The sequence below is a fragment of the Poecile atricapillus genome, chromosome Z (assembly GCF_030490865.1).
Source record: "Poecile atricapillus isolate bPoeAtr1 chromosome Z, bPoeAtr1.hap1, whole genome shotgun sequence".
NCBI classification, from domain to species: Eukaryota; Metazoa; Chordata; class Aves; order Passeriformes; family Paridae; genus Poecile; species Poecile atricapillus.
In genome coordinates, this window is record NC_081289.1 from 94,260,478 (window position 1) to 94,404,656 (window position 144,179).

Here is a 144,179-nt window from a genome sequence, read left to right on the forward strand (position 1 = left end):
TAAGATTCAGATCCACAGCAGATCACAGAGTCTATTATTCATAGAGATAGAAGCCTTAGGTTTCTAAGTTCTGCAAACTCATTAAATCAGGGCTAGCCAAGAATGGAGGCTCTTGCAGGTGGTTTCTGTTAGACCAGGGGAGCAGTTGGGGCAATTACTTTTGACAGAGGGGTTTTGCCACAAAGTAGGTAATATGTCCTAATTTCTGGCACACAGAAGGAATTTAGGCTAGAGAGCCTGATTAAGAAAATGTAGCAAAGAAAGTCCAGTCTTCCAGGACTAGAACTATCTTCTAATGTCAGCTGGCATATTTCTCCACTGTGTGGATCATTTCTACTTGTCCATAAATGAAGCCTTTACAAAATAGTAAAGACTGACCAAACTTCTTTTCCTTGTGCTTTCCTTGAGGATGGCAGAGAAAAGTTGGAACGGAGAGTAACCAGAACTGACTTATTTTCTACAACTATTTTAAGATGAGAAGCAGCTATCAACATCTCCCTAGAACACCTTAACAGTCTGACAACAGTGCGCGTGCTCTTTATTCTCTGCCACAAGAAGTCCTGTGGAGATTATACTGGTTACAGTTATGTTTGACTCAGTATAAGAGGACTTGACCATACAAAACCACAACTGAAGTAAGAAATAATCTTGTATTTCAGTGGCATTTCTTGCATTTCTAATTGTATTTACTTTTTTTTTAATTAATTACAGTTCCAAGTGTAATGAAGAAATTAAATACATTTTCCATTGACTTATTACAGGCATTTCTATCCCTTCCAACTCTTTTTGGCTGCTTGTAATATTCTACCATTCCAAAGTAGAGAGCTTTGGCACTAAGGAAGCCTCCCAACTAGAGCTAGAGGAAATAAGCAAGGTGATCACTATGAAACAAAACCAGATTTACACTTAGCAAACACACAGTTTTCAAAAGGAGCTACAGACACTTGTTGTATAGATAAAACAAAGCAAGTGTGAACATTTGTTATGAATTTTAAGACTTGTGCAATAACTTGCATGTTCAAGAAGAGGCTGAATTTTGTACTTCCCTTTCATATCAGCATAAACAGAGATATCATTCAAGTTACTGAAACATTAAAAAAAGTACATAACCACTTAAAGAAATTAAATTCAAGCTGAATGCTGCATATCTAACGCAACAAAGGGAGCATTCACTGTTACCTGGCAGCCCATTATCTACTTGCTCCTCCTCTCCTCTATTGCACCAACGTATCTTCCTGTCACCAGAGTGTATGCACAGTACAAATAGTTACCTCAGATCCCAGACTATAAACAAATTTTTGAAAAGAGAAAAGCTTGACATTTCTTCATGGTGTCACATATGGAACTTTATAAAACTGTCCTACTGCAAGCAGTGATTTGTCCAGCATATCTATTGATATGAGAGACTGCTATTCTCTCTTCAAAGGGATTGTAACAGACTAAGTAAAAAAACACACATACACACAAATTTTACAGGCAGCTCATGGAAATACAAGAATTTGAGACTGGTCTGCCAGGGTCTGTTTCTTGCACTCTGCTCTTTAGGGCTTCACAAAGTTGTCTCCAGTTCACCTAAACAAAAATTCCAGAATACTTTATAATGACAGTGACTTTTGGACACTGACAATATTCTAGATATCTCCTGTTCTGTTCTAGTGATAGGTATTTTAGTATTTCACAAACAGGATGTGGTAAGAAGCACTTGTTTCTGCCCTACAAGCACCATAATGGTAAATACTTCTATTTTAGAGATGATTTTTGATTACAGAGGACAGGATGTAAATATTGCCCATTTTTTTACCCAATAGCTGCCAGAGATCTTTGATTACATCATTACACCACAAGTATGGCCTTTTCCACATTCTACAGTACCAAGCAAGGCTGCAAAAAGATGATTGAAATAACTCACACAGTGCAAAATGCCTTCCCATATTTTCCTCAAGAACATGGTGCAAATAATCTCAAGAGCATCATGAGGACAAGAGCAATTACTTGAATGCCAGTAACTAAATGATAATATGACTAGATGTTAAACTGCAATTAGATCTACAATGGTCTCCCTCGTCTTACTAAAGAGAAAGTCCATAACACCTATCCTTGAATCCTTATGGTCTCTTAACCAATAATGAACAAAAATTTCCTCTCGGTACTCAATTCAAATAAAGAATAAATATATCCTATGTGAGAAAACTGTCTTCAACATCCTGTTATCTTTCCCAAGCTGGGTAAAGATAACTTCAAAGAATTTTAAGGAATTAAACAAACTAGAATGATTTTTACTTATTCTGCAGTAAAGTGCATCCACATGCGCCTTCTTTTAAAGGGAATATTTTTATTTATCCCCTAGGTATGGGAAAAAGAGCATTAAATATCTGGATGTAGAAATAATTGTAGTTATGACTAACAATGGAAGTGTCTCTGCTATTACAAAGCAACGTAATGGAACCTGTTGGCTTCATGATTTATGACTAAAAACCACTAAGCATTTCAAATGCATTTGGAAAAAGAACAGGAATGGAGCTTTCAGACTCCTTGCATCTAATCCTACACCATTGCTAATGAAAAGTATTACTCACTTCCTGTATTTAATTACTGTATATAATTACTGTATTTCCAGTATAGCTTCTAATCAGTCCATGAATACGCATATAAACTTGTCCGTCATCCATATGGAAATGGTTTCTGCAATAGCATCTTATCAAAAAACCCAAAACTGATAGCCAACCAACCAACCATACATATTTAAAGCAGCAGCTGAAACTTTGTAAGCATTTAAGAAATTACAGAAAAAACACAAACATTGCCATTTTCCTGGAGATTAAAAGCAAAAATACCATGCACTGTTAGTTTATCAGTTTACCTCATATACTTATGGGGAATATTTAGAGATTACATTGTAAGGATCAAAAATCTTAAACCAAGAGAGTGATTCAAATTTCTCTGTCAAGAAATTTTCATCTACAAACTTCTTCCCAACCTACATTCTTGAAGTGGAGAAATAACGAATTGGCCTGTAAAGCAGAGCAACAGAAGATGGAAATGGTTTTAAATTGCCACATTCAGCTTGCAGAGTGCTCAAGCCATTCCCATGACTAAAGTACTGGAAGAAGAATATTTCCACATGTATTGTTTCCCCACATCACCTTAAACAATGGTTTTTACATCAGCATGAATTCACTGAAAATTGATTACGTATGTTGTTTTGATGTTGTGCTTAGGCTGATCAGATATTTTTTATTTCTAAATATCATTAAGGGTCCAAACATTGTTTAAATTTCTTTTTATGAATAGAGCACATATATATATAATTTCAGTGAATTTTTATATAAATTGTAGTGTAAAGGGTTTTAAATTCTATAAACAATTTTATCTCATCTTTAAATTATTTATACTAATATATAAATGGACAAGGAGTTTCTAACACTATAGTTTGCAAATATATTCCTTAAGGAACCTTTCAACTTATGTTCATACACTTAGCCCTTGTTGACAACAGGAAAAATCCCCACAATAACTCTGATAATCTCACTGTTTAATTTAAGGAAAAGAATGCATGCTCACAACACAGGAGCATGCATGCAAAAAATCAGTGAGCTCCACTTCAGATAAAAATAACACCTTTCTGTAGTTCTGTGTCTGAAGTTCTACTTTAACAAAAAGTGATGCAGAGAACCAAAAGTAATTTCACAAAGAGTTGAATAAAGCTATCTCCTGTCTTCTTCCCCTTCCCTATCTAAACATAAATATCATTTGTCTTTTGTGTCACACATCCTTGTTGCTATACACAGGAAATTAGCCTCCCTTGGAATTCCTATGTGATAGTTATCAGAAACCCAAGAGTTCAGACCACTGAGTGGATGACATCTGGAACCATACAGAGACTGACATGTGATGTAGAAAGACAAAAACGATCAAGTTCCTTGATTAGGTTGCAAACTACTTATAACATTTCAAAAGGCACATTTCACTACTGTGTGAAATAAGTTGCAGTAATGGTTTAATTTGGAAAAGTCAGCAAGTGTTCCTGGACAGAAGCACTTTCCATTTTTTTTCTCATCTGTGAGAATATTTTGGTGACTAAACTAAACTCCAAGAAGAGGTGTCTGAAGCCCCTGAACTGCTAGCAGTTGTCCATGGATGGAAGCGGTCCCCATAGAGCCCTCATGGTCCTAACCCACCCATCCCATCCCATCCCATCCCATCCCATCCCATCCCATCCCATCCCATCCCATCCCATCCCATCCCATCCCATCCCATCCCATCCCATCCCATCCCATCCCATCCCCTCAAAAATGTCTTCAGATACCGATTATGGTACATGATGATATTTTATTTTCCCTAGCTGACAGCTGAGAAAAGCACTGTGCTGATAACACTGACATGTCTTCTTGGCTCCTATAAAACCTGACCAGGGGAGGAGCAGAAAACATGCTATCTCACCAATTCTGAAGCAGAGTAATTCCTGAAAGAGAAGCCAACTATTCCCATATCAGTTTTACAAGTTTTATTTACAAAGGACCACCAGAGAAACAGCAGAAAGCTGCGCATATTTAAGACCCACAGACCATAAGCAGGGTTACAAGCTTCTAACTGGGTCATACACTGTGCCTCTGGGATTCAAGCACTTAAGGTGGAAAATACAATACTTAAACCAGTCAAACTGGGGGGTTTTGGTGTTGGTGTCTTTTTCTCTCTTTATCTGTTAAAGTCACTGTTTTTCAGAGGTTTTCCTACATTACCATGAGCTTTCAGCAGAAAAAGAGCATAGGACTACAATCTTGGATAAGACATTTTCGTCCCTTTGCCACTCATTTTCCGTAGGTTAGCCTTTAACAAATGCTAGAAAAATTTCTTGTTTGGCTGCACAAGGGAACACAAAGCCCCTGACAACAGAACTGGAAACACTCTAAAGACTGAGGTAAGAAAACTGGAACGCAGCAGATATCTCACAAATTTATAAAAGCCTTGTATCTGGAGGGCACCGGTCTTCAAAACATTGTTCATTTAAATAGATTAATGTATTTCCAACATAAAAGCCTTAATGTATATTCAATTTCAAGCCACTTTATGGCTGAAACAAACCACAACTTCAAAAAAGCTAGTATGTACTACAATATGATATTCACCTGCACTGTGTCTGGCTGAGCTGGAGTTCATTTCCCCCACAGCAGCCCTCACCTTGCTGCACTTTGCATCGATAGCTGGAAAGGTGCTGGTAACACACCAGTGTTTTGGCTATTGCTGAGCAGCGCTGGCACAGCATCAGCGCTGTCTCTCAAAGATGTCACCCCCACCACTAGGATGGGGTGGGCAGAACTTTTGGAAGCAAAATAACCAGGACTGCTGACCCAAACTGAACAAATGGCTATTCCGTATCATATGATTTCAGCTCAGATGTAAAAGCTGAGGATACAGAAGGCATTTGCTGTTTACAAAGCATGTCTTCCAGAGCAACCAACTACTCATGCCAAAGCCTTATTTCCAAGGTGAAAGTGTCAGGTGGAATTGGCCAGATGTCACTTGCTGATGGTAAGTAGGGAATAAAACATTTGGGAGTTCTGTTGTTCTGGGTGTTTTCTTTTGCTTGCATGCAAGCAACTGTCCCCATTGTTTCAATAAATTCAATAAATTCAGTAACTTCAATAAATTCAATAAATTCAGTAAATTGCCTTTATCTTGACTCACAGGGGTCTCACCCCTTAATTTTTCACCCTTTTTCCTACTGAGGAGGGCAGTGATAGAGTGGCCTTTGTGGTCAGCTGTTGTGTCCAACCAAGGTCAACCCACCACTGTCCCTTTTGCTGCCCAACTTTGGGAATGAGGAATCTGAGATATTGACAATAATTGAGAGGCCTAACTGGCAAAACGAGGACTGAAAAATATTAGAGAGTGGAATGATCATGGGGAATTTCTGTTGTTTTAGTGGCATGAAGGAATAGGTGTTATGTTGATATTTTGATTTTGATTTTTTTTTTTGTTGATGAGAGTGAAGATTGTGTAATGAATATGAATTTCTAATGACAATTTTTAAATATGTGATTCATGGCCACAAGGGATTGAATCTATTTGGTTTGTGTGACAAGGTTTTGGTCAAAAGGGATGGCTTCTGTGAGAAGCTACTAGAAGGTTTCCCTATGCCTGATGAGCACAATGCCAGATAACTCCAAGATGGAGTGCCACTGACCAAGTCTGAACCGATCCTTGACGGTGCTAGCATCATGACTATGGGGTAACATAGTTAAGATGAAAATAGGTTATTGAATAGAAACAACTGCAGATGGAGAAGTGAGGTATGAGAATATGTGAAAGGAGCAACTCTGCAGACACCAAGGCCAGTGAAAGTGAAGAAAGTGCTCCAGGTGCTGAAGCAGAGATTTTGCTGGTGAGGCAGCTCTGCCCCTGCAGCCCATGGAGGTTCATGGTGGAGGAGAAATCTGCAGCCTGTGGAGCATCATTGGAGCAGGTAGATATCCAAAGGAGTCTGTGATTCTGTGAAAAACCTGTTCTAGACCAGTCTTCTGGCAGGACCCTGTGGCCCCATGGAGACAGGAGCCCACTCTGGAGCAGTATGCTGGAAGGACTTCTGACCCCATGGGAGTCATGTGCTGGAGCAGCACATTCCTGAAGGACTGCAACCCATAACAGGAACTCACAGTGGAACAGTTCGTGAGTAACTGCAGCCCTTGGGAAGGACTCACAACCTTTTGCAGTTGCAGAGTTCTGTCTTCTGTGGAAGGGACTCCACAATAAAAAAGGGTAGTCTTCCCTTTGTGGAGGAAGAAAGAGCAGAGAAAAAGTGTGATGAACTGACTGCAGTCCCCATTCCCCATCCTCTTGTGCTGTTGGGGGCAGAAGATAAAGAGTAGGGAATAAAGCTAAGCCTGGAAAGAAGAGGTGAAAGAAGGAAGGGGTGGGGGCAAGGTGTTTTTAAGATTTATTTGTCATTATCTCACTCTGGTGTGACTGTAATAAATTAATTTCCCCAAGCTGCTTCTGTTTTGCCTATGATGCTAATGAGGGAGTGACCAATTCCCATCTTCATCTCACCCCATGACTTTTCTGTTATATTTTCTCTCCCCTGCTCAGCTGAGGAGGGAAGAGATAGAGCAGCTTTGGCATGCACTGGTTTCCAGCCAAGGTCAACCCACTGTGTCACCAAAAAGTCGTTTTTCTTTAAACAGTAGGTTTAAAACTTACTTGCTTCTAGACCAATGTCGTATTTTAAAGCTGAATTGCTTTAAATGTATCTACATTTCTCTGTTATGGAGTAATTATGTAATTTTGAGAGAAAGGTGCCAGACTTGCTCTTTTTCTAAAATGCCTAAAATAATTCCTTAAATAAAAATAAGCTTCTGCTTTTGCATTATTTTAAGTATATCTGCTTCAAATATTGAAATAAATAAACATTTAAGGTTTGAAAATATATTTCAGTAAATCTGATGTTTTGGACATTGACCTATATAATCGAATCTGCATAGAGAACAATGGAAAATGCAGGAAGCTTGTACACATATTCCAAGTTATTCCTAGAGATCATAATAAAAATATTTGGACAATCTACAACAGAATATATATAGGTACATAGGATTCCCCTCAGCCTCATTTTCATATAGAAAAACCTCTTAGTGAATTTATGGACTTCAGTTTAAGGGAGTGCTTCAGACATAATTTTTTGGTCTTGCTTATAGGTAACTTTTTTAAGGTGAAAATATTCCTTTTCTCACTTCACCACCCTCAACCATACAGGTTAACTAATTATGTGAGAAGTAGGTGCTCTGAATGTAAATATTTTCTTACACATCAGCATGCAAAGGAAGCACTGCCATTTCAAGACAGCAGAAGAAAACTATATTGGTAGACAATTCCCTATTCCTGCATTGCAGTGATCAGGTATGATCCGACAGCAAGAACACATCTCACTATTTACTTCTAAAGTTTTGCACAATAAATTATTCAGTTGTTTCAAATTGTCAAGAAAATCCTTTGGTGTTAAAGACTTAAAGATGTATTCAGTACAATTACAGAAATTATCTTCTAATGATCATGCAAAGATAAACTTCCAAAGGATTCACCGACAGTCTAGACACATTGGAAGACAAGAGATACATTAGTGGCATTAAACTTCACATGCACACCTATGCAGACATCCGCAAAGATATTTTGGCTGGCACACAACAGCATGTGTGTGACATACTGGCTGTATCATGAAACACTTCTTTTTCCTCCCTGCTCCAGGAGTGAGTCTGGATAATTTACATACTTTTCACAGCTGGACAAGTGTGTGGAAAAAAGCACTGTGTACAGCTTACGTGCATGCCAATCAGCCCACAGGCTGCTAGAGAAGCAAGCAGCTACAGCCTCTAGGGTACTTGCTAAACAGAGATCATTACCTTATCAGATTGTGTCCTTCATCAGGACTTCTCCCAGTATACAGTGCCAGCTGGAAAAATTGTAACAATTCTCAGAGGAGTAACTGAATTATGTAAAAGACTGGAGTTTCCTTTTAAGAAACAAATGAGAAACCTCCTTCCTCAAACTAAGCCACTGAGGAAGTGAGGCAGCTCTGCTCCAGCTCACAGCCTGTTCAGTGACACCTATATGGGTGATGTCACACGGGAGCCACTTCCTCCCAGCTTCCCTGCCCAGTCAGTCACCTCTATGGCAGTCATAAAAACAGAAGAATTACCCCAATTCTTGTCCAGCTGGCAAGTCTGTGACAATATCCATACAGGCATGGATTTTTAAATTTTTATTTAAAATTTAACTTTTTATCTAAGTGCCAAAATACTCATGTTGTTAGGCATCCTAATAATTCCTCTCACTAAAGGCTGCCCTGGATAGCCCTCTCTGCATCTGCTGCATCATAGCAGAATAAAGCAGACCCAGGCCACAGATCTGTTCCTCAACATGACCACAGTTTGTTTTCCTTGTTCACACTGTGATTGCCTTCATCGGCGTAAAAGTTGTGGTGATGAATAATGCTACTGAATCTCTCTATTAAACATCGGCTCTCATAGAAGCAGAGGCTATAATGTCAGTCTAACAAAGGCTGACTGATGTATTAATGAGAGAGACTTAATAGCAAAATTAGATCTGCTGTTCAGCATGAGCTGGTGGCATCTCCCTGTTTCTATTAGGCGTGCCCCGGTTGGCAACCAGAATGTCTGGCAGAAAACTGTCAAAGTTAAATGTAACCCTTCCCTCCACAACACAGCACCTCTGATTTTAAAAAATTACTCATCCTCTGGCTGCCAATCGGCACATATTTTCAGCTGGTTGTGGACCCCCTGCAATGCATGTGTTTAAGAAAGCTTTCTGCATGAATGATCAACTCTGTGTCTGACTCAAAGTGCCACTACTGCATCTGTTAACAATGAATTTGGCTGGTGTCCTCTTGTCATTTTTCTAAAACATCCATAATGAAAATACAGATTCTTTGGGCAAATGAAGTAGAGGTACAACTTGCAGTCACACCTTTCTGTTTTGCTGCAGTATCACTTCTTGTCTCCAAAACCAACACAGATTCACTGGCCTACTCATGGCAGGTATTCATAGTTCACACTTGAAGCAGGGAGCAGTCACAACACATTAAGTGTCAGGCTGTACTCCAAGAGACAGGCTTCTATACAGCAGAGAATAATTAAGGACCTTAATTTTCTTATGGATCTCAATATGGTGCACTTGTTTTGAAAATGTTCCCTGCCCTGACCTCAGGGCCAATGTGTGGGTAGGGAGAAGAGACTGCAATAACATACACGGTAGTTGAGCATCTTGACACCTGATTGTAGGGTTTTTTTTGGTAATCCAAGGACAGAAGATTACATGAAATGTAAATTCTGATACATTAACTCTCATGAGAGGAGAAAACAAAAAAAAAAATAGAATCACAGAAAATCCCCAAGCACTTGGACATAAGTTATTAAGTCAAGGTAACTTTTAATTACTCATTGAAGCATTCACAAAGCACCCACAACCCCCCTCTATACAGAATTTTGCTTGAGCAATATAGGGGAACAGGTATCCTAGAAGTCCATGGATAGTTCCTGGAAAACCCTAACGGAGTATGAGATCACACCTTCAGGTGATAGCTCACTTGCCAGCAGAAAAGTTGACTAGGAAAACAAATATTTTGTTTGGACCAATGTCTTGTCCTTTTCTGCTCAATGAACAAAAAGTTTTTTTTTTTTTTTTTTTTTTGGATTTTAGTGTTCAAAAGTAGATTTTTATGCAATCTTAAGTCAGTTGTTAACCTGCTAGATACTAGCAAGTGTACCCAAAGAGAATATGTCCTGAATAACTAACTGTGCGTGAAATAGGAAATGGAAGCCATACCCATGACTTTTCAGGAAAAAAAAATTTGAGAATTTAGTTTCTGTGCTCACTAATTCCTATATACATTCTGATTAATTAATAATTAATCATTAATTAATAATTAATAATTAAGTGATTTGGAATGTAAACTGCTGAGATCAGAAGAAGAATACAAGCTCTAGAACCGGGATCCTTTTCAGTGTTACTGATCATCTGTTTGTCAGATCAGTATGTAGCTGGAAGGAAAAAGCAGAAAAAGTTGAAATGCAATTAATTTTGAAGTAATTAGCTGTAGTACCTTTTTCCTGTGCATTGTGAAATGCTTGTATGGGCTCCAAACAAGTGACATTGTTTTCCTCATCTTGGTGACAAAAAGTAACTCCTTCCAAAAACTGAAACCTATATAAAATGCCCTATTTTACAGTACAATAAAGTTTGTTTCTTGTTTTAAAGATAACACAATGTACTCAAAAATTGCAATACTAATTTTAAGGATAATCCCTACTTTCATTTACATTGAACTCTCTGTAGATGTATTTGTTAGGTATAGCAAGCAGATACGCATAAACTATTATAGACTGAGTGAGCAGATAGCTTTTGCTTTTTATGCATCATATCCCAAATATTTCTTAAATGAAGACAAACCACTTCTTGCTGAGACTGCAACCCTTTTAAAAGTATAAATAAATACTTCCAGAGTTTATTAAAACTAAACCTTCTAAATTTTTAAACACTTAGCTAGTACAACCATCACAATTTCAAGGCAAAAAGGAGGGAAGCATTAAAAGACAAAGACAGTTTTGTAAGCAAGACACTTATAAAAAGCCAAAAGAAAATCACAAACTAACCTCCCATTTTCACATAAATTATTATTAATTTGAATCTAGGTTATCAGAAATTATTGTTTTTGTGAACTGTATTTTCTGTATTTTCTCACTATTCTTCTGTTTCAAATGATAAGGGATATTTTCTATACATTGTCTGTACACACATTTATTTAATATTAATATACACATATTTATTTTGAAATAATTTTTAGGTATTATGTCAACAGAAATGCAAAGAAGAGCTTAATTGAGAAAAAAAAACATTTCTTATAATATTTAAAATATTATGATTTAAAGAACTTACATACTGAGAGAATTTAACACAAATTCAAAGAAAAGTATTTTGGAATTTCAAGTACTTTGACCAGGTTTCAGGATAGGAAAGATACACTATGTTACAGTATCTATAAAAGAAAATGAGACACAGAGAGATCAGTATCTGCCCCTCCTCTTCCCCTCACAAGGAAGTTGGAACTGCAGCAAGGTCTACCCTCAGTTTCCTCTTCTCCAGGCTGAACAGACTAAGAGGCCTCAGCCATTCCCCATACAGCTTCACCTTCAGAATCTTCACTGTCTTTGGTGCCCCCCTTCAGATGCTCTCTAACATCTCAGTGTCTTATTTTATAGCACCCAGAGCTGTCCCCAGCACTCGAGGTGAGGCTGCCCCAGCTCAGAGCAGAGCAGGACAATCCCCTCCCTTGCCCAGCTGTGATGCTGGGCCTGATGCACCCCAGGACACTGGGGCCCTCCCGGCTGCCAGGGCTGCTGACTGCTGGCTCAGGGTCAGATTGTCATTGATCAGGACCCCTAGGTCCCTTTTGTAACTTTTAAAAAAAAATTATTTTTCGGGTTTTTTTTTTCTCTTTCTGATTCTGCTGCACTTCTTCTGTACTTTTTTTCCACTCCTGGATTTCTCAGTCTCCTCTGATCTGAACTCCTTTGGGATACTCCTTCATGGGGAGTCCCGCTTATCACAGTCCTCCAGGTCAGGACAAAAACTCCAAAGCCTGATAGGATCTTGTTTCTTGTGTTTATTAGGGTGTTATCACAAAACTTGGCAGGTCTCTCCAGACTATCTGCACAAGCTCAATTCACTGCAATCTGGTTTATTTTCTTCTGATGGTACAGAATAGCCTTGTGGCTCACTTTGTGGCTCACTTTGGCTTTGAAAGCAAAAAATGGCCCTGAACGGAGCAGTTCTTGTATCTTTATACTTACTCTTTTCCAATTAACAATAGACACGTATATTATTTTTCCTAATGACCCAATGACCCAATACCTGTGTGCTGCACTGAGGAATTTTCTGTCCAATCACTCACTATTACCTCAAGAAGAAGAACATGAAGAAAGAAGAAGGAAAAGAAACAACATTCTGTATCCTCCATCTTGTCTTCTGCTTTCTAAACTACTTTAAACTCTAAACTAACTTTTTCACCCAGTGACTTAAGAAAACTCTCTAATCTACATACTCACACTTTTAGCTTTTCTATCTAACTTCAACAGTTGTTTTCATGTATCACCATGAAAACATGCTTGTAAATTTCATGTTGTACGAAATTAGTGTTTTTCTGGATCTTAGAGTTAAGTAGCAGAAACAAGGGCAAACACTCTGTGTCTCAGACTCCAATACCTTTCTGGAACACTGCTCTCCAGCCTCTCATTCCCTGTTCTGTCTTTACATCCAGGGTTGCCCCATCACAGAATCTGACACTTGCCCTTTTTAAACTTCATAGGTTTGGTGATTGCCCAGACCTTTGATTTGTGGAGGGTTGTCAAGTTTCTCGTGGGTCTTGGGTCTTCAAAGAGACAAGAGAAGTTGCTGATTATTGTAAAGTTGTTTATTGCATGAATCCATCAGTCTTGAAGGTGAAGAGTTCAGAGTATTGAGTCCATGCTAAAAGCTTTCTGGCATAGAGTCCCAATGTTCTGAGCAGCAGCACCTTCTTTCTTCTTTCTTCTTTCTCCTTTCTCCTTTCTCCTTTCTCCTTTCTTCTTTCTTCTTTCTTCTTTCTTCTTTCTTCTTTCTTCTTTCTTCTTTCTTTTCTTCTTTCTGTTGTTGTCCTTCTTCTTCTTCTCTCCAATACAGGGGGATTTTATTCATAAATCATGCAATCAGCTAAAACCACGATTCTAAAACAGTCTTCCTATACCAATCTGAGCTTAATTCTAATATGCAAAAATAGTGTCAGTTCTAACTGAAAATCTATGCATATTTTGATCTGTTTATGCAAATAATTCCATCTCCTCTATCTAGAAATGCAAGCAATGTTTTCACTATGTTTTCATTATGTCTGGAGTTAATTTTGTAAAAGGTAACACTACTGAACTTTAAACTAGGCTTTAGGGCTTTTTACTAGCTAACATAGTCTCCTAAGGCACTTAAGATATATTTCTACTTACTTAAAACTAAAATTTACACTCCTACTTAATTTCTGTGGCTCAATATATTTCAGTTTCTCTAAAGGCTCAAATGCAATCCGTGCATTCTTTTCTCTCTCTGAGAGATGACTCAGAGAGTCTTTGATTTGATACATTCCAACAGAGGTTTCTCTGCAGGGCCTCAGGGCTCCCTGTCCCGAGGGAGTTGACAGCTCCTCGCAATTTAGCATAAGTTGTAAACCTACTTCGTATCCCTTCAAGTCCTGTGTTCAAGTTGTTTATGAAGAAGTTGAAGAGAAGTGGGCTTAAAATGGAGCCCTGTAGAAGCTCATTAGTTTCAGTGTGAAGGCCTGAGATTCCTTTCCAAGACAGGTGTAAAAACAACAGTAACAAAAGAATCACAGATGCAATACCACCAGTTCTTTTCAAATACCTGAAGAGCATAAAGACTTACTGACTTCGGTGTTCTGTCAGTTTTGAGAGAAGCTGCAGCTAAACTAAACCTGAATAGCTAAAGAAATCATCATACATGCACACATACGATATTTCCTCAAAGACAATTCAATATGAACTTCAAGCTAATACTTTTGTGTCATTTGAGTGAATTACCTTCAAGGGAAACTCAGTTTCCTACTTGGTATCTTGTTGCAGTTAGCTGCTGCAAAGCACAGTTCCATGAACTGTAATAAAGTTTGTCTGTTTTCTGAATACAGACTAAAACCAGAGGTGAGGACATCAGAACTCAGCTATAGCTTTCTATTAGCTTTCTTTTCCAGCCCTACAGACAAGGAAATACCTACCAACTCATTTCAGGTGAGAAATAAGTGATATCTATCACTATCTATAAGAAAAGAGTTTCATATGCAAATATCTTTCTGTACACAAAAGGGAAAAAAGGAGATGTTGTGAAAAAGCTGTTCACTTGGCAGGGTGGGCATTTATTTTTGTTATTTTTGGTTTTGTTTTTTGTTGTTTTTTTATCAAAACCATGCATTCTCCAAATGATTAGATGATAAAACCTAAGAAATTCATATAGGTCAATCTGGTTGTTGAGGTTTTTTCACACACACAAATTGGATTGTGCAGTAAGACCTCATCTGCTATAATAAATAATAAAAATTAAAAGCATAAGTTTATCTAATTTCTTTTAGTAGAAAAATTGTTGAAAGTACTCTCTGAAGTGAAGTGCTCTGGAGACTCAATGGTTTCCAAACAGAACCTTAGTGCACACAAAGCCTTGATGATCTCCACTGGAACTCAGTTTGTCGAACAGCTGCAAGTGACTGTGCTCTAGCCAATTACTACCACCAAAAAAAAGGATAAACAATCACTACAGGAAGAAGGCTCTGTGCCAGAGAAATATTAACACATTTTTAGGCAGCTGGTCTATGCTCTGAATCTCGGTTTAAATTTTCTCAAAGATAAAATTTCTTCTCCAAGCTGCTGTTCCTCTACCTGTTTCAGTCAAAGTTCATTACAGAGTAGAGCTTTATGTTTTTCTTGTTTCAGAAACTTTGACTTATCTAAGAGTATATACTCTTGTATACTTTTCATGGAAATATTTTACAGCATACCATAAGTATGGTTAAAATTTATATTACCTTGTACCCTACTGAACTGCTATCATAAATATAACTTCTTAGGAATTGCTATTCAGTGAGCTTATGAGCACATTTTCCATAACATCATGGTGTGCCTTATTGCAGATGAATGCAGCTGCTTTAGTGACTCTTCAGCACTCATCTGCTCTTTAGCAGCCATTGATTAGGCATACAAATCATTGGCACCTCACAGCATACAAACCGATACAGCAAGCTGAAGGCACCATCAAAGATGCTCCCTGTTCCAGCAGCACAACCTGTGAAGAATCACATATAACTGATATGCATCAGGACTCTGAGACATTGACAACTGGAGGCAGCCAGCCAACTACTTTCTTATCCATCCAGCAGTCCACTCATCAAATCCATCCCTCTCCAGTTTAGAGAGAAGGCTGTTGTGTATTTACCAGATTACTGCTTGAGCTAAAATTGACCCAAATACTCATCTCTTAATTATAGAATCGTTGAATGGTTTGAGTTGGAAGATCATCTAGCTCCAGCCCCTCTGCCATGGGCAGGGAGCCTTCAACTAGACCTGGTTGCTCAGAACCCTGTCCAGCCTGGCCTTGAACACATACAGTGATGGGAGCCCACAGCCTCTCTGGGCAACCTGTTCCAGTGCCTCACAGTAGTGTTTTGAGATGAATCAACAATAACATGATGGACCCAGCCACCACCATGGTAATCATAGAAAGCATACTATAAAGAATGGTTATAATAATATCCCCACATGATTAATACACATGAAGGACAAGGAAAATCAGCTCTTTTGCTGGAGAGGAGTGATTACAAGCATCAGCATTTCAGGAGCTCATTCGTGTTCAGCACTTATATGGGGGCTTAATAAACTGGAGCCTTTTTTTGAGTTTGTGACCCCATCCATGAGATGTCACTGGATGTGACATCTCATGATTCAATGATCTCAGTTCAATGATGTGGCATTAGCTGACCTGACATGACTGATGAGTGCCACACTTTGAAGCCAGGAAGTCACTCTGGTCTTGATCAGGAAAAGGAGACACATGGCTTTTTGAGAACAAAGTTCCCCCTAAAAAATTGGTTTCATGAATCATTTCTAGTAACATGTAGGCCTCCAGCTGCTTTTATGAATTTACCCGTTTTGTGCAACAGGCTCATTTTTTAGTGATTATCAAACAAATCTTTTTGAATTGTATACACCTGGATAAAGATTTCATTTTCTTAACCTCTTTATCTCTTCTCCTTCTTCTTGGTTGTACATTGAATATTTGCCTCAGTGTTCCCAAACTACAGAATTAAGCATCAAACTCTTAACTGATTGTGTCAGATCATTACCCTGCTCATCATATAACACATCTTGGTACGCACAAAAATACTGTTTCCACATCATAGAGGAGGAAGACTAATTTTGTCTGTGATTTTATAATCCCAACAAAACTGCATATAGATTCACCTTCTAATGCTACAGAATAAATCAGTGTGAAGTCTGGTTTTCCTCTCCACAGTGACATTGTGGAATCAAGAACCTATTAGTAGTAGAATTTACATAACAGAGATTTAAAAAAAAAAGGGGAAAAAAGGTGCTTTGTTTTTGAACAGTTCATTTTCCTGTTTATTTTCCAGTAGACAGGGTCAAAATAGTTTTTCCTTTGACTGTGACAGGAAATAGGAAATCTTCTTACCACTATCAAACAGAACAATTGATAACTATTCTTACTGAAGGGAAATTAATTATTAGTAGTACCAAATAGTTAATGCTAAACAAATGCATTTCCCCTTGATTCAGAGTCTTGGGAGAGAAAGCATTATCATAGACAGAGGCCTTTAAAGACTAGTTCAACTTTAATGACATACACTTTGCATACACTTTTTTCTTTTTTTTTTTCCCAAAAATCAGCTTTTTGGTTTCAAAATGTCTTCTGTGTTTCATTAACCTTTGAGAAAAATGTTAAACATGAAAAGATGAGATAACCATAGAGGTTAGTATCTTCATTAATCATAAATTTGACCATAACTGTTTGAAGTGGACAATACATAAACAGGTACAGAAAGAAAGGTAAAGAAACAGCAAAAAATGACCATTATTCGAATATTTTCCAGTTCCAGAAAAATAATGCAATTCTACCTCAGTGCCATTTTGAAGTCAACAATATCACACAATTTTCTATTTTATACAGTGAATTTCTGAAATTTCACTGGGCAAAGGCTCCTAAAAAGCCAACCAAACAAAAAGAGTAAGTCATATCTTATCCCAGTAAGTCATATCAACATTTACCATCTATTTAAACATCTGTTTGCCAAAACACCTTTAACAAATTTCTGACAAAGGAGTTGTCCATAGACGTTTAAGGCTAGCCTGGCCTTATTGCCAAGGTCAGCCCCTGATAGCAAGCTGTCACAAGTGCAGCAGCTCTGTGGCTAGAGGGAAGCTCTACCAGGGCTTCCAATATCCTCCAGCAGTAGTTAGACCCCATATATGTAGTCAGTCCTTTTGCTGAAGAGACCAAGCAAACTCTGCATCATTAGACAGAGATGGCCGCACACTGCCTCTGGAGTTGCATTTTGTCTTGCCTTCACTTTGTCTTTGATGAAAGGGGTGAATGGTTCCTTGTCAATCCTGACACATGAGATTCATCACAAGTCCTGTCACATGCAAAGACCAAGAGCCCTGTTTCACCCTTTCCATGTAGCTACTCCTGTATCTTTACCGCTGTACAACAGTTTGATTTCCTGATGTGTGCTTTTAGGGATCTGCTACAGCTGTGAAGAATTTGAATGTTTGGAACCTATTCTTGTTAAAAATTCACTATGTTATTTAGAAGAACACACATGCCAGAAATACACTATGGAGGAAGTGTGGCATGAAAAATGCCATGCTTACATGGAAATATAAGTGCTGCTCACACATAACATGATGGATTTTCCTACCTCATGAGGGATCTTTGCCTCTGTAAGACAATCATGCAGAAATATCAGTATCAGAGATTAAAGAGGAAGTGGAGAGGCTGAGGACTATCTAGGATTGTGTGAAATAGACTGATGGATACACACCATTTAATCCCTGACGGAAATGCAGCAGATGGAGGCTAGGCAAGAGTCACAGCAGCCCCAACCCTCTTGCCATCAGGCAAAAGGAGGGGACCTTAAGATGAAGGGAATTGAAACAGAACCCTAGTTGGGGTGGCAGAAGAATCCCCTCCCTGCCTCCCTGGTCTTCCCAGGTGCCATTATGGAATTGATATGATGCTCTGCAACTCCAGGGTCAGGCAAATGATAGTGGAGATGAAGGCCTATCTGGGGGTTGCCCAGAGCAAGTCAGTCACTGGGCACATCCCAGCTACAGATATTAAGAAGGAAAGTGAAATTGTAGTAGGTGACTGCATTCTAAAGGGAACTGAGGGCACTGGACCAACCCCACAGGGGGAGGCTGCTGCCTTCCTAGGGCCTGGGTAAGTGGAGGGACTCTGAAACCCTCCCTCATTAGTGAGTGATGATGAGGTTGAGTGCCTGTGAGTAAGGAGCAGGGGAAAGAGCAACAAGGCAGAAATCCCAGGGGGAGTCTGTTACAGACCACCCAGACAGGATAAAGGGGCAGATGAAGTATGCTGTAAAAAGGTAGCTGGTGTTTCATGATCACCAGCCTTTGTTCTTGTGGGAGAATTTAACTTGTGGGATATCTGCTGGAAACTCAACACAGTGGAGAGGAGGCAGTCTAAGGAGGTTCCTGGAGTGTTTGGAACATAACCTGACACAGCTGGAGGTGAACCTAGAAAGGACCCATTAGACCTGCCAAAGAAGGTCTGGTGGGAGATGTGACAGTCAGGGGATGTCTTGGGCACACTGACCATGTGTGATAGATTGGCATTTAAGAAAACAAAGAGAAACACCTAAGGAAGTTAAAACTGCTGGAGACTGATGGGAGTTTGTCTCCTAGCCAACATCTGGCCATTTCTAAGAATTGACCATTGAAAAGTGAGATCAACCTGTGAACACCACCTTAAGACCTAAGCCTGGGGATTTCTTTGTCTCTTTGTTTCCTGGCTGTGAAAGGTAGCAGAGCTCCAGCTGGCCTCCCGTTCCCCATGAGGCCCGGGTGGGGGCTGGGCTGGGCCCAGCGGCTCCCGGCTGGGAGATGGGGCCTGTGGGGCTTGTCCTGGGCTCTGGCCGGGCCAGGCCGGTCCCTGGCTCGGCTGCAGTTTTTGCTGTGACTGAATTCACCAGAGACTGCCGAGTAAAGAAAGGAAAAAAAGCTCTTGACCTGCGGCGTGCTGAGACAGGGACCACACTCTCCAGAGCAGCCATGAAGAATCTTCCATCACAGACAGCTCCAGCTGCTGCTCCAGCAGAGATCACAGAACCATCTACAAAGCCTGGGCAAGATTTTAACCCTTTCATTACTCAGATGAGACTTGCAGATTAATCCTTTTTTTCCAGAGAAAGAAAAAGAGAGTAATCAACATGTAAAGAGACTTTATAAACTATCAGAGACAGTAAAGAAAAGAATTAAGCTTCAGAAAAGGTAGAGAATAAGGAGATGCTTTAATAGGCTGAAATATTTTTCTGTTAAAGCTATGGAGATGGACAATAGTGTTCTGGAAAAACTCCTTTAATTCATGACAGAGTATATGGGGAGGAATGGAGTGTTCAAAGTGTAGATTTTGAGCAAAAGGTGGAGTAATTGTGAGGTGCTGGAACAGGGTGAGGTGAAGTAATAGTTGAAGATTTGAGGCCTTGAGAGGCAATTAGAAAATTTCTGTTTCCAGGGAAGCTCACAGAGACAGATGAAGAAGACTTTTGCCTTTGAATAACTCATCCTTAAAAATTACATCCCTAAACTCATGGCCTATAACACACCTCAGAGTGATGTGAAATGGGAGGAGACAACTGATGACAGATTTTTTTTCTGGGCAGCTGGCATCGGAGAAATAGAAAGCTATAACAGAAATAGTTTTCTTGTGAAAAACTCCATAAATTAGCAGAAGAAGACTTCTGTTTCTCTACAAAGACTGATGAAAAGACTCTAACAGGAATTGGGACTGATTTAAACACCGAAGTTCCAAGTTTTTTGTCTCTATGTTGTCATGTGAACAAGAGAATGGTTGGGTAGTGGGGGAGAAAGAGGTTTTCTAGAAGTTATTCTGGTTTTCTTATTCTTGTAGTTCTGTTAATAAACTTTCTTTATTCCTTTTAAGTTTTAAGTCTGTTTTGCTCTTGTTCTAATCCATATCTCACAGCAAGAAATGATTAAGTTTTCTAGTAATTTTTTTAGCTACTGCTTTAAAACCATGACACCATGACATGATACAGCTTTTAATTCTTTGTGAAGTAAGGAAGCAGGGTCAACAACACCACTACCTTGGACTTCCAGAGGTGAACTTTGACCTGTTCAGGACACTGGTTCAGACAGTTCCTTGGGAAACAGTCCCCAAAAACTAAGGGATCCAGGAAGGATGGACATACTCTAAGGAGGAAGTTTTGAAGGTGCAGATGTGGGCCATCCTTAACTGCTGAAAGACAAGCCAGAGTTTAATAATAAGCCTGGCTGAACAAGGAGCCTTCACTGAAACTTAGGAGGAAAAGGAGAGTTTATGAACTTCGGAAGAAGGCACAGGCAGCTCAGGAAGAGTACAAAGATATTATTAGGTCATGTAGAGAGAAAATTAGAAAGGCAAAATCTCAGCTAGTACTCAATCTGGCAACTGCTGTGAAAGATATTAAAATACGTTTTTATAGATACATTGAAAACGAAAGGACCAAAAATCTCCATCCTTTATTGGACACACAGAAGAATATTGTCAGAAAGGATGAGGATAATGAGGTTCTTAATTCCTTCTTTATCTCAGTCTTTAACGGTACAAACACTTATCCTCAGGTCAACCAGACCTAGAGTTCGTGGACAGGGATGGGGATCATAACTGACTCCCTGAAATCCAGGAGGAAGTAATTAGTGACCTGACTTAGACAAACAAGTCTGTAGGACTGGATGGCATCTACCTGAGGATACTGAGGGAGTTGGTGGAAGAGCTCCCGAAGCCACTCCCTTTCATTTATCCTCAGTTTTGGCTATTACCAGGACTGGAGGTTGACCATCCACAAGAAGAGCTGAAAGGAGGGTACAGGGAACTACAGGCCTGTCAGCCTGACTTCTGTGAATAGAAAGATTGTAGAAAAAATCATCTTAAGAGTCATCATTCGTCACATGCAGAAGAACCAAGGGATCAGGCCCAGACAACATGGGTTCAGGAAAGACAGATCCTGCTTGACCAACATGATCTCCTGTGGTAAGGCCAGGTGACCTGCTTGGTGTATAAGAGAAAGGCTGTGCATGGTGTCTACTTGGACTTCCATAAAACCTTTGATACGGTTTCCCATAACATTCTCTATGGCTTGGACAGGGGCATTCTTTGCTGGGTAAAGAACTGGTTGGACGACTGGGCAAGAAAGTGGTGGTGAGTGGTGCTGCACCCAGTAGGTGGCCAGTCACTAGAGATGTTCCCCAGGGATCAGTGCTGGGGGCAGTCCTGTTTAACATCTTCACTGATGATCTGGACAAAAGAATTGAGTGTGCCTGCAATCAGTTTGAAGATTTCAGTAACTTGGGCAGGAATGTTGATCTGCTGGATAGTAGGAAGGCACTGCAGAGGGATTTAGGTCAACAATAACGGCCAAGAGTTTGAGGTTCAGTTAGGCAAAGTGCGTCTTGCACTTCGTTCACCACCACTCATTGCAAAGCTACAGACTAGGGAAGAGTGTGCTGGAAAGCTTCCCAGCAGAAAAGGGCATGGGGGTGCTGGTCAACAGTGGCTGAACATCAGGCAGCTGTGTGCCCCAGTGGCCAAGAAGGCCAAGGGCATCCTGGCCTGTATCGGCAACAGTGTGGCCAGCAGGAGCAGGGCAGTGACTGTCCCTGTGTACTTGGTGAGGCCACAGCTCAAGTGCTGCATTCAGTTCTGGACCCCTCACTAGAAGAGGACATTGAGGTGCTGGAGCATGTCCAGAGCAGGGCAAAGGATCTGGGCAAGGGTCTGGAGCACAAGTTTTATGTGAAGTGGCTAAGAGAACTGTATTTTTTCAGCCTGGAGACTGAGGGGTTGTAGCCATATGGCAGTTGGTCTCTTCTCCTAGGCACTCAGTGACAGGAGAAGAAAAAAGCCAAGATGATTAGGCGAGATTCAGGTTGGATATCAGCAAGAACTTCCACACTGAAAGCATTATGAAGCACTGGAATGGTATTTGCAGTGAGGTGGTGGAGTCACCATCTCTGGACTAGTTCAAGAATTATTGGACATGGCACTCAGTGCCACAGTCTAGTTTGACATGGAGAGTGGTTGAAGGTTAGACTTGATGATCTTGGAAGTCTTAATGATCCTATGACTTTATGTTTCATATTTAAAAGCACTTGTATTTTTAGTGCTACGTTCTGGCCAAATCCTCATTTTAACTCTCCAGTAGTGAAAAGATTATGCTTAAGTGCACACACAGAATAAAAGAGATTACATTGAAGTTGTGAACAGTGCAATCTCTTCTGTAAAGACTTCTCTGGCAGGGAATTCAGATGAGCTTTCAATTGTTTAAGTGTCTTTCCATCCTCCTCAGTCAATGGATTTCTTTCTTTGTGTCTTGTTCTTACCAGCACCTTAAACAGATGCATCTTGTCAACTGTATCCATACATCTTGCAGCAATAGAAAAAGCATGTGCATTCTTGTGATGGATTGGCATTTAGGGGAAAAAAGCGAGGAACACCTACAGAAGTGAGAGCTCTGAGAGAGGCTGCTGGGAGTTCTTCTCTGCCTGAGACCTGGCCAACAGCTAGCCAGTTTCAGAACTGACAGCATTTTAGACCACTGAAAAGTAAGATTACCTTTGTGAATACCACCTTTTAAACCTCAGCCCAGGAACTTCTGGCTGTCTTTGTTCCTGGTCTTGAAAGGTATCGGAGCTCTGGTGTGGCTGGCCCCGCTGCCCTGCGGCCTGGGACTGGGGGCTGGGCCAGACTCGAGCAGCTCCCAGGTGGGGGATGGAGACAGCGGGGTCTTCCCCCGGCCCCAGGCCGGGCCCAGCTCTGCTGTGGCCCCTCCTGAGAAACCCTATGGGTCCCATCCCAGCGGGGTGGCCAAAGCCCTTCCCAGGGGGTCCCCTGCCCTAGGCTGGGACTAGGCCAGGGCTGCTGACATCCCTCCAATGGCCTGAACAGATGGCTCTAAGCCAGACCTGTCTGCTCCTTCCCTGAGGCTGCTGGGCTGAGAGAGAGACACCTGAAATCTGACACCATGAATACCTGCCATGGCTTGGGTCAGATTTTAACCCTTTCACTACCCAGATGAGACCTGCAGATTTAATTCTTTTCCAGAGAGAGGAAAGCAAGAGTGATCAACATGTAAAGAGACAACATAAACCATTAAAGTTAGTAAAAGAAATTTAAGCCTCAGAAGGGGAATGAGCAGATGCTTTAATAAACTGAAATATTCTTTTGGTAAGGCCATGGAGATGGACAATAATGTTCTGAAAAACTCCTTTAATTCATGAAACAGTATTTGGGAGGGAATGAAGTGTTTCTAAGTGTAGATCTGAGCAAAGGCATCTGCTGATGAAGCTGAGCAGATGGTGGAGTAGTTGTGATCCCATGAGATGCTGGAACAGAGAAAGAGAAGTGAGAGTTGATGAAGACCCTTGGCCCCCAAGGAGAAAAAGAGAAAACCTCTGTTCCCAGAGATGATCACGGAGACAGATGAAGAGAACCTTTGCCTTTGCATAACTCTTCCTTAAAGTAATACCTCTTGAGTTCATGGCCCATGAACACACCTCAGAGTGGTGTGAAAATGGGAGGAGGGCATGATGGCAGAGAGTTTTCTTCCCCAGGCGACTGTTATCATGGGAATGAAAAACCATGAGGAAACTGTTTTCTTGTGGAGAACTCTCCATGGAATGACAAAAGGGAACTCCTTTCTCTACAAAGACTGATGAAAAGACTATTGTATAGTCAGTACTCTTTTATTCACCAGGTTTTGTCTCTGTGTTGTCAGTTGGACAAGGGAATGGTTGGGTGGTGGGGGGGAAGGGTTTCTGGAGGTTTTATTCTGGTATCTTGTAGTTTTATTAACAAACTTTTTTTATTCCTTTTAAGTTTTGAGTCTGTTTTGCCCTTCTTCTAATCCATATCTCACAGCAAGTGATGAGTAAGTTTTCTGGTGATTTTTAGCTAGTGCTAAAACCACCACAATTACTGAAGGAACTTTCATGTTTAGGAACTATCTACAAAGAAAATTATGTCAAGTAGCAGCAAACATGGTCTCATAATCCCCTGACAAGACTCCCTAAAATCATACACCACATATGACCTGAATTAGACATTGTAAGTTCAAAGTTTATAAAAGCAAAAGATTAAGAACAAGACCATGTTATAAGATGATCACAGCTTTAGCATGCTGAAGTTAAAGCACAAACATTCCCAGCTGGCATAGTTAATGAAATTTATCTTCATCAATGTAAGAAACTATCTGCAAGTTTGGAGAGAAGAGGTGAAAGAAAAACTTTGCAGCAGCATCTTCAGGAATTTTCAAAGTTTTGTTTCTTTCACTTTCCAAGAAAACTGAGTTTCCCTTTAAGTGCCTGGCATGGACAACTTCCTTCATGATACTACAGAAATCCTCATCTAGAGCCATTGCCAAGGTAAAAAATCTGTATGGAACTGAGTATAAAGTAAGGTATTTTCATACATTTAATAATTCAAATTCCATCATGAGGGAAGACATTTGATCATCAATTTCTTGTAGGATTTCACTTCCTTTTCTAGATAACAGCTACAGAATTTTATTTTGAATAGAAGATCAGAGCAGAGGCTCTCAAAAGTATTCTCAAAGAAGGCTCTCAAAAGTATTCTCAAAGATTTACCAAGAAGTAAATTCTCCAGAAATTTTCAAATTTCACTGTGGCAATTCAGCCAATCAGACTTAACTTTTAATTTGTTTTATTAAAATTTTATTTGAAGTTCACGTCTAAATTTTTACCTGTATTTTTTTTTTTTTTTTTTTTTTTCTTTCCATGTTTGTGCAGTTACAAAGCAGCACATCGTCAGCTAACAAATCTGCTGAAATTTGGTATCACAGTTTGGAAGATCTTTTTCAGGTTTCTGCTGTCTTTATTTATAGTGGTTTCATATCTTTTTTAGTTTTGTTTCTGCTTTTCTGAATAAGCTATCTTGGTAGCAGGAAATTAAATACCTGGTTTCCTCGAGTAAGTCGTAACAAGCCCAAGGACCAAAGAGGGCAGTCTTTGAAACAAGAAGTCTTCATAAACTTCAGACAAAACCTGAATTTTCAACAACTTTTACAGCTCTTTTGGTCCAGACTTGACACTTATGGGATTTCCACCTCTCTTTCCCCTGGCTGTTCTGAGGGGTGGCCACATAACGTCCTAAGGCGTCAGCTTCATGTTTATGGCAAATGTTATTAAGCTATTTAGAATGTAGAAGAATGTTTTCAATACAGAAGGTAACCAGTGTCATTCTGGAATGAGCACAGTTGAAAGTTAAGTTGCTAATCAGCTGTGGAGCATTTTGTTAACTCCTGGACAGGCAATCTAATGGGTCTAATTGAAGGCTAATTCTACCTTTCTGGTCTCCCTGAAGTCTGTAAAACACAAAGATGCCTGTGATCCTTTTCCTGCATTGCATGCACAGATCTATTTTCACGGCTTAGATGTGCAATGCACCAGGGCTGGTTAATGCCAGACCAGAGCAGTGGGATGTGGGACAATCAAGTGTGACTGTTGAGTCTAAGCATGACAAATGGGAATCTGAGGAATTTTGCATTTATATTAAAAAATCAGAATTATAATATATCTGAGTTAGTGGTAATAAAACTGGATAATGTATATATGGACAATGAGTATGCAACACAACACTTCAAGGAAAGAGTAATTCAACCAGAAAGTCTCTGGAGCCTTAACTCCTCAGAAAACACAAACAGTTGAACGGGGAAGCAAAAGAGCTTGAAGTGAAGGTTACAACTGAACTGTTTTGGATCCATCAGATATAGTGCCAATACTAATCAAGGACAGAAAAAATAAATTTGCCACTGTAGCTTGTATTTTGAATGATGGCACAAAGCACTGACAAGAAGTAGGAACCAAGTGCTTCACTTTGACCTATCTTCACCTTCCTCTTGATATTGCAGGATGTTACAGAGTACCTAGTATTTCTAAAAGCTAATACCAAATTTAGAGACAGGTAGATATCATAAAGTGGTGGATCATCTTCCAGGGATATTTAATTTTAGAGAATATTGTCCTTCATAAGTGCTGGAAAATAGCACTCTTTTATCAGGGCTTTTAATACAAAAGCTTTTAACAGCTGTAGAAGCTGTTAACATTCAAGTAAACACTTGACACTAAGAACATCCTTGTACTCAAAGAAACAGAAATGCCAGTGCTGTACTAATGAAGTGCCCTACTGCATACAAGGGAATAATTTAGTAAGAATTGCTTCAAAAGAAAGTTTAGCTCTTATGTTTTTTGTGAAGTATGCAATGTTTATAATCAATACTCTGCCAGTACTTGTAATGACTTCACTTACAGTATTACAAGGTTACTAAAAACCTCATATTGATCTAAACTCACTTATGCATAGCAATCACATGATACAATACATAAAATAAGTTTCACTAACTCTCTATAGTTATGTTTTTTTAGAGTGACCTCATAAATATTAAAAAATATGTTTTCCTTGTTCCCGTTAATGTCTCAGAACAGAAAGTTGGTTGAAAAAAGAGAGGAATTACAAGACAAGACAGTAATTCATCTAACTTCATTGCATGAAGTTAGAAAACCTCTTAATCCACTGAAGTTGCCCATATTGTTTTGAAAATACCTGAAAGTTTGCATTGTTTCCTCAATTTCTGCCATAGTTACTGAAACCATGGGCAACACTTCTAGCTTTTCAGATTAGAACTGCTCTTCATGCCAACAGCAGCCTTTCCAAGACTATCACAGTGAGCTACCTCAAACATCCAATCCTGCAGCTTTAAGCTGCTTGGCCCAGATGACCATTGATATGCCAGCACATCTGCTGGCCCAATTCATCAGCCATCACAGCAGTTCAGCAGAACGTGCCTCTACCATGATGCTTAATTAGGAAAGTGTCGGAATGAAAAAAGCTGCACTTCATTACGAGACACACTGAAATGCTGAGGTATAAATGCCATAACTGGGTAAACAAAGCCCAATATTAAACATGTGTGCAAGCACAGCTGGATCAACAGTTCTGCTGTGCTTGAAACTGTGCAGTCTCAGGTATTACTTTGATGATGATGGAGCATCTCTCAAATTGTATTAATTTCTCAAACTGCTACAGATAAAAAACCAAAGATACTATCTCTAGTCATAAAATACATCTATAATTATTTTGGTAGAAAGTCCTAATTAGCTGTTGCTTTTGAAGGCTTAACTGAAGTCACAGCTTCTATACATTTAGTTATCTTCATGTAGTAACAATACAAAGGGTTTTAACGTGACTCAGGCCTTCTCAGCAGTACTGGTAAGAGTATCCCAGATTTCTTAGCACTTGATGACCTCTGGGTATTAGAGAAAACAAAGAATGCACACTACATACAGTCCTGGTGGACAACCAGTCTCTTTAAAAATATATGTTTTTCTTTCATACAGGGAAAACACTCTCTTGCCAAAGGAAGGCTTTCCTAGATGGAGGTGGGAAGGTCACCTGTCACAACCGATCTTGCTGCATCTATCTCTTGCAGAAGAGGCCACACAAACCTTGAGCATGCTTTGCAGTAACAAAACCCTTCCACAAGTGCCCCAGCTAACACTCCAGCTCCCTCAGAGGTATTTACAGATGTTCCTGGAACTCTCTTTACATACAAAAGGAATTAGTCCTCCACAAATGGCATGAGACAGCTTCTTAATTTTTCCTTTAGCTTTATAAAACTTTATAGTAAGAAGAGTAAAATCTATGTATAAGATGCTCAGCTACATATAATCAAATTTGTATTTTTCAGCACTGACAATTCCTCTATGCAACTGTTATTTACAACTGCTGATTGTTACAGTTGCTTCTTGACTGCTGCCTTCTTTGGAGCTAAAGAGGTTTCAATTTTAAACTGAAGACATTTACATAAACATATTTGGTCCTCATTTTCATATAGCAAAATATTTCAACTATGGCTAGTTATGTTAAACTCATCTAAGTTGAGAACTAAAAGCTATCCTTCTGTGAAGGCTGAACATATATATGTCCCTGCTGGAAAATGAACTCCGTGCATAGCTCCTGATATGCTGCCAGGGAAGAAAGTAAAGTCTCGCATCCCCTTATTACTCCAGCCATCCAAGCATTTAACTATAAAAAAAGCTATCTGCGTATTTCCCCAAGTAGTCAGTTTATCAGCTATGACTGACATCTTGAAGTGCTATTGTCTGTGTATGGTGTTCACAGACCCTACGATCCATGTAATCTCAATTCCACAATACTGCAGTGTGATGCTCAACAACACTTGCTACACAGTTTTGTATCAAAAATCTCACAGTAGAGATGAAAAAGGTGAAAGAAAACACCTTAAAGCTATGCTGCACAAGCCACTTTTCGAATTGTGCTCCCACTTGTGGAAGTTCACTCTCATTCAGCTGAGTGAGGCAAATGAATTAAGATGTGTATGTACCTCAAAAGAGCAGAAGAAAGTTGAGTTGACTGGGTTTTAAAGATTTACTTGAAGTACTGGGAAGGGAAAAAAACCCCAGCAAACTACATTCAATTAATGGAGCCTAGAAATTAATGCAGTAATTAAACAACAAACGGATGTAATGATAGAGTAAATCTTTCTCTCTCCCTGTACTTCATGAAATCATAAAAATACTTTGAGGTTGGAACCTGAGGATGGTTAACTGTCACTTGCCTGGACAAACAGCCCTAGTGCAGGGACATCCTGAGGGAGAGCAGGTGAACAAGGTGAGCAGGGTCAATTTCTAGAGCTGAGGAAACTCCATTTGGCCGAGTCAACAGTGATGGAACAGCAATAGCAGCTGATTCAAACACAACTCTGTACTCCGCCCAGGCTACCTTTCACCCCCTCTGTATGGTACCTGTGTTTCAAGTTTGTCCAGGAGCATCTTGTTCATATGTGCAGCCGCCCTGCATCTTTGCCTGCAATTTCCCTTGCAAGGAGACAAGCCTTGAACATCATTCAGCTCTCCTGGGGCCCTGCTCCCTCCAGGGCTCTATTCCCTGGTACTCTACCATGAAGAGGCTGAAATCTGCTCTCCTGAACTCCAGAGTAGTGAGTTTGCTGTGCAAACTTCTTGCTGCCCTAAGGATCTCAAACTCCTCCATTTCACACACTGTAGTCCAGAATGTCCCTGAACTTCACATTCCCCATCAGCAGCCCCTCCCTGTCAGAACAAAATCTACTATAGTACTTCTCCTTGGCTCGTCTATCCAACCTCTAGAGGGAAGTTATCACCAAAGATTTCCAGGAAGTTCCTAATGCAAGAGGTTTATGCCTCTCTGTGTTGCCCTTTCAACAAACACTTGTGGTTAAAGTCCCCCATGAGAATCAGGGTTTGTGAAAGCAAGGCCATTCCCGTCTTTCTGTGAAGGGCCTCAGCTGCTTGGTCTTCCTGGTCAGACAATCTGTAGCAGATCCCTACTAAAAAGTCACCCATCCCTTGCCTGCCTTGAATCCTGACCCACTAACTCTCAGTTCGCTTCATCCACCTAGAGGTGAGGCTCCATGAACTCCTGCTGGTCATTGACACAGCGGACAACACCGCCTTCTCAGCTGCCTTGCCTGACCTTCCTAAGGAATCCTTAGCTCCTTTGGGTCACAGGAGTCAACCCACATTTCCATGCCGCCAATGACTGCAGGCCTTCACCTCTCTCTACTTCCTCCTGTTTATTTCCCCTGCTGTGTGTTAGCATAGAGGCATTTGAGTTGGGCCCTTATGAAGCTTTCTGGCGGGAGTATCTGGAATTCCTTGATGTAATTCAGGCTCTCTCCTGCTGACCTGCTTACCCTCTCCAGGCACTTCCTGGAGACTGGAAGAGCATGTTATCCCACACCCTATCACCATTAAATCTGATTTCATTCCCTTCCCCCATCATATCAAGTTTAATGCCCTATAAAATAAGCTCTATTAGCCCTCAACAAAGACCCTCCTTCCTCTTTTAGAAGTGAATCCCATTCAAATTCATTATGTCCAGGACCATGGAGGCCAACCCATTATATGAAAGAAACCAAAATTGTGGCACTGTGTCAGCAGCCCCAGGTATTAAGACTGAGCCCATCTGATTCTTTCAGTGTCGCTACATCCACCCCTAAATTACCTCTCCAACTATCCCTTGAAGTCTCTTTTGACAGTCTTTGGACTGTGCATTGTGGTTTTATCACCACACATGTGGAGGACCAGCAACAAGTAGCATGAGTCTGATGGCTAGGGCTAGGTAGCTTCCTGGTGACATCCATAATTCACACCCCAGCGAGACAGACTTCTCTGCTGGAGAAGGACCTTTGTCCTAACCCTCCACTGATTTTCCTACCACATCCAGAGCCTCACACCTATTGCAGAGAGGCACCTGGGAGGGTGAGGTGGACAAGAAGGGCTTTTGCTTGTTGTGCCAAAGGATGACTTTTCTCCATTTCACCCCTTCCTTCTGACCTGCTGCCTGGCAGGGACACGTTATGCAACACTCCTGATAGGGATTTCTTTCTGGTCCCGTCTCAGGAAGGCCAGAGCGCAGTTCAACCAGTGTATCTCCACCTTGGAGACCCTGACAGAAAGATTAAGAACTATCTCATCTCTTGGAAAACACACTAGGACATTCACTTAGTTACACTGCATAGCAGCCTGCCAGACAGACAGCAAATTAATTTTCACTGAATGCATTTAATGACTCTCATTTATTATATCAGCCTAAGTACTGAGTGGTTAATGCAAACTAATTCTAAGGTAACAGAACTGGTACACAGCTCCACTGTCTTACTTCCTTGTTGGTAACTCTGATCCTAATTGAAATTAGAAGGAGCTCAAGAGCTTTGCAGAAACCTTTCACTGAGATTGCTTACTCATTAAAGCAGTGGAGAATATGGCAAAAGACCAGCTTATGAGACTGTTTTCCCTTCAACTTTGTTTATTGATGTACTGAACATGAAAAAGTACAAAGAATCCAAACACAAAAGAAAACATGTACAACCTCTTAAATACCCAACAGAATATATTCTCTATTCCAACAAATGTGAATTAAGTCATACTATACAACTTCAAATAAATACCAGCCTTATATGTTACTTAGTGCTCTGATAAACACTGTAAAGTGAAGCCCAATTTACATGCCTTCTCATCAATGCCGTTAGTTGCTACAGTAGTATAGGAAAGAAGCATGTAGCTACTATTTCTCCCACATTGGAAAGTCTGTGATTTCTATACTATATACAACTTTTAATGCAGAGGATTAGCTTTAACAATCTAAATGCATCTAAGAATGAAGAAGTACTCAGAAAGCCAATTGACTTTTGAATAGCATTGAGTGGGTCAGCATGAAAATTTGCTTATTCACTTTAGCACGCGCTTCACAGTATATGTACTGTACTATACTGAAAATTTTGTAACTACAATTTAAAAGAATAAGAACCAAAAACAACTGCAAAGATAGTGTACAACTATGTTATGCATAGAACATTGCTTTTTCTAAGGGGAAGCGTATGAGCATCTCAGTTTATACAAAAAGCAGGACGTAACTACATAGTTGTCAGTGCATCCTGGTGAAGGCATCAAACCCTCAGCTTTTTTTAAAAAATTTAATTATAAGCTAGATGCTAATCAGAAAATATTCTGTATTTGTTTTCCTTAAATTTCTTCAATACATGGTAAAGACTTTTTCTATTTCCCCAAATAGTGATTTAAGCATCATACAAAGTTAAACTTCAATAGCATACAGGTATTTATGGTTTTCATATGAAAAATGTAAGGAAATTTGCTCAAAACATATGTTTATACTTGTTTTTTTACCACAAACATATTTATAAACAAAAATGTTGCATCACCATAAACAGTTGAAGCTAGACTATCTACAGACAAAAATAGCAACAGATCAGATGCACTGTAAATTCAAGTCCTCAGGACAAAAAAAAAAGAAAAAAAGAAAAAGGAAACAAAAAGAAGCAGACCTCAAGTAACAATGTTAATGCCATTTACAAAGAAAAAACTTATACAAAAACATTCAAAATTGAACATCACTTGGCATGTAACTTAAAAATAAACTATAATCAAAATTAGCTGAAAGGTTCATAACTTAAGGTCTTATTTACATTACACAAAGCTCAGGTGTTAGCCTTGAACATAACTTTCAAAATACCTCCTAACGCATCCAACTCAGGCCACTTCTGCTGATTTGCTACTGCACAAACCATGCTCAATGTCTTTCGTAAGACAAAACAATTCTTCAAACAATAGCAAGTACATCACTAAACACCATGAGCTCTATCTGAAGGGAATTCTTTAGGAAGAACAGATTTTTTTCCCCCATATCTCAGTGTTTTAAGTTTTCTGCTTGCTCTCATATCCTCTTTTGTAAATTTTCATTTGTTTCAAAATCACAAATTAAAGTGAGCCACCTATCACTTAATAACCAGGATGATCAATGACTCCACTGATGATTACAAAAAATGAAACCAACAGTGCATCCCATTGACTTTACTTCTTAATACAAAGGTCTCAAAAGTAGTTCTACATCATAAATCTTTCTAAATTTTTTTCCCAACAATTGCAAATTTCCTGGTAAGTTTTAAAAGCTCACTAGGTGTCATACGAAGAGATTTCTCAAAGTATTCAAGTCAAAATATTTGTTCCAGGACCAGTAAAAAGTTTCTCCAAATTTTTTATTTTTTTATAAAAATAGATGCTTTTTTAAACCCACATCAAAGAGGCTCTTATCTCTTTGGCAAGGTACTGCTTTACGAAAAGTTCTCCAGTATTCTTACAATAAGCTTTTATAATGTGTTCCCATTCCCCAACCCAAATGAAGATGATGAAATAAATACTGCTTATAACTTTATAAATAAAATGTAAACTTCAGATACTTTTCTTAACAAAACAATAATGAATTACAATGTAAATTAAACACAAAGCAAATCAAGAAATGACAAAAGAAAATTTATAGTATTACACAAAGCCTCGGTATTTAATCATAGGTTAAAGGCAGTCATGTATAAAGAAAAAAAATCTTCCCTTAGCTGAAACATTTTAAAAGGTCCACCTTCTTCAAAGAAGGCAATAGAATACGCATTGTGACAGGTAAAAACCCTGTACCTCTTGTCAATACTCAAACACAAAAGATAGTTAAGAAGTTCTAATTCAAATATTAGCAATAAAAAAATCTCACATATTCTTAGGATGCTAAGTAGTCATTTTATCCCCATTTCCACGCTGGCATACAACAAAGGCATTTACGAATGCATAAAGCTTCTTGTAAATTGCCTTTGTTGTATAGTTTTCATGTATTAATGCACTGAGAGTAACTTGTTAGGCTTTGTGCGTTTTGTTTGTTTTGAAGGAGACCTGCAATACTCTGTCACCAAGGCGGTATCCATTCAGGCTGGCTATTGCCATAGCTGCCTCATCGTAGTTTGTCATAGTCACAAATCCAAAACCTTTGCACTTGTTGGTGTTAAAGTCACGGATGACCTTCACATTGGTTACTGCTCCGAAGGGTCCAAACATTTGCCAGAGGATACTCTCATCAGCATCAGGGGCCAAGTTGTACACAAAAATGCACCACCCAGTTCCTGCATGTCCAGGGATATTAATTCCGGCCAAACTGGTCATTCCATCAATGGTCATTGGAGGAAACCTACTAAAGAATGAGGGAAAACAAAACAGGATCATAAATAGCTGTTCACACAAAACCCCAGTGGAAGAAATGTCAAAATAAGAGAATGATACAGAGCTTTTCACAGAATGAACATGTTGCTCAGACTAGAAAGGTAAGATCAAAAGTATTTTTTGCCCCCTAACTGCGCAAATACTATGTAAAAAATTATACACGAGTACGGAGAACAGTGCTAGCTATGTCTGAAATGATGTAACAGAAAATCAAAAGGAAAGCATGCTATAAAACCAGTGAGAATTAGCAAGTCATTTGAAACAGGAGTTCCATGGAACTACTACCAAAGGCTTGTTTATTTCATGCAAAATGTATCAAACTGAACAATCTCAGCTGAAGTCTCAACATGCAAAAATCCAACATAAGTCTTACTGAAAAGTAAGAGTCTGCAAAATACTTCAAAAGTAATTTGGTTGTTATGAACCAACTAATCCTTTATTACCTCTTTACTCCATAAGCTATGTTGAGCAGATTGTCCAACCTGCAAAACATTTAGCAACATGTTCAGTCTTCAGACTTTTCCACCCTTTAAGATTAAGGAAACTTAGTGTATTACTGTCACATCCATTACACTTTACAGAACCTCATGCAATGTTCAAGTATCACCACTGAAAGAGCCATGGCACCTTATTACACCTGATAGTGAATACAAAACAGATATTCTTGTGTAGTAACCACAATTGTAAGTTCATTTCATAAAGTGCATCATGGCCACAAATTTAGCCTAAAATCACATACTGTTACCATAAGGTTACGGTCAGTGACCACATCAGTTAAGTTTTCCACATTACTAACTTGGCTGAGAAGAAGACTTTTATTGAGGCTTCTGACATGTTTGCTGACATGACTACCAAGACAGATGCAAGTATTTTGGACCACTAGCAACTGTTGTAACAAACTCCAAAGAAAGACTTTTTCATATTCCTACTCCTTCTGGCAATTCCAGAATGTTGGGAGGCAGAAGGCTGGTTTGGCTGAGTAGGGTAAGGCAAAAAAAATTAGTGTAAGGACAGGGGAGGCAAAGTCAGGTGGACATGGAAAGAATACAGAGATGTTGCCACTCAAAGGAGAAAGTTTGTGCAGTCCAAGCTCAACAGGAGATGAAGCTTGCCAAAAATGTGGGGGACAGCAAAAGAGGTTTTTAAATATGTCTCAAAGAGAAGTCCAAAAATAACATTAGCCTGTTACATAATGAGGATAATCACCCCACAAACAGGGACACAAACAAAACAGAGAGGTTTAATGCTTTCTTTGCCTCCATCTTTAATGTCGATGGTGGGCTAAGTGTCCCAGTGTCCTCAGCTGTGAGAATGATGAACAACCCTGAATTTGTGTGGGCTGTCCTGCTCCAAATGGATCCCTAAAAATTTATGGGACTTGATGGGATTCATCCAAGAACATCAAAGGCCGATGCCTTTCTGAGGACTCATTCAAGATTCCAATGATTTTCTTTCAATGATTTTTGAGTTGAATGGAAGCTCACTACCACCACCTCAACTTTCAATAAGGGCAAGAAAGATGACCCTGGAAACCGCAGGCCTGTCAGTCTCTCTTCAGAGCCTGGTAAAATTATGGAAATTATTCTGGGGAGTACTGAAAAACACAATCACAGCCAGCATGGCTTCATGACAGTGAAGTCCTGCTTGTCAAACTTAATTTCCTTTTATGATAAAATAACTCACCCAGCTGACGTAATCTTTTTGGATTTCAGTAAAGCTTTTGATACTTTTGATGCCTCTCCAGGTATCCTTCTGGACAAGATGTGCAGCTCACAGATGGATAAACACATCATGGGATGGGTCAGCAGGGGCTCAGGCACAAAGTGTTACAGTGAATGGGAAGACACCTGACTAGTCACTACTGGGATTCCACAGGACTTCATTTTACGCTCAGCGCTCTTTAGCATCCTCATAAATTACTTGGATGCAGGACTTGAAAAATAAGTTTGCTGACAACTAAGGACTCCCCTTACAGCAGAGAGACTCTGCAGAGAGACCTTGACAGAGGGTTGAGCAATCACCAACCACATGGCATTTAAAAAGGGAAAAGGTCAGATTCTGCACCTGGGATGGGGCAACCCTAGATGTACAGACAGAACAGGGAATGAGACACTGAAAAGCATGGCAAGGGACCTGGGGGTCCTGCTCAACAGAAAGTTGAACATGAGCCAGCAGTGCCCTGGCAGCCAGGAGGGCCCCGGTGCCCTGGGGTGCATCAGGCCCAGCATCACAGCCGGGCAAGGGAGGGGACTGTCCTGCTCTGCTCTGAGCTGGGGCAGCCTCACTTCGAGTGCTGGGGAGGGTCTGGGTGCCACAATGTAAGAAATATAAAGCCAATTAGAGTGTTCAAAGGAGGGCCAAGAAAATGGTGAAGGGTCTGGAAGGGAAGCTGTACAAGGAGCAGTTGAGGTCACCCAGCTTGTTTAGCCTAAGGAGTCTGATGGGTGGCTGGCCTCACACTCTACAGTTTCCTCATGAGGGGAAGAGGAGGGGCAGGCACTGATCTCTTTCTCTCTGGTGACCTGTAACAGGACCTAAGGGGATGACATGAAGCTGTGTCAGGGGAAGTTTAGGTTGGATATCAGGAAAAGGTTCTTCATGCAGAGGGTGGCTCGGCACTGGAACAGCATTCCTAGTGAAGCGGTCATGTCACCAAGCCTGCCAGGGGTCAGGAATTGCTTTAGCCAATGCTCTCAGGCACATGGTGTGACTTCTGGAGACTGTCCTGTGCAGCGTCAGGAACTGGACTCGATGATCCTTGTGGGTGCCTTCCAACCCAGGATATTCTATGACACTATGATTTTCCAGGATGAAGTGTTTCTAGAATATATATATATACACACACATATATGCATGTATTATTTTCAAGATTTCTCAAGATGTATATTTTCAAGATGTGTTTCTTGCCTCACCTTCCCCCAATTATAGAATGATACCACAGCTCCAAACCCCTTGAAATTACCTATCCAATATCCAAAATATGCAGTGCATACCACTCCTATTGCTCTTACTCCTGGAATCCCTTAAACTGCTTTTTTCAAAAAAAATGTTTACCCTGAAGAAGCTCTTGTTCTTTCTGGCAAATCCCAGATACATGAAAAGGAAGTCTTATTATAGATCCTTTTCAAGACTCAATAAAATATGAGCTTAGGTAAAAAACCTACACTTGATTTTATTTTCCAGAGAGCACCAATTCTGCCGTGAGCTGGGTTCGCAGAATACACTGAACAAGGAACTACCGAACCCCTAAAAAGGCAGAAAAAAGGAAATTAAAAAATACTTGACTACTATCGGTAGACAGTATGGATGACTGAAGTCTACTGTCATTGACATCAAGGGTGGAGAGAAAGGTGAATAGTTCTAGAAACACCACCACTTATAGGTCCTTGTTACAAGGACAGTCAAATGAGGACTTAATACAGTAATGGTGTATCACTCGTATGATTTTTCATCAGTTACCTTGAAGACTTGAAAACACTCTGGAAAAATTCTCAGGGACTTGCACTGGAAAACTTTTAAAGATGCTTTAAGTTATACATCTTATAGAAACAGGAGCAATTATAACTGAGATGCTTTTGAAAGTCCAGGTCAAGTTTTCTCTTAATAAGAGTAAAAGGAAGCATTGTATTTTTCCTGTCGCTTTCATTATTAAAGTTTAAGCTGTTTTCAGGCTTCTGTCAACTATTAGCAGAGATGGGGGAACTGCATCAGGTAAGCCTGTCTGAAATGTCAACAACTGAGACTTCTTGCATGTGTAACATATTAAAGATCTGAAGCATTGGTGCTACCTCAACTACACAGTCAATAAATATCATATCTGGGATGATGAAACACTGCAAGGAAGAAAACCTAAAAGACAAGAAAAAATTATTTCTCTTTACAGTGTAAAGATTTCAAATTTGGTAAGACCGTCTTTTAGTGATGAAATATTAGCCTGAAGGCCCTGACAAAAAAAAAAATAAAAATCTGTCTGCAACCTCAGTTTACCTTTTGACCAATAATTTAAACATTTTCTTCATTCCGTATCAATTAAAGTGAGAGTGATTTTACTCGCCTATTTACTACAGACTTGGTATTACTCGATGCTTGTAACCATTAAAGTTGTATGTGGGGGAAATCTTATGGCGCTTTTAAGCATTACTTTATGCTTATACTTTACATTTATGTATCTCAGAAAAAAAAACAACTTCCCAGTGAAATGTAAATGGACATTCATAAAAATACAATTACATTTAAAGAAAAATACAATCTCCACCACTCAAAATTTAAGATACAAAGCCTAAAGTTGCAGGACAAGGGTAGTCTATTGAAGTTACCTAAGTGCAAAGCTACAGGTCTTATAAAAAAAGAACCAAGCCCCATCCCCCCAAGAAAAAAAACAACCAACCAAAAAATCCCCAGAACATGCACACAAACCCCTCCACCACAAACAAATTAACCTCCCAGAAAACCAGAAAAACCCACCACAAAACCAAAATACCTCTGAAAGCTGGGAGAATGTTTACAAATCATGATACCTAGAGTATCAGTAAAATACCAATGCTATCCCAGCCAACATCTGAGTGAAACTGAACAGAAGAGTATCTTAGAATATATGGGCAGTCAAAAGAACTCAAGGAGTCTGCGGGCCAAGACTGGCCAGCATAGGTTGAATGTTGTCACACAACTCATGATCCGATTTCATACAATGCACTCAACTCCATTCTGCAATTTCTGCCCCTACTCTGTCTATGGAATAATGGCAAATCTAGTTCTATGTAATATTCAGAACACTGTTGCAAAGTAGCCTTTTTACTACCTAAGAAGAGCCACAAAAAGCAAATAAAATTGGTTATCCCCTCTCCAACAGAACACCTACTCCTCACACATGTGAGATGCAGCATGTAAGGCCAAAAGGCTGAAGAAAATATGAGAAATTCTGAAAGAAGCGCAGTCCATGAACTCTTGAATACTTGTGTTATAAGCAAGCCTAGCCAATCCAGAGCTTTTGAAATTTGTTATTTTCTCTTTGAAGCAAGCTGTCAACTGGTTTTGTTTCTCAAAAAATATAACAGAAATAGTCTTTGAGTATATTACTATTTTACACAATCCAGTCATATTGTTCACGGGCAGAGGAAGGATAGAAATAATCATTATCACTGAAAAACAATCCAATGTACACATGGATGTAGGTAATACAGTATTCGCTTCACTTTGTTCTCACCACCTGTTATTTTCAAGACACTAAATAGCAAAGGGAACTATATGGCAATCGTTTCAACCTGATGGGAACACAAATCCCCAAAAAGCACATGCAGGACATATGTGAACAATCTTTATCATGAAAGGTTGTAACAAGTAAAGACAAAGTATGGCATGGAGAAAATCGACAACTAGACAGGGAAAAGAACCTGAAAGCCAGAACGTGGAAGAGAAATGCAGCGGTAGATGAAGAGGAAGCTGGCTGTGGCATGCCACATGGCTAAGAAAAAACAGCTAAATCTCCTAGATCAATATTAACTGAATCAACTTGAACATTAATCAAGAATAACCTAGGAAATGAAAAATAATCTTTGAAAAAATTGAAAAATTTAGCACCTGAGTGCAAGAAAGATGCCACCTTGGTTTAACTAAGCGTGCTCATTAGACACTCAAATGTTATCAACAGGATTGGCATGCATTTTTGGTTTTAGCTGTACTGTGGTGGAATAGCTGAAGTTCAACATTCACGTGTTTACTTCCCACACAGAAGTCACCTAAGCAGTAAAGCACAAGTGTGGAGGCAAACAGACAGACCTGTGGGAAACAAGCAAGTTTCAACAGAGTTGTGCACATTATCTGACTTACCTAAAACGTTGAGCCTGCTGAGCTAGAGGGGCAGGATACCTTCTGTTTGGAGAATGGTACAGCTGGGAAAGAATGGCCTGATTGGTTTTTTGGCTTGGATTGTTAGCAAACTTTACAGTGATGGGCTCTGTGGCACCTGGAGGTTTCTGGCCATTCAAGCCCTTGATAGCTTCTTCTGCTTCAATTCGCTTGTCAAACCGGATAAACCCTACTCCCCGTGACACCCCTGCACAAGGTGAAAAAAGCATACAGCAATGAATTCACAGAGTCCAGAATACTAGATGTTAACTTTTTATTTGTACGGCCAACTGCTATGCTGATGGTCAAATGCTGTGAATACATGGTAACTTTGAGCTTAACAGACCTGAGCTTCTACATAAAGCAAAAATTTTCTACTGTAATCGTGATTTTAGTTTTTAATTTAATTGATGTAATACACATTTGTGTAAAAAGCTTTGAAGTTTGAGGGAAAACAGTGGAAACAAATATAGTGAGCCAAAGTGGAATTTGGAAACCAAGCAATTTTGTTGGATGGATTTGAACCCAAACCAGCTGCACTGTAACCTCTGGTCAGCACACGCTACTCTGCAGTACCTAAATTCACAAAAATTCTGTAAATAGCTTAGTTCTCTGCTCTCTAGAAGCAAAAAAAAAAAAAAAGGTATTTTATTCTCCTGCAGTATCCCCTGAAGCTCTCTTTGGAGCAAATATGCTGAGAGGATGATGATGTGCAAATACTATATTGCAATAATGGGAATTATGGCCATGTTTTAACAGTCAGTGGTTACCTCTATGTAAAAGATTTGGTTTTAGTGTATCACCATACGTTACTTTTAAAGGAAAGCTTTCTTGAGATAGAAAAGCCAAAGGCAACATGCAAAAGAATCCAAATGTGTTTATGGAAGGTCCTAGGATCACACATCAAAAATTCCATGTTTCTTAGACAAACACATTGAGCTGTGGATACTTGAACGAATTAACCTTAAAGCTACTAACAGCCAACATTAGTTAGATCAATGTTTTGTTGCAATATTTCTAGTGCCTTAGAGCCCCTTTACATTTTGGTTCATGAATAACCAGATGAGTTAGACACTTGTCCTCAATTGAGAAAGACATCAATGATAAAAAATGTATTCTGTTCATAAACAATTATTTAAGCCACCAAAGTGACGATGAACAGGCGTAAGAAAGTTTTAAAGAGGCAAATGTCACAGCTTCAATTTTGCATTTTTTATCTGTCAGTTTGTGTCACAACCTTATTATTCATACCATTCTGAGCCTACTTCTTCCAAGTTACTAAAAAGGAGGCAAGGAAACTTAAGTCTTAACAACAATCTGTATGACAGAAAATACACTGCAAATAGCAGGATTCATGAATATGAACAGAATTATCATACATATTAAAAGTTCAATTATATGTACTATACCATTTATTAAATTACATCTATTTCTGTGCATGAATATACAGGAACCTACTGTGAACAGCTATTTACTGCACAAAGACGAGGAATCTGTCCAGCAAATCTACTGCATCTACAAGTCAGTATCTGGCCTTCAGCTTTCCTTTCGTGGTCTCTCTACATTCTCAACTCAAACACTCGCTAAGTATTAGGCGTCAACACTAAGATTTCTTTTAATCTTCTTTTAGCTTAGTGGAAGTCAAAGGAGTACACACAAGTTCCTCTAAAGGTCAGCCAAGACTCAAATGCTGGCATATGCAAACTTTCCAAAGTAAGACAATTAAAAAACTTTGTGACCTTATACAGTTGAAAGCTGTTTGCCGAAGAAGAGAACATGCAGCTTTGAAAAGGTACAACTATATAAAAAAAAAATCACATCCAGCTTATTCAAGGAATAATTAGGTAAGTAAATTACTTTCTCCATCTGTTCCCCTTAGTGTTCCAAAAGAGGGAGAACTTGGAAAGTCCTGCTTCTTTGTATGTTGCTTTGTACACTCAATACTCCTGTCATGTACCTGGCTTTTCATTCAGTTGCTTATTTCTGGCAGAGGACTCACAGCCAGTGATTCAGAAAACCATAAAGCTCCTCAAGATAAGCCATTTGAGAGAGCAAAAAAACACAAGCATTACTGTCTGAGTCTGAAGAGTAACCATAAAGTGTCACTGACAACCATTACCTGATTGACACACATACTGTAATAGTGCAAATAACTTGCTGTATCTTAGAATTTTAAGGCATGGATAATCACAGAACTTACCTGCTCCTGAGGAACTCCAAGTTTGTGTGTGCATAAATTTAATGAGTTAGCCTAGAAAATAGTCCTAACAGCAACAGCAGTTCTGGGGCTTCTGTAATCCTAGCCTCAGAGAACCAGCTGTGCACTTCTGTACGAAATTTTCTTTTTAGAAAAAGCAAGTTCAATAGCATTTTGTAAGGCACTGGGAGAGTATTTTCATGCAGCAGCTTGGAAAGGAAGATTATGGCAGCTATAAATTTATTACAAGTCATCAAACAAGCTTCAAACCTGCACCTTCTTCAGGGTGGAAATGACCCAATCTGGCTCAGAACACTACAGAGCCTATTTTTGTCCATGCATATTTATGAACAATTCCAGGAGAAAAATGCACTTTTTGGCCTACATACACCTTTTATACATTATAGAGACAAGACAACTGTACTGAAAGATGAAAGTTCCTTGAACTGTGAGTCCATGAAAGGCCATGCAAAACTGCCTACTTACCAGTGACTTGGTCAACCAGAATACGAGAAGTAATAATACGGCCATATTGAGAAAAGAGCTGTTCCAGTTCTTTCTGGGTCATTGTTTTTGGAAGTCCACTAACATACAAATTTGCATCTCTGATAGAAGCCGAACTTGGTCGTGCATAAGAAACCTTAGGAAAAAAAAAGAAAAATCCTAGAAAACAAACACTTTAAAACCAACTGAAATAAGACAGTATTACTTGTTCTTGGACATTAAAACATCTCCAACAGCAGACAGAACAGTTAACTTTGCAAAGGTAATTCAGTGGGGTTTCTTTCCTATTTGTTTTTTGGTTTTGGGATTTTTTTCTGGGAGCTGGCTTCCAAAACACAGAAGGAATGCAACTTAGACCACACAGGAGAAGCTGACTATGAGGACTCATATATAAAAAGTACTTCCAAATAAATGAGAAAAAGTACACATTCCAACAATCTTTGGTGAAAGTGACAAATTTAAGAAGTTCCATGAATTCTCATTAAAAAGCACTAAAACATACAAGGAATTAAGATTTCAGTAGGCCAAAGGCACAGAACGACAGTCTGAAGCACTTCGAGGTTTCCAAGTGTTTTTCAAGTACTGTGTCTTTTGTACGTGTTGAGCTTGCCACCAAATGACACAATCACAGTCACTCATGACATCAAGAAACTCTGCTACATCACTTCCACAGCCTAAGAATGAATGGCAGAAATAGGAGTCCAATCTGTATTTTGCCTGTTCAGCAGTTTATCAGTTTCTGCAAGAGGCCTTAAAAACAAATCCCATTTAGCAGTGAACTTCTTGGATCCTTTTGGACAGAAGTTTACCTGCTGCCTTGACGTGTCAGTCAAAATATTTTTAATACGATTGAGTAGATTCTTTGACCTTTAGACACATGCTACAAAACAACATGTTCACTACTTCCTACTGATGTTCGCACAAGTGGTTTTACTACAAGACTGATTAGGACAGAACATCTGTGCTTATTAAACAGTCCAGAATACTTCATCTGTGCTTTTCACCTATGTAAAAGTAAAAAGGATCCTCAAGTCGTAGTCAGATTTATCTCCTTTCCTACCCTCCCCTTCCACGCACTGTTAGCCAATACTGGGGAACTGGAACTTGATTCTGTCATTGTGTCTTTTTCCCTAATTCTTTGTTATGTCTTTTAAAATCCTTCCTGTCTCATTTCCATGCAGATCAGCAGACACTTAAGACTGCTGTGGAAGCAAAAGAGAAGACAGCTGGAAATTAAACAAGCAGTACCCTGAACACTGCTATGTCCTTCAAGTTCCACACCAAGGCTTTGTGCAAGGTACCTCTGTGCTGGTTGAAGAGGACTGACCTCAGAAACTTGTAGGTATCCAACATGGAACCTTCTAAGTCGCACTGCCTTGCTCTTTCCACATGAGAGCAACGCAAGAGCTAAAGCCCTACGTTCAAAGTTACAAGAAAACAGAGAGTAAAGTTTGCCTGCATTCAGCCAAAGAAGCAACAAAGATAGTGACAGCTATCCTTTTCTACCAAGAAGAACAAAACAGCTAAGGAATAAACAAACTTCCTCAACTTGCCCATTTGGCCCTAAGCTTCTGTAAGAAGCAAATTTCCATACCTCACTTGGCAGGACTTTAAGGAGACCCAAGGCTAAGGAATGGAGAAAGACTGCCTGGGGAACAGGACTACTCCCAGTAAAATCATGAAATACCAAACCCAAGCAGACACTGTCCTTCAAGGGGGAATTCACACTGCTGGACACATGCTGCCACATATAAAAAACAAACTCACACAGAGTCTATCAGAAGGGAAGAAAACTGCAAAAAATATTTGCTAACTTACTGCAAGTTTACCTTATGCTACAGAACTGGTATCTGTCAAGATATAAAGCAGCTTCTGGAAAACTTTCTCATTTTCCTCTGGTAAGTGAGTATGAGTTCTTGCATGGTGACAGCTGGTCCAGTATTGCCCATGCCCTCACTGGTAAAAGATATTTCAAATAGTTTGACATAGCAGCCAAGGCCTATATTGAATGTAATTTCAAGAACACAAGTAAATGGAATACTCCAGCCATTATACACTACTCCTATGAATTCCATTTCACTGTCATTACCTTCAAGTGACTACTCTAATACATTGAATTAGGGCACATTAATTGCAGTAATAACACATATTAAAAAATCAGTGGTTCATCATCAATATCTGAACGTTGCATTTAATCATCTTGCTAAGCACCAGAACTACTGGTCAGACAAGAAATCTGAAAGAAATGTGTAACTTCAGAAGTATTATGTAATTTAAGTCAGCACCGCTAGAGAAAAACAAAGACACCACAAAATATAACTGGCATAACTAATTCCTATGAAAAGAACCTTGCCTAGAGTATGTGATCTACATGGGACATACCCCTCTTCATTTCTGATGTCAAGGTCCAGTCATTTCACTTGTGATACACATTTAAAGCAGAACTACTCCACACTTATCTCCCTACCTGTCAGTTTGCTCTTTCAGTAATTAATTTGTGATAGTTCTATATTTAGTCTCTTTAAGCAACTTTTATATGGACTGAATTAACTCTGCCAAGATTTCAATTCCACAGCTAATTCAACAGGTGAACATTACAGCTATGTGGTATCAAAACCACTGAACACAAGGCAAGTCAAGAAACAGCCTGAAAGCCTGCAGTTTTAAATATTGAATGATGACACACACTTTACAACACTTAACAGGCACTGCTCTGGAGAAACCAATTTAAAATTCAGTTTTACTGAAAATTTCCACTCTACTTTATAGGAAATACACTTGTTTCTAGAAATGCAAACATTACACCACTAAGTCTAGGTATTTTCACTTCTTTAATACTTAATTTCCTAAAATCAAGATGAAGTGATTCACAATTTTCAAGTGAAAACTGTACAAGTTAGCAGGTTAAACAAGTAAGTTACCAAAAATAATAAAGATCCACAGCCCCAACAAGTGAATGTTTCAGTTTCTTACCATCTGCTACTACCTACAGACACTTCAGTACTGTGCTTTGACCTCTTTTCTTATTATTAATAGAAACAAAGTATTTGTATTCTCTCAAAAAACTTGAGCATTTAATATAATTTCTTCCTGAACACATCTACTTAATGTATTATTCCAAGTCTTCAAATTTTAAATCCTTAAATGCTAAAAATCAGTCAGTAAATATTTACATTCACTAGCTCAAGTGCAATCTTTTTGCTTAGAACACTGCTTGCCCTTAAGAGTAGTGTCAGTTCTTTTATGTTTTTATGGGAATAAAAACTCCAACAAAAGAACTACCGTCCAGTATGCCCAGATGAAAATGGGTTAAGCCTACCTACAAAGCAGACAGATTTATATTGAGAAAAGGAATACATTAGGAATAAGTATGCCTCCTCGGGAAACACAATAAAAACAAGGACATACTGCTTTTTCTTACACTAATGTTCTCAGAGGCCATTGTGCCAGCCAAGTGTTCTTAACTTGCACTTAAATTTGTATGAGATACCATGATTCAAGAACTCTTCTTAATTCGATTTCTAGTAAGAAGATGCTGCAGAACACCACAGAGATGAGGTCCTAGCTGTCACTAGCCAGTGACAGGTTGTTGCCTAAGAACAGGCAAGTACATTGCCATGTATTCATCAACTTCCTGTCTCCTCTCAAATATTGCTCCACCCTAAACAAAACTTCAATGCCACTTTTCCCAGTACACAAGACTACCTTGTTGAATATGTACATGCTGTGCTGAGTTCATGGTAGAAGCCCGCAGTAACACATTTCTGTGAACAAACTGGAAATCCAGACTTCCCTTTTTAAAGGTAACTTACATCCAAGCTCATGTGGAACTAAAAAAGCTCAATACAGCTTCACTTACAAGTTCAGATTAAGCTGATAAAGACAACCATATCCCATAAAGGTCCCACTTTTACAGCTGCTGTACAATAGGGAATGCACTGAAAAAACAGACACTGAAGCAATAGCCTTTCAGCATTATCATCAGACGAGGTTTCACTCTTGGTTCACTCCTCAAAGTGTTCCAAGCTCTGACAGCTACAAGCCACGCCAGAGTCAAAGGCTGAGGTCATGGGATCCACAACTGCTGCCACTCAGCTGAGAGCACAAGTGGACCAACTGCACAAATTTAGACTTCAGACTAGACTTTATAGATCTCAGAGGATGAGGACTACAAGTCTTCCTCAGGATATAGCCAATTAATGACAGCACACTGATCAAAGAGGAAGACCTCATAAAATGCTGCTATATGTAGCACCAAGGAAGACCAGAAACACACTTTAAGAAGCCTGTTGAAAGCGACTGACACCCAGAACACCACTTGGTGAACAGAAGCACGTGTATGTATGTGCTAAGACAGAAACTAGGTGGGAATCCTGCCACTGATGGTGAACAGAAGCACTGGTTTTCCCAGAAGTGCTCAAGATACTGCAACAGTTTTAAATCAGGGTCATAAATGTCTGAATAAAAGAAAAACAATAATCAATTCCCTGACATAAAACATGAGATGGGAATTATGCACTACAATCACAGATAGCAGCTCTGTTTTGCCCTTAAAAGGACCTATACAGAAGAGTACCTTAAAACTTGCCGTCTGTAACTAACACCATCTTGCTAAAAATAAGAAATACTTAACCTAGAATTTAAGTACAAATAAAATATATGAAATGAAAGAAGATCAAGTCTCAAAACATTTTGTTTCATAATTTTTACATTATTAAGAGTCTCAAAAGACCTTTCCTCATCCTTCACATTCATGATTATGATCCCCACTCACGTCCAGACAATGAGAGCATAGGAGTTTCAGATGCACTAGGAATAAAACAAGGCAGCTAACTTTCTGGGAGGGCAGGAGTACACAGTATAATATTAAGCCCTCCACGTGAATAATACAAACAGGAATAGAATCTCAAAACTCAAGACTCAATTATTCCCCTGAAGGAAATGAGTACATCTCAGGTTATACCTAAGGAGCTTCTACTACTGACAGAGACTCTGGCAAGCACAACACTTGAACATCTCTTGCACTACTCCACAGGAACATCCAGAAATGCACAAAACACATCCATTGCAACTTACAGTTCACTGGAGTATCTTACAACCTTTCTGGAAAAACTCTTACTGCATGGATGAAAGACAGCAGAGTCAACATTTAATATGACAAGAAAATGTTAAAGCTGATAGACTAACAGAGGTCTATTTGTCTCAAGACTGCCATAATTTCAAAAGTAAGCATAACCATTACATTAGTGATTTTAATATTAATAAAAACTCTCTTACAAAGAAAACAGATATTGGATTTAAAACAAAATAATAAAGTAAATAAAATAAAAATAAAAAACCCCAACCAACAACAAAAAAACCCCAAAACAACAACAACAAACCTCAAAAAAACCCCAAAAAACCCAAACAAACAAAAAACCTCAAAACAAAAGACCATAACAGATCTCCATGCCTGGCATTTACAGCATTTTGAATCCAAGCAGAAAGCCACAACATTCAGAGAGGACTCTTCATATCATGGGGAGGGCAGGATACAAAGATGCAGCATCAATCTTAGTAGTAACAGCTTTTTGTTGGTTTTGTAGACTTTTATTTTTGGTTGTTTTTACTTGGATATGACTTGGCTTTCGAGCAATGTTTGCAGACTTCCATCAACTCTACACAGGACTGTTGGCCCCTTCTAACATCTCCATTTCTGTGCAACTCAGGAAGGGCCTTACTGAACCACTGAAGCTCTCTAGCTGCAAAACTGCTCAGCAGCCTTAGGGTGAAGCTGCACTAGTCCAGGGATTCTGTCCCTCAGAGAAACAGGGATGGACTCTTGCAAGACCCTCTCATCAACAGCAACATGGCACTTGGGGCTCAAACAGAAAACAAACTGTGATTGCTGAACATGAGGATAGCACCTTTTATGGCTTGGTCTGATACTCTGTGAACAGACAACCAACCACCTGGCCACGATGTGGGCTACAGGAAGTTACAGCAATATGCATTAGGATCAGAATCCTCCTCACAGTATGATTCAGCCACATGAAAAACAAGCAGCCAGCTTAAGCTGGATAAGTAACACTTGAAGTTTGAGGAGATTTGAACTTCAGTGAAGAACAAATTGTACCTGGGGGTGAAAAGATGTGTGTGTGTAGTATTAAAATCAAAATGCTTTCAAAGTTTCAACCAGTAACTTAGCTAAAAGATTGCATAATTATAACTCATGTAACTCTTGCAAAAATTTAAAGAAAAAAACACCTTTACCTTTCTTCCAAGAAAAATTGTTCTTCTATTTCAGGTCTGCTAGAACATCACAATTTGACCTTAAGAATACAGTCCTGAGGTATTTAAATTACCCAGTCCAGACCACTAAGTGCTCTGGCATCATAGCCACTCTCTCAGCCTTTGCTGATTGACAACACCAGTAAAACTCACTAGCTTTACACAAAACTTCCACATAGGATTCCCTTTTGCTCATTACTAGATCAACATTCTTTAACACTAGTGGAAAGATGAGTGGGAATAAAAAAAAAAGAAAAAAATCAAGGTCACCTTCACAGCTCATTCACCTCTGGTATTTTAATAGAGTTTCACACAATTTTTGTGTACTTCATTGCTGAGATATTAGTTAATAAAAAAAATACTGCTAAAAAGGGACACTACCAAAATTTTTCTCTGCAAGTATCAGTGGTGAAGTCAGGAGCAATCTCAATCTTTTTTATCTGTTGCACTGATCTCCAATCAAACCAGCATCTATCTTTTTTTCAGTATTTTGTTATTTTCCTTTCAAACACTTCCATTAAGTGTTTGAAGTGTTTTCAAGAGTACTATCACTGGTAAAGTTTCTTGAAGAGTTCAGCTACTGAACAGTTAAGTTAGAGGATGGATGTAAAGCTACCTTTACAATGAATCTTACTGTAAATCTACGTAGTGGTTCAAGACACCAAGTGAAATCCCAAGTTTTAATGACAACGACTCAAAGAATGCTAATGAACTTGGGAGTACATCCCTCATTTTCAAGTCTTCCCTTGCTATACAGCACTTTTTTTGGCATTTGTAAAGCTGAATGCTTAGTATTCAGTCTTCTACTGAAGTCTTAACTAGCTCTTCTCATTACACAACTTTCTACAGTAGAGCAGTCAACTAGGTGATGATGGCAAAATAAGACATCTTGTAGCCAAAGAATTTGTCAAATTAATTCCAACAGGAAGTTGGCAGAATATTACACATTAAGCCTGTTTTTATTTTTATTACATGCAAAGTTCTAAAGGAGTGGGAAGAAAACCTACAGATTTAATACTTTAGATAAAATATTCCTTAAATTCCCCTGCCAGGTGGTAATTACCCACATAAATATCCCAATAATCCAAAGAACTTCAGAGAAGGAAAACCTTATTAAATTTCACTTTTAAGCAGCACTAGGCTAAGTAGAATACAGACATCTTAGAAATGCTATCTTATGAAAAAAGACAACTCCAAGGCCTCTAGCCTGGACAAACCATTTCCCCCCCCACTTTCCTACATGTATTTATAGACACGTCTACACATGTCTCATCAGCATTCTCTGTTAAGAGAGCTGCTAGGTCCTGCATGCAGGGGCTCTGCCACTTCACGCCCTGAGAAGGGAGGAACAAGCACAGCATTACTGTCATCTTCAGTGTCCCCTTGGCAGCTACAATCCACAAAGGACTGTGTCCATCATTAAGACAGCCTAGCATCCACAAAGAAAAGTCAAAAATATTGTCCTGTGTCCTTCCTGCTATCCCTCATAGTCTAAGTAAAAAGCCGCCTCCTAGTCACCCCACCCTGCATGGCTCTCACTAGTCCAAAGACAGGCCATTTGTCTGCCCACTCCTTTTTAGACACTGAATCTTAATACACTCTCTTGTTAATGCAAAACTCTTTTACTTCATATTGAAAGATATTCCTGTTCAGATAATCTCAAAATAAATTCACTTGTATCTTTTTGCTTTTTAGGAGTTTTCTCATAAAAAAACCCTAAAACAAGGGGAGGGGAAGCCATGGAGCTTCCAAGCAAAAGCCAAGACAATAAAAACATGCACTCAATTTTCTTATCCCTACTTGTAAATCAGTGACTCTCATAACCTATTTGTTTCTCTAACTTTTCCACATTTGTGAAGAACTGATCTTTCCAGGACAACCTAAATAAAAACAAGTCATAGACAACCAAGCAGTAAGCAGAAAAATCACTCCAGGGACAAAAATCCACATTTTTACTGTGTCTTAAATAGAACAGAGATAAAAAGATTGCCAGCAGCATCACTGTCCAAAAGAGAAGCCATAGAAAATATTTTACCTCTTAAAAGATGAAACTTGTTTTCACACTAAGGATCTAATTCAATGAAGCCCAAACTTCACACCCTATGTGCGGTACACATAAGCCTGTTTACATTTCAAATAAACCATAAATTATGCCACTAAGGGCACTACATAATAATAGAGGCTTACCATCCAGCTGAGCAGGGTTCACATATCTAACACACCTGAAGTGGCTTTACCATCAGAGTATACTCCCACCCTAATTTTTACTACTCAGTTAAATCAGAAGGCAATACAACCACACTAGGTTAGACAAGACTAAGGCTGCTACTACTTGCTTTGGAGATATATACCTGAAAGTTGGTTAAGATACTCTGCAAAGAATTCAATAAACTATTCCACAAAGCATTCCACAGGATCTTCTTTTAAAAAAGGGAAGAGGTAATAGGATTTTGTAATACTATCAATATTAAAAAAACCCCAACCCTTAAGCCAGCATTTTGCACATCCACATTTTTCAAAGTATTTTATTTCAAGAAAACACTAAGTGGCATGCCCTTAGGGATGAGAAAAATATCTAGTGATGAGCAGGCTAGTATAGAAGCTGTGGTCAATTTACTTTGCTCAATTTCCACCTGGAGTAGAAAATGAGAGAGGACTATGGGCAAGAAGTCTGCCAGAAACAAACAGGGAGCTTTCAGCAGCAACACATCTGTCCATGTCTTTCATCCACCCTTGTGTGCCATAAGTCATCATTTATTGTTACAAAATAATATTTAAATTTCTAATAGTGTAATCCACTTTATCAAATCATACAAATACAGAACTGGTAAAACGCTTCAGCTTAAACTACTGGTATCTTATTTTCGTCTCAGTTGTCTTTCTCTGCAGTGGCTCTGCACTGGTTTTTAAGTACACATGCTTTTAGGGATGAACTTTGTTTCATGTCTCAAACATACTCCTAGTAAGAAGGCAGCCACTATCCAAGAGATCATCTGGCAAACCCTGCTGTTTAATGAAGAAGAACAGGCTAGCTGGAACATATCCTGTCTTCAGGCACCAACACCTGTGAAACATGTTCAAAAGTCTACATTTTGTAATAGTTTTATTTAATATCCTCTCTCTCAGAATTTCAGAGCTCAGTTGCTCAAATGAGTATCTTCAGTCTTCTGTTACTTGATTAAAAAAGGAGATAAGAAAAGTAACTCTCAAGATTTGTTACTAGAAATTTGAGAAACTGAATTTAGTAAACAGGTGTGTGAGGAGTTGTTACATGACAGAAAAAGACAGGAAAACCAAACATTAGAGACAAAGACCAGAGCCCTAGAAATAGAGTAATTCACAGATAACCAATAGTTATTTCAGCATTTCATTCTAATGATTTGTAAGAGGGACAACTAGCAACATTAAACCTGAACTACTAATAAGGCAGTTATAGCATCCTAGAGAAAATGAAGAAGCACACTGTGTTCAAACAATATGCAATATTGCATTTCTTCAACTAAAGTATGTAACAATTTCTCAATTTAAACAATTCAACTGTACATCTAAAGTGTTAAGTGAGTTAAGAAAATGCAATTTTCTGTACTTTCTATACTTAATATAACTCTAAATATAAACAGACTACAAAGAACCATTTACTACAGGAAATCCCAGTTTATTCTACTGACATTTGCTGAATGCTTGTTACACTTGTAAAACAAATCAGGGAGTCAGAACAATGCAGCTCCTTTTCATTATTCTAACACTACATACCTTTATGGTCTTAGTTTGAAGTCTCAATCCATTCAGGGTATTGATAGCTTTTTCAGCATCCTTGGGGTCAACGTAGTTCACAAAACCATAACCCAAGCTCTGTCCTGGTTAAAAAGACGAAAGACCTTGTTAGACTTTTACACCTACAGTGCTACACAATGAATAACTAACTGTTTAAAACCTACAGACACACTGAGCAAACATTGCACAGACTGAAGAACAGTATTCACTCCAAAGAACAAAACTGCGAAGGGTCACAACATCTAATTTTCCCATTAACATTGGTAGATTTCAAGTAGCTTCCTCTGGTTTTGTGTTCAACACAGAAATTGCTACATTCAGTTTAACGAAACACTTAAAAACTGGTAAGAATAATAGGTTCAGAAGTGTGTTATGATCGGTTAGACATGAGAGGATGTGCAGAAGTATCAAGTCTGAAGTGACATCAGGAATCCACTACTCACTCAAACTTTTTTATTGAACATACAAAGTATAGTGGCAAAATTATGGACTACTGCTTGAAAATGAAATACATTTCAAAATACATTTGAAAGTCACTTAATGTCAGAATTTGAGCCAAATTAGAAGCCAAAAATTCTACAGATGTTATTTATACACTACATATAGCCTTTCAGTATCAAGGAGTTTAAAGGCTCATTTTGTTTCAACACTCAAGACAACAGGTAAAAGTATCTGATCAAGAACTAAGTATCAGCCAAAGTATTTTTGCACAATTATTTTCAGGTCTTTTAGTGCTGGAAATTCAGATGATAAATGGATATAAACCATTTTTAATTATTAAAATTACTTCATTTTTATCTCTGAGAAACAGCCCCTTTCTAACCATTAATTTTACCTAAGCACTTAACTTGAGTTTAGCAGTAGTCATCTTTAGACAACTTCAAAACCTACAGTATACTGTCCCTAACTAGCATCCTGCTTTTTAAGTACTTTTAGTGCATAAGAATGCAAATAGGTGGAAAATGTTAACATAGTGAAAAGTTACACTTAACAAGAATACTATCCTTTATTAGCACATATCTTTCTAGAAATACTCCCATACTCTGAGGTGGGTTCATTTGTTGGTTTGAGGTTTTTTGAGTTTTTCTAAGACACCAAAACAACAAAAAAATCAGTCAACAAGCCATAGGGAAGCATTTGACATGTCTAATTCACAAAATGCTAGTTAGTATGATTAGCTTGCGTACACAACAATATAAAAGGCTAAACAACATTGCATAAAGCACAGATGACACATTTATTGTCCAATAAAGACATAATGGAAGCCATGCTGTGTCAAATTCTTGTATAGTATCTATAGAGTATGCATTTAATAGTATGTAAGGCAAAAAAAACCCAGGAAACTTTGCACTTAATTAAATACTGTAAGAGGGTTTACTAACTAGCCCATCATCACTGGCATTTACAATTTTGCACCTATTATGCCTATCATGGCACCAAGGTCAGAGGACACCACCACCCCACTCCCCAAAGCAACTTCCATTCTCTCACATATCCTCCTCAGAATACCTCAGGCAAACTAAAATTGTCTATATGGATCCATGAACAGGTTAATACATGCATTAACAGAGAATCCAAACCCCAACAAGATAGAGGAGCATCTCTCGAGAACCCTGCTCTGAGCAGGAGGTTAGACTCCAAGATTTTCATGCCTTCAGCCTCAGGAGTTTGTCATGTTTCCATATGGAAATAGCCCAAAGCACTTCTGTATTCATTTAGAGCACTCTAGATATTGCTAAGTTTCTAATCCTAGAAGTCTCTTTACTTATTAGTTTGATTACAGTAGAGCAATTTCTATACCTGTCACCTCCATCACTCTCACTGTCTGCAGAAACCCTTCCCAACAGCATCTCCAAAAAAGAAGAATCTCTCTTTTTGTGCATGACTGATTGCAGTGTTATCTCTTAATACAGAAATGCACCCGATTTCAGGTGTTTGTTATTCATCTCCTGAGGAGCCCTTTTAAACAACCTTAAAAGATGTTAAAATCTCTAAGAGGAAGCTATTTCTTACAGGATGTTTCCAATACAACATTCACTCATTCCAGATCCAACAGGAAAAAAATGGGAAGAAATTATTTCTCCTATCCCTCTCAATGTGATCTGCTTTTCATATAAATAACACCCAGACTGCAGCAGATAAAGAGCTTACAGCTGTTACAAAGGATTCAATTCATGACCATTCCTCTGGAGACACTCCAATAGTTAAACTTGTTAAATATTAGGACACTAGCCTAGGAAGGTGGCCCCAAAAACCCAATAATTTATTCAGAACAAGTCTGAAATAATTTATGCAATTTTATTCTATGACTTTACAATTAAAGAAAAGCTTTCACCATGACAGTGGCAAAACACAGGCAATCACAGGGGTTATAAAGTCTCCATTCCTGGAGATACTCAAGAGTCTGAATGGACATGGTCCTGAGCAACCTGCTGAAGGAAAATCTGCTTGAAAAAACAGGAAATTACTAGATTATCTCCAGAAGTTCTTTTCACCCTTGGTGAATCTGTGAATGAGTTTCTATTTACTTCAGTTTTGTTTTACTTAGGTTATCATCTAAAATACAAACATTTTCTTCATTTATTTATTTAGAAAGGTTAAGAAAATACAAAATTTCTTAGACATTAAAATTATGCCTGAAGATTAGTGGTTCAATTAGACTGTAACAATAATTGAGAGTCAAAAATCACCTTTCACAGAAAATAAGGAAGGCAAATGTTGACTTTGAACAAGCAATGTAAGTAAATTCAAATAAAACCTGATTTCTGCAATCAGTGTTTCAGGAACCACATCTTCCTGCTTATATTAACCACTTGTTAAGGGGTTTGTCAGTTCATAGATGGCTGAGTTACAGAAAACTCAGACAAGCATTTCATAAAATGTAGTAGAAGCAGTTATTCCAAACACCCCATCAGATTCTCATTCTAAGTTATGTCTGACAGGGGATGGATAAGTACAAAGTGGGTTATAAGGAAGAAATTAATTTGTAAATTCTAAGTGAAAAGAATTTCAGTCCAAACTTCAAGCACCACTACAGCTGTACAAGCTAAAGAGAAGTCTCATTTTACTGTGGGTTTCAGACAGAGAGACCACCACATACCGTGCGCAAATTTTAGTCAAAATTAGAGGCAACTGCCCACGGCAACTCAAACCAGTCCTCCTGTGCAGTTTTTCCTCATTCCTCAATGTCTGAACATTTCCTTTCAAGACAAAATAAGGAGAAGCGAGATGTAAACCACATCAGCTGCCACTTAGGATACTTAAGAGGAACTTCATTATTTAATGAGTGTAGAGACTAGTTGTATTGCCTGAAGATAAGGACTGAACTGGACTCTTCCATCTGTGCTTCTTCCACACTGAACTACATCTGCCAGGACAGCCATGTCCTGCAGAACACACATTTGTCTCTAAGTGTAGTAACAGGCTCAAAAATAGATTATATGTCTCAGTCTGCTAAAAGGTGACAGAAGAAAGAATGTAAATCTACAGCTATCCACAAGTTAAACAATCCCCAGACTTAAATGTGTATCAAAAAGCTGTTTAGTCTCCTGCTAAGACAGGGTCACCTCAAGTAGGCTCTTGCCTTGGCTTTGTGTTTCCAATTTGTGATTAACGACACCGTATGAAAAACCTCTTACACCTCTCCAAGTTAACTGTCCTGGTGCTCTGTCTGATACTTTGTGTTTAGGTATTTTGAATAACCAGTTTTGCTTTTTGAGCATCTTCAAAATTAAGGCCTACTCAGCCTTAACACAGACAAGAGCCTATCTGTGTTACCAGCTCTTTATCTTGTGAGTCAGATGAACACGTACTATTAAATTCAGATTATCCTAAATAAAGGAATGTCAAGAGTTTCTTGTTTATCAGGTGACCTTACACTCCTGGATAGTTCTTGTAGCTACTTCACAAACCTGTTTAAAGATGTTTCTGTAAACCTCCTACTAGATTTTACGCTTTCAACACTATGAATATTAAGAGAACATAGTACAGAAAAATCCCAACAGTTAGTTTAATGACTAATAAAAGTCACTGAATTAGGAAAAGTAAAAATGATGACATGATCTGGAAGAAATGAGGAAATAAATGGGGAAAAGCAAGCTGAGTTGAATCTTTCTTCAAAAGAACCCTCTCTGAAAGCTAAATAATTAAATCTGGCCAGGGATGTAAAGGCAAACAAGAAAGGCATCTACATAGAAAGCTGGTGAAAGAAAAAAGTTAGGAAAAATGTGGGCCCTCTCTGGAACAGGAAGATGACCTGGTTATCAGGGACATAGGGAATACAGAGGGATACTGAACAACTTTTCCTTACTCAGCCTTTATCAGTAACAGTGGCTCCAGCCACACTGCCCAAGTCGCAGAGGGCAAAGAAGGGACTGGGACAATGAAGAACCACCTTCTGTACAAAAGCATCAGGTTCAAAACCATCTAAGGAACCTGAAGGTGCACAAGTCCTTAAGAGCTGGTCAGATACATTCATGGGCTCCTAAGGGAACGGGCAGAGGAAATGGCTAAACCATTATCCATTGTATTTGAGAAGCTGTGGCATGATGAAGTTCCCACTAACTGGAAAAGCAGAAACATAACTTTCATTTTCAAAAAGGGAAATTAATAAAGTGGGGGAACTATAGGCTCATCAGTCTTGTCTCAGAGTGTGAGATCATGAAGCAGACCTTTCAATTATGGTAAGACAAAGACAACAGAAGGGTGACAACAGCCAGCAAATTGTGCCAGACAAATTTGGTGGCCTTCTACAATAGGGTGAATGAGGTTGGTGGATGAGGGAAGAGTGACTGATGTCACCTACCCACAGCTGTGCGAAGCATTTTATACTGTCCCACGCAATGCTCTTGGTCTGTAAGCTGGAGAAACATGGATTCAGTGGTGACTAAGGAATTGGCTGGATGTTCCCTCAAAGAGTTGCTGTCAGTGTCTCAATGTCCAAGTGGACATCAAGGACAAGCAGCAAGTAGTGTTCATATGGGGTCAGTATTGGGACTGGCCCTGTTTCACTCTGTCACCAACATGGACAGCGGGATCACAGGCACCCTCAGCAAGTTTGCTGACAACACTGATCTGCATGGTACCATCAATACTCTTGAGGGAAGGGATGCTATCCAGAGGGATCTAGACAGCTTGAAAGGTGTGTGCCTCTGTGAGAATCTCATTAAGTTCAACCAGGCCAAGTGTAAGGTCCTGAACCTGGGTTGGGGCAATCCCAAGGACAAATAAAGGGTGGGCAGAAATGGAGTAAGTACAGCCCTGACAAAGAGGACTTGGGGGTGCTGGTGGATGAGAGGCTGGACATGACCCAGCCATGTGCACTCACAGCCTAGAGAGCCAAACGTGTCCTGGGCTGCATCCAAAGCAGCATGGGCAGCAGGGGAGGGAAGGCATTCTGCAGCACCTCTCCTACGAGGACAGGCTAAAAAAACTGGGTTTATTCTGCCTGGAGAAGGCTCTGGAGAGATTGTACGGCACCTCCCACTACCTAAATGGAACCTAAAAGAGAGCTGGAAAGTGACATTTTACAAGGGAATGCAGTGATAGGAGAAGGGGGAATGGCTTTAAACTGGAAGAGGGAAGATTTAGATCAGGTACAAGAAAGAAATGCTTTCTTTGTATGGTGAGACACCAGAACAGGTTGCCCAGAGAAACTGTGGATGCCTCATCCCTAGAGAAGTTCAAGGCCAGTCTGGATGGGGCTTCAAATAACCTGTTCTAGGGGAAAATGTCCCTGTCTAAGGAAGGAGGATTAGAACTAGATGATTTTTCAAGTTCCCTTCCAAAACAAACTATTTTATGTTTCTAAAAGTTCAGTTATCTGAACTGTGCATTTTGCATAAAAGTGGTCAATAACTATGTGCTATACATTAAAAGGAAGACTTGAAAGGTAGATTAATACAATTTTTAACATAATGGTAGTTAAATAAGGCCTTTCAAGAGGGGTGGAGTCCCTCACAAATGCCCAGTGAACAAAAATGCTGCCTTTTTGGTAGTCCTGCAACATTTTATAGGTCCTGCAAAGAATGGATATTCCTTTCTGCCTGATACCATGATTAGAGAGTAGCTGTTAATATTGTAGTTTTATTTAATGACTGATTAAAGCATCTTGGTATTCCACTAGGTCTTCTCTCAATGGATTTTGGGCAGAAATTTCAATAGATTTTCCCCTGGACATTTCTGGCCTATGGTCCTGATGCCTCCTGCTGTCCAGCTATCTGAACCTGTGTTCTCACAATTTCTCTCTCTAAATAGCTGCTGCTGAAGATAATATGCATATCTGAGAAGCCTGTCTTCCCCAACAGAATCTAGAGACAGTGCTGTAGAACTACTTTGCTTGAGCATACAGTTGGTACCTTCTTTTCCCCCCAACACTACCCACTGTAGTATACAATGGTATTACTACCAAATAAGTAGCAGATGCTGAAAGGAAAGCAGCTTCAGCACTAGAAGAGCCTGCATTGCTGCATTTCTTCCCACAGCCAGCCAACTGCATCATTTCAATGCACACTTTCTACTGGCATGAACCAGAACAGCTTTTTGACAATGCAGCACAATTCTTTTTAAAGTCTGAGATACCCACCACACGAGGGAGTCCTTGGCTGCTATTTCCCATCAGAGCTATGGATTACCCAAGTCAAAGGGCTGTGCAAGCTAACTTCTGGAAGCAACTGCTGATTACATTACCAGAGTAACCAGATAATCCTGCATCTTGTCTGGAATAGTAAAACATTCCTGTAAAGTCTGAAGGTCAAACAAAATAAATAATTAAGAGTATCACGTGATAATTTTTTCCAGAAAAAACAGAGTCAAGACAAATTCAAGAAGCAGCTGAGCTCTCAAAACCTTTTCAGAATGTACTGATCAAGTAAGACTGAATGAGTTGTATGAAATGTACTGGTTCATTTTAAAGAGCAAGAAGAGCTGCTGTTTCGAAGTTCTCACTAACAGATAAAAGTAAGGTAACCAAAGCAGCATCACTAATTGAATCCTGTTAATGCTAAATTTTGGAAGAGAAAACCCACAACTGTCATAAATGACCACATCCCAATAGGCATACCAAAAAGAATGAGAAAAAACCAACAAAAAACCCCAAAACATTTACAGCCTCATTAATAATACATCTTAAAATTAATACACACCACTAAGGTATGAAACAATTTTCATGGTCTAATACAGAAACTAAGCAGAGACTAACCAATCATACTCTGGAAAATTAGAAATCTGAACAGCAAATAACACATTCATACATTTCCACAGAACAATCAAAAATTACTGATAAGCATACAGTTAAAAAATGGGATTTTTCTACAATAGTCACCATACAATCACTTCAGACATACCAGGCTCTTTCAACTTCTGCAAAAAGATCTTATTGCAAAAGACTAAGCTACAGGAATAACTGGTAAGAACAGCAATAGCACAGAAGAAATGGTAAAAAACCTATCTTGAAAAAAACCCAACAAACGGGACATATTATTTGCATCATTATTACAGTGAAGAACACAACTCTGAGTCTAAAAACTGGAATTTATTGTCTACAGAAAGAGAACTCACAGGAATTCCAGAAGATTGAGATCTTATTTCTTTTGATAATTTAACTTCAGCTACATATGCTGCCTTCAGTAAGGCAACTCTTAACTCCTCCAAAAACTGCCATCCAGTCCTTGACTGAAAGAGAATAGTCCATTTTCTAGTGAACAGTAATGTATTTTTTGCTTCCAGCCATGTAAATGGTCATTTTACAAGCACTGTTTTCAATAAAGCAAACTGTGCTTGTTTGTCAGAGCTTCTGTCTCTGTGTGTGAAGTTAACTGGCAAAAATCCACTAAACTACTGCAAAAACAAGCCAGCTTCATATTTTTGTAATCAGGACCAAGTCAAATTCACAGAAACTTGGCATTACAGGTTTTATTCTGCCTTTCATCACTCCAAAGGCTGTATGCACTGGTGGAAGAATGCTGTTAAAAGAAACATCCATGACAACACAGAAAGACCATGTATAAAGCTCCCATTAAAATTCTTCTCATGGACTCAATTTTTGCAAGTCCCCTAAAATTTCAGGGTGAAGATACGTTCCGTGATCAGTACACCAAAGCAAAAGTGGCACTACAGAAAACCAACAGGATTATGTAAAGATCAACCTAAAAGCTGCAAGTAGTAGTCAGCGCTGTTCTGAAAGCAAGCCAGCATGGCCATAGAAAAGATAATACTAATAGACTCCAGCCCAACTTCAGAAGCATGGAAAGTTTAACAGAGTTTCAGATATAGAAGTAAGAAGCATCCAACCCTTTTGTCTATGTGGATTTTGCAATTGAAGTTGTTGGAATGTTCTATAATAATGCTAGAGTGATCCTGCAGAGTGAAAACCTCACAGAGGACTTGTGAGCCAAGATGAAGTATCATTCAGCTGGCACCAGCTCTTCTACAAAAAGTTACCTCTTATTCTTAAGTCACTACTGTCATCTGTGATTAATGCCATGGAGACTACCACACTATTATCTTGGCACTGACTAAGGCCAGGAGCACACATTCAGACATACAACTCAATTAAGTGTAGCACTGTATCTGAAACTCCCTACATGAATGTGAACAAGAAGGGCTAAATTAATAAGTAGAGAATACAATCAACCTTTCTATTTACTCATAATGTAAGTCACTGTTCAAGCTTCAAACTATATTTTAGTTTGCATTAAGGCTTGAACTGAGTTTTAAGAACAACTTGGCAAAATGAGGGAACCTGCGTATGTCATTGAACAATCCCTAATTTATTAAGTTAAATAACAAATAAGTTTGCTTATAGTTTCAGCAGATGGATTCTATTTACTGAACACACAACCCATACATCACTGAGCAGGCAAGGCTGAGCAGCATGTACAAAAACACCTGTAAACTATGTTCACTACTAGATTTCAGTATTTGATAATTCAATGCCTTTCTCCCAAACCTTTTCGCAGCTATTTCCCTAGATCTGGAATAATGGAAGTTGAAGAACGAATGAAAAGGATCAAATGCTGATCAAAGTATTTGACAGTATATCCTGCCACACAATAAGTAGACTATGTATAATCTCAAAGCCAGGTTCAACTCTTTATTAATTTGGTGCCATCCTCCTGCCTTATATCTTATAATTCTTCATCTGGTGCTTCATCAACACAAGCTTGTTGCTGGATACAAAAGTGATAGCGCAGTTCTAGTTCTTCCCTGCAGCATCAGGATAAAGTTCATGGTGGGGGTACAATGGATGCTAGGCATTGCATGAACCTGATGAAAGATGTTCAACAAGCCAGAAGAGACAACAACTGAAGGTTATTAACAGGTTATTTGTCAAAACAGAAAATTGCAATGCCAGAAAGCATGGTTGAAAGAAGGAACTGCATGGGAAGGTGCATGCTGTTGCACAAGAAACAGTGAATACTCATGACACTAAAGGAGGAAGAACACTGATAATCTTGCCCGTTACTGCCTCATGTTTAAGCATAACAAACAACAGCCACAAACTACCTGAAATAATGAAGACTGAACTAGACAGCCAGACTTTCTTACAAACTAGCTTGTCATATTACAAGGAGAAAATCCTTACCACACCAAGGTAAAATAACACCATAGAATTTGCCAAACCAAGTACTTTTCTGGAAGCTAGCTATACCCTTAATTTTTACCATTATTAGTAGTCACATGTTCAGGCATCCCAGTTTTATCTTTTGCATTCAGTTTACTCTTTGTCAGGAATACAGCCAGCAGTGTTACATATTCTCCTTATTGTTTCTACCTAGTCACCTTAAATAAGCAAGTGGATGTAGAGCACTTTATTCTACTCCTGAGGTGTTTCAAAACCTGTGGCAATGTGCTCACCCAAGTTAAAAACTGGCACGGCACTTTGATGTGGTTTAAACCCAGCTGGCAACTAAAAGCACACAGCCACATCTAAAAACACTCCCCCTCACATCCCTGTCAAAAACAGGAGAAGTTAAAAAAAAAAGCTTGCCAGTGAAGACCAGTTGAGTAATTGAAACAAAGTAACATGAAATACTACTAATAAAATAAAACAAAAAAGGAGAGAAACACCAAGGAAAACAAGTGACAGATAAAAAAATGCTCATCATCCACTGACTTATATCAAATCCTGTCCCCGAACTGTGAGCAGCCCCCAGTTCAGGTAACTCCCCCAGATTATTAATTTGGGCATGAGGTTCTATGGTGTGGAACACATTGCTGGCCAGTTCAGGTCCCTGCCCTGGCTATGCTCCCACACCTGCTTGCTGGCAGAGCACGAAACACTGAGCAGTCCTCAGCTCAGGGTAAACACTGCTCAGCAACAGCCAAACCAGCCGTGTGCAATCAACATTGTTTTCATACTGATTCCAAAACACAGCACTGTACCTACTGCTCAGAATAAAGGAACTCTCTTCCCAGCCAAAAGCAGGACACACCTGAACATAAGTTCTTTTCCAAAACTTCACAGAAACACATACAGCTTTGGAACGATTGTTTTGGTTTGGTTTTTGTCCAGGTGTTTACCTGCTATTTAACCTCAGAGTTTTGAAAGACATCCTGGAATGTGCCATGATGTCAAGTTTGAAAATGATTTCCCTGCTCTAGGGAACTTTCTTCATAAGTTAACTTCCAATGTTACTTTCAATCACATGCTTCTGTTTTGATTTTTTTTTCTGGTCTTTACTGATGAATAAAAAAAATGCAAAAAATATTAAGCTGTCCTCAAAACATCATTTCTTTCCCTAGTGAAGGGTCTTAACTGTCAACTCAAAAAACATGTGCTTGAAAGTATGAACAAGCCGGACATTTTTTCCAGTTCTAACAGCTGCAATTAACAAACAAGAACAACTACTAATCTGTAATACTAAATAGCTGGAAAAAGCTGTTTCTCTTTGCAGTTGCTAAAAGAACGTATGAAAAAAATATGCTGAGAAAAGCTGAAGTTTTCATTATTTGAAACTGAATTACGTCTCCACAACAATTAATTCTTACATGAACACAGCAAAATGCTTCCACAAGTAAGCCTGGCATTTTTAGTTTAGAAGGTGGTGGGGAAGAGGGGGGGGGAGACTAAAATAATCAACACATCTTACTATAGATGCAAGACTTCATAACAATTGTGCAGCATTATTAGGCTCCAAGTGCATTTCAAAAAGAGCTTTAGTTTGTGCACAAAGCCACAGCTACAAGAAAGACTACAAAGAAAACTTTATCCACAACAGATCCAGAAACTCAGAAGATAGGAAAGAATTCAGATTAAAAATCTCCTTCTGTTTTAGTAAATTCTGCTAAATGCCTCAAATAAGCAAAGGTAAAAACAAAGTAATTGCAACAGCTGGTCAACAGTGCAGAAATTTTGAAGATAATATGGCTACGTCCTTGATAACTGTGGGAATTAGCAGATTTTGTTAACTGTGGGAATTAGCAGATTTAAAAAAAATATTAAAGGAATCATAAAATAAAGTACAAGATCTGAGCTCTCTCAGTTATTTTCTCTTTACTGTGGATTAAAGTATTAGGTCACTAAAGCCACAGGCTTGCATAGTTTTCTTCTATGGCATTCTACAGCTTTCTATTTCCATTCTGACTTGACATACTCCAGGAAGAAAAATTCAAGAGAATAGTAGAGTAAGCCCTTTTCTGCAGTTGTACACAGAAAACCACAATGGCCGTCTGGCAAATTTTCATAGTAAGAGCTGCCAGTTGAAGTACCATGATAAAAGAAAATAAAATGTAGCTATACATATATTTTATAGAAAATAAACACATGCAGCTAGAAAAGTTCCTTGCATGTATTTTAAGGTCTTGCTTCTGCAGAAAGATATATTAGCTGCCTCAATACATAATGGACCAAACATGAACCTATTAGAACCATCTGCAGCTTGAAGTCTTATTACTTACCACTCAGCTTGTGGAGGCTAAGAGGAAATATCTACTTTCTGTAGGGATATACAGGTCCTTATAATGCACATGACATCCTTGGAGTGAAAGAGCTCCAGGGCATGCAGGTCAGTTACATCACTACCCAAACTGAGACAGAAATCACTGAAACATACCTTCATACTTTGCTCTAACTTTACAGCACAGTTACCCTGAAAAGAAGTTATGCTGTAAAAACTTAAGCCTACGAGAGGTCTCTTACACACTAGCTTCCACTAGAATCAAACACTTATTCAAACAGCTGGCCTAGCTGTTTGATCACCAAGATATAACAGCAACACATACCTACATACACATACAAAAAAGTACACAATGTAAGATATATCAAACTGGCAAGCCTAGGACTCCCAGAATGAAGCAAAAAGTATGTGAGAGAATTCACATCACTACAGGACCAGTGCAAGTTTGCAAACCCCAATGCTTTCACAGCTTCTTTCAAGTTATGGCAGCCACTGACAAAAGTGAATGGTAATCTGCTCACAGAAAGGTGCAGGATAATCTATATTGCAATCATCTCCATCAAAAGGCACAATGTTTGCTGAAAAGCAGAGTGATTCAGCAATCAGAAAGGTCACTAGTTATATTTAGTCATATAAAAAGAGTTAATCTTTAAAACATCAAGTTCTTGCTTATGCTATAGATTGAGATCAACTCATTAGCTCAGGTTAATAAATGGATGAATAACCATTTTTAAAAAGAGCTTGTTTCCACAAAGTTAGCACTATGAGTGAATCGCTGGCAGGTTAGTCGAACAGGTCTTTTCTACCTCCTTTACTTGTGAAAACAAAGCCTATGAACTTTGAAAAGCCGAAACAGTGTTGTGCCTGTGAAAGTAGAAAGACAATTAAGTTCTATCTTGAGTAACACAAGGCGAAACAATTTTCTTTATCCTCACCTGTTTACATGACTCATTTCCAGGAGACATGTGAAGTACAATAAATTATGTCTTTACTATGTAAAGGTACAGTAAATACTGCTAAATATTTTCCAGTAATATTAAATAGCAATCAGAAATATAAAACACCACAGAATTGCCTGGGTTGGAAGGAATGTTGAATCATTTAATTACAACCGGTTAGGAGACTTAAGATGTTAGTTGTGCTCTGGGTCCACACATAAGGTTTCTTTGAAACTTAACTCTTTCAGGATTATCCCTGTAGGATGGTATTTCAAACACCCAAGCTAGCTAAGTAAGCCAATACTCTGCTGCTGCACTTTTCTGCAACAAGCACATGAAGTTCAAAATCACTTTATTAACTTTGTGCTGTAACTCACCAAGTCCCTAGGCCACACCAGATACTGCATTTTAACATCGGCAGAGTTTGAAACACACTTGAAAATTACAAAGGTGATTTTAAAATCAACCCTCCCCATCCCCAAAAGATCTTCAAGGTCTTGAGCAAGATGCTCCAGAGAGCAGTCTGTCACCACAAATATACAAGAATTCAAATAAATAGAAATTTGCCTCCAATCCCATTTGGTTTCTCTTTTTAACTTCACATTTTAGTCAAGTTTTGCACAACAATCTATTGGCAAGATTCACTTTTCCAGGCAGCACCTTCTGTCCACAACCCTGCCTTAATCAGAAACTCTCAGGCTGACAAAAAGCTCACTCACCTCAGTACACCACCCTAGCACTAGCTAGCAAGTACCCCTGAATATTACAGACTCAGCACACCACTAAAGAGCAGGCAGCTTCAACTAGTTATTCCTTTAGCTACCAAATCACTCTACTCTCCCAGCCAAGTACACAAAACATCTGATGCATTAGAGCCACATAGGACTGTAAAGATCAAACATATTGGGAGTAAAGGGTAAAAACAAGGAAAAAGATCTGGGGAGTTTAAAAAAATAGCAAGCCTTTCTTGAAACACAATGAAGAATGTGCATCCATTGGTACTCTCTGTATCAGGCACTCGTACTGTACGAATAAGTGCCTGAAATTCCAGCTACTCATTGCCCTACTATGCTCAAAATTTTCTTTTTTTCTCATGGGACTGCTTAAAACTTTCTACACTGTAAATAAAGTAACTTTAAACACTAATCTCCTCCACAGATACACCAAACTCTCTCCTCCTGCTTCCTTCTTGCTTCTTCTGGGACATAAAAAAGTAAAACCTACTTTGCCTCTTACCTTATCTTCAAGGCAGTAAGAAGCATCAAATTAGGAGCCTCAGATTAAAGCATGTTCATATTTTCTTTCTGAGTCTTCCTGTAAGGTTAGTTTACATACACTAAAATTAGACTTCCATTAAGGGAAGTGAAAGATTTAGAGCTGAAGAGAAAGCTAAGACTGCTCAGAGCAACAGTGACAAGAGACTTGAAAGAAACTGGCAGCCCAGGCTCAACTGAGATCACTTTCAAAGTCGGGAGTTTTAGATATGCAGTAGCACTGACAAGGCATAAGGTTTCCAACAGATCTGCCCTTGCCAAACACTAACATTTACAATGTTATGATAGGAGTGAACACTGCAGAGCTTAACAAGTTTCACGTGTTCTAGATTCAAGCAGCCAGTCAGGTAACACACACTGTACTGCTTCCACTAACGACACAAGTAGGTTTTCCATTGATTACCAAAAGATTGCAGTGCAAGTCAAAGCAAGCGTAAGAACCCTCTCTAAGAGATCAACTTTTCATCCATTCTCTGCTGAAACAGGCCACTTACCCCTCAGAAAAGAAAATCCTTCTCCAAGTCATGGCCCCAGCTTTTCTGGCTGACTAATTCAGCATTGTGACAAGCATTTCCTCCGACTGCACTAGAGGAGACTGAGTGCTCCATAACCAAGAATCTGGCAGAGGAGAGTCCCTCCTAACAACACTGCACTGATCAGACGCACATACATGGCCAACACTGAATTGTGACCAGTATTACCACTGTGAAGAACACGAGCTCCATCTGATGACATTATGTCCAACTCTGTAATTTCTTTCTGTTTCTATGACCAACTCAGAATCCTTTGCATTTATTACCATGGTACTTCAATGAAGACTGAGAACATGCATGAGAACTGAAACTGTCTGTACAAACTTTAGTTGCAAACATATTGACACAGCTGCTTCAACGATTTTATGGAAGCATTCAATTTTAAGGCAGTTTTTCTAGAACTACAGGTCTAGACATCTGAACTGTGTTTCACACAGAAGACTTGAACTTTACTCTGTGAACCTATAATTTTGACCGTAAAGAACCACCACCACAGTGGTCTGACAGACAGTTGCCAGCCACAAGAAAAACAGGAATCCAGATTTTTTTTGAAAAAAGTGTGTAAGAGGATCAGACTTTCAACAGCATGTAAGCTCCACAGCAGGGCAGCTGGACCAAGTCTGGAAAACATGCCATGTAACTAACAGTGATCAGCAGGCATGTCCTAAAGTGGACTTACTCTTTATCTTCAAGCAGAGATGATAGAAGGCAGCAGGAATTGATGAAGTCTTCAAGAGCAGAGCATCTATCTTCTTGTACTAAAGGTAACAGTATTACCACAGCTTCAAAGTTCATACACAAGTCTATGAATGTGAAACAGTCCTAGCCTAAGTCCCTATGCACATCCTGCCTCACTTTTTAGACAGAACAAGCAGGCATGCTAAACTGCAAATTTAATCCAATCCATATATAACCATTATTACCAGTTCAAATACAGTCAAGGAGACAAGAAAACCACACCTATTCATGAGCAGGTTCTCTTTTAAAGAAAGTAAGTTGTGATTTTATGAGTACATGATTATTTTAATGAGAGACGAGTACAGAAGCTTTGAAGCAAAAAAAACCCAAATATTTTCCCAAACTTAAAACATCTGAGTTAGCTGCTTTCTGAAATTATGGAGTCTATATTCCATGAGTTTCAGTTTAGCTAAGAATGCCACAAGAATGACTGAAAACTGGAACATTATTCCACTATGTGGAAATTAAGCATTAATCTTCCACATAGACAACTGAAATTGTACTAAAGACAGTAGGAATTAAAAGAATGCAATCATTGTTTTTTTGTCTTGTTTTTTTTAAGGTGACTATAGTCACATTTTTACCTATATTCAAGTTTCAGAAAAGTAGGTCCAAAAATGTTGACCATACTATGATATTTTTTGCTTTTTAAGTGCTAGCTACTACTGTTTCTTGTATTTTTTTCAAAAGCTGCTAAATCCGTCTATCTTGTGCAAGCAGAAAGCATGTGCTCTTTAAAGTTCTTGACCAGGGGCAGCTCCAATAATTAAACTTCATTCCATTTTATCCTCTTCCCTAACATTTAGAGTATTTTTAGTTTATTTTTCGTAACTATACATGCTTAACACTAGATTACTTAAAGTGTTATCATTGTATGATAAATGTTGCCTCTGCTGCCTTTAAATATGTATAAGCACTTAAACTAAATTAAACAGTTATCTAAAGTGGCTGCCTGGAATTCAGTAATGTTGCTTTGTTGAGACCAGGGTCCCCTACCCATTGCGCAACCACAATTAACGTACGCAGTAGTTTTATAATTTGTATTGATAAACATCTGTGTTAATCAAAAGCATGTAAGAGTTAACACATAACACAGACTAAAATATCTAGGCACAGTGACTCATTCCTGACAGATTCTCTGGTTAACATGTGAAGATAAAGTGATGCTCATGACCCACTTATCAGATGCTGCTGTCAGTGGGATTCTCACATAAAGACTCTTGTTCAGCACCCTTTAGAATCATCAATACTACCAACATTTAATTTATTTACCTTCAGTAAAACAATAAAACAGCAATCAGCTACTTTAATTCTTACTGGTAACACTTGAACTGGTTTTAAATTAATAGAGAAAGCAGACTTCACTTTAACTATTAATGCTGCCCCCAACACAAAGTTCTGCCCATGAAGGGTATGCTTGGAGATCTATCTCAGGAACCTTCACAGATCAGCTTTCTCCCTTATTCACAAGTAAGTCCCAAGCTAAAAATCAATAAAATAATCAGGACTTGGACTTCAAACTCCTCACATGAAATTAGTAAGTGAACTCCAGGGTGCCTCCTTCCCCTCAAACAGGTTTTCCATACAGGGAAAGAAACAAGGAAAGCCTTAAAATTCAAGTCCTCTCAATCCTAAAGAGTGCAGACAGCTTCAAGGAAATGAAGCACTTTCACCTCTGCCCATGGCAGTGAGGTTGGAATTAGATGCTTATTAAGGTACCACCCAACTGAAAACATTCTGTGCTTCTACGATAATGCAAGTGCACTTCAGTGCTGCAGATGTGATCACAGAGTGAGTGCTAAATAACAGGGCCAGAGATAACTTGGCTTAGATCCACCAGATGCTAATGAGTATTTGGGTCAAGATGACAGTGGCTGGCCATGATATCTTTGAATTTTAAAACATGGGCCTGGCAACCCAGTAATCCCAGGGGGAATAACTCTGATTCTCAAGACAGGACTGTGGTTTCTAACTGGGCACAGCTGCAGAGATCACACTTCACACAAAGCACCACTGGATGATGCCCTTTGGGGTAAACAAGTTGATCTCTGTCTCAGTGGTCAGTGGGCTATGGTTACTTCCTCCCTATTGTTGGTCTTGAGCAGTGACAGTGGCCATGAAGTGAAACGCAGTCTTTGACACTGAGTTGAGGGGATAGTAGCACTCTAAGGCAAGGATAGGATTGGATTGGCCCACATGTGTTGCCGCCAAACTTCAGTCTGTTGGCAAACTACCAGACACAGAGTGGTGGAGACACCAGTCATTACAGACCTTGTTGATATCCTAAGTATTGAAGTGTATTTCAACTTCTATGCTACCCTAAACTTAAAATTTAAAGATACTTACCAAGTAACTAGCACACATGACAGTTCATTTAAGAAAGACAAAAATAATTGTTACATTTTAACAAGGGAACAAAACCAATAAAAGGTCTGAAATTCATGTCGTATCTCTTCCTGGTAACAATCCTTGCTCTGAATTTAGAAGGAAAAGAAAAATTTGCTTTTCAAAACTCTCTGAAAGTGAGTAAAAACAAGATTGAAAGTCGAGAGCTTTCTCCTCAGCATCTACAAACACAAGGTTATCTTGCTCCAGGCTACTCAAATCAGAAGTATTGCTCCCAGTGCAGTTAAAAGGTAAGACACCGTATCTCTCAATCTCACTTATAATACTAAAACCTTTGGGAACAAGACCAATGCAGAATTTTTTTCTGGCAGCTGAAAGCGTATCTCAAAGCTGAGGAGCTGCTCTCTGATAAAAGTAGTAACGCTATCTATCTATCTATCTCAATTTCAACTCTGTAGTCCTCTGCTACTGAGAATGTACTTTAAATTCAGGATCCTTCTCAGGCATCACTTCATGTTATATGGAAAACATCACACCCTGAAACAATTAAGTCTAGCTCTATTCCCAAGTAAAGAGTCTTTTGAAACTACACGGCAGCAACAGTGTGCTTCTGGCATATACAAGATCAGACCCATCATGTAAGGATGTGGGCAATATGAATACTGATCATGAAGACCTTGAGGTTAACTTCTGTGGGCCTACACAGAAGCTTCTGAAGTCCTTCCTAAGCAACTTTGATAAGGAATGTGGGATATGCAAGATAGAGACAGTGTCTTTGAACAGCCATCCCACTAACTGATGAGATGATACTTTACATCTTTCCACTCCAACAAGAGGTCAGGAAACACCTAAGGAGGGGACCTTTGGTTTCAAAGCATTGAAGTCATTACCTACAGAGAAAATAGGCTTGTTTTCTCCATCAACCAGACTTCACCTAAAGACAGCAAGCTGTGCTATCAGCCCCATCTGGTTTCTTTGGCATCCCCATGAACATTCAGTAATCTTTACACTGAAGAGCAAAGATTGCTTTATGGTTTGGTCAGGCCAGAGCAACTAAAAGCAGTGATTTCAGTATCCCAGACTACCATGCTGAAGGAGGGTGCTTCACAGATTTACCCATTCCACTACCTAATGTCTTAAGAACAAGTCATCTGCTGTAGGAAGATCTGCTGGTTATTCAGAGCCATAGGGGAAACAAACAACAGAATTCAGCCAAGAGAAGTCAGACAGACTGTTCAGCAAAAAGGAAGCAAAGGAGCATAAATTGATTCAAGTGTGCATCCTAAAGGAACTGTTCAAGTGCTGCAATTCAAAACCAGCTTTACCCATGAAGTAAGATACTACATCCTTTTTCCAAGGTACAAGCTTCATCACCTGCATCCCTGAAAAGAAGCAGCTTTGCATCAAGTGCTGAAATCTAACTTCAATGAGGTTGAATTAAAATTCAAGGAAACTTTGTATAAACATCTGTTTTTCCACATGTGAATCTTCTTTCCCGGTACTCTAAATCCCAGACAAATGTCCTGTTAGAATTTATAGCACTCAAACTAACCTAAATGAAATGCAAATAAAAAAACCTTAGTTTTGGGGTATAAAATTTCAAATATTTTATTAATATAGGTTCCTTCTGACCAGTAGCATCAGCACTGCTTCCTTCTGCCTTTATTCCACTACTTAAGAGAATTGCAGAATACCATCTGAAAGTTTGCTGGTTGGAAAAATGAAAAGATACAGAAATCTCCAAAACCAACATACCCGTTATTTTGTCCCTGACAAGCTTGCAGGATTCTATCTCCCCAATGCTGCCAAACAGACTCTTCAGTTCCTCTTGGGTCATGTTTTGTGGAAGGTAGTTGACTATTAAATTGGTCTTGCTGTCTTCTGTGTTCCCAGAATCAACTGGTGATGAGCAATTGTTTATGGTAGCTGAACCATGGGCTGTGTTATTACAAGTTGGTCCATTAGACAGTTGTGTTTCCATGGCAGCAATTACCTGCTGAAAAAACCAGAAAACAAGAACCATCAAAATTCGTATTTCAGCATCTAGTAGGAGAGTTTAAACAAGAACCTAGAAGACCTGTCACTATGCAGAAATGGTACTGTCAAGGCCATATACTGCCTCTACATGCAAGAAAAAAAACAAGCAAACACCAGTACAGAAGGGCATTAAACAGTTAGTCAAGACAATACTTTAGAACCTTGCAAGCAAATAAACTGTCTTCTACAAGCTCATTAAATGAAATCAGCATTCAAAGCTTAGTTTCCATCCTCTGCCATTCCCTCCATTTAGGGGAATCACAGCCTTCTTATTACAGAAGTTACCAAACAAAACTAGCCTCTTTCAAAAGTAATCATTTCTAGCAACTTACAACTGGTTACTGAAAAAACATGAAATGCAGCTTTTAAGGAAGTAGAATTTGAGTATTTTCAAAAAGAGGTGGGCATTAACTATATCCAAAGAATACTTCTCATGAGAAATAGCAGAGATCAAGATAAGTACTTTGAAGAGATATTTAGGGGATATATGAATGTGCTAGGATGAAAAATACACACTTCCTTGACAACATCCATGTCAAACCTCTGTCATCACAGGCTGGAATCAGGTTTCTAAATATTTTTATTTGCCAAAATTGACAATTCTTATTTCTTCCCTCGCCTGAACTCTGAGAACAGTTAGATTTGAATCTTGAACTTAATTTACTTTTAGACCACTCCAGAACTACTCTGTGCCTGGAAGACCACAGAATAGATCCTCCTAGAACCTGTGCTAAAGCAGATGGAGAACAGGAAGTCCTGTCTGACCAACCAAGTGGCCTTTCTGTGATGAAGTGACTCTATCAGTGGACATGGGAAGGGCTACAAGGTGTTATCTACCTAGACTTAAGCAAAGCCTTTGACACAATCCTCTACAACATCTTTATCTCTAAAATAAAGAATATTTATGGGTGGCTTAATAGGTAAGAAAGTGACCACCAGAGGTGGTGGTCAACAGCTCAGTCTCAGTGGCCCTCAGTCACAAGTGGTGTCCCTCAGGGGTCCATACTGTGTGACCAGTGCTACTCAATGTCTTCACTAGTAGCACAGACAAACGGATCAAGTGCACTCTCCACAAGTTGGCAGATGACCCCAAGCTGAGTGGTGCTGCTGACACTCCTGAAGTTCAGGATATCATCCAGAGGTACTTGGACAGGCTGAAAAACGTGAGACCATGGGAATCTCACAAGGTTTAACAAGACCAGGTGCTAGGGGCTGCATCTTGGGCCAGGACACTCCCAATATCAACACAGGCTGGGGGATGAACAGATGGAGAGCAGCCCAGTGAGAAGGGCTTGCGGGTGCTGGGGGTGAGAGGCTGGACATGGCTCAGCCATGAGCACGCACAACCCGGAGAGCCGAATGTGTCCTGGGCTGCATCCAAAGCAGAGTGGGCAGCAGGGGAGGGAGGGGATTCTGCTTCACTTGAAACCCTGCATCCAGCTCTGGGGTCCCAGCACAGGAAGGAGATGGACCTGCTGGAGTGAGTTCAGAGGAGAGCTTGGATTAAAGGGACAGAGCACATCTCCTGTGACAAAATACTGAGAGAATCAGGTTTGTTCAGCCTAGAAAAGAGATTAATTTGGAGTGGCCTAATTGTGGCCTTTTATTATCTGAAGGGAGCTTACAAGAAAGATGGAAAGAGCCATTTTTGAAGAGCACAGAGCAAAGCGGTATGTCTTCAAACGGAAAGCTTGTGAGGTGGTAAGGCACTTGCCAAGAGAGGCTGTGGATGACCCCATCCCTTGAAACATTCAAGATTAGGCTGGATAGAGCTTTGAGCAACCTGATCTAGTGGAAGGTGTCCGTGGCAAGTATATTAGAGACAGACAATCTCCAAGGTACTTGCAATTCAAACCTGTCTGACTCTACTGTGTCTCACTCCATAGTAACTGACTATGACTGCAAGATGCAACAGAAATAATCAGGAGTCTGCTTGTACACAAGCACCTGTCCACAAGTTGCCACATATACAAAAGGCTCTCTGCCACCTCGGTCAGAGACTGAATGGCAAAAGATGGTAAATACAATGGATTTTTAATGGCATCCTAATATTTAAGATTTGGGCAGCCTACTCTGTTTGAGACCAACTGTTTAGGACAACATGCAAGAGAAAATTAAGTAGGTTAATTCTCCAGTAATACATATTTCAATGCAAGAAGTTCACTAAAGAAATCCACCAATCACTGAAATTTAGCCTCATAATTAAACTGCTAAGAGGAGTTCTCACAAAAAAGCCTCTTGTAAAATCACAGAGCAGCATCAGGACCTCTGAAGGGTCTGTCCTAACAGTCCTGTTTAAAGCACCATTTGCAATCAGTGCATATCCAAACAGCTGATGAGGTCAGCTGTGTTCAGAGACTGCATAACTCAATCTCCTATTAATACAAGAGGGCATAAGTTGAGTTTCTTACTAGAAGTCCAACTTCAACATTCCTGGGAATACATTTCTATGCTCTGTGCTCAGCACAACGAAAAAAAAAAAAAAAGGATACATCTATTAGGAGCACTCTTTAGAAAAGTGTGATCTAGTTTTCCTGAAGAGCTGCAACTGCAACAAGATTTTCTTCCCTTGTGACAAAATTGTAACCTGCTCCTGGCACTGATGAACATGTCCACTGAAAAGATTACAGATTATCCCAATGAAGATAAATTACTTTTCAAAACACTAGCATACCTGTTAAAGGTAGTCACAAATGCTGTGCTCTAAGGCTCTGTAGGTTTGCCTTTTTCCTCTTTTTATGTTTTATTCTTGAATTTGAAGCGTCCATTGATCAAAATTAACAGGATTTAACAAGGACAACAAACAATTCTCTCTTAATTGCACATTTACTTTAATGTTCAGGTGGCAAGAATGGGATCCTAAGCCAACATTCAAGTGAACAGCTGCAGTAGCCTGTGTGTGCTGAAAATTACAGCATCTCTCAGCTATAGAACCATCTGCTCTGAATAAAGTGATACTAATATGTTTTACAAATAATGCATACCCCCCTAATAGGCTAAAGAGAACTGTTCATACAAGACAATGCACTAAATAGTTTTCACTCAAAAATAGTTTGAGATAAATTTACAGTTTTAAAAAATTTCTTAGAATAGACTGGCAAATATAATTTTAAAATAGTAATCATAACAACACAACTATACAGGTTTTCAAAGTTACTGCAATTTAGTATTCAGACCATACCAAAACCATTTTAGTACAATACTCCTCTTCAATTATTCACTGTGTATTTTCAATTAGTACTAAAATCTAATTGACAGTAGAAGAAAGGCAAGCCACTGCAGTGTAATTTCTACAGGAGATCACCATTTTACAGAAAAGTTTTCTTGGTATGCCACTGTGCTCTAGGCTCTCACAGGATAGGAACACAACCTACAGCCCATAATGAAACATATATCTGAGTTAGCGTTCCAAATGGAAGGTTAAAAGACTTTGGTATGGCCTCAGCACTATTAACATGTAAAGAAGTAGCCTACAGAATTTAAGAAAAGTCCCACAGACCCCAGTCCAAGGCTCTGCTGCCCACGAACCACTTCTAAGCAGAGAAGCCACATCACACAGTCTGACTGCCATGTTAGTTTGGAGTTGCCGTCTGCAATATGGACACAAAAAGTACTGTATGTTAGATTAGCAAGATAATGCAACAAATCAGTTTGTACAAATTTACAGTAATTGCATTTATATTCCCAGCACGTCCATGCAGTGTGGTTTAATTGGATTTGAGGCAATTCCAATCTAATCTTTACAAATTCAAATGTAAAATTATTCTTCTTATGTGAAATAAGATGCTTATTTTTAAGAAGGTTTAGAAGACAATGCAGTTTAGTTACCCCTGCCTCTACCCTGGAAACTACCTCCAGCAACACACCGTGCCTAAAAGAAACTATGCCACAAAACATATTTTTAAATCTTCAAGACAGAAGAGGAAAGCAAAGAAATACAGTGAGTTGATTTTCCATCAGTTCATAAGATGATCATGCACCACTAAAAGACAGTTCCCCTTACATGTCCTTTCCCAGCCCACAGGAAAAAAAAAATACACAAAGATGACAAAGTACTGTGTTAGAATCCAGTCCATTCTTGTGCAAATCGTACTAAGTTTCCTTGCAACAGCTGTTTAAAAGTACCACTGAACATACAAGGGGCAACAGAGTCAAGGATTTATCAAGTGGAATAACTGGAACAAAACATGCAAGTGTTTTTCATAAGAGTGTTCTTATAAACAAGAAGCTGTTCTTTGTTTTAACTAAAACATCACTGAAAATCCAGTTAGATTTACACTGAACAATTCTAGGAGGATACCACAAAGGCTAATAGGCCATTTGCAGATGATTACAGGTTGTCCAGATGTGAAATATAACTCAGAAAAGCTCCTGAAGACTGCCATAGCTTGAGACTGCTATTAGTGAAGAGATCCTTCTTGCCCACAGTTTGCAGATGAGAGAAGTCTAAACTTGATAAAAAAAGACAGGTTTCCTAAGGCTGCTGCATCCAGGATTTATAAAGACGTACTTTAAAACTTCTTCTGTTTCAAAATGGTGCAAGTTACTTTTCATGTCAGTTTGCTACCAAGGTCCATATGCTTAGCTGACTTCATGTCTGTTCTTTATTTCTAACTTAGGTGAATAAAGACCTTCAATCACCCTTTTAAACAAAATACTGAGGTTTGGAACCAACTGCAAGTTTGCATGTCATTCTCTGTGGTCTCAAACCAAAACTAACAGGAACTTCTCAAGCTCTCCATTATTCATTGGCAAACACATTTGATGAACTGCTTACTACATGAATAAAACCTGGAGGTCGGCTCAACTGACTTCTCTCAAGTCCAGACAAGCTTTATTAAGAAGACTGCTTCAAAACAGCAGTCTCCAGTACTCTTGTCCTACATAGACTGTAGTGATGTGCACAAGATGATGCATTTGGATCTCTATGGCTCTCAGCAAACCAGTGTGACCCCACAGATTATTTGCTTCCTGTGAACCACACAGGCTGTAGATGGAAAACATCAATAGAACAGCTTACTTGTTTGTACAGAACTTCAGTGTACTCACTTCACTGCTCTCTCAAGCACTGCACTACTTCTCAAAAAAAGCCAAGAGCACCTGTCAGTTGAAGTACTTCCAGCTTGCATAACACATTTATCTTCACTGAAGCATTCTATACAGTACTTGCAATCAGTGTGCAAGTCAGCTCTCTGACTAAAAAAAACATTATGTCTCAAAAACTTATTTTGCTGTACCAGTTCTTCTACCATTTTTATTACTTTCAAGGCTGTACAGACTGCTCTCTTACATCTAGTTTGGAAAACTGGAATTCTTAAAATTTTATTTACATTTCTATCTGACCTAAAAATAGTATTAAATATGGCTAATTAAATTGTAGGAAAAAAAAAAAAAGAAAAAAAAGAGAAAGCTTCCTGAAATGAGTTTTCTGCTTTAGCACTGTACTAAACCAGCATATTAACACAGAATTTGAGCTGTGAGTTTTCTTCCCCACTTCCCCCAAAGATTTTTAGAATACTGAACTACTCAAGAATCCCCAGTATCATTAAAAAAAGCTAATTCAGTTTTTGACTACTAGCCTCAGAGACTGTATTACACTTCAGGTCATTAAAGTATCTTAGCAGTTACCGCATTCAAAACCTGTAAAACCATTATGCTCAGGAAGCGGGGTTCTATACCTGCTAAGGGAAAGTTTGTCTTTAAATACACTCAGATTAAGAGCGGAAAAATAAAGTCAAGTTGACTGAGTAAATCTGCTCTCTTTATAATGCTGAAAGGAGGCAGAACTAAAGACACAGTTGCTCAGTTCAGCAAACTAAGTAGTTGTCTTTTAACATGCAGTGCATGGCAGCCATCTATCTTTCAATAAACTTACTTTTAGTTCATCAAGCACAGATAAGATTTTAAACCCAAACACTCTTAAAACACTGTTTATATCGCATTAACTGAATGCCAGTTTCGAATTAGCTGCAGTTCAAGCAAGTAATGAGTAAGGTTTGCCTAGCAGAGAAGCAAGTAGGCTTTTTTGTTTTTCAAGAGAAAAGACATCAGAAGTTCAAAAGACATATGGTTTATGCAATTAGTTCTGGTTGCCATAGAACAGTTCCATTTATAACATCATATTTTTATATGAGAGCTTCAGAAAATACACTGGAGCTAGCAAGATGAAGACTGGATAAACAATAACCACAGTGACCTACTAACTTTCCCTTCAGCACAGGTTATTTTGGTGTGCAACACACTCAACTATTCACGCTCAGCTGAAAATTCAAGCTGAGGCTGGATCTCAGCAGTGCTGACGCAGAACGAAGGAGGTGACAAAACAGATAAGTCTTCAACCACCATTACTACTCACATGCATACAGACACTAGGCAGAAACATTTAGTGCATCAGACATATAACTGAAGTCTTTCTACCACCTGCTTCAATTCATATCTGTGCATCCTGGTCATTGCTGGGTGAGAAATCATTTCACATAGGTTCTATACACATAATTGAATTCTATTTATAGATACTGCACTAAGAAAGTCACTGCACACATGCCTGCCACAATTACATCATGTTCTTCTAAACAATATTAGCACATCAAGGTGATTACACTCTGAATTTAAGACAGCAGATACTAAATACATCTGCTTCCTTCAATACATTATTACTGTTCAGAGGCAACCCAAGCTAGGCCATCAGATGCCTCCAGCCTCAAATTCACAGCTGATACAATGCCCTTGATAAAGTCCTAAGAGATCTAAATGTGCTCCTGTACATCCTCCTCAAGGCTTACACACCAGGAAACTTTCAGAGCATGCTTTAGTATTTAGTGTTTGCCCTCCCATCCTGTTTCCCAGTGCAAGGGAAGCACGCAATAATTGCAACACATCATTTGGACAAGAGAACACTACAGATTTTTTCATAATACCAAACTGCAGAACAAGAACCACCTCTGGCTGTGCACATCATTCTTTATCTCTTCCAGTCAGAAAGGCCTAAACCAGAACTTTGGCCTCTGCTTGTAATGAAGTTGTTCTTTTTCCAGAGGATTTATTCCATCTACTTTGACTTACAACAGTAATTAATGCATTTTAACAAGGATAAGCTGCTTCTTCTCTGTGGGGACTATTGCTAAACATGTTAAATAAAAAAAAAAAAAAAAAAAAATCAATTATTTGAGGGCTCGGTGAAAGATAAGAGCTGGCACAACACAGATGCTAAATTTTGCTTTAAAGAACAGAACTCAGCAAAACAATTTTTTTTGGGGGGGTATTAAAATTTTAAGTGCAGAATTACTTCAATACTTTGAATAGACACAATTCTTCATGCTTCCTCTCTTTAGTGATTTTTATCTTTACTGGAGTGTTAATTTGAAGGACTCCTTTTTTTCAAATTGTCAAGTATCTTAGAAGCATACATAAAAGGACAGTACTAATTTGTGCACACTCAAAATAACTGTACAGTAAGAGATAACAGAGACTGTTCAATCTAGCATATGCAAAAACTATTACATAGTTTGCTTGAGCATCCCAAACTCCTTTGTGGGTAAAGGCACACACAGGCCAGAGGCATGTCTTCAGTTAACAACCTTGCCTGTCAAAGTAAAACACTACACACTCTTTCAATTTCCCTATAAGAAGGATAACTGTCAAGGAAAGCTTGATGAGTGCTCCGAGGTCCACGTATTAAAAGCACATCTTGTGCTTGGCAAGTCTGCACAAACAGGCCAAACAATGCTTATTTCTTTGTCTCCATCTTCATTTTTTGTTTAATAGTATTAACTACCATGTCCCCATCAGCAGCCCTTCCCACCTACATGTACATTCATTTGCTGTTCTCCCTCCATTACACTATTTAAGAATCTGCAGCACAAACTACATCACCATATTGATAGATGAGAACTCATGCAGCTCAGGAGAACAAACCAGAAGAGTACCTCTTTATTTATGCTAAGTTATATGGAAGAACTTCGATAAAATAGATGAAAGACAAACTTCACAGAAAATTTAGAATTTTTCTGAGGATGAGAAAATGGTAATTTTCTCAAATCTTCAAGTAACTTGAAAAGTTACTAATGTAAACAAAGGCAATTAACACCAGAAAGCACGAGCCCTTTGCAACAATAAAATGCAATTTCTAGCCTCTCAAAAGTGGCAGTTTAGAATGAGACCCTTTCCACAGTGACTCTTCAATGAAACACAAAAAAGTAATACCACTTAACATTTCTACGCCTTGGCCTCAAAGTCATAATGAATTGTATGTAGTACGTAAAGAAAATGGTTATAAAACAAGTCATATGAACTTTAGGGAAAAGGATTGTAATTCACCTTTGTGATTACTGCTGCAGAAGCTACATCTGCAGAAGCTTTCAGCAGGAATGAAGAAGCAGCCAAAGCAGACTTTAGCCTAGCAGTGAGAAGAAAACTGAAAAACTGCCGACAGTTGAACAAGAAATAGTTATTAGAGGCATGAAAGAGCTTAATAGTGCTGGTGACTGCACTAAAAGAACAGAAGCAAGAAAGCGAAAATTATCTACTGAATGTAAATATTTGTAGGAACACTAAAAATGTATACATAGATGAAAATAAAAAGTCTCCAGTCATTATGAAGTGGTTTTGCAAACTCTTAACATTCCTACAAAATACTTAAGAGTATTAGGGTACTCTAAACAATGCCCTACTAAAGCTACTATACATTAGGAATGAAGCCAACAAACACTTGCAAGGGGTTCTGAAAAAATAATACATGTACAACACGGTAAGGACATTGCTTGGCAATGGACTAATCTAGAGAAAACAAAGGATCTCTTCTGACTAAAATTACTGATTATCCTATCAGATGGGGTAAAGGGAGGGAAACATACAGTGTAACTTAAGTTAGCCTAGAAACCATATTAGAAAGCTCAGCTCCAACAGTCTTCTGTAAAGAAAACAAGCGCCTCCATTCCATTCAGGGATCAGCTCAAGTGAGACTCCAATAAACCACAACCATTTCTACACTCCTAATTATTCAGGTAATTTAGATACACAACCACTTCTACCAACACAACTCCCTGAGCAAGACAGCATCTATATGTATTACCAATTACCTCATATAAAAAAAAAAACCAAAACTCAGCACAAAATCATACTTTTTCACTGCCCTTTTTCATGTTAAAAACGCCCAAAGCCAGCTAAGGGAATATGATTACTTTGGTTTGAAATTTTTTTACTATTTGAAATTTTAGCTACATGTCAAGTTGGGACGGTTTGAACACAGCCAATATTGATGTTCAAGAAGAGTTTCACCAAAGTGATGATTAGATCACACCAACAGCTATTTCAGATCTCAAATAAATAAGCTCTGAACAATTCCAATCCTTAACCAATATTTAAATAAGACTGATTTTTAACAGGAGCAATTTTTCAAGTGCACTATACCAGCCACATAATCTTGCCAAGTATGTTTATTGCTCTTATTTGCTGTCCCAGTCTCCTTTGTTAGCTCTCCCAGCCTTCTAGCAAAATGCTCTCCAAGGCAATACAGCTCTGTCAAAATGTGTATGTATTCTTCAAGACGTAATGCATCTTATAGCAGACATTTCCTTTCAGCCTTAGACATTTGCAGTCCTCTCAAGCCTACTAACACAAGAGAACAGAAGATTCAGTGGGGGTGAAAGGAGACAACTTGATGACTCTTCAAATATAGCAACTTGATAGGTTGAAGGGTTTCAAAGTCAACATCCACTTGAACTGGCTAGGATGCCTACTTCAATTTTTCAGCATTTACCTCAGCATTCCAGTTGGGCTATGTAAAACTTTCTCCCCTTATATACTGCAGTTACATCCTTCTTCCCCACTGACAAATTAAAAAACTGATGTTTATCAACAGAGAGGAAGAGGAAGCAAACCAAGTTAGTATGACTGAAGAGGCATATAAATCAGAAACACACAAGTAGAAGAAATGGGTTGCTCCTAATCAAGAAAGCATGTGTCCAGTTCAGAGCCACGCACTACTCCACAGTCCATCTTCTTGAAGGACAACATGGTTTTGTCCCTCATGCACTCAACCTTCTTCACTGCAACAGAGAGCCCAACAGTGAATGACAGGATTCATCTTCCAGGATAAGGAAGACAAGGCTAAAGGAACAGTTCCCTTGTGCTGGCTTTTCATGGCAGTACTCCCTGCCCAAGGCTCACTGATAAACTGGAGAGACGGTCTGGCCCAAAACACACCCCCACCAGACATTCCATCAGAGTACACCTCAGCAGATCCACGGGGCACCTGGTATCCCCATCACAGCCCTACCCTTCAAGCTTCAGAATGAATCCCCTCTATTGCCTCCCTTAGGAGAGTTTTTGTTCTCTCACAGAAGCATTTAGCTCAAATGCAGATTAGACAAGAGAAAAGTTGCATGACTAAATATCCCTACCCCTTAAACCCTCATGTATACTGCCATTTAGCTCAAAAAATGACATCCTCAACACCATACAAAGAGAGGGAAAATGCAAGCAGCTGTAAGTCAGAAACCAGTAACTGCCATGCCTCTCCCTTCCTCTCCAACTATTTTTAGAAGTACTATCAGGCTGGACAGCAACACAGTGCCTAGACATTCAGATGTCTCCATTATCCCAGACCATCAGTGGCCTGACATGTCACAGCATCCTTCTTTCAGCTCCAAAAGTCATGACAAGCAAAGCTTACAAGCAACACAAAGTATTCAAATCAAACTGAAGCATGCACCATTATGTACCCATATAGAATCAAGTAATTTTTGCACAGGAAACATTAATTCTTCCACTAAGGAAACCTTCTGGGGAAGAAAATATCTTCATTAGGGTAACAGCTCAACTAGCAACACAAGCTAAGAAGTACTGGGATTTGTCAGGTACTCTGCACTCCAGCACATATGACAGCAAACAAGCTACCTGAACATGCCCAAAATTGTTTAAATGGTGTAGGATTACATCTTAGAGGTTAAGTATTACTTAAATAATAAATACTTGCTTTCATTCTTTGGTGAAAGGCCACAGAGTAGCATGAAAGGCAAAAAACAGAGACTTGTGGCAACAACTGACTTGAGCTGCCTTTTTTTTTTGTCACAGCTGGGCATGAGGGTTTGGAAGAACATAAGGAAGCCCTGTTCAAACTGAAACGCTTCCAGTCAGCATACTCTGCCCTCATCAGTCAAGAGAAGATGAAATTTCATCTGAAGTTACAAGGCATCTATTTTATTACTTCTTCAAAAAAAGATTTCGAATCACAATATGAAGATATCAACAAGCCACTCTTGTTAACTCACAGTGAACTAATATGAAAACACATGCCAAGGCCAGTTTACTTTCAAAATTTATTATGGATTAAGACTGACTATTCAGTCCCCAAGAAGTGTTCTTAATGGTCTCAAGTTAATAAGCACATCTTGCAGAAAAAAAAAAAAACAAACAAGCTGAACTGGGCCTATGATTTCACCCATCGTGCCCAACCTATATAGGTTGGAATAGGAATAGGTAGGCATTGGAGTAAGTTCCATGAAAGCAGTAATAAAAGGTTTCCAACAGCAGATGAAAAGAACTTTTATTTCATAATCCTGATAAACCATGAGAAATTAATAATGCAACACAGATATAACATGACAGACTCATATGCTGTGCTGTCTTGTGTGCAGAAACCTTTATTTCTATAATCCAACTAAAAATGCAGAGCAATGAATATTTAAAAGATTTGCTAGTTTAAAATAATTTTGCTCTTGCTTTCAGTCACCACAGAAACCTTGCCCAGGTCTTAAGGCTTCTGACCTCAGGGGATGGGAATTCTCGCACAAACATGAATTCAAGAACAGAGAAGCCAAAATGTCAAAAACTCTCACTAAAATTGTCAATAATTTAATACATCATCATTAATACTGGTAATCAGCTTTTCTTATTATTCTGTCCATAAATATCAAGTTTCTGGGGCCACCTGGCATCCACATGCTCTAGTTCTTTCTTCTAACCTTTTCTTCATGCCAAATTCAACCTAGTTTGTCTCCCACTCCCGGTTTTCTTCAGTAGTCCAAGTACCATTAAACTGTGTATCACTAAATTGCCTTAATATACTTTTGCTCCTTACATGGGCTAACCCACATATCTTAATTTAACTCTCATGCTTTATTCTTTCATGTGTTATTCTGTGCTATGTCTTATATCCAAACCTATTAAAACTACAACTCAATGTATTTATGTAGCTGGCATTTCTATCATCTGTGCCTTAACATTATATATACATATTACTGAAATCTAAATTTTTTAACAACTAAATCTAGGCTAGGCAATTTTCTTTCAAATTAGTTTCAAAAAGATTATTTCACTTAGATATTTATCTCTGCATCAAAAAAAACCCCTGAGCTAATACTCTACTTCACCACAGAACTAATTACATGCCTAATTCAATAGCAAGAGAAACACAGCCACAGAAGTACATCACTATAACAGAGCTCCTAAATACTTGAAATCACATCTATTTTATTCCCATGTACGTCTTCAAGTCTCAATATCAAAGGAAAATCAAGAGAATTGTCTGTGAAAGAGATGGTAATGATTATTGTAAGATAGCATAACAGCATAAACAAAGTCCGACCAACAGCACACAGCTCTGAATAAACTTTTCTGCCCTCTATCAATGCTTATCAATGTCTAGAAAGTCACCTACACCCCAAAATCTTGCTGTAATACACACTGGGGTACAAAGGAAGAGTTTGGAAAGGGACACATACACACACAAACCAAAAAATCACTTTGAGAACATCAAAAGGTGAAAACTATGATACTGATGTAATCTGACTTAGAATATGCTTGTTTTCTGTACAGGCTAACCTGCATATTTTTAGTATCACTTCATTACAGAAATGCACTATTCTGAAGCACCGCAGAAGGGCTTCTGCTTTCACCCAGAACACAAGTTTGAGATCAGAAAGTTAAGTCTTAGTTTAACTCTAGCAGCCCTGTAAGAGACTTGTCAACTCACATTATTTGTCATGGCACCCAAAGGCTGACTTCTCAAGTCTTGAAGAACATCTAAAAATAAACTAGATGGATTTTATACCGCAACATTCACTCTAACATGGAGAGAAGAACCCAGGTTTGGAGATTTTAGCCTTTGTTTCATAATGAAGCCGGCTAGCAAAACAGCTAAGTTTCACTTCCATGGACTGAACCTCATGCTTGAGGAGAGAACTGGCTGTCCTGTGCACAGGAATCAGTAAGTTAATGAAGGCTGTTTCAGAGACAGTATGCATTTTCCCTCCTGACACTTTCACTTGCAAAAAAGATGACAGTGGTTTATACTGCATCACCTAAACTACAGAGTACTTGCATCTGTACTTTACCAGAAAAGTCAAGAATGTTTTTCACTACAGCAGGAAAAAAAAAACAAACCAAACATCAAAAGTAAGCCCTGATGACATGCTGACAAGAAGCCAAAAGGCATCAGTGCTTTGGAAGAATCTGAAAAAAGGCCCATAGTAAGTATTAAAAACCTTGCTGGTATCAGGAATAGGGAATCACTGTGCTACCACATATATTCCCATTAAATATACACAAGTCCAAAGCAGTTAAAAGATAAAAGTTACACTACTTACATAGCTTGGTGCGGCCCTCAGGGACGACAAAGGGTTACATTGTCCCACCCCAAACCCCTTGTGAAGGGCGGCCCAGGGGTTCTGATTGGGTTTGAGTCCCTGGGGGGGTTTCTCCCTTGCTGTGTTTCTAATGGTCCCTGACCCTGAACTCCACCCTCAAAGGTGGAGACCCTCGGGGGTTCTGTCTCTCAAAAACCCCTGCTGTGCCTCTGTTCGGAGCTCTCTGTTCTGGATCTGGGTTTGTTCCCATGCTGAATAAATGGTTTCATGAACCGGGAGCCCGTCTCATTGGTGTTTCATGTTGGTCCCCAGAATCCTGCTGCTTCCTGGACGAGATCCTGAGGTTGCTGACTGCAACAGCTTGGTTTTGTTTGTAGGAGGTGAACTTCCTTAGATGCCATTGTCATAAAAGTGCTGTTGGATTACCCTGGAACAGATTCTTCACATTATAATAAAAGCAGGTAAAATTAAAGACTTCTGTGCCATTGGATGTTAGCACATTCTAGCTCTATAACAAAGTGTATCAGGAAGAAAATATTTAGTTCACACTATTCAGTTGGACAGACTTAAGTTTTTCTGCCCACAATTTAGGTGTAGGTATTTAAAAGAATAGAGTAACCAAGAACTTAAAAACACAGGCATAAGAGTCACCAGAAATGAAGCTGGACAAGCAAAACTTGAAAGGAGTTAGTTTGTATGAAGTGCTAGACTGTCTCACAGCCATAAAGCCAGGACTTTTCCTTCTTCACATAGCGGGTAACTACTTTCCACTGATTTCCTAAACAAAGGCCAGCACCTCTAAGTCCAGCAGTCCTGGTACTGACTCACACATCTCTGATTAAAGATCAAAACTGTGTTTCTTTGTCCCATTATACAGATACAATATTAAAGAAGACATGATTGTTAGGCTATTTTTAAACCAACAAGTCAAACAGGATTTTTTGCTACTTAATTCACTCTGCATAAATTTTATACTATTCTATAATAAATCTACCTTTCAGTCAATGTTCAACTTTTAGCCTTCAAAAGTTGATTTTTTGCTTTCATTTTGGGCAAAATACTAGGAGAGTAAGTTTCTAGAAGCATCAATAAAGAAAAAAGGAATTTAAGCTTTCCTTGCTGCATGAATACTGTACAAAATGCACCATCACATGTAACCTGCAAGTCAGTTCTGCAAAACCGCTTCTCATATAAAAGATGTCCAAGTACCCAGATTTTGCTGAATTACAGCTCTTTCACTCTGTGAAGACAGAGCACATCAAGACTAGCTGCTTAAGGCTTACTTCAGCTGCACCTGCTGTAAATTATTTCAATTTCTCCTGAAGAAGCTCTAGCCCATAACTTGGACAGGGGCACTCTTCACTCAGTTCTAAGAGCTGTCTGGATGGCCAGGCTCAGAGAGTGGGTGAATGGTGTCACACCCAGTTGACAACCAGTCACCACGGGGGCTTCCCCACAGCTCAGTAGTGGGTTCAGCCCACTACTCCATCCATGATCTGGATGAACGGACAAGAGCACCCTCAGTTAAGTTCTCAAATGACACTAAGTGGCTGGGTGTGTTGATCTGCTGGAGGGCAGTAACACTTTGCAGAGGGACATGGACAGGCTGGATCCATGGGCCAAGGCCAGAGTATGCAGCACAGCAAGGTCAAGTGCCAGGTCCTGCCTTAGCTCAGAACAACCCTATGTAATGCTACAGGTTAGGGAAGATTGCCTGTAAAGCAGCCCAGCAGAAAAGGACCCAGGGGTGCTGACTGGCATCCGGCTGAACATGACCCAACGTGTGCCCAGGTAGCCAAAAAGGCCAATGGCATCCTGGTCTTTATCAGAGATGGTACAGAACCTCAAGTCCTGTGCTCCTTACTTCAAGAAAAACACAGATGCTGGACCAAGTCCAGAGCAGGGCAAAGGAGCTGGTGAAGGGTCTGGAGAGTGAGTTCTGCTTTAGTGTGGGGGAAAGGAGTCTCAGGGGAAACCTTACCACCCTCCGTAACTACCTGTAAAGACTTTAGACTGTAGCCAGGAGGGGCTCAGCGTCTCTTCTTCCACACAACCTGAAAGAGGACAAGAAGAAATAGCCTTAAGTTGGGCCAGAAGGTGCAGGTTGGACATGAGGAGTAATTGCATTACTTAAAGGACTGTTATACACTGGAATGGGCTGCTCAGGGAGGTGGTACAAGTCATGATTGCTGCAAGTGCTCAAAAAATGTCTGGACATGGCACTTAGTGCTACAATTTAGTTGACATGGCCATGTCTGGTCAAAGGCCAGACTCAATAACCTTGGAGGTCTTTTCCAACCTTAGCGATTGTAAGAATTTCCAGAAAAAAATATTAAAGGAACATTGGTTTTAAACTTGTGACTGCCAAAATTCATTTAACCATACCAAAGCTCTGGAGCCTGATGTTGAAGACTTCTAAGAAGTCAGTGCATGAAGAAGTTGAATAAGTCTAAGTCAAAGTTAAAGTCACTTTAGTGTCTAAGTCAAAGTTTAATGTCACTTTATCTAATGTCTGTGACATTGGAAAAGATGAGGACAAAGGGAGGGTAACACTGGGATAGCACACAAGTACAGAAGAGCAGCATTCTGACACTGAGGACCTGCCATCGAGCATCACTTTTCTGACTATGAAAAGAGTTTCTAGTATACTTATTCTTTCCTGTTTGCAAAAGATAGACTATTGGTAACTTATCTCCCAAACTGACTGCGAACTTCAAGAAGAAAGATACCAGAGACTACATATACTAATTATAACCTTTGCCACAGAAACATGTACAAGTTTAGACTTTGCTTTCTTGACTGCACACCTTGAAAAGACATGCAACTGCTCTGTAGGAATTACTCTATTTGCAGGCAACAGCTTACTGAAAAAATGGACTCAACATAAGCAAGTATCAAATATTCTGTTATTTGTCTCAGCTATGTCTAAACTCCCTGCAAGACAAGGAGGAACTACTCAAGTGGGGTTTAGCATGCATGTCTTCGAATTGCTGCCAATGAACCTATAAAATCTCAGTAGGTTGCTAGAAGGTTGAACAACTGCAACAGAAAGGCTTGAAACAAATACAGGCAGGTGTTAGTCTTGATTTGCTGCATTTTTCACTGGTAATATTAAATTATTTTTTCCATTTCTTTCTAACAGAGATCCAAAATACACCCAAGTAGAGAGAAGAACACAGAATGCTGCTATAAACCATCCCTGTTAAATTCAGAGAAAATAACTCCCTTTTCTTCAACATCTTTGGACAACGACAGCAGCTCTCATTTAAAGCCATATGACAACTTCACTGAGATAAGAAACAGCTAAAAATGTTTAGGCACAGAAAGTGCTTAAACACAGAAAGGTTCTCAACTAGCAGAGGCTGTCCTCACAATAAAGACATTCCATATGGCAACTATTTTTAGACTGTTAAGTATCAGAGGTTAGAGAAATCACATGGGTGTCTCCAAACTACCAGTTCCTCAACTTGTTTTTTATCTCTTCCATAAAGAAAAAGCAATTTAGAATAATTTTTAGACCTAACATAGTTCAAAAACTCATAAACTGTGACCTCCCCCCCCACCCCTCAGAGTGTTTTTAGCTTCCATAGCTACCCATTCTTTCCAGGAAAGGCCTGAAAAGAAAGCAAGCCTGTAACCTTTCACAAAAACACCTAGAACGTTCAAGCAGATCAGCTGAGTTTACTTAACCTGGTTCTAATTCACTGCAGCTGCATCTAATGAACCACAAAGAAAAGCTTATTACTACAGTAAGTGACAAAGTTAGTGGCTGAACACTCTCCAAGTTTCCAGCATCCTTCAGTTGGCTGTGCTCAGTGTCGGCTACTGAATGATCTCTGTAGTGTAGCTAAGCATACAAAACCAACAGAAAACACCACCTCCTGCAGCCTTTGTAATTTCTAGGATGCATTATCAAGAGGGTATTAGGCAGGGTACACTACCAGATATGTTCAAACAACTGGCTGCTAGCAGAGAATGTCTGCATTCGTTGATCCCTGAAGTACTCACCTGCTTTAAACACTGAACAAGAGTTACAGAGTTCTTGTAATGGTAACGCATACACAGACTTCGACACAGGAGTTTGTAATCTCCCACATGGAAGACAGGAGAACACCCTGAGCTGCCTGCAAGATCTTCAATATCATCTTTACGTATAGGTGATCTAAAAACCTCTGGTCTTAATGCAGCTTGGTTAAATATCAGTTAAAAACAGACCCCATGCATTACCTCTACATACTCACACAAAAATAACTTAGGGATTCCCACAAAGAATTATGTCAAACTTTTATTACAGTGAGCAAATGTGTGCAGTGCACAGGAGTCTTGGTGACAGATTACTAAAACCAAGCTTAATTTTCTAAAATATTCTCAGTTCTTGCCACTGGGACTTTGACCTTTGATATACTAACTAGTATGTTTAAGTTTGTATTTTAAGACCAGGGTTCCATCAGGAACTTCATCCATATCCTTCTCCAAAATTTCACGTGTTCTATTCCATGTGCAAGTTTTCCAGCCTCAAACATGACATAAAATAAATAAATCAAAAAGCACTGTGAATAAACTGAAGTATTAAAGATTAACTTAAATGCATTTGCTTCACCTTCTTCCTCTTATGTCAAAAAGGAGAGGGAAATGAGGGATGTGGTGCAGGAGAAGCCTCAGAAGCTACTAAATGTTTTTAGCTTGGACTAAGATGGATTCATACCAGGTGCTTCAAAAAGCACTGCCTAAGAAAAAAAAAAGTCAGCAAAATTAAAAGTCTCCCTTCCAATTCTGGTAACAGAAAAAGTGATACACTGAAAACAAGAAACTTCACCAATTTACTCAGAGCTGCACTCCTGCTTCACAAAAGTATGCAGAACACCAAGATTCGCAAATACACAGGGGAAACAATGACTGAGAGAAAATGCATTTTGTTCCAGGAAGTTAATGAATTCCTTTTTTTTGTTTGTGAAACAGTACAGAGTGTTGAGCTTTCTACTTCATTTATCAAAGAAAATGTACAATTAAGTCAACATTAACATTCCCTTCAGAAGGAAGGTGGGTAAACCTCAAAGCAAAGAGGTAAACTAACCACACATCAAGTTCTAACACACAGCAGCAATGACTTTAAACAGTCTTACAGAGGAAGAGACACTAACAGGGATTTTAGAAATATCTTAGTATGCCCAAGCACTATAGGCTAAAATTAGAAAAAATATGTCCCCCAGAATTTCTCTCATATTTTTCCCCCTTTAATTTTTCACACAATACCAAAACCTTAATTCATTGAGAATTTCAAAAAGGACACAAATGCTCAGTGACATCCTTCCCCACAGATGATTTACAAAACAAATACCAACTTTTCTCCCCCTACCAGATCCCACAGGGTCCCAAAAACAAAAGTGTCAGGTGAGAATCTGAAAGAAAAACTAATATAAAAAAAATAAAAACTAATATAAAATGGCAGAGGAGAAAAAAATATAAGAACTGTTCTTATTTCCAGAATGTTAAAAAACAGTAAGCGGTGCAGTCTCAGAAGTGTCACACCAGTCTGTTACATTCTATTTTGCCTATGCAAAATACAGATTGTTGTATTTCTCTACAGGATCCACCACAGTAAGTGGATTAGCTACACAGAGTAACATTATTAGCAAGGCTCTTCTCTGAGGCATTAAGAGGTATGACTCTCAAGATGAATTTCCACATTTATTGAGACAGGGCACAGAAAAGAAGCAGCAGGAATCTTTCAAGAGAACTATGAAAGCAGTAAGTGGTAGAGATAATTCAGCTGGCAGAGAGAGTGCACTTGAAAAGCAAGTGGAGAAAAGTGGCATCAACTGTTTTGCAAGCCTATCACAATTGGATTACCTGATCCAGAATAAACTGCACCAGAGTAAACTGACCTAGCAGATTCTGTGCACCTCAGGGAGCAATCGGCTTCTGGGACTGTTTGTTCCTTCTGGTTTTTAGCCAAGTGTTTGTAATTCAGTGATTGAACAGCACATAATAATGGGATCTTTGGAGTCCATTATAGAGGTAAACACTCTTATTACCACCTCCATGAAACCAACTCCTTCACCCCATGAAGCTGTGTCCCACAAACACAGGTGCTGCACAAGACTACAAAACAGAAATAATGAGTCAAGTTTTTCTAGCAAAACACAGGTGCACCTTTTAAGCTTTCAAGTACTTCTGAAAGCTTAAAAATAAAGGCACTAAATCCTTAACAATTTAGCATTTTATTATAAATATTTACAGGATGCATCAAGCAGAGGATATCCCAAATGAAAATTGACATAAAACGTTAAAGCACATCAATACAACCTAAGTAATAACAAGATGAAATCAACAAAATCTTCATCAGGTGAGCTGAAGGTTGCTGGGATTCCTCTATTACACATGATCTTAACTTCCAAACCTTGAATATTTGAAAGCTTCATTTATGTTTTTAAAAAAAGCTATCAAACCTTACAGCATGCTCTAACTGGGTGTGTCTTTACAGCTCTGAAGAAATGGCTTCTATACATAAAGTACACATCCCAACACTGTCCATGCTACTGACTCAAATCACCTAGATTTGACTACTTACCTTGTTTGGAAGCCCCAGCTACACACCATGCTTTTTCTCTAGCCCTAGAAAGTTGCTTTTGGAGAACTTTCTAAACTTACCACATCAACTTTGTTATATTCTCACTAATTGAGAAAAAGACTAATGTCCTAGTAAGGAATAACATGAATGCTTAATCCCTTTTGTTTATCAAGTTCACCTGCAAAAAAGCAGAATTCAACAAGTTTGTGGGGTGGGTTTTTTGCTTTCTTGTTTGAGGGGAGGGGTGGAGTACTTTTTGTTGTTGGCTTTTTTTGTTTGTTTTTGTTGTTCTTTCTGCTAGCCGATTTTGCATTACTAGAGAAAGTTAAAGAATCTACACCAAACAGACAAGAGACTGTCCACTTGCAATTTGATTTTGCAGACCCTACTTTGCTTCGAGTTCCATGGCTGCTCCAATAATTACATGTGCTGTTTCCCACAGGTTTTCCAAACTTGAAATTCAGCTCAATAAAGCAGCACATACACTATTCTTAGAATACCTGGCCACCAGAAAGGGCCCAGCAAAGGCCACAAAGATAATTTGGGGCCTGGAGCATCTCTCTCATGAGGAGAGACTGCAGGCACTGGGCCTGTTCAGTCTGGAGAAGAGTGAGAGGCAATTTCATTAATGCATACAAATATCTGAAAAGGCAGGTGCCAAGAGGATGGAGCCAAGCTCTTTTCAGTGGTGCCCAGAGACAGAATGAGGAGCCATAAACTAAACCACAATAAGTTCCACCTCAACATGAGGAAGAACTTCTTTACACTGAGGTTGGCAGAGCACTGGAACAGGCTGCTCAGGGAAGCATGAAGAAATTCCAAACCCACCTGGACGTGTTCCTGTGTCACCTGCTCTAGGTGACCCTGCCTTGGTAGGGGGTTAGGACTGCAGAATCTCCAGAGGTCTCTTCCAATGCTAACTGTTGTGAGATTCCGTAAAATACCATTAGCTACTACCTTATCACTTTACTAGAATTTATACAATTTTAAGAATGCAGTGCAACATATTCAACCCTCCACTATCACTCCTCAACTACTTCACCATTTGCATTTTGTTCAACTTTCAAAGAGCTAGTAACTCAATGAGACTGTTGCCAGGTTTAAGTGAGAAGTAATTTTCTAACTTTCCATTATGGGTGAAAATCATTTAACCCATCTCCCTGTCATGACAGCTAGAATATTAACCATTTCAGTGGTTTGACAAAGTCCAGAATAGCTGAACAGCAGTCCCCATGACCTACTTGCAAGGGACCTTTCCCTGAAAGATGGGCAGAATATAGTCATACCTGATTTCAGGTGTTAGTGATGCAAAATCCAAGATACCCAAGACATTATATTTGACTTTACTAAAACATTCATCCAACAACCTCATTTCTCCTCAGTCTGGGTGCCACACAGGATCTCCACTATGCCTAGGGCACTGTGCTAAGTGTCAGAGCATGATAATGACCCCCCGAATTGTTATGAGCAGTATACATACACCAAAAGATACAAATTAAGAAGATAAAAACCCCCAATAACTACAGGTAAACTACCCAGGTCACTCTCAAGTGAAACATCCAGCAGCCTTTCAGTTCTCTTTTGTTTTTTCATACCAATAATCCCTGACATCCCAATCTGCAACTGTAAACAAAACAAAAGGCAGCTCCAACACCTGAAGTTTTGGAAGTCCAACTGTATTGTGTTTGCACAAGTATGAAACACCTGAAGTTTGACAGAGGTAACCAGTAGCCATCTACAGGCATCAAAAGTTACTCTTTATTACCAGCATCATACATTTTATGTCTCAAATCTATGGCAAATCATTTGCTTCCTGACACCTCCCCAGTAAACCTCTGGCACAAGAAATGCTGAAACAGACAAGCTCTTTCTTCAAGCAGGTTTCCTCTAAACTTTCATATACAAGTACCAAACAATCTCATCCAATTCTAAGCAGATAAATTGTCACATAAGGGATTTCAAAAAGCTCCTCTCCATTTTTGGTGAAAAAAGAAATAAAAACCTCACTTTAAGGGCAGTTGTTTTCATACAGAAACAACTGGATTTAAAAAAAAAACCCAAAACAAAAAACCAAGACCCATCAGATACTTAGCCTGCTGTGCAACCTACCACCTGGTGTCAGAAAACAAACTTAACCTATAAATAAATAAATGGAAACCATGCCAGAGTATGTCAAACATGCTACACCAACCTCACTTCTCCCAAATTACCACCCTATCCAATCCCTTTATTAACTCAGTTTTTAAAGTCTGCTTCATGCACTGAGTATTCCACTGGCATACAAGTTTGTTGATACTGAATTTCTTTCAATCAATTGCCTCACTGAGTTCAACGCTTACCTTCCTCTTCGGCACAATCTGTCATACAGGGGTAACACTGTCTCACAACCAGGAAATCTCACATAATGAATGATTCAAACTTACTCGAAGTGTTAACGGGCATAAGGCACAAAATACTAACTTTTCTTTAGCTCATAACACTTCATTTTTGTACAGACTGCCTAAGTGCTTTGGATTCTGTCTTCTATTCTTTGCATCTGCTCAGCTCAATTGGTACACAGGACTCAAAATTTTGGCACACAATGGAGTTATTTAAACACTGACAGTTATAAACAACCTAAAACAGATGGTCAGTTCTCCTCTAAGACTTCAGAGAGAGTCATGTGTTCACTGGACCTGTTTTCCTGAAGCTCTAAGTCTAGCAGACTTACTCTGGAAGACTACCCTAACACAGGTTCAACCTGTCTTCTGCTTTTCAACACCATTTTCTACTACGGAAATAGATACCAGACATTTGCTGTTTCTTGTACTAAAAAAAACCCTACTTTAATCAAAACATGTTAAAGCACAGGAGTTCCTATCTGCATCACAAAAGCTAAGCTGGCCAGCTCCAGGAGAGCAGAGCACCATCACATGTAATGGCTATTTGGGAAGACAAAAGCTGTAACTGCAAACATCTGCCCCCTCACCTAGCTTTATACATTAAGCAGGATATCATGGTCTGGAATATCCCTTTGGTCAGTTTGGGTCAACCGTTCTCATGGTATCTCACCCCCAAGCTCCCATGCACCCCCACTTCCTTACCAGTGTGGCAGTACCTGTGTTCAGCACAAATAGAAAAGTACTTTGTATAAAATATCAAAGTATGGCTCCATACTAGCCACCGTGAAGAAAACTGACTCTACCTCAGACAAACCCAGTACACTCACACAGCAGCAGCCCAGACCTTATGGTATTGTCTATAAAACCTACCCAGAGATACAAAGATACTTCTAACCATCATGCCTTTGGTATGCTGTACCATTTTCTTCCACCCACCTCCCAATGGCTAAACTTGTAAAAATAGAGCTGGATGCCATGCAGAAGGACCTGGGCAAAGTCATATAGTGGGAATCTCCTGAGATTTAACAAGACCAAGGTACAAGAATGAGTACAAGGTGCTGCATCTGGGTCACAGCAAGTCTACGTATCAACAAAGGCTACAGAATGCACAAACCAATAGCAGCCCTGTGAGCAGGACTGGGGGTGCTGGGGGTGAGAGGCTGGACGTGACCCAGCCATGAGCACTCCCAGCCCAGGAAGCCAAACGTGTCCTGGGCTGCATCCAAAGCAGCGTGGGCAGAAGGGAAGAGAGGGGATTCTGCCCCTCTGCTCTGCTCTGGTGAGAGCCCACCTGGAACCCTGCATCCAGCTCTGGGGGCCCAGCACAGGAAGGACATGGAACTGCTGGAGTGAGTCCAGACAAGGGCCACACAATTTGTCAGAGGGATGAAGGGAAGACCTCTCCCACATTAGAACTGGGACTGCTCAGCCTGGAGAAGAGAAAGCTTTGGGGTGACCTAACTGCAGCTTTCCAGTTCCTACAGAGGACGCCTACTAAGTAAGAAGGAGAGGGACTTTCTGCAAGGGCAACTAGTGACAAGACAAGGGGAATCTACAGAGAGTAGATTTAGATTAGACATCAGGAAGAAAACCACTCCAGTGAGGGTGGTGAGGTACTGAACAAGTTGCCCAGAGCTGTGAATGCCCCATCCCTGAAAGTGTTCAAGGCCAAGCTAGATAAAGCTCTGAACAACTTGGTATAATGGGAGGTGTCCCTGCACATAGCAGGGACATAGTGGGGTTATAGCCACGTGATCTCTAACGTACGTTCCAACTCAAACCATTTTATGATTTTTACAGGGGTGACTTTGACAAGAACTACAAAACCTTCTTGCTGAGCTCAAAGTCTTGTGGAAGTTTATTTCTAGTCTCATCAGTAGTATTTTTGTCCTTTATTTAGAATTCATTTAATTTAGGATGATAAAATGCTTGAGTTTGTCAAAAATAGAGGAGTGATACTAGAGCACTGGCTCAGAAAAGATACCTAGCTATTTCTGTAGCAAGAAAATTACTTGGGCCTTTAGTATTATCTGTAATTTTTACTGGTACATCCGTTCACAGACAGAAAGCCATAATGCAGCATCCTCAATGTCAAACACAAATAGAAAAGGTAAATGCCAGCAAGCAGACAAAATTTTCAAACAATAGTGAAAACCAGGATTTATTCCATCAAGCTCTTTACTAAAACACAAACTTAGGGAAAGAAATAGCCATCTCTCTAAATAAGAACTACGTAGTATAATTTCAGGCTCCACTACAATTTGAGCAGTCTTACACGCAGATTAGAACTCTGAGGATTATGTTAGCAGTAAAGCCCGAACACAGTGGAAATAAGCTTCCCTAACAAGTTTATGCAGATAGAAGACCTCTTACCCCCAAAACATTTTCAGTCAAAGGCTGCAAAAACGATGAGGAGATAGCTGTGGCAAAAATGTTCCCTGAGATTTAGCAATAGCTTCTACTGTATTATACAAGCCTAGTACAAATTTACTCAGCTGAGTAAAATCAATTGTTTCCAGTCCTCATCATTTCATTAGAGGATGCTGCTGATGACAAATAATGCACTTTACTCCTTCTCTGAAATACACAAGTTACTTTTTCCCCCTCTGTCTAAACTGTTTAGCTAGTGCAATAATTTTCCAGTAAAGATCAAAATTAAACTCTAGACATATTTGATGGTTATTTGCTTCCTGACAAGGTCAACAATAACTTCACATAGACGAACCGGACATATTTTTAGGCAAGTCTTGAAACAAGAACCTAGCTGATACTGCACATCCAAAGCTTTTGTAAAACCAGATCTCTAGTAAGCATTGTATCTTTATCACACAACTCACAATATGGAAAGTAGATTACAAATATAGAACTAATTTTAAAAAGAGTATGCACTCTTTTTTTGCACTCTTACGCCCAACCATGCACCCTATACCACACTAGGTCTCCAAATATAGCCTAACATCCTGCAGAAGAAATGAGGAGTAAATACTCATGGTGTAACACTATTTTAAACTACTACCCAAGCTGCATATTTAAACACAAGGGTGTTAACTACTCTTAGATAAGATGAAAATCATGTTTACTTTTCAGTAATTCACAGAAATTTATTTTGTAGCTCTTAACAGATATATTTATTAAAATAAAATCTTATTAATTTATTAATATAACTCTTCTTGTTAATAACATTAAAAGCAGAACTAAAACTAGCCAGTGCACAAATTCTTAATCAAGCACCTATATCTTAATATAGAGGGAGGAAAATAATTCTGTGCATTGTTTTATAAACTGCTAGCAAGCTAACTGATGACATAATGTGTACTTTAAAACTGCTGAAGTTAATACAACTTATTAGCATTGCTAGAGACATGTCAGCTTTAGAAAGCTGTCTGGGAACAGCAAGGCAGAAGGAAGACTACACAAAACCTGTGCCTTCTGCTGAATGGGGCAGAGAATCTGGTGACAATAGACAAGGAAGAAGCTGAGTTTGTCTTAAGCCTTGATCATGACTGGTAAGATCAATATAAATACCAGATAGAGGGGGGTAAAGAATGTTAAGACACTCTTTTTAGAGGTATCCAATGTCAGGACAACATATGTTTAAACATACAAGAACTTATACCCACAGCTACTGACACTGACAAGCACAGAACAATGCCCACAGAGAACACAAACCCTCTGGACAGAGCAGGGGTCATCTAAAACCCAAGAGAACACTGATTGGGGCAGCCTGCTCTAGGCTAACCCTTCTTTAAACTAAGGATTGAAGTAGAGTATCTCCTGAAGCGCCTGCCAAGCTGAATCATTTCAGTCATTAATATAACTTAAGTACCTCTGATAGTTTTTAGTGTATTAAAAAAACTAAAGTATGCAGAAGAGGGCTATTGACCACTAGCATCTGAACTCCAGTCAATGAGAACTGAATGAGTTGCTGAACACAAGAGTTTGTGTCCTTCTGTCTTCCTGCAACTAGAGAAAGATCTTTTCAGATGTTTCCATGTCCATCTTGTTATTTCACCTGTAATGACAAATAGCATTCACTTATACTGTATTTCATTAATATTCAAGAGCATTTGCAGGTACTGGAATACATTATGGTATACCCACATATCAACTTTTGCCTTCCACGATTTTGTCAACAGCAATTACGTAACAGGCAAGATAAAGCAATGAGAAAAAGCAAAAGTGAGCTTCAAGGGATACCCAACTCCTTAGGTACTTTTGTAATTTTCAGACCAAGGTACTTCTAGTAATTTTCTGGTTTAGTGTTTTTTATTTTTAGTCAAGTTTCCAAGTAGCATTGTGATATAATCCACATGAATATTGCGATAAAAAGATAATATATCACCCATACATCCTGTGGATGGATAGATACCTTCAAAATGACTTTTAGAGAAAGCACCAACAGTAAAACAGCATAAATGGAGAAAGAATTAACAAACACAAGACTCACAAAAAATTAACTGGCAAACCAGAATTCAGCTTCTAAAATCAGCTCAATACTGTTCTTCATGAGCTCATTATATTACAACTATTTGCACAGTTTTCCACTTAACAAGCAATTCCATTCTTGAGTTTATCAGACAAAATACATTCTAGAAGATGGGCCAGAATAACAGTGTTCTCAAGAGTACATAAAGCATTCCACTTATGCTCAGGAGAATAGCCTACTTTTTCCTTAAAAAGTCACCCTTTTCCCCCAAGCGTATAGATTTGCTGCTGTTACCAGCATAAATAGGTAACTAAATGCAAGACCTGTGTCAAAACAATGCTACCCTCAAAAGAGTCCTGCCAACACCACCTTAATTTTCTAAGGAAATTAATGCAATGAATCAATTACCAGCCCTTGCAAAGAAGTTTGGAAAATAAAGTTTTATGCTTCAAAATTTTTGATAAAGATAAAACTCCTCAAGTATCAAGTTGGTATACCTCCCCAGTTCTGTTCTGACATTTCTACCGCAGTCTACCTCCTCAAGGCTGCTGGTGACAGCTTCTTTATCAACCACAGACAGACAAGATGTGACATGCCTTTAGAGAGGCTTCAGAACTGAATTCTTCAATGCTAAGAAACAGCTGCATGCAAGCTATAAAAAGAATGGCAAAAACACGCATGGGAATGAACTGAAGCAGAAGGAAGCTGCCTCAAACAGCAACTGTTGCATGATCCATTGTGCAAGTTCATCATCCCTGTTCTGGCTTTCTAGGATTTTCCCCCTACACACATCAGATCTTTCCTATGCAATTCTTCATCCATCTCCACAGACCTCTCCTGCAAGTACTGTTTTACAGCTGTGTTATACTGAAGTAATTCCATGGTCACCATGTCCATCTGCTTAATCCTTTCTTGCCTGGAATGCCTCTTATACTGAGCACACTTGCATTTTTCTTTTACACCTACCTCTCCGGGTGCTGGAGCTACCAAGCACCTCTGACTTTATCTGCCTGTGGACCGTAATTTTGCTTCGATCCACCACCCTCCGTGTCCTGATGGATGCCACAATAAGAAGTTTTAAAACACTGCTGCAAAATTATAAAGAAGAAAAGGACCGGATAACAGTCCAATATTACCACTCAAGTCATACATCTTCTAATTACTTCTAGCTATATATCTAGAACCTGCATTTCACCAAATACCTATCCCAAAACATAGGTATGTCTATTTAACAGACCAATGCCAAGAAGCAAATAATTCAAATTGAACAAATCAAACACAGCTTATTCCTGCTGGCAATTAAATGCACTCTTACTTTTCACAAAGAATATGGTTTTGCAATGTCACACACATTGTGCACAAGGAGACATAAAGAACAAAGTAGAAACAGTCCTGCAACATAAAAGGTGGCCCTGGCTTTTGTAGCCTTACCAGTGCCTTGTTGGCTTAGTAAACATTGGAGAAACAACACACACCAGAACCAGCCACAAAGAGGCCACCTCTGCTTCTGGGAGCTCTCCACACAGCGGGTCAGGCACATGAGAGAACACCACCACAGCTACATATTCCACTTCTTGATTCATCTTGCATTAACTCAATGAAAGATATATATGAAAAAATGAAGACAACTGATATCTTAACATGAACAACGGTAGCTTACTGCTACTGAACTGAAGAGTATACAGTTGCAGGATCATTAATAATTTTCTCACTGGTAGGAGGCTCCACAGCAAACACACAGCCACCTCACAGGTCCCACCACTTCCATCTCCAAATTGGACAGTATGACATGCAAGTTTGACAACTTCAAAAAACACCTGCTACCTGCTTCTCACAAATGAGAGTGGGACATATGCAAAATCCCAGGGTCACATACAACCCATGTTAACACAATTCATTTTGTGCCCAAGTATATGTGATGTGGACAAAGAACGGAAGAAAACACAGGTCTGTGTTTCTACATGATTTCCAATGATGCTTTACAGTTAAACAGCAGTAGTACTGCAGATTTCAAGGGTGAATACACTTAGCTTAAGCAGGTTTCATAATTAAATTTTTTAAAAAGGCAAAGAAATATTGGCTAGATAGCAAAAGGCTGTGCTCTAGCTATACCTATACAGTAGGTCATAAGCTCTTCCTAATCAAAATTAACAGCAAAGCAGTTCCAGGAAAGTGTACAGCAGGTAACTGTCAGGAAGTGTGCTTTCAGAGAAAGAGCCACAGAAATTGCCAGCTGCTTGCCATCAAGAGCATGCCAAGTGACATTCTCCTTAATACATTGACGGCATTACCCTGGTTTGTTACAGAAATGGACCTTGAGGAGAGGCTATTTTTAATTAAGTTGTAAAGTTATTACAACTCACTAGACTGAAAAGATATTTAAAAATTCACATCAGCTTCTCTAGAAGAGGATGATAAAGTACTCCTTTTATACAATTCCTTCTTGATGTTACTTGAAAAGGATGAGATTGAAGATCTCTGCTAGATATTAGTGAGGAGCCTCTGTGGCAGAACAATCTCAACATTTAATCACAGAAGAAGCACTAAGGACATGCAAGAGTTTCATCTGACTATTTCACAACTGGAGGTTTTTTATCCTTCTCTACAGTATCAGTCTCTATCCAGGCTTCTCAAGTTTCTTTTGTACTTATTCATGACTGGATTCAGCAGCTTGCATAGACAGAGCAAGCTTTTTCATATCATCACTCCCACATTTTATTTGCATGGTTGGATGTTTGCTAGCCCCACCATCTGTTTGGTCACTCCAATGCATCAAAATGACTCTCAGGATTAAATCCTGAGATTTTCTTCTTCTGAGAAAAGTGGGAATTTGAAAGGGAGAGAAAACAAGACTCCACCACTAATTCTGTTAGGCCAAAACATTAACGTAAGTTAAAAATAGAACAGGTGAGGTTGGACCACTGTAGGTCACCTTGTCCAACCTCCCTGCTCTACTATCTTCATCCTAGAGCACTGTTGCACAGGATTGCATCCAGACAGTTCTTGAGAACATCTGTGAGGGAGACTCCGTAACTTCTCTGGACAGCCTGCTCCAGCATGCAGTCACCTGCACAGTAAAGCAGTCCTTACTCAGGTGGAACTTGATGTGCATTTACTTCTGTCCATTGCCTCTCATCCTATTGCTCTGCACCACAACCTGGCTCTGATCTCCTGACACCTCCCTTTCAGGTACTCATAGACACTGATGGGGTCCTCCCTCAATTGTCTTTTCTTGAGGCTGAACAGGCCCAGTTCCCTTAGCGTTCCCTCATGAGGGAGATGCTCAAGTCCCTAAGTCATCTTTGTCACCTTCCGCTGTGCTGAGATGCCCAGAACTGGACACAGCATTACAAATGTGGCACTACCAGGGCTGAGTAAAGGGGCAGTATCACCTCCTTTGATCCACTAGCAGTGCTCTCCCTAAGGCACTCCAGATGTCACTGGCCTTGGGCCCCAGGGCACTGCTGGCTCATTAAGAGCCAGCATGACCCTCAGGTCCATCTGGGCAGAGCTGCTTCCCAGCCGGTCACCCCCAGCCTGTGCTGGTGCCTGGGGCTGTTCCTCCCCAGGTGCAGGACCCTGCTTTTGCCCTTGCTGAATTTCAGAAGGTTCCTCTCTTCCCATGTCTCCAGGCTGTTGAGGTCCTTCTGAAGGGCTGCAGAGCCCTCTGGGGTATGGGCCACTCCTCCCAGCTTTGTGTTGTCAGTGAAATTGCTGAGCAGGTCTCTGCCCCTTCACCCAAGTCATTGATGGGTAAGTTAAACAAGACTGGGCCCACTATTGAACCTTGGGAGACACCACTGGGGACAGGCCTCCAACTAGAGCCTGTGCCACTGATTATGATCTCTGGGATAACAATACCATGGCTAGTTACTAACAGTCTCACATGAGTAGTTTTAGGTCCACTTAACTCCACCAATTTAAGGAGGACAGTTTCTTGTTAATCTTAACATACATTTTAAGATGTAGCATGACTACAGAAGACAGCCAATATTATGGATTGAACTGCACAGACAGTCCAAACTGTTATGTGGAAAAAACCGTCATGAGGCAGAATGCACTAGAAGTGCAACTCAAGATTGTCAACACCAAGCTGTATAGTGCAGCTGACACCTAGGGATGGATAGCGATGGAGGTGATAGATGCCCCATTTCTGGAAATATTCTAGGTCAGATTAGATGGGACTCAGAGTAAACTGAAGATGCCCCTCCTCTTTGCAGGGGAGTTGGACTATGTGACCTTTAAAGGTCTCTTCCAACCCAAACTGTTTCATGATACTTATTTTTCAGTGCCTTTACAGGCCACTCACATTACTTCACTCAAAGGACAGCAGGCAGGGAAAAACACATAAGCATGAAGGTGAAGTTGAAGAACAACTTCATGTTCAGTCATGTTTAACAATCCTCCACAATCCTCCAGGTAGTTACCTGGTTTTCATGACCATTACTATTTATCCAACAGAAGACACTGCCATGAGTGCTTAAACACACATTCCTTCCTACCTCCAAGGTCTAAGAGAATTGTCCATATCATACTTCAAATTAAATAATTTTTTTAAGCATGAAGTAAACACAGAAAAAGGGCAGCTAGCTATTATTAAAATACATGAGCCAGAAGCAATACCTTAACTATTTACAATCCTCACCTGCTCTGCTATCCCTTCCTTTCATAGTCAGGAGTTCCTTACCTTATCCCTGCACCCAAATCCTCCTGTTTGATCCAGAGATCACCCAGTAAAATGTAACACAGAACAATGGATAGCCAATAAGGTACTGTTGATACAAACAAGTTATGATGAATCAGTCACATATTGTTAATTGGCAAAGATGCATGCCTTTCACACATTATCAGCTCATAACTGGGTGCAGAAGTATGTGACAGAAGCATTATTGTCAAAAGTAGTTTCAGACAAAAGTATTACAGTTTTTAGTTGTTATACAGAAGTTCCCCTTACATAAAAGTATATATATGTACCTAGTTCTTTGCCTCCTCTCTTTAACCTACCATTCAACTGTATAATGCCACAGCCACTTCCAGAAATCAGGAAGCTAGAAATGTTACATGTGGATAAACAGGGATATTAAAGTCTAACACACCATAACATAAAACAGACTGATACTGCTCCATGAACAGGCTTATTTCAATCTTTATAGCCATCTTCCATCTCCTGACTCATTAGCCACGTCTTCCCACTTTTCATCTCCTTTTAAGCCATGTTTCCTCTCCTATTCTACCAAAAGCTCTTCTAACAAGCAAAGACAGATAGTACCCACACCAAGGCACCCTGATCCACAGGACACCATACAGCCCCTCTCTGAAAAGTCTAAACAAGGCCAAAATCCAGACGTGTTCTCCTAAAAGTGTGCCCAGAACACCCTATGCCATCTGAACCAGTAGTCTCAAAAAAACCCCAAAAAAACGAAAAGAAACAAGAACAAAAAAAACAAACCAAACAAAAGGTAGCAAAGCTCACATTTAAACTGTTACACAAGCAACAACTTTGAGTAACTCCTACTTTACACAGACTGGGCCACTGTCACCCGTTATACAGAGAGGTCATCACTAATATCATCACACTAATCATTCCTGCTGTCAAAGGATTGTCATTTAGCCCAGAACTACCCCTAAGGATTTTCAGAAAAGCTTTCTGACAGACACTGCTCTCAAGTGGTTCATGCAAAGGTACATACTTTTAGTTCCCAGAGGACTCTAAGGACTACTTTAAAATCTAAATATGTGCACCTCTAGGCTGATCCCCACCAGGAAAACAAGCTCAGACAGATAGATCACTGTTTACTCTTTTAATAAGCCAACTTGCACAGAGGAAAAGACAACTAAATTATTTTCTCTCAAAAAAGTGTCATACAACTCCTAAGAATTAGTAAACATTTGGGTCTACCTTTCAAAAAAGTGCTGACTGATGATACGCTCTAAGTGCAAAGTATAAGGGCAGCTAACAATATTATTTGTCCAATTACTATCCCAAATACCTAAAGACTGAAGGACTGGAAGAATGTCATTCTACAAGACTGACACAGAAAACAAGTGTTACAACTGTTAGAACTGTGCAAATGACTGAATTTCACCTTAAAATGCACTCAAGCACAGCCTGTAGCTTCATACTGTGCTGGTGTTTCTGGTTCAACCACAGCTGAGCTTGTTTCCTTTTTTTAGTAAGATTCAAACTCTGCCATGCCTCAGCTCTCTGTGCAGCATTGTGTTTTGCCAGCAGAAGTGGTAGACAGATGAGTCATTTGGGTCATTAGGAACTTCAGACCATCTCTAGTCTCACCCCCTACCCTCAGCAAGATCAGCCATGTGGTGAGATTGCTCAGGTCTTTATACTGTATGGGCTGAAAACTCTCCAAGAAGGGAAGCAGCACCATCCATCGCTGTGGACACCAGGCCCACTGCCCAGCTGTTCTCAGGGAAAGAAAAGCTCTCCCTCACCTCATCTCTATAATCCAACCCAGCTCACTGCCCACCAGGGCTCAGGACATTCTGCCCCTAGTCCGGCTGGCACCACTGCCAGGCCTGCTGAGTTCTCAAACAGCATTATGGAGTCAAGCATACCTTAAACAAACAGACCAGGAGGCTGACTAGCTTTACAAATTCATAGATTTGGTTAACAAGCACAATTTGAGCAACCCCCAAACTATTCCTATTGCATTCAGATATGAAAGGTACCCTCATCTCTTTGCTACATCCACAACATTTTCATGTTTCATGAAACTGAGGCTCTTATTAATCCTGATGTACAATTTCCATAATTTTTCTAAGGAGGATTAACTAATTCTTTAGTCCATACACATCACACATGGCAAACATGTACCACTCACATTCAAGTATTCAAAGCTGCCAAGGCAGTATCAAGCTATTCCCGAGCGTACCATTTCACATGCTATTGTGTAGGTCTGTGTGAAATCCTGCCTCCATGTACTGCATTTGATAGCAGTTTACTCACAGTTATCCTAATCTGGACTGAACATACGAATAACAGCTCTTCCTAATAGCCTAACAGTCAGATTTTTTGAGATGCATGCAGATAAAAACACAGCCATCTTAGGTCAAGCAAGTAATGAAAAGATACATAAATCAAATTTTAAAAGGGCAAATCAACCCAATTTATAAAACAGGAGAACAGCTACAATTAGATGGTCATTAATTTTCAGTATTTTAATGATTTATCAAGTAGTACCAGCAGCCACAAAAATTAGATCTTGGACACTTTCAGTACACACAAAGATTAGTCAAGATGGATGTGCAGAAGTGTAAGCTAAATCTGATACTGCACAGTTAAGAAAAAAAGACAAACTTTTACAAAAACTATCAACTCATTTTCTGTTCCCATGCACTGCTTCAAGCAGGAAAACTGATGAATTCAATCAATCATTCTATGCAATTAACTCCAAAGACAGACAATTTGACTTATCATTTCTTCAGGAACATTGACATTCCTCATTTCAGAACACCTAAAAATGTTTCAAAACAAGTAATCCTTACTACGCCTGGTTACACAACACACAGTACTTGTAAAGATCAAAAAAACTGCATCCACAAAAGAAAAACAGGCTGTATTTTTGCCACAGCAAAAGTCTGCATTATCTACTCCTTTTGTAACAGCTAGTTCTACACTTCTAACAGTACTAAACAGGCACAGAAAATTCCTGTAGATTCACAGAATGGTCTGGGTTGGAAGCAAACTTCAAATCATTTAGTTCCAACACCTGTGCCATCAGCAGTAGTATCTTCCACTAGATTAGATTGCTCAAAGCTTTGAATAGGTCATCCTCTGTTATATCACTCAATGTAGAAACAGTCACCATCTCAAACATCTGAGTTGCACATGAAACCTTCCACACAAAAAAAGAAAACCTATAGCCCAGTTATAATTTCAGCAGAAAAGATACTCTTGATCACCAGAGGTATGTCCAAAAACAAAAAGCATTGATCTCTACCACGATAGCCAGTTTCATATCGTTCAGCTGCACTGGTTCAGAGGAATTTCACTACAAGAACCACTTTTCTTATAAAAATAGCCTTTAGCAAAAGACAAGCGTGACTCCATTTAATTTTCTTTCAGTTTGCTCAACTGTTACAGAAAAAATTCAGCTACTCAGTTGGTTAATGAGGCTGTAATTCTCATCTTGCCTACCAACATCTCAACCATGGATGCAGTCCAAAGCAAGTGCTACTGCTATGCCAAGTTTCACAGTTTAGCTATCTGAATGCAAAAGCAGCTTCTACTGTCTTCTTTACTTTATGCAGTTCACTTTGTCAGCACTTTTCCAGTTCCCTTCAGAATGGGTGCTCTGGCCAGATTAGCTATAGCAGTTTTAGGTCAGGACCTCAATTTGGGCTTGTAGCTCAGGGTACAAGCACAGAAAAATTAAAAAGTCAAACTCATTAATACACTAATTTCTTCTCTACTGCATGCACGCAGTACATGCATAGTCTGTTACAAACAGCATATGGTGTTTTAGAGTTATGACTTTAGTTGTCCCTCTTTTGGAAATGGAATGTGGCTTATAATGCTTATTTGGGTGGAAATGAACCACATCAGGATGTCTGATGAGATTTCTACACGTATTACTAGGTGTAAAAATAATACCCTTAATTACAATTATAGCAGGTACTAGGATTTTAAGATTTAAATTTAAAAAATTTAAAAGCCTTTCTTAAATCAACTGTGATATGCAACCAGTACATGTTCATCTCTAGTTATGCCTGCTAGATCAACACTAGAGAAGAACAGCAGACATAGAAAATTTAAATAAATCCCAATATTTTGCTTTGCCTTTAAACTGGGCTGAGATGATGCAAATTTAATTTTATTAAATTAAATGCAATGCTAATGGAAAAATAAAAACAGAGGTCACAGCATTAGTTTTCCAGCATTTCAAGAGGACAAACAAAATGGATGCCACCAAAATGAAGACTTCATTACAAAAATAAAATGGAAACATACAAAGTAAGTATGCTACCATTCCTGCAATATATTGCCCACTTCAGTGCAATGGTGACATAAGCATGTGCTCAAAGCAACTTCAGAAATCTAAATAGCCCATTAACAATCTCCCTCTGCCAAGACAGATGACCACAATACCTACTCTCTCCTGCATCCATCTTCCTCTATTAAAGAGAAACACTCTTTGCTAGACCAGAGATATCACGGACCACCTTCTCCTCCTCCTCACTACTTTGCACACAGCTTCTCACAATGTCACCTGGAGCAGTGTTGCAAGGAGCCTTAACTACTTCTGTAGGTGATCGTGTACGTTTCCCCTGCACCAGTTCCATGAACTATAAAAGAACTATCTCACCATTCAGCACACCTTTCTCAAAAGATGCTGCTCAAGTCCACGCATAGCTGTTCCCACATTATGTAAGAGATAAGACCTTAACTTCAAGAATGCATTCAGAAAATAAGCTGATCACAAGTAAGACTTGGAGAAGTTCTCCACTTTGGTACTGAAACAAAAAATCACATACCACAAAACTAGAAGTGGCAAGTTTATAAGGCAAATTTTGAATAGCAGGCAGACAAACACCTGCCCTTTTTCTGGTGCTTAGATATTTAATTCTTAGATTTGGATATCCAGTACACCAAGTCTAAACCAGGGAACCATTGCTTGAAGGCACTTTATAGTTACATTATTAACAACAAGACACTACCATGACATCCTTAGCCAATTTTATTTACATTGAGGTATGTTAACGGCAAGCTTTCCATAAACTGACAGAGAAACAGCCAAGGCTGACTGTCCAAATCCAAATATATAGAGAGACAATTCCAAGCTCAGGACCCTCAAAATCACATTTTTCCCTAAAAAAATTCAGGTACCATGAATGTGAGTGTTTGGAATGTATCTAAAAATGTATTTAGAAATTAGAGACAAAGCCAGCTCAAGAAGCCCATTTCAGATGTTTCAAATGCTTATACCTCATGGCATGCAGGTACAGTATAAATACCTACAAAACACACTGAAATCTCTACCTCATCATGCCAATGCAGCTAGGTGGAAATGGCATAGAGTATCCAAACTATCTTCTGACCTCACTCCTCCTCTACCTGCTTCCAGGTAATATTGCATAAATTTTTATCAGTATAAATAATAAACAACAGAAAATTAAAAAAACCAAAACACAAGAAAGACAACTCCTAGTAATTCTACTTCTGAAAAAATATGTAATAACAGTATTGCAAAATACAATCAGCAGGGACACTACTGGCAGAAAAGTTTAATTTACATGACCTTTCCCTTTCCATGGCTGAATCACTTTCTGTCAACCCTTATAAGAGGAACTGACTAAGGCATTTGCCTGTAAGTACTTGTTTGAATTTCCAAGAAGAATTCTTTTCATCCATTCTGTAAAACAAATCCTACTAACCTCCTTTCTGACATCAAGATTTAAGGCACAGAAGAACAACGGTACTCCAGTGATCATTCAATGGCACTTTCATTCCGTAAGAATACATAAAGCTTATTCAGCTAACTCTGAGTAAGGACTTCGCTAAACAAACTCATCCAGAGAAGTCTGAAAGCAAATGCAGCCAGCACAGACCTACCTACCGAAAGTCTGCTCAACACATCACAGTGAATATTTCAGGACACCCTGAGTACTCTTTCCTACATCTGTGTAGACTGTCTTACAATGTATTTGAATGTTAAAATGTTCCCTCTTTTGCCAGTAGCTAGGCAGTATGTACTCACAAGACTGCACATGCACACTTTACAGTATGTTACAGCAATTCAGTTACTTTCCACTGTAAAATGCTTTCTTTCTACCTCTACTCCACACTCACCTGAAGAAGTTAGTAAAGTGTCTTACGCTCCTAACAGATCCCAAGTGTTCCACTACCTCAGTATTTTCTAGCTTCTGCATCATTTGGGAAGCTACAGAGGGCTTATGGGGATATATCTGGTTTTTTGCTAACTGCAGCTGAAAATCAAGCTACGCATTCTCACAGCATCTTACAGCTTCATCTAGTCTAAGAATCTCTGCAGTTTCTGATTAGCAGCTGGACTATTTGAGCCATCAGCAATATCCTGACTGTATGAGGGAATGAAGACTCAGTATTACCAATGTTTCACATGAAGTTCAAGACTGCCTAAAATTATGCTCATTCTGATCCTTGGCTGGCATGCTCACAGCCAGCACATTTAAACACCTAACTCTCATCCCAACTTTAATCAAAAAACCACTTTTTTTTTTTTCAAACACTCGTTACATTGCGGTTTACTATGACTACCGAAACAAATTAAAACCCCTGTTGCTTAAGTACAGCAGAACCATGAGGCTCAGACAGAATAGGAAACAGTATGACACTAGCTTAATCACTATCTGGAAAACTTCAGGTTGTTCCCAAGTCACAATTTTCAAGTGTATGAAAATAAGACCTTCCCATTACAATTTTCTACATTATGTAATTACTGCTCTTAAAACTCAGCATATTTTGCCAGCCAAGTTGAATTTAGACTGTAAGCTACTTCAAAAACTTAATATGGCTTTGGAATTTTTAAGCAATTTTCTGTGAAAGCATATTTAAGATTTCTTCTGTGAGCTTTTTCTCTTTCACTTGGTTTTAAAGCTGAAAATCTGCAATCCTAATAAAAATACTGACTACTAAAGCCAAGTGTTTCACTAAGGTCACCTTTCCAAGATATACTTAACTGCAGAGCTGTACATCAAAAAGTCTACGTAAAACACATGCTCTTCCAAATACAGTGAAGACCAACAATTAGCAATTAGGTCTCTTGTCAAAGATTCTGTAAGACTTAGCATTGCATTTAGTAGCTCTGTAAGCATTAGATGCAAGGGAACTCTACAAGTAATTCATACTGAGCAGTAAGAATTCTTCTATTGGCAGTTTGTCTGAGCTTCAGTGGGAATCAGTCAAGAAGCCTGTGTTATACCAGAGACTTGGTATGACTTTTAGAATTTCCATATGGATTAGGCAACAAAACATCTTGATCTGGCCCACCAGCTGTAGTAGCTGAAACTTAAAAATGGTCTAATTTCAGCTTCTCCAGAACTAATCCTCCTGAGTGCGTCAAATTGGGTAGATTTTACACTGGCAAGATCAAAAAAACCACATGTAGCAGCTTCCTTCAGAAATGGAACTACAGATGTACACCATCAGCTAATCCTGCTGGACAGTGTCGTGATTTTTCAAATGATTTGGGGGCTGTCAGGAATCTCCATGCACTAAAGCAACATTCTCTCACACTTTTCAAATGTTATCAACAGCTGGTAACACTCACTGTCCTCTGCAGACACTAGCATCTATCAGAAAAGCATTTCAGCAAAAGTAAAGATGGCATTAAAGCAATACTGAAACGTATTTCCATCACAAATTGAGTTTATGCATTAGCTCAAAATCGGATTTATTGCAATGAAGAACATCATTGGCCACAAATACAACCAAAAGGGAGTATGTTGTAAGACAGAGTTTTACCTATAAAAGCAGCATTTCTACATTGCTGTTACTAGACAGGAGCTTGTACTTGCATCCTTGTACTATTTTTAACTGCAAAGTCTACATCTGCAGGGGCATTGACTTATTTTAAGAAGCACAAGAAAACTGAGCTATTCCTTGGGCTTTTAGAACACTGCATCATATGTCATCTATTTCCTACCTAGTCTCCAACTAAAGCAAGCTTAGCTTTGTCTCCCAAAAATTCTATCTTAGTATTACAAGATTAAATAGAACTCAGTTTGGGCCTTTACCACAGTTTGAATATTGTCATATAGAAACCTGAGAAATATCCTGCAAGCGTTTCTGTCTTTTTTCTTTTAACCTAGATCATCTAGCTCTGTCTTATGTATGGTAGGTCACAATTTTTGAAAATGCATTAAGTAAATCTTTCCCTCCCATTAAAACAGCATTTAAAAGGAATCAGAAAGAAGAATAAAACTTCAATGTCACATTAATATGGCAAAGTCACAATAAACTTACTTGCAGGAATATTAAACTAGCATGATTTCCCTAATAATAGGAAAACATTAATGTAAATACAAGCATATTTGAGTCATATCCACCACAAAGACTAAAGCAATTAAAAATCTCCACTGCATATGGAAAAGATGAACCACTCCACCAGAATAAAACCACATAAAACCAATCTATTGCTGAAGCAGAAATATCAGTGTGAGTAAATCCAGAAGACATTTGAAAGGAGCATTAAAGATGTGCTTGGTCAGATACGAATACATCTGATAAAATTCCTTAGCAGTTTCAAGGTCACTGGTATGTGTCTGTAGTTACAAATGCTCAGTAATATATCAGACAAAGACTTCAAGCATCTACATTTCTCTCCAATTAGGTAATATTCTCTTGTACACAGTATACATAGAATTGCCAATTTTATATTTGCAAACAAAATTATTTATACATAATCACTATAAATGAGTTTGAAGTCCACTACTAGAGGCATCACTCCTAATACAACATTTCTAAAAGGTCAGAGAAACCAGATGAAAAAACCTGAATGTAACTTCAGGATTCACGGAACTGAAAAAGGAACACTGAAGCTGTAACTAATACTATTGTGCTTCCTCAATCAAATGTCCCCAGATAGAGGAACACCTTCCAGCCTCCATCAGTTTAATTTAAAATTGGCCATCAAAGCAAAGACAAATTCAAATGGCATGGAGTTTTTCAGCACAAAAAATCGGGAACCTACTACTTTTCAAGAAAATACACATATCCTGAAACAATTCATTAGGTGTCACAACTTTATCCAATATCACCTGTAATGATATGATACACTGAAGTCCTACATAGCTACTAAACTTTATCAACTAAGGATGTCTTCTTAACTTAAAAAAAAAAGGGCAACACCTTTTAGTCTCAGAGACTTCAATTAAATGAACTACAATCAAAGGCTGTTTTATAAAAACAAATTTTCTTTTGGCGCTTTGTGTGGTTTATCTCACTTTTTTTTCAATAGCTTTCCGTTTTCCAGTTCTAACAAGTAACACCTGAATTTAAACGGACGCTATCAAGGAGGTAACGAGGTGAAAGAGCTGCCTGGCTGCTCCTAGAGTTCTCACTATCAGCGTTATGCAGTTGAAGCAAAATCCACTCCACGCACTCAAGGCAAGAATGGGAATTCTTTTTTCCAGGACGGGGCAATCTGAAAAGGCAGGCAATACACCGAACCTCGGTAATGCTCCGTGCAAAAATCAGGGATGACGGTCCCCCAGGCTGACCAAGCTCGGACGCGCCACGCCGGTGCGACACTTGGCTGCATCAAATGAAGCGCACGCTCCCACCCCCATCCCCCCAACAACCCCGGCTTCCCCTGGGGCGGGAACTCCCCAGCCCAGCAGAGCCCACTCGCAGGGCGGGAGACTCCGCACCGCCTGCCGCGGGGCTTGGGGCGGCGGAAGGCCGGGACCAAGCAGGACCGCGTGCCCCGTCCGGCCAGCCGCGCCTGTTCCAGTGGAGGGAGCGCTGCCGCCGGCCACGCAGCTGCGCCGGCCCCACCCGCGGGTGCGGCTCGGCTCCCGCAGGTGCAGCGGGCAGCCTTGCGGCCCCTCCGCAGCCAGCCACAGTCCCCGCGCCTTCCACCCGCGGCCCTGCGCTGCCCCACCGGGCAGCGGTGCTTCCACCGTGCTCCGCCGGGCCGGAGGGCACGCTCAGAAGGCGGCAGATGCACTACGGTGGGCAAAAGCGCTCCGGTTAGAGCAAACTCAGGCCCGAACAGGACGGAAAGGAAGGTGAAGCTTGCGGGAGGAATGGCAGCGACGCTCAAGTGGCTGCACTAGGGAAACAGGTGGGGTGACAGTCATTCAGAGGGATGCTGCGAATTAAACAGAGGGTTTATTCAACAGTGTTTTGTCTGGAGGACAAGTGTTTAACCACACTAAAAAGGGGGGAGCGGGGCGAAGGAAACGGTCAGAAAAGCCCTAAGGTTAAAACAAAAAGCGATTAAAGTCACCTAGTACGAGACGGAGAAGGGGATGAACTAACCGCTCGCAGACAAAAAACCCCACTGTCAGCAACTGTCAAGAAACCCCTCTTGAAGTAACACCACCGGTATCTTGGGAGCTTGGAATCCAGACCGCAACAAGCCGGTACCGAGGGAAAACCGCCGGTCACTGACAGTAGTAGGGGACGGTGAAGGTTTCCGCACACGCTTTGATTTACCTTCACTCTTTGCTGGGGTGAAACCATGGCCCTGGCCATGCGCTGGCGGCCCCTAGCGCAGCCCGCCCCGCCTTCCCGCCGTGCTCCCCGCGCGGGCTACAGTCCCGCTCCGGCTCCAGCTCTCCTCCACTCCCGCTCCGGGGCGAATGCGACGTCCCACCGCGCCTCTGCCAAGACCGCATGGCTCCCCGTACGCCCTGTCTCTGTTCCCAGCCCCTCGACCCGCCCTTCTTTAAGCAGCCCGGAACCGGCAGTCCGTCTGCTCGCTGTCCTGCAAGACCAGCGAGTTTCCCGGAGCGCGCTGCTGCCGTCCGAGCCCGGGAGCGGAGGGGGGGGGGAAAGGTATCTTTTACCCAAGAGAGCGGCGCAGTGCGCCCCGCAGCCTCCTCACCTGATGGCTTTGGTGCTCCCGCTATCCCACCGTCCCGCACTCGCCCTGGCGCCAACAGAGGGGAGTGGGTCGGTGACGGGCAGATAAAGGCCCCCACAGCCCGCCCCCGCGGCCACCGCCTGAGTGACGCTGCCGGCGGCCACTCAATAAGCCCCGCGCCCGCGGGGCCGCGCCCCCGGGCAATGCGGACACTTGGCGGAGCCAAGGCCGGGCGGGCCCTTCTCCGCGACTGCCGCCGAGCACCTTCGGACGGCGAGCAGAGCATGGCCGCGTAGTCTGCGGGTAAGGATGGGGCGGGAGCTTGCCTTGCCCGTCCCCGCTGGGGTCAGAGGCAGGACACCCACAATGCTTGCTCATCTCCCTAAGGGTCCCTGACTGGCCGTCTTTCCCTGTGCAATGTCGAGCCCCGGAGGCTTCACACTGCCTCCTCTCCTGAAATGGCTCGGCGGGGCGGACGAGCCCCCCCGCAAGCCGCCCGCCCGAAGGGGCGCAGCGGCAGCGAGCGCTCCGTGACCTGCGACGAGCATAACCGCTCCTGGAGCGCCGTCCCGTTTCCGAGAGGCGTCCGACAGCGAGGGGAGCCGTCCTCCTCCCCCGTAAGGTTCGGCTGCTGAGCCCCGCGGCTGCGCTCCTGAGGGCGGCTCGTTCCGCGGGGAGAGCGCTCCAGCGAGCGCCCAGAGGGATGTGTGTCATTTGTGGCGGGGGGAGGGTCTCGTCCCCGCGGGAGTGCATGATTTGGTGTGTCCCCCGCCCTCCCAGCGCTCCATCTAGTCAAAATACACGGCTAGTCAAAATACACCGCCTCACCGCCAGTCCTTGGAAATGACTTGAGATTTAACTATCCATTTGCCTCGCTCATACAGATGTCACATTAGTTATTTTCGTACGTGATATAGATGGGTACGGTGTAACCGTACGGTGCTGGGACCAGCATATATTAAACAACAATGGCAGTGCTCGGGGCCGGTCTTTGCCGGTAGCACAAGCTGCAGCGCCAGCGTTTACCATCGCCGCCTCTTCCTCCTGCCCAGACCCTCCCACTGCTGCGGGGACGGAGGGCTAAAGGACGGGAGACGCGCCCGAGGACGGGACACTCCGTCCGTCCCTCTGCCCGGAGCCCCGCAATGATCCCTGCTGCGGCTGCCGGACGAAAACTTTCCCGCGCACACCGGTGACCGCTGTCCGCGTCCCCCGCCGCCCCGGTAGGACCACGGACAGAGACCGGGGCCGCCCCGCCCACGCTGCCCATGCACCGTCGCACTGTGCCCCGACGCCCCGAACAAAGGGACGCGCCCCCCCCCGCGGAGGGTTATTCATCGCCACGAAAAGACACGGGTCCGCCCCGCCCGACGGCAGCAGACTTCTCTCCGGGGAAGCTCAGCGGCTCTCCTCACCCCGCCGCCCGCCCTCCGCACCCGCTGACAATAAGGCCGACCGCGTCTTTGTGCGCCGCGGCGCGCAGTCGTCTCCCAGCCCCGCAGGAAGCCATAAACGCCGTGCGGCTAATGCAATTAGGCGCGGAGAGCCTTATCCCAGCTAATCTGGAAATGCGAGTTGATCTCCTCAAAGTAATACCGTCTCCCTTCACCCGCGCGGTGCGGGTCCGTCCCCTCGGATACTCCCCGCAAGGAGACGTATCCGGAGCTGGGCGGGCGCGGTCACGCTGGGAACTTTGCGGCCGGGCCAGCCCAGGTAGGGGTGGACACGCCGTCCTGCGTGGGCGCGGTGCGGTTCCCCAGGTTCAGCGGCTGCCCTCCCGACGCTGCACACACTTCCAGCAACTCAGCTCCGCAGGCACGCTGCCATAGCCACGCACTGCCTCACTCAGCGCCGTCGGCACGAACCGTGTCAGTACGGAGCAAACACAGGTGATCAGCATATTTATACAAGGCATGCACCTCTGGGATCGGTCGTGTGGACCCTATCGTACACGTACAGTAACAGAAAGAATCGAGCCATAACTTACCTTCCTCTCCTCGGCTTACCAAAAAAAAAAAAAAAAAAAAAAAAAAAAAAAGAAAAAAAAGAGAGAGAGAGAAAAAAGTATCGGTGCAGTTCTCCCGATAAAGGAGCAAGAGCCAGATGGATAGTTCTCTCAGACAAGAGCTAAATTGCTGACAGTTATAAACGGAAGCAAATAAAAACCAAAACAAAACCAAAAAATCCTTTCCCTCCCCCACCCCCAACAGTCCGACACTAGGGGGAAAAAATCAAAAATTAAAAAAAAATGGAAAATTAAAAAATGAAAACGGGAGAACTCAAAAGGGAGAGAGTGACAGGACGAGCCTCCTTTCGCAACCCAATGGAACAAAAAGAGGGGAGGGAGAAATGAAGGAACAAAGAAAAGAAGGATGGAAGGGCGATTTTAAAGACGCTCTCTCTCTCTCTCTCTCCCTTCCTCTCCCTGCTGGTCACTTCCTAGCGGCTCGCCACCCGAGCCAACTGCAGCATCGCCGAGTGCGCGGGGGGTCGGGGCGGGGGAGGGGGGGTGGGGGGGACACGACGCCGTGCGATGCGGTGCCGCGCCGTGCCTCGCAGGGAGGCGGACCGCTCCGCAGATTTATAGCAGCCCCGCCGCCCGGCTCCTGCCCGCCGCCGCGCCGGGGTGCGTGCGTGTGCGTGCCGCGCCCGGCGGCGCGGCCGCGGGGGCGCGGCGAGAGGCGTGTGTCCGTCCAGAGGCGGCCGCGTCCCGTCCCGCGTCCGTCCGTCCGCGCCCGCCCCCCGCGCGGCAGCCGCCCCACGCCTACCCCGGCGCCACGCGCGGCAGCGTCTCCGCACCCCGGCGCAACGCAGGCTGCTGGCGGCGCCGCGCGCCCACATTGGCCCGGCCGCCGCCCACTCGCCCCGCCCCCGGCGAGGCGGCGGCCGCCCATTGGCCGCGCGGGCCGCCACTCGGCAGGGCCCATGGCGCCGCGCTTCAGCGTGCGTTGCGCCGTGCGGGCCCGCCTCCGCGCGAGCGGGTGGCCCCGGCGCGGAAGTGTGCGGAAGTGTGCGGAAGTGTGCGGAAGTGTGCCGCCGCTCCGCAGCGCTCCCGGCGCCGCCCGCCAGGCACCGGGCGCTGCCCCGGGAACACGGGCAGATCCGCGGGGCTGCGGCCGCTACTGCCAGCTCGATCAGCCACGTGGGAGCGGGGCGGTGCATCACAACACGCCTGGGGCGGCCCGCTCGCGGTGCCACCATTCCTTCGCAAGAAGTGCTGCCGAGAAAGCAGCCTCTCTTTTTTTCTTTATTTTTGTGTTATTTGCCTGTTTGTTTTGGTTTGGCTTTTTTTTTTTGTTTTGTTTTGTTTTGTTGTTCGTTTTTAATTTATGCCCCCGCTCTGCCCAGTTCTGTCCGCATGTATGCCAAGTTTGTTATTACCGGCCGGGGACTGCTCTTGACCATGTGTCCTGCTGGGAGTGGATATATTAATGAATATTAAATAATGATATGTTAATAATACTTCTAATAAACATTTTGAGAAGAAGGGAAGGGAAGGGAAGGGAAGGGAAGGGAAGGGAAGGGAAGGGAAGGGAAGGGAAGGGAAGGGAAGGGAAGGGAAGGGAAGGGAAGGGAAGGGAAGGGAAGGGAAGGGAAGGGGAAAGGAAAGGCGAAAAGAAAGAGGAAAGAAGAAAAGAGAAAGAAAGAAAGAAAGAAGGAAGGTTTGTTTTATTAATGATGTAGTCAATCCCTGTCTTTCAGAACAAACATTTTTGCAAAGGAAAGAGGTGATGTACAAAAGAAACAATCCTGCGTGGTATTCTGAAGCATGCCTTTTACTCTGTATACTCTTTGACCTTCACTGCACTTGTACATTTATTTTCAGAATCAGAAGTGCTTCCTAGATGTGGCTTTTTGTCTGTCTTGTGTAACACAAGTGTGTGTCGTGTATTTCCAATAGCAAAGCACTTACACCCCGCAGAAAGCAAATGCTTATTTAGACTATTCTGGCATTTGTATGTAGCAAGGGACAAAAATAGAGGCGTGTGATTTCAAATAGAGACATAGCGTTTCAATGAGAGTGTCCCTGTGTGTTTAAAAATTTTTAATACAATGAATTGTGTATCATCTTTTTCTTATGATCTCCCTATCCTACCACTGTGACAATAACTGAGAGTTATACAGGGACTGATTTTACATTTAACATAATTAGTTGTATGCTTAATGCATCCGCTGATTTTCTAGAACACACAATCTGATTATTAACAATGTCTCATCAATGTTTTAAATCAGCAGCATCCAAAAAGGTGAATAACTCTCTGGTGGAAAAAGTACCAAACTACTGGCTCCAAGAACTGAATAAAGAATGGGATGGGGGTGAACTTTCTGAAAGGTGTTCATATACAAGTCCTACATGAAGTGATGTCTATCCACACACAGTTTGTGGATGTATGTATAAACTGTGCTCTTAGCAGTATAAGTATTCAGAAAAGTCTACACTTTTTTGGCTTATATCTGAGGCTCAGACTTGTTTAATTATGGCAAATTTTACCCTTTCAGAAAACTGCTTCTGAAAGTCTCCTAATGATACCAAAATTAATCTGCTCATGTTCTTTATTTTGTAGGAACATTTATCAGCAAGTCTTATATATATTTATATCTGTATCTCTGAAATTAAGTACTAAAAGTATTGTTTGTTCTACCAAGTATAAAACATTTATAAAAAAATCTGCACAATGTTTCTGTCTTCAGCATTACTAGATTTAGTTGCTTATTACCTTCTCACTTCATGTGTTTAAGCAAAAAAAGTGTTCCTCAGGAGAACATTGTCAATCTATAAAGAGAGAAAGAAAGAAAATAATAATAGAAAAAAATATTTAGAAGATTTCTTAAGCAGTCTGATGCATTCACTCAATACCCCCAAACATGTCAGGCCCTTCCCTCCTCCTTCCTACCCCTCCACCACAATTTTAAAACGGTGTTTTAAGAACTAAAGATAATTTGTTTAAAGTGAATGCCAAAATACAAAATGTATGCAGTTAGAAAGCAGAAGAGCATCTTTCTGAACTTTCAGGAAATTAAAGGACTGCTTTCAGCAGCTTCCCTGTCAGGTCTCATATTCAGATCTCCTGATTCCATCTTCCCCCCAAACACTCCCTGCCCAAAAGGAGCAATCTTCCAGCTATAATTAGTGACCAGCTTTTAGGAAAAAAAAAAAAAAATCCAGAATTTATGCATTTTCTTTCCAGGCTTAATATCTCTATCAATAATGTACTCATGTCTGTCATGTTTGTCAATACACAGAGCTAAAGTGAAATTAGGCAGAAAATAGCTGTTTTAGCAAGTAACCTTGTCATTGGCCTTTCTCATCTCTGATGTGTATTCAGAGGCCCTTGATTCCAGCAATGGCAGAAGAAGGAAAGCTAAATTTTTCCGTTCTCCCAGGAAAAACACACTTTCCTGGGAAGTTCCTCTTTGCTTAGGTAATATGTCTGAAAAGATGTCCTTATGATTAGTGGTAGCTGACTGTCTGATCATAGCCTTTAGCTAAAACGCGTATGGGTTATTAAACAGGCGTTGGACATGGAAGGCTGTAGCAGGAGGGAAGAGCACTGGTTGTTCAGGAGTGCTATTGAATCCTCTGGCCGGGACTGAGTGGTCAGGGATTATCAGCAAATTGCGCTGGAAGAAAAAGGCTTAGCAGCAATCACGGAGGGGATTTTATATATATAGATATATATATATTTAATTAAAGTGAGAAAATAAGACCGAAAGCCAGCGAGGAGGCGCCTGCTGCCCACGGGAGGGGCTGTCACGGGAGCGAAGGCGCGGCCACCGCCTCAGCACCACGGACAGCGGCGCGGCCCCGCCGCGGTTGCGGAAGGGCGCTCCAGAGGAAGGGAATGTCTTCCTTCCCTACCCTCAGGAAACGCCTCCATACCGGTCTGGGCTTGGCACTCCCTCTCGAGCACTTCGGAGGAATGGTTCTTGACTTCGTGGTGCTCGGATGCCGTCATATGGATGGGTGTGTGTGTTACTGCACCCCCGGGACTCTACGGGCTCCTTTCCTAGGGGTAACTTACGCTTGTTCCCATTACTTTCACAAACAAACCGTGACAGGCATGAGGGTTTCAGACCAAGTCTTGAGACACACACTTCCTGGGACAAAACATCATGGCCTTCAGTATGGGTGCAGGATTGTTTTACCTACTTCTCTGAGCCTCTCTCCTGTCATAAGATACAGACATTGTACAAAACTATAGTATGGACACTGCAACTGAGACTACTATATAATTTTCTATTCTGTTACACAGCAATGTCTGAATGTTCGTAAAAACTATTGTCAAAAAGAGCTTAGCATTTAGGCAGGTAAAGGAAAGGGGGGCGGGGGGGTGTGTTACACTTTTTTATTTTGATTGAGACTAAAAAGGTATCTCCACAAAAGGTAACCACAGCTCCACAGACTTTCTATAGAAAACTGGAACCTTCATCTGGAAAAAAGTAATACCCAGAAGTAGTTGTCTATTTATCTAAACTGTTATATATTTACTTGTTTCTGACTGTGACCAGGAAAAGGCAGATTGCTGCTGCACTACAGCTGAGGTAGTTTCTTTTATTGAGGATTTGTATTTCCAGTGGTGTGAAATGCACATCTAATTGTAAAATAAGACCCGTGTCACCTGCCAGTCAGTTGCTGCCATCAACCTCTTTTGTGCTTGGATCAAATTACTGCACAACAGAGAAAGTGACAGCATCAGGGCACGGTGACAAAGCTGTAGTTTGTAGGGAAAGAAGACCGAGGCCCAGAGAGACGCTGCCGCTACAGAAACAGCTGTCTTATCAGCACACTGCAGAGATAGAGATGGCTCAAGAGGTCCTCAAGAGATAATGACCTGAATAGCTTTGCAATGCACCAAACTTCATGCTTGATAAGACCAGGCCAGTGTAGAAAGCAGCAGAGATCAAGCTCTATTCTCTTTTATCTGTGCTGTAAATTAAGCAATTGAAATTCAGGTGGCACAGCAGCCAGCACGTTGCTGATAATCCAGTGAAGTAAACTGTCATTAGGATCTTTTCGGCAAAGAGAAATAGGTTTCTTTTACTTGATGCTGCTTTAATAAAAACACCTTAAAAAATCCCCATCCCAAATTGCTGTCCCAGCAGTACCTGAGCTGGGGTGGGGGTTCCTTGTCTGTTTCACTGTTGTGACATATCTTTGAGTCCCAGAGCAAACCATCCATTTGGCTGTCAAGTTCTTTACAAAGGACAAAACACTTTCACTTTGAAACTGCAGCAGCTTATTTTCAATTCCCCATCTCCTCTGCGGGAGAAGGAACTGCACTGTCATTTTTAATACACAACAGTCAAGCTCACATGAAAGCACACAAGCTCAATTCTGTAGCAGGCAATACAAGCATGTGTTTGTGAGCACAGCTAAACAAAAATTAATTGCTGCTGTGAAAAGAATCTATAATGACCTTTGGAATTATTAACTTGAAAAAATATGATCCATGGTACAAACACTAATATATTCTATAGGAGAAAAAAAACCCAACTGTTTCAAACTGTGTTTTTAGTTTGATTAATGGCAGCAGATTAAAATATTACAGCTCCATCTTTTTCCAGCAGAAATACTTTAGACTGAATTCAGCTTACCTTTTATCTGTGTTTTTTTAAGAAAGCTTATTAGACAATGCAATTAAAAGGAGTAAAATTGGAGCATATAACCTAAGGTCACAGAGCATTATTTTCTAAATAAGGGCTTCCTACATGCACTTAATTCATTGTGATTGGTTCTTGAAGAACCAGAGTAACTGTATAGGCTTGTAAGCCATTAAATTACCTAATTTTGGCCACTAAGGCTACTTTTCCATCTTCTTTGAATAATAAATAAGACAACAGTAACTATTTATTAACGAAAGACAAGGTTCTTAAGCCAAGAGAAACCTGAAGAGAAATGTAAAGATTTACCACTCTGATTTGTTAAATGGAGGGCAGAGAGGCGAGACTACTTCTATCCTCTGACAATCTAACCATATATATTTGGCCTTAGCCTGTCATTTAAACATATCTGATAACAGGAGCTAGCAAGAAAGGAGTAGCAAGGACCCAGAAGATGAGTGATTTATTTCAAATATTAAGACAGTAAGCTTTCTCAGAGCCAAGAGGTAAGGCAGAATCAGGGGAGAAGGGAAGCACCTTTGGCATATGTACTTTGTTAGATACACCCTTTTGCTTGTCCCTGAGATCTGGGGTCTTTTCTAATGATGTGGCAGAGAGCAAAACCAGAGTGTGATGTGAGAGAGCTTAAGGCATCTGTGGATAAGGTTAACGCTGTTCAGCAGTTGAGGGCCATTAAGTGCAGTTTTAGGACATGCAAATTACTGACAAGTGTCTGTCCCTGAATCAGAAAAACACTTGGATTTTGAGATGCATTTCAGAGTTCACAAGAAGGCAGGTCATTTTGATAAAATTCACAAACTAGAGAACTCAACTATAACAATTTGCCCTTGTGCCTTCTAATTTGTTGAGAATACGTAAACAGAGCCTGAAGTGATTGATACTCTTGCCAGCAAAACACTGTGTAAATGTGAGGAGAAATAACCTTGTGTAAGAGACAATGAAAAACAAGAATGCAATCAATATTTTTAATGCTGCTTTTTATCCCAAAATAACAAGTTCTTTTTAAGTTCTCCAGTGAATCATCCCAAATACTGTCAATTCAGTTAGATTAGATTTCCACCATAACAATAAGTTTCTCCAAGAAAAAGATGTATGGTAATAAAGTAATTGTAATGAGCATATCCTCTCGTGGTATTAAGGCTACAGGAATATTGACTTAAAAGATGGATTTTACTTTTTTTTCAAGAGCCTGTGCCTGCTTTCATTTGTTGAGGAAAGCACGTATTACTCAAAGATAGCTTTTTAAGTATGCCAGTATATTTCCTACTGACAGCACAGTGAAGCAATATAGTCACTGTTGCTACCACTATTTTACTGAAAAAGTCCTTGTAAATTCCAAAGTGTTTGTAAAATAATGTAATTAGATAATTTTCAGATAATCAAACCTCATAGGTAATAGATGGAATTTTTTGACCTTGTAAAGCAAGTACTTAAATATATTCCACATAATTTTAAGTATCTACTTCATTTTTTTGTTTCATTCAATTAAGACAATATGACTCCAGCTGACAATAATGATTCAGTAAAGGTGCACATTGTGTTCTGCACTGACATATAAGGGCAGGATCTCAGAAAGTGTACAAAACTAGTTTACCTCCCTCCTTCTCCAAATAAAGTTCATCTTTTTACAACACACACCTGCTATGACTGCTCAAACATGGCTAGTGAACAAATGTCAGCACGCTCTTGAGAAGGGATATTAAAAATGCTTTTTTCATAGCAATATGTTAAAGGCAGTTACCTCTCTTTTATGTGTACTCCACGCTTGCCATGTAACTTTACACAGTTCTTCATACTTTTCCTTTATATTTATATGTTACATTTTTTTTTAATAAAGAAGTGGTTTAATATTCAAAAGATGTAGAAATAGACTTTGCCAATTATTTCTTGCAATTACTAGATACAAAAAACAAATCTCGCTTTTAAGAAGGACTTTTCTTATGTTATTTACATCAAGATATTTCTTTGAACTATCAAGCTTAAAATTATCTAAATAACTACTTTTTTTTCTTTTTTTATATCAGAATTACTCACTTATGGATGACACAATGGTCTTTTACTGGTGCTGGCCTAATTTTCTCATCTTTAAATGCTGGAGGTTTTGTTTCTTCAGCTGATACAACTCAGTTTTTGCATCAGCAGTACCATGCATAGCTCTGTACCACTTTGATTCTGGTGGAGATGAGTCATCAGCAAATCCAAATCATAAATGATCATGTAGCTGTAAATATCTAAAAGGTTATTCAAACTAATAGTAATGTACTGCACTGTCGTAAGACTTAGTGGAACAAAATATGTCACAAAATTGCAACAAATAATTCTGATGATGTCATGGACATTCACTCTCCTGAAAGTTCTGTGTATATGGTCCTTAGGAAATAAATAAATGTCCTGCAGAACAGGCATAAAGGTGCTATATATTTTTTGTTGTTGTTGTTAGTATTTTAGCAGAGGCTCAGGAAAAAGAGAGAATAACGAGTCTTATTTCTGCTTCTTTGTTCAAAAGAAGCCCCCAAAATTAAGACACTAAGAAACACAGATCTTTGAAGAATGCAGTTTTGGGCAAATCCTATTTTCTTCTACAATCAGCATGCCATGAAAAGCAGAGAAAAGAGAATACATTTATTTTTAAATGTTTGTTACCAACCTGCATTGCATTCTCATGGGATATAAAGGAAGCACAGTGTTAGTTAAATTACTGTAAAAAAGGGTATACAAAAATATATCTAGAGAATACCTACAGATAGTACCAAATGAGTGGCTCTATAAAATAAGGACTAACTGGAGTATAATTTTAGGGTCAAGATAGTATTTCTGTCCATGTTTTGGAAGATGCAACACAGTGAATGAAAACTGCAGACTTCTGCAAGCAGAATAGTAATAAGCATTTAAGTGCTGAACACAAAATGATCTTTTCAGAACAGAGAGACCAGCATGATAAACCACAATAAGGATAAATGGCAAGTTTGGAAAAGTAAGATCATAATCAAATGTGCAAATAAAAACCAGAGAACAGCAGTCTTGAAGACAGGGTTGTAGGATAATACTAGGAGTCATGGAAATAGGATGTTGTAAGGAAGAGAGATTTCATTCTGAGATGCACAAACAAGAGTGTGATTTATAAAGACATACATGAATACATTTTGTATTTGACATTGATGAGCTGAAAATAGAACACTGCATCCAGTCTTTCCTATTTTAAGAAAAAAAATGGAGAAAGCCCGTAAAAAAGTGTTTAAAAGCAAAGATTTTAGAAAAGAAAATCTGAATATAATTGAAGAGAAAAATTGTTTAGAAAGTTTGACAATGAATATAGGAAAATTATTTTAGAAATAATTATTATTGGCAGATTATGATAAATCTTATTCATTTGTAATTTAAAAAAAATAAGGAAAATTACTTAATTTACAACACATGAAATCTAGTCTAGCAACTGGAAAACACTTTTTAAGAATAGTAAAATACTGGATCACATTACTTAAGCAAGTTGCTGAGGTTCAAAGTTAGATATCAAGTTTATTTTCCCTCAGAGAATAAGATTTTTGTATCATTCCCCACCACCAAAATGATGACAGCTCTAAATAGTCTTTTTCCCTTTTTGTATTTTAAAAACAGTTGAATGTCTGAGAAAAAAAACAAAAAACAAAAAAACATGAAACACCTAAAACAGATAAAAAAAACACAGAAAAAAACCAAAAAAACCCAGGAGAGAAACAGATCTCATAGGCTAAAAAACCTTAAAGTAGTAGATGAATTCTCTACACATCTTTCTCATGTTGTCAGTAAGCACTGAAACCAAGCAAATACAAGTCTGATGAGAAAAGCTGTTTGCATTCTAGCATTTTTTTCAGATGAATTCAAGGCCCAATTACTGGTTTCATTTTGGTTTTCATCTTCCAGACCTCTATCTTCAAAGTGCCTTTCAGCATTTGGCTGTTGATTTTCAATTTGCTTTTATTTGGCCAACATGAGACCTGAGAATCCAGAATTAAGCTAGCTACAATCTGCATTCTGTAAAATCATGCATCTTTTCATAATTCCCATTTGGGCACTTAAAATGGTGAAATATTAACTTCCTGATGATAACTTCAAGCAACAAAAAACCTACATCAGACAGAGAAATACACATACCCACTAAATTCCTCCTGAACAAGAAGGAAAAAATTCTACACTTCAGAGATAATTATCAGACATAATCAACAATACCAAAGATTCTCCTGTAAATTGCAGAATGTGAAGCTACAATGAAGAATCTGCTTTTTTATATTCAAAAAGCAAAATACTGAAACATATGTGATTAAGGACCAGGATTAAATTTTCTTGGTCTAGAAATGGTTCCTAATGATGGGAACTGGTTTTAAACAGTATTTTCACGATAGCATGATTTCCAGTCTTTCGCCAATCATGTCTATGTTATTTTCTTCATCCTTTACAGAAAATGAAAGATACATTGTGAAACTTAAAGATGATTTCAATCATGTGATATTTAACACAAAACTGAAAAGAGTCATGTCACAGGTCAAGAAGCTGTGAAGTGTTTCTTTTGATACTCAGATTTGCTTTGCAAACTTAAGACTTGCCTGCCTTCTTCAACTCCCCTTTAACTAGGTGGAACTTAATTTTTTTTCTGGTTCTGTTTGTTTGTTTGTATTAATGTGGTGACAGGGAGAAAAAAAGAAAATTAGTATTACAGGATAACTGGATTTGAAAACCTACTGCTCTTCCCAAAAATATGAGATCAACATTTCCAATGTGCATGAAAGCAACAAATGCAATTAAGCCACAATTATTGAAAATGCTCTAAAAGGGCTTACTTAATCTTCCCATCCACAGTCTTTTTCCTCTTTTCCCCTGCATGGTAAATCTTGAAACTGACAAGATTTATACCAGATGTATTTAATCTACCTACCACATAATCAGTGCTCCTAGGTGCTACACAAAGACTAAAGGTAAACATCAAGTTAAACTCCAATTATTTTAATATTTTTTGGCTATAGTTCCTTCTAACTCCTTGTAAAACATCCCTGTAACAGCCAATGAGCATTCAGAGCCAGATTAAAATCACTGAACTGTGAAACTTACAGCCATCTTTCCACTTTCTAACAGTCAGATATGGCATTTATTTGCCTTCAAATAGTATCTTATTAGTTCTAGTCTTTATGTATTCAGACCCCCCCATGTTTCTTTAGCATGCTCAAATAGGCTAATATATTTTTTGTATTTTTTCTATTTTGACTGGGTGTTTAAGGTCCTAAAAACCTACTATGCAGTAACTATGCAAATTAGCATTGTGGGCCATACAGATGGATTGTGTAATGTAATGTTCAGACAGTCACTTATACTGCAGGCTTTTCTGCTTGGAATAACTGCATTTTCCATGGAAGACTGAGACAGAGGGATTAACTACGTATTGCTTGTACCTGTGCAGAATCACCTTGGTTTCTATATAGTATGTGTTAAGATATACAGTGCGTACATATATTAAGAGAATCAATATTTGATTGCTTCAACAAATACATTGATGAAGATGGTTTACCAAAGTACTGCCATTTCCACAAATAGTGATAAAAAGGCTAGTAAAGTCATAAGAATAAAAAATTTCCCCATTAGATCTTGTTTTCCATCATCACCATGTAGTTTGCCATAAACTGGTGCTAAGTTGTGGCAATGCTGCATCACCCAGTGCTTGGAAGGCTTGGACAGAAAACAAGAAACAGAAGTGTGAGTGAGAGAAAATGAAGGTGTCAAAAAATAAGAAAAGGAGCCAATGAAGTATTTTAGGCTACAGGTATTTGAATTGGGAAAGACTGCTTTTTTAATACACAAGAAAGGAAGAAACAGAGACTCTGGACATTTAAGGAGACTCTTAGCAAATTTTAAAAATAAAGAACCATTACCCCAGTTAAGCTTGGGAGAGGAGGTGAGGAAGCATCAAATTAATTCAGAACAGATCCTTTCCACTCTCTAAAACCAGTATTTCCCCCCAGAACTTAATGCTTCCACAGGGATGCTCTTCTTGCATCGCCACAGCACATTAAGAATAATTAAACAGCATCTGCTGTTTGGAGACAGCACCTCTAACATCTCTCTTCAGTTCACAAAGATTTGTCTTTTCTCATTCTTGGTAAGACTGCCACAAGGACAAACAATGTTCTTAAAAATTACTGAGCTGAGTTTAGCATTTCTATAATTGTTGTTTCTCCCAGCTCTGATTGTAAAGTGCTGATTCAGCCATAACCCAGTATTGTCTTGATTAACCAAAATGCTTTTGGATAGAAAGAAAAGTTAACTACAAAATTTTTATGCTTTTTTATTTTTCTTTAAAAACAAAGTTACAGCTCCAGAAAGTGTTTGTATAGACTAAATGAGTGGACAGAATGTGTTCTTCCTTGCCTTTAAGTTTTGTTGATGTTCTTTGCTGCTTTTTTTTATTTCCATTTGGGTAAGACTTAGGAGTAGTGCTGTAGAGCCATAACACTGAAAACTTCAACACATAGTTTGCTCTCCTTGTTGTGGTAATCTTACTGAGATAAAAGGAAATACTTATAGCAGGTGAAGTCAAACCTGTAGAACAATTCTATTTAACTACAAAGAACTTCTATTGCTTAACACATTTATCTTATGCATGTATCATTTGCCCTGAGGTAATTTTTTTACTGTATGTAAGAGCTGTTCTCAAAAGGACTGGCAATGTACATCAAATGTACCACCTTCTTAATTCTGCAGTTTCATATGAGAAATAAATATTATTGTTGCTAGGAAGTGCTTTAGTAATCATAAGTCAATTGACCTAATGTAAAATGTAATAAAGATGTTTTTAAATTTTTTGAATAGCAACAGTTATTTTCATTAATTATTCTGACATTATATACTGTGGAACATCTCTTGTATTCTGACTATGCTGCCTTTAGGTTACAGAGGAAAGAATTCCTTCTAGTCTTGCATTGTTTTACTCCTATTATGCCAAGAATTTTCAGTTAAGCCTTTTCATCTTTATTTCTTTTGTTTCATTGTTATTATTTAGTGTAGATTTTCATTTTCTCTGTTTTTTTTTTGTTTTGGTTTGTTTTTTTTTGTTTTTCTGTTTCACAGAACTCTGCAAAAAAGACCTGAGGATAAAGATACCATATTTTTAAAATAAACTTTCCTTCTCAACATAACCAGTTAATTTATATGCATAGCCATTAAGAGCTGAGGCATTGCCTTCACAATTTCTTATAACAGCACAGCTAATTTATTAGGGCGTACTGCTTCTGTAAGAATGTTTTGTAGTTCTGCAAATTTTGGTTCTACATTAAACAGGGAAACCACACCAGAAGCAGACAATGTGGGGATAAGATCAAATATCTACAACAAAGAAAACAAAAACCTGTGAAACAATTGGAAAAAAAAAAACCCAAAAAACAAAACAGGTACAAATTATGGTTGTTTTCCATCCTATTGAGGTAATCCTAACATGCAAAATTGTAGTTTTCAATTAATTATGAAATATTCTGCTTTTGAACAGTTTCCTTTCAATGCTTATTTTGCATATACTTTCAATACCTTCCATGTTAATTTGGCCCAAGATGCTTACTCTGATAATGTAACAAAAAGGAAACATAAGCAAGTATTAAAAGAAGATGCTTAAATACTTCTTCAGCTGCAGAGTCTAAGAGCACTTTGCCACTGGACGCATGTAGTGTGGCCAGCTTGCAAAGAGGACTCTGAAGTACCATTTGGCATTGTGAAAACGCACCGTCTGCAAAGAATCTGGTGTTTGATCTGAGAGTGATATGGCAGAATGCAAATTGTTACGCTGCAAGCTCACTGCACAGAAACACATCTTGGACAGTGCAATTAAGTACCTTAGGAAAGGTAAAAAATTTGGAACTTAGATGTAGTGCTTTGTTTAATAAACCATTTATAAAAATAATTAATACAATATTCTCCACAACCTACAGTCTGCAATCTCCTGCTCCTTTCCTCATTAAGTGCAGAGCATTTTGCAAATACAAATTTGAATTACCAGCAATGGGACAACTAAGTTCTAAAAACACTTTAAGTTTTATTTAATATAAATGCATATTAAGTAAGAGAGGATAAAGAGCAAATCAAAAAATCTAAAATGGAGATAGGATTCACAGCTCAGGATTTCCTGACCTGTGTTGTTCTGGCTGAGCTTTGATTTTCAGGTAGTGGGACATGATGAGACATTTCTTGATAATGAACGAGAATTAGGTGATAGCTCTGATGAGCTCTTAACATTCGCTGCTTTTAAAATCAGTCACCTATTCCTTATTTGCTTTATGGATAGGACTGATCTCAGTGTCACTGATCCACTTTGGCAACCCATTACATTTTTCTGCACAAGAAAGCTGCAGCCTCTGGAATCCTCCTGACTAAGTGCAGGAGGAAGGGAGGAAAACACAGCTCAGTTAGAATAAAACTTGTCCTTAAACAGCAGAAATGCAGACAAATGTAGATGCAGTACCAAACCTTTGGAGGAAGTAAATGATATTTTCATTTGAAAGCAATTTTCAAAAGGAAATGCACCTCTGCTATTGCTCAGCCAGCGTTTGAACATGTAGGTTTATAAAATCCAGCCCAGGTGTGCATGTGACAGGGGCACAATGATATACTTCCAGAGCTGACCTTACTGTGGTGGCTGCTGGATTACATGGGAAGCTTGATCTAGACACTCTAGCTGGAGATTATACTGCCCCAAAACTGCAGGCCATACTGAATACAGCTGCTGGGAATCGAAAGGGAGAGCTATGTTCCTGGCAGTCTGCTGCCTGAGCTCTGGGATTGTACCCTCTGCCTTTTGGTCTCAAGGAGATGTGGATTATGCTCCTGATGCTGACAAGGCATTGTTAGTTTACAAGACTTCACGACTTCTCATGCTGTACCAACAAACATGCAATCAGTGCATGTTTCAGCTATGTTCTATTTGAAAGGCCTTTTTTTCCCCCCCATTCATTCTGTAGGCCATGAAATTTTTCTCTCACCTTACACTGCTATAGCCAAAATTCAGTAACATGCTGGATAACCTAGAAAGGCATGGGTTGACAGAAATTTTACTTCCATAATAGATGAAAAGGACTTTCTGATAGTTGGCTGAGTTTAACCCCTGCTGTCATATAGGTTTTTAAATTTAAGAAATAAAAATCCGAATACATTCCTTTGTGAATTTCTATTTTTCTTTTTCTTGGCCATCTCCTTTGCGTAAATGTGACCTGTGGGAGACGAGAACTGTGAAAGATTCTTGTTTTCTGTGACGAAAGATCCATGTTTTAAGACAGCTGCTGCAGTCAGTCTGTCTTTGAAGAAGAAACTGATGATGGCACTGTTTTCGTATCAGCCCCCTTGAGTGGTAAACTGTGATTTACACAGAGACACTGTCACTGATTGCCTGCATAAAGAAAGCACAGAGGACAAATGGCAACACATATGGTCAGACTTCTTCCTGTAAACTCTAGGAATCAAACTTCAGAGAGCAGGTAGGGAAAAATACAGCAACACCACTTACATTTGTCAGATAAGGAAAACATCAGAAGATACCTGCAAAAATATAATTGTGTGAGGTTTTTAACCAATTATGTGAGCTAGAGAACTGTCTACATATTTCTAGATCTTGTGAAACCTCTGAGTCTTTTCATCCCTCTTTATGCCAGTGCTCAGGAACTGCAGCATCTTTTTGCAATTAACGGGGATCCTTTTCTCTGCAGCACTGATCTTCACTGCAAAACTTCTCCATGAATTTTCTTAAACAGGAATTAAACTAAAATTTATTGCTGAAAAAAAAAATCTAGGAAACCTTCTGGTCTAGCCCAGCTTGTTCCAAAGATCACTAGGGGTGACAGATACAAAGGGTGAACCTATGATCAAAGCTTGCATCATTTGCCTATTTATTATCTTCTTTACCATCTTTACTCATCAGTGCCTGCTCCAACCTCCTTTCTTCCTCCCCCATGTTTCTGCTTACTCTTAATTCGCGGTTCTTGCAGAGCAGACAGACCAGAAAATACCTTGCAAAATCTCTGTCAATCTATGTTTTGTCCCCCAGAAACTATCCCAGGCACAGTGGAGACCACAGCAACTTCTGCTGACTCTGGTCTCTAGCACTGTACTTCAGGCTGTCATGAAGGGTCTGGTCTTCCAGTTGGCACCCCTATTACAGTACTGACTACATCTTGGTGTTTGAAAAGCCTTCTGCTTTAACACCTCCTGTTATCTCAGTAAAGTGATGTTTAAATAACTGAAATGGCTTCAGTGAACTGCAGTTGCCATTTTTCTGCTTCTAAGTGAGAAAAAATGGAGATAATTATGAAGTGGATGAGCAGGTTTAATGAAAGCTGGTTTCTTTTGGTACATTCCTGAAGCGGCAATCATCATCTGTTTGGCTTTTGAAGAGCAACAATTATAATCACTCAAAATCCCAAGGGGAACAAAAATAGAACTTAAATTAGCATATAAAATATACAGCTGGATTGGGCAAGCCTATAAAAATCTGGGAAAATCATTCTAATTTGAAAGCTATTCAAAAGCACAAGCAAAATGAGTACAAGAGTATTTCACATGTTTCTTCCTTTCTTTCCCTTTTTGAAGTAGTAACATAACAACATTTACAGGATTTTCCTAAAACATGGAAATGAAAACCCATTGCCAAGAGAGTAAGCAAAAATAGGATAAAGGTGAATTTTCAAAATAATAGATAAATTTAAGCATTATAACATCATTTTAGTGATATTTTTCTCCCAAAGTTCTGATATAACTGTATTGCAAAGTTATGTGCAATGACTTTCCAGAGCTGAAAAATAAAAACAAAAAGATAGCCACATTAAACATATCAGCTTTATCAGACAACTGAGCAATGATAATACTTAAAAGAAACTAACAACAAATGAGAAAAATAAGTTGCAAAAAATTGCAGGATCTGTGAAGCTTTCAGTGATCATTTTGGATGGCCATTTTTATAGTTAACAGAAATCCAGCAATGAATAAGAAGATTATTTTCCTTATGCTGCAATGTCCACATATTGAACAGTTACCTAGTATTACCTTCTGGAAATAAAACTTGATTTCAGTAAACTGTGAAGTCAAAGATGGAACTGCTTTTTTTAATACTACTGAATATTTATTACCTTTAGTAATTTTGACTTGAAATGCTATCTAGTTATTCTCAGTCAAGGTTAAATAAGACAGTATGCAGCTGCAGGAATTGGATTAAAAAAAAAAAAAAGAGAAACAAAATAAAAAGCTACTTCTAAAAATTTATTGTGGACAAGAACATGAGAAATTTGGATTGCTTACAATTCTATAATACTACCAGTACATGAAATATCTTCTAAAAAGACATTGTCTTGCATACTCAGATTTATACACTAGGGTCTGATATTTATACCTCTAGTACAAAATACAATGCTTTCCCTTGATTAGAAGATTCTATATGCTTAGAGATTTTGAACCATAACCAAGCAAGTCTTGGAGGCACAACTGTTACTTTCACAAGGAGGCCTCTGAAATCATAATTAAAAAAAAAAAAATTAGAGGTTGCAAAACTTACATTCTACTATATTGTACAGAAAAATGTTTAAAGATGTCATGTGAAAGTCCTGATTAAATTTATTTTTCTGCATTGCTCAGTCCTGTGATAAGCATCTTGAAAAAAAGTTTTCCCCCTTTCCCACTGCAATTTTCCTTTCTTCCTTTCATCCCCACAATTTCAAATGGTTTTATTGTTCTATTACCCTCAAATAGGTATCAGTTTTTATATGTGTTATCTGTATTTATATATGTAGTATATGTATATATGTATTTATACGTGTTTTCTGTATTTGTATGTGTTACGGTGAGTAAGCATGCCTTCAGAAACTGAGCCTCCTGAATGCTGTGTTAAAGCCAGAAATTACAGCACACTTACTCATCCTCTCTTTTGCTTTAAAGTAATACTGGAGATGGCCCAGCAGGTTTTTGTGATAGTCTTCCCGAGCCATCTGTTTCATATGCTGAATGTTTTGAACAACATAGTGTGCCATGGGATGTGAAAACTCATCACAGCATATTCAGTTTAATGCAAAATCCCGTGGTCACTCACTTTTAAAGAAATCATAACTGATGGTGAGACACTAGTCAGGGAACTTATTTTGTTCTTGTCTCCCTCTCTCCCCTCCAAAATTTGCCTTGTAATTTTTTTTAAACTTAAACCTTTAATATATCTTATTAATTATTAATTTATCTTAAATATCAATATTTATATATATTATATTAATATATTAAAACATTTTAATGTTATATTTCAACACTTCTATTAAAAGAGTTGTTTTTTTTTAATCAGCTGGATTAAATATCCCAGCCTGCTTTAATGAACACTTCATAACTAGAAAGACAAAGTGAACCTAACAGGTGTTAAAATCTTAATATAGGTCAGAACCAAAACTTTGATTCACTGGTAAAAATTGGCTAAAAGTAACATCCTGTGCTCCCCGGGTCTCAATGACCACTCCTGCCATTCTGTTTATGAATTATCACTTCTGCAGATTGTCTGAATGGTCAGTAGGGCTACAGGAACAAGAAGGTGTAAAATCATGCCTGGAGGGAATAACCAACTTTACTGTTGACCCCAGCAGCTATGACACATTGTAGAAAAAGTAGCCACTGAAGCAGCAAAGACTTTATACACATTAAATTGTGCTCCTGGGGGCAAATAAAAGTGTTTGGAATTGCAATACTTGTAGATTTGTCCTTATGCTGAGGCCAGATGTGGCCATATCTCTTGATACTGATAATAACATCAAGTATTTAGATCTCGAACTTCAAAGAAAAGCAGTTCTCAGAAACGCACAGGTTTTGCACTTCTGTGGCCATAGATACCGCTGAGCATGAGGATTTCATTTCCAGCAGAGAAGTCAGTCTTAACTCTCAGACTGAACATAGGCATCAGGGGAACAGGGGAAGGGAGTCCTCTCTTCATAAACCCAAGACAAGCACAAGTGAACTTCCAAGAAAAACACAGCTCTCATGAATCCCACTCTCCACCACTTAAATGGTTCCATTTCTATACAGATTCTCCTTCACAGATACTTAAATACATGTTCTCTATTGACAGAGATTTCTGAATGCCTGAAGTACTGATCATAATGTCACAAATACACGTAAAACCAAAAGTTTCAAGCATTTAGGTTTTCAAAGGCTTGGTGACCTAAAGCTCTTAAGTATTTATTATGTGTTTCACATTTCCACAATGCCTAAAGGTTTTAATTTCAAAGACTAAGCAAAATTAAAAATGTTTAGTTCTCTGTAGTAAATATGAGGCATGTGTCTGTGCAAGTGTATCCATCAATACCCTGTTATAAGTAGAGAATGGAAGCACATTCATGATACCTCATGTGCTTTTAAAAAGAATCAAAATTATATGCATTTCTCTAAAAGCATGCCTAAAGTTGGGTGGTATTTTTGGTTTCGGGTTTTTTTTTTTTTTTTTAACTCTACAGGCACGCAGAATTATTTTCAGGATTTGGGTCAACAGCTTTCCTTATATGAATCACCACATATTTAGGTTAGGAAAATTAGGCTCTAATAATATTTATCTAAAAGGACCCAGATACCTCCTAAACAAAGCAATTATTTTCTTTCACTTTTTATTTTCCTGCACATGAAAGCTTAGAATGTGGTAGACTTAAGCATGCAATTAACTAAGCTTAAAATATGTAAGGTGCTGCAATGATTTCATGACTGAAGCTAAGATAAATTTTAAATGATTCTCACATCTCTGACCAATAGACATCTGCACTATTTGAAGATGGAAACCCTGCAACAACTGCAATCTTATTTTTCCATTACTTTCAATCTCTTCTATAAAAAATAAACAAAGTAATGCCATTTAGAACTTTGAGTCCCAAATTCCAATCTTTCTTGTGAGGAGAATCATTACTGAAAAATAGTGATTGAACTAGCAAGCAGTTCAATATGAACTCATGCTTTGATTATATATAAACTGCAAAACAGAAATTTTCAAAGTATTGTCCAGATTAAGACTTCATGAAGTTAAACAAATACTTTGGCTGAAAGGACAGAATTTGAACTGATCTTATTTTTACTTTTTAATTACATTAAGGCACTAAAACAAGAGGTTCTTGCAACCCTGTTTTGTTAAGCGTTTCAAGTATGAAACTACTGCTGCAATTAATTATTTCAACAGAATAAATATCAATGTCTTCTGTGCATTTTTGGTATTTGGCATCTAGCAACTGATAGGGGCTTTCACAGATTTTAGGTGGTTTGGGAAGGAAATAATCCCAAAGAATTATTTAGAAAGTCCTGAGGAAGCAGAATAGGATGACCAGGAAGCTCCAGAAAATCACCTTTACCATAAATTTTCAAGAAAATCTTTCCTATTTGATGTATTTCTTCTGCTACTTTTGCTTTCACCTTTCAATTTTAACTCTCATTTTTCACACTAAGGCTGGACTTTGAAGTCAGAAAGTGTGGTATCAGAAAAATTTAAACTCATTTGCTACTTGTCTGCTCTAAGGTGTGTACACAGGCTTCCCACCACGCCCCTTGTAATTTCACCCAGGCAAACTGTGTACATTTTGCTCACAGTCATTGCTCTGACTTTCAGTTACACTTTCATCAGAACATCCATCCACATATTCTTAAGGAATGTAGCATACACAATGTGTTTCCACAAGCATGCAGACTTTTTTCCCTAGGTTTTTCCAATTACTGAGGAAAATAAGGCCTCTCCTCTACAATCATCTACTCAGACAAACAAATTCTTAGCCACTGTCAAGCAAGATAAAGCTATTAAATATTGCATCCACAAGTCTTCCAGTTTTCTTGGATGCCAATCTTTCTCAGCAGTTTTGGTTATAATTGATCTACAGCATTCTTAGATTTCTTGATTTTTTTTTTGGTTTGTTTTTTTGTTTTGTTTTTGTTTTATTTGGTGATGGTGGTTTGGGATTTTTTTTTTTTCACCTTTTTTTTGTAACATCCAGGGTCGCTAGTGATACCTCCATAACTAGATCCAGGTGAGGGTAAACAAATGGGTGGGTTCTGGGCAGAGACTACCAAAGGCTGCTGCCTCCGTGTCTGAGAGCATCTGTGTGAGGGGTGATAGAAAAACACACTAATCATGGGCACAGCTAAACCTATCTATTCCCTACCCATGAACTTAATGACATCTGTGGAGAATACTTGCAAGAAAAGTGAGTTTCCTTCTAGTTAAGTGAGTTTCCTGACAAATTCAAGATTCTTTCCTGCCCATGCTCACCACTTTTCTCCTGCTTAATGCTTAAAATGACAAAAATAAAAGGTGAGCCATTAGTGAAGGCATAAAAATTATAAATACTTACAGCACTTAAATTCAGTGTCATTGCTATAAAAGGAAAATATTAATACATGGGATGGGAACAGTGTTTATGATAGCAAGAACAGAAATACGTCTTTCTGGCTTCAGAAATACATGTACAGTTTACCACCTGCAGTGTCTTAGAAGGGTTCAGCTAACTGCTGCAGGATAAAACTGTGCAGAAATTACTAATCCTAGCAAATATTAAACTGAATATATTTATGTATTTTACAAATTACTGACTTTTTCAGAAGAAGACCAGCATTTTTGAAAAGAAGACACTGCCAAATTAATTGTACAATACATCGCTGTTCACCTAGCTGTATTTGTGGAAAATATCTAGCTCAAGATTGCTGCCTTTGGATAGACAACATTAAAAAATAAAATAACACAAAACCTTAATAAATGATTACAGGAAAAATTAACCCCGAGTATAGCTACAGCTAGGAAGTTCATAGTTTGAAGACTTCTCACTCAGTGCAGACTTAATTTTTCTCCTTTTCTTTTGCTCTATTACTCACTTTAGAGTACCTCACTATAAGTTAAATATAAATTCAGGTCCTTTCAACAACAGTAAATAGCCTGAAAGCGTCATCAGAACAGGGACTAAATTTAAAACTGCTTAAAATTATCTGTATTGCTTTAAGTAATGGTGAAGTTAAGTAATACTTACTGCTACTTCCCATATTCTATTATTCTGATATCCACAGAATGAGGTCGATGCAAGTTAACTATTGCTGTCTACCAGGCGACATAAATTCTCACCTATTGCTAAGAGTTGCAATCAGCACAGTTACCCACGGTAGTCATGAAGCAAGGAAACCTGCTATTTCTTTAGATGGCTCAAGCAGCTCTAGGCGTCCATCCCTTAAGGAAATTAGATCGATCTGACAGATTAAATAAATAAATAAATAAAAAATGAGCCCTCACATTGCCGGGCTCCTCTGGTGAGTGCTCCCCAGGAGGGGAGATGGGCTTCCCTGCCGTGCACACCCCCGTCTGGGCGCACATGGGTTCGGGTTTGCGACGCCCGCCCCGCAGCAGCGCTCCGCCAAGGGCAGCGTGCCGGAGCCGAGGTGGCCTGCAGGCGGCTCCTGCGCTGTCCTGCCCTGCCCCGCCCTACCCTGCCCTGCTCTGCCCTGCTCTGCCCTGCCCTGCTCTGCCCTGCCCCGCCTGCCGCCGGGGACAGCGCCCGCCCGCGCCTCCGCCGCCCCGACCGCGCTCCCCCGCTAGACACGAGCTTCATGATACGTGCGAGGATTTTCTCCTCCGCCCGCCCCCACCGAGAGTGCCTGCTGCCTCTTGTTTTGTTTTTTTTTAAAAACCAAAAACAACAAAAAAAAAACCCTCTCTAAAATTCTAAATTCTAAAAGAAATTGCAATAATAATAAAAAAACCCACCAAAAACCAAACAAACCAAAATACAAAAAAATAAACCCCAAAAACAACAACAAAAAAAAACCAAAGCACTTACCATTCTGACCTCAGAGTGCTTTGTCATGGGCTTAAAAAAAAAACCAAACCCACAGACACATAAAGACACACACACACACAGAGACGCACAAGCAAACACACGCGGGTATTTATGAGTTTTCAAAACATTTGTTCCCGGGTCACGAAGGGGATGTGGGGAGCTGCCTGCGCTGGCAGCGCACCTAGCAGTGTGTGCACAAAAGGAGGGCGAGCCCCGCAGCCCGGACCGACCAAACGCTCCCCGCACCACCGCCCCTCCAGACCACGCAACAACAGCAAGAGGTGGGTGGAGAGGCGTGGGTAGAGGGGAGGGACCCACGCTCCCATCCCACTGCAGGAAACACCCGCCTTAAAACAAAAATAAAACAAAAAAACAAACAAAAACAAAACAAAAAAAAAAAAAACCGCTGGCGTGCGGAGTAAGGGGCGGGGGGGCGTGGGGGGACGGCCCAGCCGCGGAGATGGTGCTGTCGGAGCCCGCACCTGGCAGACCCGCAGCGCCCACCCGCCCAGAGTGCAGCCAGCCGCCGTCTGCACCACGTCCCCTGTCCTGGGCAATCTGTGCCATCCTCCTGGCAGCCTCCTGGCCTTGTCCCGAAACTGCTCCCCTGCGCCGTCGCTGTGGCTGGAGGTGGGGAGGTGTAACAGCAACAGCTCAGTGAGTGGAGTCCAAGATGTCTCTCCAGGAAAGTGATGCTTGTGCATGGAAAGAGGTTTCTCACAGCCAAATGCCGCTGTGGAGTATTGACAATCCACAAATAAACACGCATAAACTGCCTGCAAAACCCCCTTCTCTGACTCCCCCACTTTCCACACAATGTTCTTTCCTTCCCAGAGACTGGCATCACTCCTCTGATACAATCTGTTAGCTCAGATGACATGGAGCCATGGAACCCATGGCTGTAGGCAGGTTCAGCTGGAAAATATTGCCTCCTCTTCTGTCTTCCCTGCACATCATGAACTCATGCTACTGCTTCCTCCTGCTTTGCTCAACAACTTCCCCTCAAGCTCCTGGGCTGTCCAGCTGAAGAACTGAGCTCCTCCATAGTCATAAATCCCTGTCCTGGCACAAGAGCACATTTCATCCCTTTGCTTTATGATATGAGTTTAGATAAATCAAAAGACGTTGGAATTCTTGAAAGGTTTTTATTTACCTTAGCTTGTCTTCTATCTGTTGTTTTCCCACCTATGATAGCACCACAAATGTTATTGATCTTGCTGAGATCCTTGAATCAATGGAAAAATAAGAAATTACAGTTTGCTTTTTAAATTTGCATTTCTCTATGTCTGTGCTGAACAGTAGCGTACAAAAAAACCCAAACATTTTGCTTCTGAAAATTATATACACATGGTGAATACTTAAAAAATAGAATTATTCTCATGCATAAAGATATATACAATGCACAAGCTGTATGACAACCATGATGGAGAACTCAAGTTTTGGACCCCAGTTTGTCCAGACAACATGAGACGAGAGTCAAGTTTAATGTTTTTCAAGTAAGTCATTGTGCTATACTGTCTGCAGCAGTCCGTACCTATGGACAGAGAGGTACAAGGTTGTGTTTGGAGGAAGGCTCATTCCACTCATAGCACATGGAAATGATGGTCTGCTCTTGCACAAAGGCTCATTTCTGAGTCAAAATGACAGGGGATGGCAGCTTGCCATTAAATGTCAGGAGGAACAAAGGCTTCAACGAGGTCCCTAAGCATTTGGTGGTCACAAAGTTGTTGTGTTCAGTGCTAGGTATCTGTACAGGGATGTGGGAAAGAAGAGAATAGTTCATGATGGAAGAAATTATAAAAACATTTTAGAAAAAAAAAAAAAGCTAGTTTGAGCAGTACTATCCTTCTTATTTTTTCACTAAAAAGTGTATACTAGTTATGCTTTCTCCAAAAGACCATCTAAGCAAAAGTCCTGTAGTACTAGCAAGGGCAAGTACTGCTTGAAAATTTTTGAAAGCCATGTTCTTCTCTGCCTATTTCATAAAGTTCCTAATTTCTCTGCAGATTTTACAAGAACTCTGCTTCATTAATGTTATGTCCTCTTAGATAGTGAAGTCCAGGGAGAGTTCATTGTACCCTGTAATTGAAAGTAACTTTTCGTTAGTTTGTTCTTAGATTCCTCTGTGCCTTTCTATCATGCTTCTACATTCGCCCAGTTTGAAGTGACTGAAGACTAGTTACTGGAAAACTAGTGAATTTCCTTACTATTGCTTAGAATTTGAGGAGGTTAGGATTATTGCATCTTTTAAAAAAGAAATCCTTTTATCCTTTTCTTTTTCCAGAAAACCTCTCCCTCAAAAATGTAGGGAATGAAAAAAAATGTAATTAATGTAGAACAATATTGTAGATGGTAAAGATTTCTCTGTAATTAGCCTACTGATGCATTGATAAATTCATTTCAGAATAAAAATAAAAATAAAAATAAAAATAAAAATAAAAATAAAAATAGAAATAAAAATAAAAATAAAAATAAAAGTATAGGAACATGTTTATTACCATGGATAACCTAAATCTCTGACTGAGAGCTTTTTTTTTTTTCCTTTCATTGGAGGTTGTTCTTGTTCACCTCCTTTTCTGGATTTTATACCTGTTTACATGTAACTGAACCTGAGAGAAGTATGGATATGAAGTTACATCTCTTGAGTCATTACGATGTCTGATTATGAGATATTTCAAAGAAAAAATTCTTTTAAAAAATTTGTCTCCCATTTGCATATCTGTCTTCACTGTTTCAACAGATTTTGTGCTCTCACAATCTGTGTTTTTGGGTTGATGTTATTTATGTAACATATAACAAACAAAGAACAATTAGTTTCTCAATAGCTGCTAGGCAAATGTCATACCGTCACATTTTAATCAGCAAATGCAAATATCATCAGAATATAATTAATTTGCTATGTTTTTCTTATTATATCCTCTAAGAAAATGGCTTTTTATTTGAGTTCATGTGTATGAACTTATTTTTAGATCTAACTTGCTGAGATTCTATTCTTTCCATAGATACTCAAGTAGATACACTGTTTCATTGTATTAATAGAATTATAATGAATGAATAAATATCTACATAAGCATTATTGCTCAGTCTGGATTTGGGTAGAAATACATCTTCATTCTGGAGTCTGGAAAGTGAATATCAGTAAATGATAAATATTTGGTCTTGGCTTTCTGCCAAGATGAGATGACTTAGGCTTTTTGCTTTATATATCACTTTGTAATTCATGTGACGTTGATTTACCACCCCCAGTGTAGCTGAACTGCCTGCTTGAGTTATAGGCACAGCTGTGGCAGAAAAGGATGTGGGTTTCCTAACTGAAATGATAGGGATTGTCTTGTTTCTTTCTGTCTTTAATTTTGGGATCCTGTGTAAGCAGTTTCAAATTTTCTCTTCTGTCTGTCCTGAGGCCAGGACATCCTCAGGTACCATCTGGAAAACAGAGTCAGAATAAAATATAGGGGGTTTTTATTAGTAAATTCCTAAGTAAAAGACCTAAAAAGCCATTGCATTGTAGCATCTTTGTGACAATAGCTAATGATGCAACAGACCTGATGATTCTGTAATATTCTTACTTAGCCTAATGATACACATGCCATATCATTTAGTTCCCGCTTCTTTCACACCAAATCCAGTTGTTAAAATGCAGTGAGAATCCTACCCCGCTTCATGTCCTTATGGGGATCAGAGAGATGTCATCTTTCCCCTCACTCCTCCTAGAAAAGTATTTGATTTCTCTGTGTTCTGTGATTTTACAGCTGCTACTGTTGTGAACATCCACTCCTGCAAAGTTAATATTCAAGGAAATGGGGGAGTGGGGTGGGGAAATGTCAGCAACTCCCAGCAACTCCATTACAACAAGTTGCACCTATGTTCACTCGGGAACACCTGGGTAGGAAGTGTGCTAAATTTCAGTTTGGTCCTTTTGGCTGCTGTTCCATGTCAATCCTCTGCAGACATCCATCTTGAATTAAGTAAAGAACCTCACTTATTGTGAAAACAAAAAATGTAGTTTAAAAGTCAAAAGACTATAAAATCAAAAAGAAATTTTCACTCGGAAGGTAAATAGACACATGAGAGCTGTGATGAGAGAAGATGTAGACGGTGGCTGATAAAATCAGACATCCAAATTGTCAATAATTTGAAGGGTTGCATTATTTATCCATTGTAACAATTATCAAGAAGCATACTTCTACATTTGAGAAGTTACTTTGCCATTATTTTTGCTTTCCTTCCATACTCCATCCATTAGATAAGAAAAGACCTTATGGGAATGCTTTTCATACTAATGAGAAATATCTGTATGTGGTTCACTCCTTTTTATCTGTTTGCATGGCAAAGAGCTTTTTCTCTTTCAGGAATTGCTTAAGCCACTCTGGAGGCTGTTTGCTGAACAGAAGAGGAAGCAAGCTCATTAGAAGGACTACAGTTAGAAATGTGCATTAGTACATGTACAGTCATCACCATGAGACTCTGGTGCTGGAGGAAATGTACCCTGTTTTCCACATTAACCTAATGTTAGGGGTAATGTGGACTTCCTTTATTTTCTTTAGAAGAAGATAAACTCACAAATATTTTGATGAAAAATAAATTGTTGGATGATAAGTCCTTGCCTTTAGATAAGGAAAGATTTAAAGACAGATAAATAGACTGGCATATTTGATTTATTTTGGTTACACAGTTCAAGTGATTTGTTTCTAATGTAAAACTGTCATTTACTTTCAAAGTGCCTTTCACTCAAACATCTTAGAATTAATTTAAGTTGATGTCTTCTGGTCTTGTGAGATAAGTGCACTTTTACCATGCATTTTGTAAATGGGCAAACCAAGGCAAAATAAATGAGAAAATCTATTTCCATCATCACTAAAGTTCCTATCAAAACATGAAAATCTGAAAAAGAGCTCCAGGTGATTTTACTATATATTTGA

The 144,179-nt window shown here is 39.6% G+C and overlaps 1 protein-coding gene across 6 annotated transcripts; it reads right to left on the reverse strand.

Annotated features, from left to right (window-relative positions):
- Positions 1-32,988: 32,988 nt before the first annotated feature.
- ELAVL2 (ELAV like RNA binding protein 2) lies at positions 32,989-75,918 on the reverse strand. 6 transcript variants are annotated; one of them, XM_058865245.1, is made up of 7 exons: positions 75,832-75,918; positions 72,051-72,291; positions 52,549-52,652; positions 42,508-42,661; positions 39,807-40,032; positions 34,424-34,462; positions 32,989-33,951 (listed from the first exon to the last, which is right to left on the reverse strand). In XM_058865245.1, the coding sequence occupies exons 1-7, from the start codon at positions 75,901-75,903 to the stop codon at positions 33,621-33,623; spliced, it is 1,167 nt and encodes a 388-aa protein (XP_058721228.1). In that variant the 5' UTR covers positions 75,904-75,918; the 3' UTR covers positions 32,989-33,620. The 6 variants fall into 6 exon arrangements, with proteins under 6 accessions (XP_058721228.1, XP_058721224.1, XP_058721223.1 ...); XM_058865241.1 differs by having other exon boundaries at positions 32,989-33,948; positions 72,051-72,288; positions 75,832-75,915; XM_058865240.1 differs by having other exon boundaries at positions 72,051-72,288; positions 75,832-75,915.
- Positions 75,919-144,179: the final 68,261 nt, after the last annotated feature.

Coding starts and splice junctions, on each gene's coding strand:
- ELAVL2 (XM_058865245.1), bottom strand. CDS start 75,903: ATGGCAGTCAGACTGTGTGATGTGGCTTCTCTGCTTAGAAGTGGTTCG. Junction 40,033..42,507: donor TCTGGTTGACCAAGTCACTG/GTAAGTAGGCAG, acceptor CACCTTGTGCAG/GGGTGTCACGGGGAGTAGGG. Junction 34,463..39,806: donor CAGCAGGCTCAACGTTTTAG/GTAAGTCAGATA, acceptor AATGTTTTGCAG/GTTGGACAATCTGCTCAACA.